The sequence below is a fragment of the Marmota flaviventris genome, chromosome 2 (genome assembly GCF_047511675.1).
Source record: "Marmota flaviventris isolate mMarFla1 chromosome 2, mMarFla1.hap1, whole genome shotgun sequence".
Classification (NCBI taxonomy): Eukaryota; Metazoa; Chordata; class Mammalia; order Rodentia; family Sciuridae; genus Marmota; species Marmota flaviventris.
This window is the reverse complement of record NC_092499.1, coordinates 13,865,414-14,006,715: the sequence shown is the minus strand read 5'-3', so window position 1 is coordinate 14,006,715 and position 141,302 is coordinate 13,865,414. Positions and strand designations below refer to the sequence as shown.

Genomic DNA, 141,302 nt, shown 5'->3' with positions numbered 1-141,302 from the left:
CAGTTCTGTGGGATTCAGAGAGTTTGCACTGTCTACCACCCTCGTCGCCCTCCCTCCCTCCTCCCAGCGCTCTTCACCTTACAAAGCAAAACTCTGTACCCATTAAATACTAACTCCCCAGGCCGGTAGCCACCTTCCATTCTCCGACTCTGACCTGACTACCTAGGTCCCTGGAGCAAGAGGACTCAGGGTTTGTCCTCTGTGCCTGGCTTTTTCTCATCCAGTATGATGTCTTCAAGATTCACCACGTTGTAGCATGTGCCAGGATTTCCTGCCTTTTTAGGGCTGAATAAAATGCTCACATATGCACACACCACCTGTTACTCATGTGTCCATTCATCAGGGGACATTCGGATTGTTTCCTCTGCCTTTGGCTATTCCAAACGCTGCTGCTCTGAACTTGGACATGCACAGATCTCTCCAAGTTCCCCACCTTGAGTTCTTTAGGGCATATGCCCAGGGTTGGAATTGCTGGATCTTTGCGGGGTGCTGCGTTCAGTTATTTGAGGGGCCAACCTACTGTGTTCCATAGTGGCTGTACCTTTTTACACCCCTGCCCACCATGCACTTGGAGTTTTCTGTGTTTGTCTTTCACTTCTATATTCTGGTGCCGAGAGGAAGGGAGTGCAGGCAGGTACAACCCAATCATAAACACAGGTTCCCCAACTGCGATAAAATAGGGAAAACGAAGCCACCCTGAAAACATGTCCTGTCAGGTCTTGGAAATTCCCGGGTAGTCACCAGGCCTGAAGTCTGCTGTTTGCTGGTGGTGAGTGTGTGGACGTGTGGGCTGGGCGGGGCAGGGTGATGGTTCTCGGCTTCCTCTTTTCTAGGCAGCAGTTAGTTAAATCCGGTAACCAAAGTCAGAAATATTCAAGTCTTCAGAGCCAAGAAGAAGCATTCACTACAGTGAGGTTAAAGCACTGCCTGCGTTCATTTTGGAGCAAAAAGACCAGCAGTTCTTGAACTTGGATTCCCCTCTTGATCCCCCAGAAGTTTGTTGAGACAGATTGTAGAGCCTCATCCTCCAGTTTCTGGACTCTGTGGATCTGAGGTTTTAGATTTCAAACAACCTCCTGGGTGAGGCAGATGCAGCTGGGCTGCTGAGCCATGGACCACACTTTGAGTAGCAAGGAACTAGGAGAGTCTAGAAGATTCACATGTCCTGTGTGTGTTCCCAATGCAGGGCAGCCGAGGTGCCAGAGCCCAGCAGAACCTGTGAGCAGGACTGGGACAGGGCCCTGGGCCTGATTTAGGCTCTCAAGGAACAGTGACTGAAACTGTCCAAGTGCCTATACTCTTATTTGCAAAGTCTTACTGTTTACAGAGCATTTCACTTCTGTCCTCTTGTCCCATCTTCACAACAGCTCTGTGGAAACTGAGGTCCAGAGAGAGAGAGCAGCTGGCCAGGTAGTCCAGTACTTTCAGACTGGGACGAGAATTTGTGGAGCAGGTACAGTGTTCACGACAGCAGGCCCGACAGGAGGGACAAACAAGAAGGGGCTCCCAGCCTCAGGGCACCTCCAAGCCCGGAAGACAGGAATGCCACATGCCACACACACCAATTACTGCCACACACCTGGTGTCCAGTGGGTGCTGCGGGCATCTCCCCTGCCACACACTCTCTGTGGGATGGCATCTCCTCTGCAATCCCAACCCCATCGTGCCCGGATGAGCCCAGGCCTCCACCCAGGCTGAAGGCTGCACAGGCAGCTCCTGCCCTCACAAAACAGATATGTGGAGAAAAGGGTGGGCCTGGAAAATGAGCCCACGCTGGGTCCATCGCTTTCTCCACGTACCTGCCCTTGGAAGGGATGTCCCCACCTGCCCCATCGTTCAGGTAGGATAACTGGCCTTCAGCTTCCTCCTTCATCCTCAGCTGCAGCATTAAGTTCATTACCAGATTCTGCCATTTCTGTCTCCTAAGTGTCGGCCGCACTCATCTCCTCTTTACCAGCACCCTAGAGGGGCTTGCTCAAGACTCCTCCCAGAGTCACAGCAACAGCCTCCTATTGGGCTTCCTGTCTCCATTTCACCACCTCAAAGCTGTCCTCTAAGATACAAATCTAACCCAAGTCATACACTGCTTTGGAGGCTTTACAATCCTCCATTAACCCACTCAACCATCCACCCATCCGTCTGTCCATCCACCCATCCATGCACCCATGCACCCATGCACCCATGCACCCATCTGCCCATGCACCTGCCTATCCATCCATCCACTCATCTATCCACATATTCATTCATATAACAAATACTCGTTGACCATCTATTATACAGAAGGCACTCCACTCCATACTAGAGCCAAGTTGCTTTTAGCCTTAGGAGGCAGGAGAGAAGAAAAAAGAAACATGCTCATAAGAAGAGCATGGATTTGATGGGAGTCCATTGGCCTTACCCAGTCAGGAAAGCCTGCTCTGAGCAACAGCAGTTAAGCTACGACCAAGAAAAGGAGGAAGGGCTGCCCAAGCAGAGGGGAGTTTCTGTCTGTGGAAAACGTGAGCAACACATCAAGTGTGAGAGGGAGAGAATGAGTACCTTTGGGGAACTGAGAGTAGCTTGGCATGCCAGGATCTAGGGATGAAGCAGGCACGGCCAGGGAGGAGACAAGGAGAAGTTGGAGCAACTGACAGCTAATTAGAGTGGGGAACAGTGGGGACAAATCTGAGAGCTCCTCAGTACCTGGTCCTTCAGGCTCTCAAAAATGATTTTGTTAAAAGGGTGGGTGGGCGGGTGCACTGATGGTGAGGAGTAGTGCACAGATGGATGAGTGGATGGGTGGATAGATAAATGGGTGGAAGGGTCAGTGAGTGGGTGGGTGCTAGGTGGATGCATGGATGGATAGACTGATGGATAGGGTGATGAGCCGGAGTAGATGGCTGGATGGACAAGTTAATGGGCGGACAGATGGATAGATGGGCAGGTGGATGAGAAGGGGATGGGTGAATGGGTAAGAAGATGGGCAGAAGATGGGTGAGTGGGTAGGTAGATGGGTGGGGATGGGTGAGTGGACAGGTTGGTGGGTGGGGAATGGGTGAATAGGTAGGTGGACAGGTGGGGGATGGATGAGTGGGTAGGTAGATGGTGGGGGATGGGTGAGTGGGTAGGTAGATGGGTAGTGAACAGGTTGATGGGTGGGGGATGGATGAGTGGGTAAGTAGATGAGTGGGGGATGGATGAGTGGGTAAGTAGATGGGTGGGGGATGGGTGAGTGGTAGAGATTTTGGGGCCGGATCAGAGATGGCCTTAATTAAACAGGAAAGTGAGAAGGCAGAATCTCCGTGGCTCTCTGCTTGGGCTCCCTGAGCTGGACAGAGGGTCCTGCTTTTTCACTCAGTCTTCTCACATCCAGCTCTCCCCAAGGACAGGCACCCCAGATGGAAACTATGCCTTGCGGGGAGTGTCCCTTCCCTTCCTGGTCTTCTGAAGAACTCTGATCCACACTGGACGCAGAGAGTTCTCCAAGCGGAAAACAAAGGGGTGGGAAGCCAGGCCACGCCTGTCCAGAGCCCTGCGCTTGCCAGGTGTGTTTCTATACATTCAACCATGCCACGCTCATCAGCCCCCACTTCACAGATGGAAAAACCGAGGCTCAGAGAGATGAACCAACCTGCTTAAGATTCCACAGCTGGGACGTGGCAGCAGGCTGGGTCTTGAACTTGGACCGGCCCACACTCTCCTTTAAACCTTGCTCTCTGACCACTTAACAGGATGACCGCAGCAACCACCCTCCACCCCAAGGCTCAAACTCCAGGCCCCAGGAAGTCACCACAAGAACCAGCAGGTGAGGTCCTGGGCTAACCCCCTGAACCTGGAGGATGCTCCACCCAACCTCGGAGGAAAGAAAACCTAGCCTCATCCCTGGTCTCCCACCAGGGAGGGGGTGGTGGAAAAGAATCAAAAGGACAGTTTACCATCCAGCTAAGAAACTGAGAAAAACTGCAGCAAGTGACTCACGCCTGGAGGCACATCCTTAGACAAACGCTAATCAGACTTCAAAGACCCAGAGAAACTAAGCCCCCAGAAGGAGGAAACGCCTCCTTGACAGGGGCTGGGGTCTCTCGCAGGGTCCAAGTCAGGGGCGGAGAAGCCTAGGTGCTGGGTTTGAGCAGCACCTACCTCCCCACCCCGTTCCCATGGTACACTCAGACCCGCAGACAGCTACTCACGTTAGGGATGGCTCGAGGGGGTCCCCAGCCCTCAGAGCTGGGGAGTTTCCTGCTGGCCCAGCTTCCACTCCCTGGGGCTGGCCATTTCCTTTCCTAAAAGGGCTCAAAATCAGAAACTATGTCCCTCTAAGGGAGGTGCAGGAGTCAGGTTGCCTTTTTCCTCAGTCCCATCTTTACCTGGCAGAGCCTCACTCCCACAAGACAATAGGGTCTCATTTCTGAAGTCCTTGGAATGGCCTGAAATTTCAGTCTTCTTAGGGCTCACAAAGTCCCCATGAGTCATATGAACCCATTTCCCAGAATCGGAGACCCACAGAGGCTAGACACAGAAGCGCCCCAAGCTCACACAGCAAGTCAGAGGGAATCTGAACCCAGAACCCAGAACCCAGGCGCCCATGCACTGGAGGGGCTGCGTTTAAGCTTTTTGGACCACAAACTATAGCAGGAAACATGCTGTGCACTTGACCCAGCACACTGGGACATGGACACACACACATACACCCAGAGAAGTGAACTTCCCCAAGCAACACTTACCCCACTACTGTCCATGCATTCTGATATTTTCTGTTCTGTTTCAATTTTTAAAATGCAGGTCATGAGCTACGAGATTGACTTCCTGATCCACCAATGGGCCGGTCCTGCACTGCCCAGCCTCTGTTGGAGGCTCTGGCTCCCCGGGGAAGGCAGTGTGGTCTCTGCAGTCAGGAGAGGGGCAGGCAGCAAAGTCCAGCCTCGGCTACTCCTGGAATCCGAAGGGAGGGCGTCCTCTAGGGGGTGGGGAGTTGGGACGAGGCTGCTCGGATTCTGCCCGCCCTGCTGGGCTCCTGCCACGGCTCCGCAGAGCCGGGGTGACCCCTTCGCCGGGACAGGCTCTTTCTCCCGCGATTACGCGCAGACCCAACCTCCCAGCTCTGTCTAGAAAACCCCCGGCTGGAGGCTGCCCATTCCGGAGCTGAGCAGGATCATGTGAACTCCAATCTGGAGTCAGGCTGGGCGGTTGCCGGGGAACCGCAGCCGGCAGAAGGATGAGGGCGGCAGAGCGGATCTCTCCACGCATCTCCATCCTCCTGCACTTTCCGTGAGCCGCGCAGCTGGAATGCTAAGACCCAAGTGGGGCGGGCGCCTCTGGGGAGTGGGTGGGCACAGGAGGACTGGGGTGCACTAATTCTAACCACTTCTGGGCACCCGCCAGATACCAGGAGAGAAGGGACATGGAGTCCTCACAGGAGCCATTCAGACCCACACCCGGGGACCTAGCACACATCACCATCACCGCTGCATTGTGGACACCAGCAAGGACAAAGGGGCAACGAGAAAGGAGGGAGGAAGCTGTTTTCACTGGGGCCCTTAAGCTGTTACCACCCCCTGCCCGCAGCTACCAACATCTGGGTCAGTGGGTCTCAGCTCTGACCACATGCCTTAGAAAATACCCCAGAGCCTATAAGAACAAGCTGGCCTTGGCCCCACCCCGGGCTAATTGAAGTGTGCAGGCACCAATGTTGTACAAAGCTCCCTGGATGGCTCTAGTGCCACCAGGGTGGGGAGGCGCTGCTGTGGGGGAGGCCGAGATGTGTCTGCAGGCCAATAGGGCAATGGGGTGAAGGCTTTGTGCAGAAATAAGGGAAGCTCAGTTTTCCAAACCATGGAGGGAAGCAGGGACCGCGCCAGGGCTCCGCCCCTCGGGAGCACTCACCAATCCTGGCTCCGCTCTGGAAGCACAGGCTGGTGCTAAGGCCCCTGCAGGTTACCCAGCCTTCGATTCACAGAGGGGCACAGGCGCTGGGCCAGGACCTGGCAGGCGAAGATGGCAGAGTCATGGTGGAAGACGCTGGCTTCTGGCACCTTGCCCTTTCGCCTCGACTCCCTCCCTCCAAGGTAGGCTCTTGGGAAGGGTCCTCGGGAGCCAGGAAACCCATGTGCATGGGGCCCCAGGGACATGAGTTCTCCCTGCTGCGTCAGGTGATCTGCTGACCTGTCTTCTCTAAAGTCAGGGGACTGCATCCGTAGGGGGTCCCTCCCAGTAAATGCTGCCACACAGCAGGCCTTTTTCAACTGTCCCTTATATCGATTGCCTCAAGTGACAACAAGGCTTGTGAGTAGTCTGCACTTGGACACAGACGCGATTCCTGAGTTATGGGGTGTGGTTGTCTTTCCCTGATGTCACATGAGAAGACTGGGGGATAGGAGGCCAGACTGATGGTGACTGCCTGGATACCCCAGGTCACGCCCACCAAAGAGGACATCTCTGACTCTTTTCACAGGGTGGCCCAGCCTAACAGGACACACAGACGCAGGTCATCTACACCATCACCGTCTACACCTGTAGGAACAGTACGGCACTGAGCCCCTCTTCCCCTCAACACCCCCAGGGACCAGCAAGTACCCCAGGCTGCCCAGGACCCCTCCCAGCAGAAGCACGGAGCCTCCCCTGAAGCAGGAGACCTCCCCGTCTCCAGGCCAAGGACCCCCACCTTCCCTCCCCACTGGGCCTCCAGGATGCAGCTGGAGGGGTGCGGCCGACTTCAGCTTTATTTGCATCAGCAAATGCCCACAATGCCCACGCCATATTCTTGGGTGCTAGGTTTTTGTTTTTAACCTAAAACAGGAAGGTAGGACTAGTAGTACTAGTGATATGATGCAGTGGTCACAGGGGTCATGGAGGCCCCTACCTCCACCCTGCCCCAAACGTCTCCAAAAATCCTACAACTAAGACAAATAGTGGGGACTGGAGTTGTGGTTCAGCCCTGCCTAGCACGTGTGAGGCACAGGGTTCAACTCTGAGCATTGCATATAAATAAATATAATAAAGGTCCATCAACAACTAAAAAAATTTTTAGAATTTTAAAAATAGTGGGCCTATCATGAAACTGCAGTTTCAAGAGAAACCATGTGCCCAACTTCCAAGCTTCTGCCCTTCAGCCCAAAGTGGCAGAATCTAAGACGTGGCCCCTGAGCAGAGGTGGGATTCAGTGAAGGGTGAGAAGCCTGAGTCTGGGCCCCACCTACCTACCCCTGTAGCTCCTGCCATCTCAGGAAGACAGAAGGGCCTGAACTGGTGTTAGAGAAGGGCCTAGAGCAACTCAGCGTGCCACTTGTTTTACCTTCTCCTTCATATTCTCCCTCCCCCACCCCAGTGATGACAGTCACGAGACACCATGGATTCCCACTGGGGTGGCAGCCCCCGAGGTTGGCCTGAGCCCTGGACGTCCCTGTGATGCTCCTGAGCCTGGCTCTGAAGGGCTGTGGGCTTTTCTCAGCTGTGCTGGGGCTGCTTTCAGGGCCACAGCAGGATCTGAGGCCACAAGGCCTTCAGACCCCTATTGGCTCCCCTTCTGGGCAGCCTGGGAGCCAGCTTAGAGAGGACCTGGGGGTCTGCTCCAAGCTGGTGGCACCATGCAAGGCCTCCAGCATGTGATAGCAACTCCATGGTCACATGGGATAGAGGTGAAGAGCAGGGGATCTGGCCCAGACCTCGAGGTAAAATGCCAAGGCTGTGACTTCCTGGCTCTGAGACCTTGAGAGTCACATGTCAGTGGGCTTCTGTGAGAGTCAAGGGATATGAGGTCCCCGTGGGGCCCACACTTAGTAGGTCCTCAAAGAGAGTTAGTGGGGATGTCCTGGTGCTGGTGCTGGTGGTGGTGATGGCATCCCTCGGGCCTGAAGTTCCTGCCCCACCATCTGGCTCCCCTGGATAGGGCACAGGATGGGCAGGCCCCTTGGTAGACTGCAGTTACCGAGCGCCAGGCCATCCCCATCAGCTGTGAGTTGCTCAGATCACTTACTGACTTGGGGTTAGCTGGGGTGGAGGCCTCAGAGGCTCTCTAGGGGTGTGGAGGAATATAAGCCGGGCCTTTAACCAGCCAGCTGCAGTTCGGCTGTAGGGGCCTTTGCTGACTTGTGTCCCCAGCAGCAGCCTGACACTGTGGCACATGCTCACACCCAGGAGCTGCTGCAAAGGTCACCTGGACATCTGGTGGTGCCGCATTGTTGCAGGTTTGAAAGGGGACAGGTCTGAACTAAGGATGGCTCTGCTGGAAGTCCCAAGGACCAAGAGGAGGAGGATCAGAGAACCTACCCAAGGCCCTCCTGGTGTTAGAGGGCCTAGAGCAACTCAGCGTGCCAGGGGCCACTACCACTTCCTGAGCATGTGCTGTGGCCAGGCACTGTGGTGAGCACCCTCTGAATACGCTCCGGTTTAATCTTCTTGTCAACCCTATGTGGCAGGACTGTCCCTGTTTTATAAATGAGGCAACTAGAGGCTACAAGCAAGTTGCCCAAGGTCACATAACTGGTAAGAACAGCTGAGATTTGAACCCAGGGGTGTTTGACTCCAAGGACAGGGCTCTAGACTGCATTTGTGTTTCATCAATACGATAGCAAATCCCTGCAAACTCAGTGGCCTAAAGAACACAAATGTCTTAAATTACCGTTCTGGAAGTCAAAAGTCTGACGTGGGTCTTACTGGGCTAAAATCAAAGCACCAACCAGGCTGTGTTCCTTCTCAGGAGCCCTGGGGAGGCTTCCATGTTGCTTGGCCGGGACCTCCTGCTTCTGCAGAGCCGGGGCGGTGGGCTGAGTCCTCTCACACTGCACCGTGTCTGCTGCCCCCCTCGGCACGTCTCCTCCTCTGACCCTCTTGCCACTGCTTTTACTCTTAAGGACCCTGTGATAATCTGGGTTCCACCCAGGAACATAGGGCCAGCTCCTTAGGTCATCTGATGAGCAACTTTACTTCCACCTGCTACTTTGGTGCCACTTTGCAGTATAAGGCAACCTGGTCACAGGTTCTGGGAGTAGGACCTGGACACCTTGGGTTGAGGGCTTTATGCTGCCTCCCAACACGCCATGTTAAAACCCCATGCAGCGGCGCTTCTCTGTCAGTGTGGACACCAGTCTCCAGGAATCTCGTTGAAGTGCAGTTTCCGGTTCAGTAGGTCTGGGTGGGGGCCTGAGATCTGCACTGCTAACAGGGGCCATGGACCATGAGCTGAGGCCCAATTTCTCTCTTGAGAAAGAGAATGATTAAAACTGTGCTGCACAAATGGTTGGGATTTAATAAATATTTACTAACTGAAAGAAAGCGGGGCTGGGAAGGAAGGAGAGAGAGATCTGGACGTTGCCCTCCACTCCCCCCAACCAGGACAAAGTCCAGGGCAAAGAATCCAAAGCCGCAGGGACTGACCAGCGATGTGTAGCGGGGGCAGCTGTGATGGAGCCGCCTGGGGGGTGGGCTTTGAGCTGCGCCCTGAGAGGGGAGGGCGGACAGCAGAAGGCCGACAGTGGAGGGAAGGAGGCGCCCCCCAGTCCTTGACACCCTGGGCTGTGGTCCTACTTGGAGCTCATCTGCTTCCCAGTCTCGGTTCCTTTTCTCCTCTCACCACCTCCATGTTCTTCCCAATCTTCAACGCCAAATCCCACCCCCCCAAATTCTTCAAAAACACTGTTTTCCAGTTGAACCTCAGGACCCCTGTATCAGGATGCCGTAGCTGGGGGCTGTTAAATGCAGGTTTCCAGGCCCTGCCTGCTCTCCCTGAAAGAGAATCTCTTAGGGCTGAGTCCGGGAGGCTGCATTCCTACCCGGGCCCAACCCCACCTCCTCCACACAGTGCTCCCCGACACCCAGAGGGAGAACCTCTCTTCCCTCCATGGCCCCTGCCTGGACCCCATCCTTCTCTGGGTTCTTTTCACCCTCCCCTGGCTGACTTGAGACTTCTAACAGTGTTGGGTGTTTTCTCACTGTGGCTGGGAGAACTGGGCCAGCTCTCCTCACACAGGAGGAGGACGGCAGGCAGTTCCAAGGGGACAGGTGAGCAAGGGGATGCAGCACGGGTACTTTTGTGACTTGACATACCACCCTATGCCAGGCACAGGGCCTCCCACAGGCTACCTCACCGCAGCCAGGCGAATGTTACCACTGAAGACAGACTAGGGTCGTGTGCGAACAGGGCCAGGTCGAGGTCTGAGTTCAACGTATTTCAATAAAGGTGACTGGGATTCAGGGGACCTTGTACGATGGTGAGTGCCCATCACCCCCAGAGAGTAAGTGTTCTGGGGAAGAAGTTGCTGGGTCCGTTTTGTCCTCTGCAGGGAAAATGGACACTGACCATGTCCAGCGTTTGATGAATGCGTGAGTCTAAATTTCGTTTCTTCCTGCAGCCTGTCTGGAAGGCCAGTTAGAAGCCAATGAACTGGGGGAGACAGACAGGAGATGGATGAGACAACAGGAAGAGGAAGGGTGTGGGTGGTCGGCCCTGCGTGGAAGTGCCTCACCACGGTGGCCTGCTGCCCCCAGAGAGACTTCCAGCCGAGAGAGAGTCTGTGGTCTGGGGAGGCTGGAGCTGCCCAGGGCATCCCTCCCGCCTGCAGCCTGCAGCACAGACCACAGGCCTTGGGGTTGCCATGGCAACCCCGGCCTGCCGCCCCCACCATCTCCTGTCTCCCTACCCAGACTGCTCCACCCCATCAATTAATAAACTAATAATGTATGACAACAGTTACCGCAAACACCCAGGCAGCGGCCCTCTCGAAAATAAACAGCCTCGTCCAGGGAGCTGAGAACTGCCAAGATTCACCTGACACTCAACCCCAGGCCACCTGCTAAAATCTATTTCCCTGAATCCAAATTACTCTGTCTCGGGTTTCTCCTTGTTTTAAAGGCACCATGTTGGCAGAGGCAGGGACTGAAGTCTGAGAGGTTCCTGAGAAACAGATGCTAGGGAGGCCACCATATAGGACACCTGCTTCCTCAGTCTTGAATGGGGACCAGAGACGCTGATTGGGTGATCAGGCCCTGGTCATGGACATCTGGATCTCAGCTGGTCCTCTCCTGAAGAAGCCCTTCATCTTTGCAAAGGATGAAGACATTCATGGCACCCAGAGCGGGGGATAACAATAACAGGGAATACTTTCAAGTTGGGGTAGACTCAGGATGATGGCAAACTATTTGCAATTCCTTTCACTGAGAGATGGGAGTCTATGCTCTGTGACAACTTGACCAGCAGAATAAGGTGGAAGCAGCTCTGTCCCAGCTCAAGCCCAGGCCTCAGAGACCACAGCTCTTGAAACCCAAGTACCACACCGTGAGAAAACCCAAAAGAAACAAGATCCTGGCTGATGGCTTCGGCTGCACTCCCAACTGACAGCCAGGATCGACCTGCCTGCCTGCCATACAGGTATAGTGTGATCATGGAAGACGGTCCTCCAGACCCAGGTAGGCCATCTCAGCTGATGCTGCAAAGGAGCAGAGATCAGCCATCCCCACCAAGCCCTGCCCAAATCACAGGCCTGTGAGCCAAATAAATGGGCATTCTTTCAAGTAAATGTCTTCTAAAGTGGTTTTCATTTTAGCGATGGGTAGCTGGAACATAAATATCACTTTTACCCCAAATCACTTTAGGACTTATCATGTGCTAGAGTCATTCGTGGGGTTATTGGATTTGAATTTTTATGCAATTCTGTGAAATATTATTATCTCCACCTCCTCCATGAGCTATAAAGCCTCAGAAAGGTAAAGTATGTCATTAGAGGCCAGCCAGCTGGCAAGGCTGAAAAAGGAATTCTGAATCTAAGGCTCATGTCCTTCCTCCACCACCGCCATCCTCCTCATGGCGCCAACACAGAAGGCTAGTTACTTTCCACTCTGCTTCCTGTTAGTCTTCTCTCCCCACAGTGAGGTTTACCCAGCAGGGTGCAATATCACAGTTAAAACAAGAATTCTCAGAGCTGACATTTAGGGGCATGGCGAGGTGTTCAAGGTAAGAACTCCACCTGCATGATCTCATGACCATCCTAGGAAGTAAGCTCTACCCATTTCTCAGGAGACACCGAAGCTTCAAAAGAGGCAGTTTGGGCTGGGGATGTAGCTGGGTGGTAGAGCACCTGCTCAGCATGCACTTAGGTGGGATCTGAATGCAGGCCATCTGCTTCTGGAACTGGGCTCTGAACTGCAAACAGTCCAGTTCGCACAACGCACGGCTTCTACTGTCAAGCTCCGGAATTCCCTCCCTTCCTCCCTCTTGGAAGCTGACCTGGGCTTTGGGAGGGGAGGTGGGGATGGGGAGAAGCGAAGCCTAACTCTCGCATCTCAAATTTGTATCCTTTCAAGGCCCCCCCCGCCCTCTTAGTATTTCTTACCTCCCTTTCACAGCCACTGCCAGCCACGGGCCCAAAGCCACACAGCCCGGGTCCTTTCCTAGTCAGTGCTCTTCCTCTGCCCACTGCTAAATCCCCAAGAGCCTGCGCCCTGGCTGGTGCATCTGGCCACTAGTCAGGGTTGGGCCACTGGGGGACTACCGGCGCCGCTGTGTTCTCAGTTGGGCCATTTGATCGCCAGAGTTGGGGTCCCCCGCCAACCAGCGACCAAGGTCCCTCCTTCTGCCGACTAGTCACTCACGGGGAGCTTTCTTCCCCTCCCTCGGCGGCGGCCGCCTGTTCTGATCTCAGTGCCCTTCGCGGGAAGGGGCCGCGCAGATTTGGGGGGAGGAAAGGAAGAGCCCGAAAGGAATTTTTGGCTCACGGTGGCGCGGAGCTCTGGGAAATGAAGGGTTAGCGGTCGGACACTTTTCCTGGGGGGAAGTAATTACCAGGTGGCCACGGAGCCAGCCGTGGGGGTGGCTGCTAACCCCGGCGGCGACCACAGGTGCAGACACCCCCCACCAGGAGAGGGACCCGCCGCGCCGGCGCTTGTGGGGAACAGACCCCGGGTGGTCGCGGCCGCGTCTCCGCCCCGGGGCGCACACACGCACGCGCGCCCCCGCGCCTCCGCACCTGCCCCGCGCCCCGCGCGCGCACGCGGCGGCCGCGCTTCGGGACCTTGCCGGAGAAGGCGCCCAGCTGGCCGCCACAGCCCGGGGCCAGGCCGCGGCCCCCAAACAGTTTTCCGGGCCTGGCGCGCCGGGGACCAGCTTGGCTCCCGGAGACACGTACCTGCGCGGCGACAGTCTGGAACGCCGGCTGCTTACCCTGCGCGGCGCCCGCGCCCCCTGACTGCCAGCGCGCACGCGGCGGCAGGAGTGGCCGGAGACGCCCGAGGGTCCCTTCCTCCTCAGGAAACCCGGGCCACGTTGTGCCCCGATTCCTCCCGCTCCCACCACCCGCGGGCACACCCAGACCTGCCAGTCCACGCCCTGCCTGTCACACCGACAGACCGCAGGCCACAGGCTAGGCGCCTGCCAAGGCGGCCAAGGTGGCTGAGGCTCGCGCACGCCTGCCCTGAAGGTCCAGCGTCCCCACCAGCACCACTTCCATCCTGACCTGGCCACAGCTCCGGAGCCCTGCGTGGGCCTCAGAGTGGGCCTGGTGTAAAAAACAAACAACAACAAACCAAACCAAACAGGAGGGCCCTTCTCCAGCCATATGCGCTCCCAGGGCTCGAGGCTGTCATCGGCCTCTTGTGGGAAACCCACAGAGAACCCACGAAGAAGCTGGGAGAAGAGTGGCCTTTCAGCGTTCACTTGGGTGTCGCAGCGCAGGCACATCAGTAGCCACTCAATAAATGCAGTTCAGGGTTGTTCTCTGGGTCTTTCTCCCCCTGCTGGAGCTCAGTCTGGGGCCACCAGGACCTGGGGCTCTGCATTTAAGTTCACTGCCTCTTGGACTCCTGCCCTGGTCCTCTCCAGAACCTGAGGGGGTCCAGGGATCACACAGAAGAACTCCTAATTGAGTTGATTGAGAATTCAAGGAGGCCTGAGTGCCCTCTGCTTCACAAGTAATAGTAGTAACAAAAGTTATAGCTAGCATTTATTGAGCATCTACTGAGTGCCCAGCACTGTTGTAAGCACTAAAATGAGATGCTACTATTACTCCCATTTTACACGTGGAGAACTGAGACAGAGGGGTCAAATAACTTGCCCACAGTCACACAGGTATGAAATGGAGGCTTTGGGATTCAAACCAGGCAGCTGGATCCAGAGCCCTCATTTCCACCTGCATCCTATCCCATGCTTCCCTGTTTCCTCAGTACCTGCTGCTCGTTCTCAACTCATGTCTTGGCTCCTGTGGCTCTCCTCCCTCAAAAGACTTCCTTTGCCATTGCCTGAAATCCTGCCCCAGTTTGAAGACTCAGAAGTCACCTGACCGAGGAGCCTTGTTGGTTGTCACAGGCCATGTGAGCTGAGCCGCACTGGACTCCCATGGCGTCCTTCCCAGGGTTCTGTGCTGGGATTGTTGGCACACGGCTCTCTGTCTGTAAGGCCCTTGCTCTGGGCCCAGTGCCCCAGCAGGGCACCCCATTCCTGTTTGTGAAATGAATGTCTGGAATTGGTCACTGCAGAGTCTGCAGGAGCTTGTGGGTTGGTCTGAGGACAGATGGCTGGGTGAGACGGACAGTGAATGCAAGTGCAGGCTGGAGGGGCCCAGGGAGCTGGACCAGGCAGAGTCTTACCTTCTGCTGGCCCCTCTGTGGCTCAGGGTGTTGACCTGGCCTCTAGGTAGTCTCCCAGTAGATCTGGTAGCCATGCATTAGAGGGCAGGAGGTCCCCTAGCCGGGGGAGGCAGCGGGAGCAGGACGGGGAGGGGAGGAAGAGTAGCCCGGACAGAGAGCAAGGAGGTTCTGCTTTTCCTGCTGGGCACCAGCCAGCGGTCTCTCAACAGGCACCTTCAGAGGTTGGATCGGCCTTCTCTTCTGGTCCCCATTTTGAAATCTCCTTCTTACAAAATCTTCACAAGTGGGGTTTTTTGGATTAACTATTCATGCCTGAAAATATCTGTCTGCTTAAAAAAAAAAATTGCCACGCTGAATGTAGTTAAGAGCTTGGCTTGGAAGATCAGTGTCTGAAATTGAATCCCAGCTCCACTACTGACTGGCAGGAAGACCTTGAGCAGGTCTCTTTGCCTCTGTGTGCCCATTTCTTTGTGAAATAAGAACACTATTTGAAAAGGGGGCTCGGGTGATTACATGAGTTAAACTAGGTAAAGCCCTTAGCTCAATGCCCAGCACACACCAGGGGTCAGTAGGGATTAGCTGTTATCACTGATGTTATTTTTGGAATTATGTTCTCCAAATACCCTTTTAGGTCTTGAACCCCTAATACAGCCTTAGCATTATGCAGGACCTCCTTCCATCCCAGCAAGAAGCAGTTTTATTCTCCATTTCACAGATCAGGACACAGATTCTGTGAATCCCCTAAGGCCACTCTGTTCCCAAGGGAAATCAAGCTTGGCACTTCTACCTTTTTTAAGGTAGCTAAATCTGTGCACATTCCCAGGTCCTCACTGGTTCCTGCATTGACGTGAGTTTGAAGCACAGGGGCATCTAGTGCATCTGCTTCTGACACTAGATGACACTTCTGGCACTTCTGACCACTCTGTCCCTAAGAAAATGCTACATTTGGATAGGCGAAGAAATACATGGCCCTGCCTGCTCCTTCTTTTGGCTGGAGATTCGGATCCTGAAGCTGCTTCTTGCAGTTTTCAGTTTCTGCCTGGTCCTGTCCCTGCAGGTCCTGTCCCCTCTTGTCAGCTGCCTGATTCAGGATTCTGACTCTCAGGGGCCCCGCACATGACTGTGGAAACATTATGACAAGGTAAACCCTTAGAAGACCACGCTGCATGACTCCTGCCCCATCATCTACAGAATAGCGGCCATGAGAGATGGCGCAGCATGGCAGACGTGGTGGCCTGTTTCCCTGCCTCTCTTTCTCTGCTCCAAGATCTCTGTTTATACATGTCCAAACGCAACCAGCCCCTTTCGCTGCCTAAGTACGCTTAAAATAAGGTCCCTTTTGATTCATGCTTCACTTTTCAGAGACAGAACAGCATGACTCTTATTTCCAGTTCCTCAAAGATATGGAACTGGCTGCTGGAAATCAAGCTTGGCACTTCTGACCACTCTGTCCCTAAGAAAATGCTAGATTTGGATAGGCGAAGAAATACATGGCCCTTCCTGCTCCTTCTTTTGGCTGGGCTTCGCTCTGGTACTTGGTGTCAAGATGTCCACCCGTCCTGGCAGGAACAGCAGAATTTGTTGTTTTGTAAATGGAACCTGGCATTCGCCGTCCTTATAAACAAGAAACAGCTCACTAAGTGAAAAGGAAGCATGCGTTCCAGAACATTCCTGGGCCTGGAGAAAGGTAAATTATGGCCCATGCGCTTGGAATGCTGATTTGAAATGCTGCGCTAATAACCATCTTTCTCGCCCACAGAAATCCTCCCTGGCTCTGGGCTGGGTTCCAGAGACATGGTCAGAAATTCTCCACTCCTGGTGTCAGTGACGTTGGCCTCCACTTCATTCCCAGTCTCCTGTGGGCTTTTTGTCTTGGCATTTTACCTAAAGGCAGAACCTGAGGCCAACTCCTTCGCTGCATGTCCCAGGTGTCCAATTTGGTGACAACCTGCAGAATTGGCAGCCACAGGAAGGTTGAAGGAGGCTCCTGCCCCAGGCCAGGACTGTGCGGTCTACTTTTTATTTGCCTGACATCCCCTCGGCTCCCTGCTCTCTGGCTTGTGCTGACGTGGGTCAGCGGGAGATGGGAGGAGAACAGGGACCCAGGAGGAGTGAGTCCCTCGGCCAGGGTGGCTTTGGGTTAGCTGCCGCCCTTTGCTGGAGACGTCAGCTCCTTCCGAGTGTCTCTCCGCGACTCCTCTCTCCCTTCCTCCTGCAGGCCCAGGACTAACCATAGCTCCCCACACAGCTAGTCCCGGGAGCTGGCCATCCACATTGGCCCCGTTCGTGTGTCAAGTCCCTGCTTCCTGCCAAGACTGACACACGAGAGAAGCAGATGCACTAGATGCCCCTGTGCTGCAAACTCACGCCAATGCAGGAACCAGTGAGGACCTGGGGATGTGCACAGATTTAGCTACCTTAAAAAAAACCACTGTTTTTCCAGTCCCTTCTTCCAGTGAGCACAGCTGGCCAGCCTCAGAGGAAACCTCTTCTCTATCCTCCAAACAACAGAATGAGTCCCTACTTCCTCCCCGACTCCAGTGCCAGCTCATGTGTCCCTGCTCAGCCCAAGCCCCCTCTTGCTGGTTGCCCCTGCCCTTGCCCCTTGTCACTGTGAGCTTCCTAGGACAGAGCACCCCAGTGCTCACACAGGTGGGCAGCTCCCCTTCTGGGAATCTCCCTTGCTGAGTCAGGTCCTCCCGGGACAGCTGCAGGCAGCAGGAGGCTGTGGTTCTGAGAATAATCATTTCTGGCATTGACCACACTCTGGCAGGCTCCGGCCTGAGCTGATTAATCGGGCGACCTGGCCAACACCACAAGTTGTTTCTGTTCTCACTCAGATAATCTGAGGGCTCTCAGACAGACTGTGACTAATGGGGACACCCAAAGGCAGGAAAACTCATGGCCTGTGGGGGAGACGGCTCAAGCCCAGGGGAAGCATGAGCAGGCACATCTGGAGGGCCGGGGAGCCAGTGTCACGTCCTGGCTGGACTCAGGACTCGAGGAAGCCTTCAGGCTGGGTCTTCTCAGGCTGTTGGCTTGGGAAAGGGAAAGGCAGGGGAGTTTAGCATCTGAACTCCTGGGCTCAGAGCCCCAGTCTGTTGCTTTCTGGCTGTGAAAGTTGTGTAGCTTCCCCGGGTCTCAGTTTCTTCTGTAAAATGGGTTTAATATGAAGATCAGTGTAAGAGTCAAATGTAAAGGTACTCTCATAAAATTTGGTTACTTGGAAACCAGGAGCTCCACCTAGCAGGTGCTGAGAGGGCAGGTTAGGCAGGGAAGGCACACAGGAGGCTTTGCTGGCTGAAGGAGGCTGGGCCAGTCAGACACTCTGGCCAGCCTCTGCCTTGATTCTCTGCTTATGGAGAATGGATGAAATCCTGGCTCCTCCACTTACTTATTGGCTGTGTGACCTTGGGCATGTTACATGACCCTTCTGTGCCTCTGTTTTCTTATGTGTAAAATGGGGGTAACAACGGTACCTCACAGGGCTGTTGCACTAGTTGAGTTCCTAAGTCTAAAACTCGTAGAACTACTCCTGCCCCAGCAAGGAAATGGTGATTGATTTTCTTCAATCTGCTATGTAAGATGAGCCTCCACTGGGGCTCCTGACTTTGGTGTGTGGAGGCTGGAGGGGACAGGGATGGGCTGGAGGGGTATTTGGCAAAGAGGAACTTTTCTAGACTTTAGGGCCAGGAGCCTTCATAGAGAACCACAGGAGCCCTGCTCCGGTCTTTTGGGAGAATAGCTTGGCTGCCCTGTGGGGGGTGCGTGCTAGGACCTGGGCGTGTTCCACAGGCAGCAGGTGGTGAGGTTCAAGAGCACAGCTTGGCTTTCCTTGTTTTTGTCTAATTACCTTCCTTTTGTGGAGGGGTACTCAGTTTCAAGTGGAATACAATTTCCTTTTAAAAATAAATATTTTTTTTCTCCCCTTGTCCTGGATGTGGCCTGAGGTCCAGTTGAAAATGAAGAGACTCAAGTCCTCAGCAGTGGGGACTGACCCCTCCTTTAGCAGCCACCCACCCCCACCACCGTGGCATCTCAGCCCAACACCTGTGGTCCTGGTGGGGGATCAGAGGGAGAGTGGCCGAGGGGCGAGATTCCCCGCAGACTGGAGCAGACTGGAGTGGGTTTTAGAATATGAGGCCCCAGCTCCTCTGTGTCCTCAGGTGGGGACCCTGGGGTCCATGTGAGATGTGCCAAGGGGCCTGGGGAGTGATATACTGTGCCCTGGAGGCCCTTGAGGAGAACAGGGAATCTAAAAATAGTGAGGGCCAGTCCTGAATTGCAAGTTTCTATTCCCAGAATAGATGTTCTGCAATAATCCAGTTTCCAAAGTAAAATATTCAAAGGAAAACATTATGTACATAATAGAAATGGAACTTGAGTGATGGAGGTTTTTGAGAGATTTAGAAGGAAAATCTAGGATTAAGACAGCGGTGACAACGTTCTGATAACTACCATAACTAGAGGCTCATAGGCGGGGGGGGCCTTGCCACGGGAGGCCTTGCCATGGGAGGCCAGGGTACAAAGGCAGGAATCTGGAGGGGCAGTCAGGGCAGCCTGCTCGGAAGAGGCACTTCTAAACTGAAACCTGCAAGGAGACTAGAAGGTGCCCTGGGAGTCCCTGCAGTGACTAGTGTACACTGGGCTGTGCATACAGAAGGGGCCCTTGCATTGTTGGGGGGCGAGTGGAGGGCGTGGGGATTTCTCTTGGGTTCAGGGTGTATTCCTGGGGTCCCTGTGTTTGATTCTGATCATTTGGGGGCAGGAACTACAGCAGCCTGTTTCCCCTGCGGGGTATGAGCTGGCAGGGACCAGCTCCCAGCAACCTACCCCGCGACCCACCCCCAGGACAAAACCCAGCAGAGGACACATTTGAATGAATGAACAACAAAAAAGAGGAAATTGACGGAGGAGAAATGGAGAGTTAAATGTGATACTGCACCCAGCAAACGCTCCTGCCACCTTCCTCCCCCATCCCTGGGCCAGGGCGGGGTGGCACTTCCCCAGCTGTCCCAGGTGCTACTGGCTGCTCCCCCAGGGCAGGACCCTGCACTTTAACCGCAGCTAGGAGGGTCAGGACATGTGCCCAGGGCCTGGACAGTGTGGGACTTCTGAGATCTGTCCCCACCGAGGAAGCCTGAGCCAAGGTCCCTCTGACTACAGTCCCCCAATCCAAGACCTCCTGACACACCTCTGGGTGGCTGGTCCCATCAACTGGATCCTAGAGTGACAGGGCCTGCCTCTCGGCCCCTCTCCTCCACTCCCTCCCAGAGGCCTTTCTTTATTCCTGAGACTGGAGTTGGATTTTAGCTGCAGGAGAGGCCGAGGAGCCAGTGATGCCCGAGCTCAGGTGTCCTGCCCAAGGTCACGTGTCCCCTTGCGCCAGCCTCCTGCGTCCCTCCCTGCTGTGGTGGCCCTCTGGGAACTGCCCGGGGGGCTCTCTCGCCCAGTCAGTACGGGCTGCCGCCTGGATGCTGGCTCCAGTGACCCGAGTGCCTGGCTTTGGGCTGGCAGTGGTCAGGCCTGCCCTGTAGGAGGCCCAGGCTCCTCTGGCAGAGGCCGCACAGACTCATAGGAAAGCAGGTCCTGTGGACACAAAAGCAGGCAGGGCAGTCCCCACCCCACAATGGCCTGGGGACTGTGTGGCTTCCAGAAGGGTTCATGAGGATCATGGTCCTCGTGTCGGAAGCTTGGACAGGCCCAGAACATTCCAAGACTGGGAAGCCCTTTCCCTGTGCTTTTGTGGTCTCTGGGGGTGGAGAGATCAGGACCAGGCGCCGCTCTGCCAGCTCCCAGACTGAGCAGAGACACCTGGATTTAATCTCTGGGCTAGACCCACAGGCCACCAGCCCTACGTGTCCCCTGCCTCCCCAGGCACCCAGCAGGTCCTGCCAGGGCACACCCACCCGGCTCTGGCCGGCTTCTGGCTGTGGAGACCATTAACCACTACAGAGTGAGAGGTGACCGGCTCCCCCTCCCCGCCAGCCACACTGCCCCCTGGGGAAGGGCAAGGTGGGAGGGTAGAGGGCAGTTTCCAGGATCCAGATGGGCCCAAGTGACCGTTCTGTGTGCCCCGGGTAGACGACCATGCCTCTCAGGGCTCTTCCAGGGCCGAGCTAGAAGGCGGCTGAGCTTGGAGGAGGCCCACTGTTCTGCCTTGTGCCCACCGCAGGGCCCACGTCACTAGGCACTCCAAATCTGGTCCCTTCGTTCCACCCCTCTCTGGTGTCCTCTAGGTCTGGAGAAATGGGAAGGAAACCAGGGAACAGCCGCCGACCCTCGGTGCCCAGCATGGCTTCTCTGCTTGCTCCTCCGGCTTCCTGTCCCTCCCTCTTTGGCCACCTCTTGGAGGTGGTGCCCCTCACGGTGGGCCAGAGCTGGCCTATTCTGGCGTGTGAGAGCAGACTGGTGAATTCCAGCAATTCTGCAAGCCGGTTGTTAAACAGCCATTACTAAAAACGGACTTCGATTAACCCATGATTAAATATTAGAAGCAAAAGTAATAAAAAATTCACTACCTCCTAATTATTTTGCCAGCTCCTCCGCCTTCGAGGTTATTCATACCTGTATCTGGGTGGTGGTGAGGCTATACAGTGGGGTGTGCCGCGCACCCCGTCCCAGCCCATGTTTAGTGACTTTGTAATGGCAGCTTGACATCAGCCACGGTGAGAATATTTACACCACAGAAACGGGCCAATGTTACATCCAGGGCGCAGTTAATGCTTTTGCATCTCTAGACTTAAGAGAGTAAGTGGAAAAAAATGTTAAATTAAAAAGTGTGTTGGGTGGACACTTTGGTGAGTTCTGTGTTAATCTTAGATTGACGCATTCTACATGTGAGGCCATCACGGTGGGAACAGCATGAAAAACTGAGGAAATTCATCCCACATTCATAAACTGATTCCGCAAGGTCACGCGTTATCATCAGCCCATGAAGTCTGACACAGGCCTCTGAGGTGTCCCCCTCATCTGGTTAACACAGAAAACACCAACGAGCATTCATTCATGTTGGAGCCCCAGGCAAAATCCAAGATCTGGGGCGCTGGGGATGGAGCTCAGTTGGTAGAGGGCTTCCCTTGCATGAGCAAGGCCCTGGGTTCAATCCCCAGCACCCCACACACACTCACCAAAAAAAAAGAAAGAAAATCCCTGACCTGGGACTCCCCCCCTGCCACTGGACCCCAGGGTGCTGCCCTTGGGACTGCCCATGGTCGATGGTCACAGGATAGGACACAGGAAGAGTGAGCAGGGGTCAGCATCCTCTGGGTGTTTACTGGGGCAGGCGAGAGGTGGGCTGGGTGTGAGTTGGGTGTTGGACATCTGAGGTGCGTTTGGGACATTCAAGTTGGACACGTGGATCTGGAGCCTTCTGGAAGTAGCTGGTAATTAGAACCGCGTGTGTGCAGGAGCTTGTCGGGGACAGGGAGTGACGAGCAGGCAGGGTGTGCCTGAGGTGAGCAGCTCTGAGGACCGGGTCTGCAGAGGCCTGGGTGTGGCTGCCGAGGGAGGGAACCGCTCCAGAAAGGCCACCCAAGGCGAACAACCACGACTGAGGAGCGCCTTGGGACTGGTGACACGGGTGACCTTAGCAGGAGCCCTCTCCCCGAGCACACAAGAATGGAAGATGGCAGCTGGCGCACAGAGCCCATGGGGCTCACTTCCTGCTTGATGTAGGACGGTTGGGGTCCGGACCTTTCCTTGCTGACCTCCCCGAACTGCCACCAGAGAAGGCTAGGCTGACAGGTTAAGGTCAGTCCCAGGGTTGGAGGTTGTGACCTGGGACAAAAGCAGTTGGCAGGTTCCAGACAAATCCCTGGGTCCAGGATGGGACAGGTTGTGTCAAAGAATGAGGGACCATGGGGGTGGGTGTTAGCTGAGGAAGCCAGTAGTCAGGCGGGTAGTGACTTCAGGCCTCAAGTTCAGGAGAGGCCGGGGCTGGAGGCCAACACCTGCTGGTGTCCTGTGGGGTGCGTGGAAGAGAAGCCGAGGGAGGACCCAGGGCCCTGCTCAAGCCGTGGACAGTGGCAGCAGGAAAGAGGTAGCAGATGAGGGCGGCAAGCAGCTGAGAGGATGAGAGCCGTGCAGAAGAGACCAGGACTCGCTTCTGTTCTGTTCTGCTTTATTACAACCCTGTCCTGTGTTCCAGAATGATGGCTCTTTAACACGCCACCGGAAACATTCCCACAGTGGATCCTGTTAACATTCAAAAGTCTCCCCATTTCTTTCTCAGCACATTAAATCAAAACGGGGGAAAATCTTTTTTTAAAAAGTCAATAGGTTTAGCCCATCCCAGGAAAAGCACCTTTACAATAGGAAAACTAAATGCGTCAGGAATCTGACCAAATACACAAAGCAGCAGGTACGATTCCTGAAGGAATGACTCCCAAAGGAACATAAATAGATCCCCCCAAAGTATATATATTTCACGAGCGTGTACATATATATTAAAAGAAATTTGGTTTTTAACCCCCCCCCAAATTATCCAGAAATCAACATCCCACCTGAGATGGGGGAAGCCGGGTGCTGCGGCCATACCACAAGCCAAGCAGGCACCTCTGTGCACAGGCCTCCCCCGCCCCTACGCTCGCTCCTGGGACAGGGCCGGGGCATCTCTGCACCCATGGCCCAGGCCCAGCAGATCCAGTGTTTGTAGAAATTGAGCTAGGAAGGCTGGTCCCTGGGTGGCCTGGGGACCCCAGAACCAACTGGAGGAGGGAACAAATGCCCAGGCCCCGCACAACCAGACCTGAGGGCATGGCCCTGGGGCAAAGGAAATGCTGGACCCCAGGAGCAGGACAGCAGTGCTCCCTCCCAGCTTTAGCTGCCTCTGGGTTCTGCCTGAAGCCCTCCAGGTCCTTTTACTTGACCAGTCTGGGCTGTTCCCAGGATCCAATGGCCTTGGGGAGTCGTTTCCAGACCCCCCAGGGATTAGCCTGTGAGCCTGCTGTGTGTGTGTGTGTGTGCATGCGCACATGCACATTTTTTAACGGAAGTCAATGGTTTGCACACGAGTGTTCTACCAGGGTCCACTCGAATAGTGTCTGCTCTGGGCCAGGTCGGTTTAGTGTCTGCTCTGGGCCAGGTCGGATTTGTCACTGCTTTCTAAGTGGCCCCCATGCTAAGTGGATCTGTTCAAAAGCCACCAGCAGCCGGCAGGAAGCTCCAGGTATAGAAGACGCGTTACACACCTGGCGGTCATCCCCTTGGGGCTTGGCACAGTGTTCAGGAAACAAACGGGACAATGGCGTGGGGACCCCTTCCTCCTCCACCCTCTCCCAGCACCGCAGGCAGCCAGGAGAACGGCCTCGGGATCAGAAGGTGCCTCAGCAGTCTGAGGTTCGGGAGCTGTTGGCCCACCAGACCAGTCACACGCAGCCGTACTCATACCACACCGTCTGTGGGTCCCCACCCGGCTCCGGGGACGCCGGTGCGCTCCTGGAGCTGCCCCCTCGACTGAGGTCCTCGGGGCCCCGGCTGCCGTGAGGAGCTGAGTCAGGGGACCTCCCAGGGCTCTTGGCTGGGAGCCCCTCATTATAGCCCTGCCCTGGAACCCCATCTCCCTCTGAGCCGCTGAGCCCTGCCCGGACAGGGGCGATGGTGGCCACCTCCCCTGAATGGGGGGACATTTTGGGTTTGGTCCTGGCAGTTGGGGTGGCAACAGGTGAGAAGTGCTGCAGCTGGGAGCTACTGCCACTGCCACCTCCCATGGCAATGGCTGGCGCTGTGGCGGACTGCTGCAGGGGGGCCAGCCTCTCCTCCTTTGGAGGAGCCAGTGAGAAGCGCCTCATGTCCAGTGGCCGGCTACGGGGGCCTGAGACCTGCAGTGGGGTCCGCTCCCGCGCCAGGCTGTGGGAGCTGGGGGGTGCGGGGCTGTGCAGGCTGTGGCTGCCTGTCTCTCTGCCCCCCGAGGCCTCGAGACCCCCCGCCTTCTGAGGGGACTCTGGCTTGCAGGCCTCTGGCCCGCTGGCCCGCAGAAGGTCAGCTGAGGCCAAGCTGAAGGCGCGGCTCAGGGACGAACTCCGGCTGGCAGATGTGTGGGAGGTGCAGGATGCGGCGGCCTGCCGGGGTCTGCCCAGGGACAGGCTCTGGGGAGGCTGGGCCTGTCTGGGGGGTGTACTGGCCGGGGCTTCCGCCTCAGCTGGCCTGAAGTTTGGCTTCATGTAATGTCCAGGCTTCGGCTGCTTCCCCTCGGGGGTGCCAATGGCCATCTTGATTGGGGCCACATGGCTGACGGGCATCTTGGCCCCTTCCTTCCTGGCAGGTGGTCCCGGCAGGCTTCTGATGGCCACAAAATTATTGGCTGTTCGGAAGTAGTCTCTTAGCAGGAGGTCATCCGGGCAACCGGGAGGAGCGTCCTGCAGAGGAGAAAGGCGTGGAGAGGTGGGATGGGGGCCGCTGGGTCCTCAGAGCCAGGATGTGCCCTGGAGTCCACTCAGCAGGAACAAGGTCTCCCACTCAGGCTGGGCTTCCTCAGGACCCGCTCCCAGAAAGGGTCAGGCCGGTCAGGCCGTGGGGCCTCCCTGGGCAAAGAACCCCAGAGGCTCCAGGCAGCCCCCAGCCTTGCAGCTAAGAATGCTGATCCAGAGGGGACGAGGACCTCGCGCACAGCCAGCCCCACCACCTGCTGCTCCCATCTGTCTCCTTTCTCTGCCCTGCAGAGCAGGTGCGGGGCGGGGGGGAGTGTGACGGAATTCCCTGTCACTCCAGCAGGCCCAGAGATGTCACAAGGACATTCCCCAGGCTGAGAAAGGGAGACAGAGGGGGCAGGAGGAGGCCAGAGGGGATAGCCAGGCTGCCCAGGCAGGAAGGTACACAGGACAGCCCAGCCTGAGGCTGCCCACTAACCCGCTGCCCAGGCAGAGCAGCTGCCACTCGGGCTTGGCCTCCTTTGCCACCCACCATTTAGCAGGCAGAGCCACTGGAGGCAGAGGCCTGTGACTCTGGGTCACTGCAGCCTTCTGCCCACTCCTCTCAGCCTGGCACAAGCAGCCAAGTAAGGTTTGCCTGGAGGCTGGTGGACACAGGAAGAGGAGGAAGGGGACGTGAGGGTCAGCACCGGCCTGCTGTGCCAATCTGGAGGCAGGTCAGCAGCTCAGGAGACACCTGCACCCGCCAACAACCCCGGCCCCATGAAAACACCTGCCACACAGCCGGACAGCGATGTGCTCCGTCGTGTTATGTCACAGGTCCTGGGTGAGTGTCCAGTGAGACCTGCTTATTAATATCCTAAGGTGCCATGTATCACCCATGGTGGCCAGCGCTGTTCTGGGAGCTGCGTGTGTATCTGCCAAAATGCTCACTGCATTCTCTGCAGCCTGGCAGGGCCGCGCAGTGCGTACTGGGCCACCTGTGGCTGGCCAGGCAGTGGCGGTGGAGGTCAGCACTATGCAGCCAGAGCGCAGCTGGCTGGGGGTGGAGGCCCCAGGCTGCCGGCTCCAGGGCCTCTCCCCACACCTGCCACTCCTCTCTGCGAGCCGCTGCTCTCCTTAGAGATCGACTCATGATAACTGCGCGTTCTCAGGGACAGTGTGATAATTCAGGACACATATCCAACGTGTGACTCAAACCAGGGAGGTGCACGTTTCCACCTCCTCATACGCTATTGTGTTTGGAGCCCTCAAACTCCTCTCCTAGGTCTTCACAAACACACTGTGCAGTCACCCTTGGGTGCTGGGGAGCATGAGGACCGACTCCTCTCATCTCTTTGGCTCTTGTCACCTGCTATCTGGCCGCCCTCTGGTGCCCGCCAGCATTTACTTTTCTAGACAATACCAGCCTTCACGGCTTCCACAAATAAGCAAGAACACGCAGCACGTGTCTGAGTTGTCACGCTTCTGAGTGTGACACCACCTTCAGGAGACCACGCTCGCCGGCCCCCCAGGGAGCCTCATCCTGAAGCACCTGCTCTCACCATCAGTGACACTTGGGGAGCAGAGGCAGGGTGGAGTCCCTTTCCGTGACTTCTCCAGGTGGGGAGGCCGCTGTCTGCACAGGGCCCTGCTTGTGGAGGGCCAAGCATCAGACTCTAACAGACGCTGCTGCAGGGAGACTGTGCCGTCTCCTTTAAGCTGAAAAGGGACAGGTGCTACCACAGAGCACGGGGACTGGTCTGAGCTGATCAGGAGGGAGCTCAGAACCCCCCCGACCCAAGATCTGCAAAGGGAAGGAAGCATGGCAGGACGGGACAGAGGATCGGGGCTCTCTGGGCCGCTCTTATTCAACCCGCCAGGCTGGTGTGCTAACGCGGTGGGACCCGGACAGCAGCAGAGCATCATCAGCAATTTACTAAGGACACACAGCTTTGGTGCTACCTCAGACTGACAGAAACCCAGGGGCTGGCCTGTGTCTGGCAGGCCCACCGTGCAGTTCCGAGGCACACTCCTGCCTGAGGATCACCCCACGGACCGTGGGCCCCAAAGGCAGGGATGCTGTCTTAGATTGGTCTCTGGCTCCTTGCAGACTGAGCCCTTGGTAGACAGAAACAGGAGCAAAGGGAGAACAGGGATCGTGTCTTTTGCCTCCAGTCTCTGCCTCCTGCAAGGAGAGGCACTGAGCAGGTGGACGCTGCCAGCTGCCGGGAGCTGGCTGGCTTTGCTTCAAGGGCAGGCACCATGCATGCTGCCCCGCACACAGCAGGTGCTCAATAAACACCCGTCAGGCAAACGTTTATGTTCCCTGTGCTACTGGGCCACGTTCACCTAGATCAGAGAGCTAGACCCAGCCCAATTAGGTGGAAAGACTGAAATACTAAGTCTTCAACAGGTCTCAATGACGAGACAGGGTACTCTTTCACTCAGTGACCCAGGTGCTCTTCTAGGGCTGATCCGTCACTGAGTTCAGACAGAGCACATCCAACACGCAAAAGCTACATGCAGGGACGCTGGAAAGGTGACAGAGAAGGGTCTGTCTGCAAGTGGAGTTCAGGAGGAGCACCAGTACGGGGGTCAGCACCTGGAGCCACATGCCCAAGTCAGCTTGCCACTCATTTTCACACAGCCTGGAGCCGAGAACAGTTTTTACATTTCTAAATGAACAAAAATATTAAGGAGAAAGTCAGCTAGGACTGCAAGTTCATAGTCAACTCCAGCAATTTGGTGAGGCCCTGTCTCAAAAAATAAAAAAATTATAAAGGGCTGGGGATGAAGCTCAGTGGTAGAGCACCCAGTACTGCTCTTAAAAAAAAAAAGGAAAGGAAGAAAAGTCATTTTATAACGAGAAAATCACATGAAATTCCAAATGCAGTGTCCTTAAGACAAGTTCTGTCTGATGGCAGGCCTAGTCACCGACACTGGCCACAGAGCTGAGTGGCTGCAACTGAACTACGTGATCCAGAAAGTCTAAAGTATTTACCCTCTGCCACCTGCTGCTGGGGACGCAGGTAAGCAGGTGCTGGGAGCCATGCCATGACCCCTGGCAGGACGTCCTGACCAGCAATGGGGTGCTGGCCCCAGGCCGTAAGCCCACTTCAAGCCTGGGGGAAAGCAGCACCTGCTGTCTGGCTACCGTGGGCAGCTCCTAGTGACCCGCCGGCTCCTGCCACAGCCAGGCCAGTCCTGCATAAGGCCTTACACCCCCCATGCCCCCCGTCCTGAGCGAGCGGAGTGAGGGGCAGCCCCGGCCGCCTACAGCCCTGCCTGGCACTCACGTGGCTCGGGGAGCTGCGGCTGCTCTCCTCCAAGAATTCCTCCAAGGTGACCATCTCGCTGCTCGGGGAGGCCGAGCGGGGCCGCATTCCCGTGTGTGGGGGGGCTGTGCCCCTCTTCTGGGCACCCTCCTGGAGGAGAGGCCCGTTCCGGGGTGGGGGGTTCTCATGGCGGCCAAGGGCACTGCGGCCTGGAGCACCAGCCTCCCGGGGCAGCGTGGCCGGGTCCCTGCTGGGGATCAGGTCTTCACTGCTGAAGCTCTCGGACCGGCCATGGAGCTGGTCGGAGGAACCTGGGCAGGGAACAGAGGGGCACATGTCAGTCCCAGCTGGCACCGTGCTTCCTCTGGCTCACTTAAAACCCATGAGGAAACCCTGCCCAAGCCAGGTATGGTGGCAGCACACCTGTAATCCCACTGGCTCAGGAGGCTGAGGCAGGAGGATCCAGAGTTCAAAGCCAGCCTCAGCAACTTAGTAAGGCCCTAAGCAACTCAGCAAGACCCTGTCTCAAAATAAAATGTAAAAAATATAAAAAAGAGCCCTGTGGCTCAGGAGTTGAGTACTGCTGGGTTTAATACCCAGTACCAAGAAGAAAAAAAAAAAAAAAAAGAACCCTGCCTAAGGCTCACCCCCACCCTGCTATAAAGGACCTTTTAGAATCCTCTAGGGCTTTACTTTAGCTTTAAAGACAAATTAACATGAGATAAAAGTAAAATTTCCACTGAAGTTTAAATTTAAAAAAATTTATATACATATATATATGTATGTATGTGGATATTTTTTAATTCCATCTCCTGGGACTACTGACAGTCTCCTTTCTGAGTGTCAACTGTACACTACAATCAACCCAGTGCAAAAATATCGAACACTTCACAAATTTGCATGTTGTCCTTGTAGAGGGCCACGTAATCTCCTGGCAGAAGCAGCCATCAAACTCTAAATTACTAATACCCATAATACTCGCTGGCTGTCATGCACTCACATGTTAAAAGTTCATTAACCCCCCCGCCCAGGGGCTCTTCTAGGGCTGATCATGTAGAAGCTAAGAAGAAAAATGTCTTGAAGGAAAAAGGGCGCACCCATCCCCATCTCACTGAGGGGACTTGCCCATGTCCATGGAGCAGGTCAGAGCGAGAAGGACCTGAATCCAAACCTACTCAAACTCTCTAGCCTGTGCTAGAAACTGCATTTTGTGGTCATGAACACATAAGGATGTGCCTGAAAGCCCCGCTAGCTGCGTACCATAAGAATGTCACAAGCTGGAGACACCCATCTACACCGACGCCCACAGGCGCTCGGCAGGCAGGGCCTTACCTTTGAGGCTCGGAGGTGAGCTGTTGCTGGATGTGTTCCTGCTGCTCTCCAAGCTGCCTGGTCGTGACGCTGAGGGAAAGAGCAGTGCTCAGCATAAAGGGCCGAGGGCCAGGGGGACCCAAGGCCAGCAACCAAAGCTCAGCCCAGGCCCTCAGGAAGACCTCTGGGCGCTCCATCTGCTCCTGCAGAAGCTTAGCTTCACCAACAGAGCGCGAGGCGCCGCACAGCCACAGAGAGAGACAGCTCTGACAACCCGCCTTTACCCCGTCTAGGGCTGCAGTTTGGAATGGCAGTAATGACGGAGGAAATTCAGAGCCCCAGTCTAGAAACAGAACAACCAAGGGCTGCGCAGGGCTGCCGGGTCACATGTGTGACAGTGTGTCCCTGCAGGTGACAAACGGGGTGAGGGTGCTGGGACCGCAGGATGAAAAGGAGCCATCTGTCCTCCTGGGTGGGGGCTATTCCTTGGTGTCCCTGCCCCCAATTTACATGTCCCAGAGGGGAAATTGAGACTGACGTGACAAGCGTGGAGGCAGCCGGCCCCCTGGTGGCTGTGGCGCTGCCCTGCTGCAGACCCGCAGGAAGGCTGGCTCCATCCCCTGCGGAGGGTGAGCCACCCCCGAGGGCTTCTCCTGCCAGGCTCTCCCGGCAGCCTGCCCTGTATCAGAATATCGCATGAGAAGACACCTCTTCCACTGGACTCAACCCCTGGGGGGACAGGGACAGTGTTTCTGTCATCTCTGCAACCCCTCAGCACACAGCAGATGCTAAGCTGACCTGGGCAGGAGGCCCCGTGCTTGTGGTCCCCACAGAGAGTCTGCTCTGGCTTCCTGGGTCTACAGGGCTCCCAGTTCCCAAGTACTGATGAGCCCTGCAGGCATCTGGGAGGGACCCGAGAGCACATGGCATCTGGGCACGGGCCAGAAAGATGGTTCAGGAATAGCAAATAGCAAAGTCAATCCCCTCTGGGGAGGGAAAATCTGAAATAAACAAATACACATGTCTTTAAAAAGGTGGGACGTTTTGCTACGAGAAACAGAAACCAACCGGCTGGGCACGCACCGTGGTTTACTCAAGTGCTGCCGCAAATCCCTCCTGTCCTGAAGACAGGAGCTGATGCTCAGCCACCAGTCACAAGTCTGGGTACTTGGGGAGATGTCCTGCTGTACGGTCCCCGCATGGTGTGAAGGCAGAGGGCTCCAGGGACCAGAACCTTCTGCCACACCTCACAGAGCCTGTCTGCTCACAGAAGACACGAGGCCTCCCTGGTGTGCGCTGCAGCCGCAGCATAGGTGTTAGGGTGGGGTGGGGTGCCGTGTGCCCTGGGTGCAAGAGGCAAGCTGAATGCCCGTGAACTAACTAACTGAGCGTTTTTTGTTTTTTTTTTAAGGATTATTTCCCCACTCTTGCAAAGTTACTTTTCAAAAACTGAGGACTGCAGTTAGAATGGCAATCATGGGGAATCACTCCTGGCGGGTGGGGAATCACCCTCTCGTGCTCTCAGTGGGATGGGTGCTCTGGAGAGCCGTGTGGAGCTTCCTCCAGGACTAGAAATGGAGCTACCGTCTGACCCAACTACAGTGTTGCCTGCGTACCAATGCTTCTGCAGGCGATTCACAATAGCCAAGTTATGCAACCAGCCTGGTGCCCGTCAACAGACAGCTGGATAAAGAAATACGGCGTGGGGCTGGGGTGGTGGCTCAGTGGTAGAACACCTGCCTAGCATGTGCAAGGCATTGGGTTCGATTCTCAGCACCGCATAAAAATAAATTAAAAAAAAAAAAAGAAAGAAAATACGCGTGTATACACGGTGGCGTTCTACTGAGCCACAGTGAAAAATGAAATTGCCATTCGCTGGTGAAGAGATGGACCTGGCAATCATCGTGTTAAGTAAAATAAGCCTGACTCAGAAGGTCAAGGGTCAAATGTTTTCTCTCATATCTGAAAGGCAGAGAGAGAAAAGATAAAAATAAAAGAAGGGATCTCTGGAAAACAGAAGGGAGACCAGTAGACTAGAGGAAGGGGATCAAGAGGGAGGGACTGAGGAAAGAAGGCTACCAGGTTATTCTATGTCCACATGTGAACACACCATGAATCCCGCTTAGTAACTATAACACACTAATAGTAACAGAAGGAGACCAGAGTAGAGCCAGGTGATGGGGGAGGAGAGCGGAGAGGGGAGGGGGAGGAAGGGTCCTGGGGAAGGAGACTGCTCACATCGCCTGCATGTATAACTTCAGCACAATGAATCTGTCATGTAGATTATAGTGCACCAACAAACAAAGAGAAGAAAGAAGAAGAAAATCCCTAAATAAAGAGTCCATGTTAAATAAAAGGCTTGAGGACTTGGTCTGTGGCACTTGCTTAGCATGCCCGAGGGAGCCCTGGCTTCCATCCCCAGCACTGGGGACGGGAGAAAAAACTCAGAAACGAGCCAGGCAGCTTGTCAATCGGAGAAGCCTGGGATCACCTGCTGCTTTCCCCCCTGAGAAACGTGCACCATCCTCAACCACAGGACATGTGCTGCCAACGTCTTCTAGGACTTACTACAACTCGGAGCACCCCGGGCACGGAAAGCCCAAGCAAGGACAGAGAGGCCTTCCCAAATGGACACTCTGGGCGCCACCACCAGAACCTTCTGCCACACCTGCAGGGAGCGTCAGCACCCCGAGAGCTGGCACGTCGGGGAGGCGGTGCCGTCCCCATGGCTGGACAAGTGTAAACACAGCTCAGGCCCCAGGCAGGGCAGAGGACGGGAGCCCGGAAGATATGGTAACAGGAGCTGACCACAGCTGCAGGGGCAGGCTGGTTCCCTGGAGAGTGAGCCCCATCCCACTCCACGGTCACCTCTCTACACGCTGATGCCACCCGACTTAGTGTGAAGGAAAAGTCCGACTGACAGAAACCTCAGAACCCACAGTGACGGGCTCTGGCCACGCGGTCACTCACCATGCTGCCTGGGCTGGGTGCACTGGAGCTCCGGAGGTGGGTCGCAGAGGTTGTCATCTGAATTACAGCCTGAAAAACACAGCTGGTGAGTTGGGGTTCAGAATGCCCAACCAGCCACAGGCAAGCCCCGGCCCTCTGCTGGAGGGCCAGCTCTGACCTCTGTCTGGCACCTGAGTCGTGGCTATGTCCAGGGATGAGGCAGGGAGGGTGGACTGTGCCTTGGGTCCTGCCTCTTCTAGCCCTCCCCTTATTTCTCCAGCCAGGAAGAGGAGACACTGACACTCCTGACTCCTGTCCAATATTAACTTAGATCAAACTTCTGCCTGGGCAACGCCTGGGACCCCCAAACAAAAGGGGGGGGTCTGGCCTAAGAACATGGTAACACATCTGGGGGGAGGGACGGGTTCCCTGGAGGGTGAGGGCTCCTTGCACACACAGCACCTAACCAGATCCAGACCCAGGAACCGACCAGCCAGCAACCACAACCAGTCCCTGAGGTCAGTGAGATGCTCTAGGCTTCAAGTCTGCTCATTTCTGAGAACAGTCTGGACCCCCTCCAAAACAATGAGAGGGTGTCCATTTTGAAAACAGTTACATGCCCACTGGCATCATATATCCAGAGTGTGAGGGTCCCTTCAATGTAGGGACCCTGTCTATGTTGCTTTTTGTTTACAGAACCACGGTTGTGCATGCCCAAGGCTTAAAGAGCTGTGTGACTGTTATTATTATGAAAAACTACCCTCCTAAGGCTGGGGATGTGGCTCAAGTGGTAGAGCGCTTGCCTAGCATGCGTGAGGCACTAGGTTCAACTCTCAGCACCACATAGAAACAAAATAAAAATATTGTGTTCGCCTAAAGCTAAAAAATAAATACCTTAAAAAAAAAGAAAAGAAAAACTATCTTCTTGCTCTCAGACTTCCAATCCCCCAGAAGCAATCACATTCAACTCCTTTAGCTATCTCTTTGGATATTTTCACCTCTTATAAGGATGTCTTTTTCAGCCTTAGACATTATCTTTTCTTTCCTGTTTGCATATTTTAAATTTCCTGATGCCTTTTCCCTCCCTGACTGCTCTTTTTCACAGCCTCCTGTTCTTGTTTCATGATGTAGTAACTTCTCTTATCTATGACTCTACCGATGCCAGGCATTTTAAAGTTGACCTCTCTGTGCTTCATGGCACTCCAGTTGCCTTTGGCACTGGTTTTGTTCTGTCTGGAGTTACAGGTTCTCTTCAGGTGTTCAGGGCATCCTGGAGCTTCCAGGAGCTTCACCTGGCAAGACTCGACTGAGTCATTTGGCTGGGAATCGTTCCAGCTGATGAGATCACTCTGCGCATTTTACTCTCACAACTGAATGTAAACACACACGCATCCAACAGCATCCCGGGAGGGAGTACAGCTGTAACCCTTCCCTGGCCGCACGGCTTTTAGTGTGGGGCACTTGCCCTCGACTGCGTCAAGAGACTTGCAGGGCAGAGCACCTCTCGTTCAACCTCTCGAGAAAACACCTCCAGACTCATCACACTGGAGGGGCAGCAGCTGCCTGATTTCTGTCCAAACCCTGCTCAGCTCTACTTCATCTCTCTCCCAGAGCCACGTGGTGCCCAGGGCCTGAACACTGGAAGCTGTCGACCCCTGGGCCTCCTGATGGTTGTTTGTCCAGTCCCTGGGCTGTGAGTAGGACAGAGCCTCTGACACCGTCTCCTCTGCTCACACCTCTCAGAGCCCCTCCTGTCTCTAGGCCGGGGTGTGAAGGCCCTGGGCCCCATGTCACCCTCGGGAGGGCCCACACTCACCTTTGGTGCGGCCTGGGTGCCGGGGGGTGGGAGTGGAGCTGGGAGGGGCTGCCGTGATGGCTGAGGCTGAGCAGGTCCGGGAGCCCAGCTCGGACGGCCAGGACTTCATGGCCGGGTCGGTGGAGGCTTCTGTGTGGTCAAGGCTGCCTCCGTGTGGGGACCCTCGCTTTGGTTTTAGATCCCCAGGGCCTTGAGCAGAAGAGGACATTGAGAAATGAGACCACAAAGCCCGTGCTAAGGCTGGGCAAGCACACTGAGGCCCGAAGCAGGCGCAGTGGGGCACGAGGACCACAGAGACACAAGCTGGGCACCACCCCTCCCAGCTACTCTGGGCCTGCTGGGGACTCCACAAGGCCAGCGCTGGCTCTAGGTCGGCCAGGCCAGAAGGCTGGGAGCAACAGGGCACACTCAAGAGCAAATGCTGGCGGAGTCCAGAGTGGTAGCTCAGAGCACGTCTCCAGCCCCAGCTCCCAGCGGTCCCAGCAGCCCTCTGCTGAGGACCACTCCGGCCTGCAGCCAAAGCACAGGGACCCTTAGAATTTCACAAAGAAGTCTACTGCCAACCTCAGTCGTCTGCCTCCTGAAAAGAGCAGCCCTGAGCTCTCCATGGTGAGGCAGACACGAGGAGACGCTCACCTCGTGTCTCGTATTTTCAGCACTATTAATTTTTCTACCATGAACATATGCTCTTGTCAAAATTGAATATAATCATGCATTAGAATGTTTAAAAACAAAACAAAAACGAAGTGGGAGGGAGGGTGGGCGGTCCAGGTAGAGGGGAACACTAATGCCAGCGCAGCTTGGCATGCCGCCCCCTCCCTGAGCCCCAGGCCACGAGTCATGTGGAGAGGCGGCCTCCCGGGCACGCGGTCTGGGCTCACTGCAGTTCTGAGTGCCCAGGTCTGATCTGAAATCGGGGACAATTTGGGTTTTGAAAGATAACCTTGATGAGAAGCAAGATTCAAGTCTGGTGGGATGAAGCGGGAGAGGTCATCCTGTGGGAGAGGTGAAATGAGAGTCCAGAGCGGAGGTGGAGATGGACAGACAGCGTGAGCGGCACACAGAGACAGCACGGTTCCAGGGCACGCGAGGAGGACAGGCAGCTCGGGTCCCCAGAGCGAGCTCCAGGAGGTGCAGCCAGTGGAACCAACCTGAGCGTTTTCACACTTGGGTGAACATTAGGGTCACCTTGTTTTCATGGTGACACCTGCTCTCCTTTACAGACAGTACTGACAATGACCTTTCAGGATAAATTTAACTTTGGAAACTGAATCAACTTAGGGGGAAACACGTAGGCAAGCACACGGTGGGGATCTGGCCATGGCGAACATCATGAAGACGGCGCCAAGGTGGCTGAGCAGGGGAGCGCGGCAGTCCCGGCCTGGCGGCCAGCGTCTCCCCTGCCCTGCGGGATTCATGGCCAACACTCTTTCTGTCCACTTCTGCTTTAATTTCAGCCTCGGAGATGTCGGAGAATCGCAGCACGGGGGCCACGGACTTCACTCTGGGCTGGCGTCTGGCGGGGCAGAATCAATCCGAGGGTTCAAACTGCCTGAACAGACCATCGATCCTTCAAAGCACAGAACACAGCCCACAAGGGCCTGTTGGCAACGCCAACAACTTGCGTTCTGACACAGAAAGGGACAAAAGGGCAGCGGCTGTAAATTTAGCAGCTTAAAAAAAAGCCTTAGGAGACTTGTGGCTGTGCGTGTTTCAGGAAGCACAGGGACAAGCGGCCACCTCTGCTTAGCACACAGGCGCGACACGGGCCTGCAGGTGCGAGAGCATGGACGTACAGGGCCACCCAACTTACTCAGCATGGACATCCGGCCCCAGGACACGAACACGCATGTCCGGAGGGTCCCCTAAAACTGTGCTGCTCTGAAGAAACGGTCCGGGGAGAATGGCAACTTGTCTTCTATTCTGAAATCAGAATCCGTGCTGGCTACTTTGGAACTGGGGTCAGGAGTAGGGTCCACTTAGAGGCCACGTGGCCCTTAGGTATGGCTTTTTGTTGTCTGAGTTTCAGAAATGAAGGAGGATACAGGATGCAGACACATGGTAAAGGGAGGGATTAGAAATCTCCAATGTCTGAGAAAGAGAGAGGCTCGTTAGGAGAGGATGGGATGTCGGAGGAGGACCAAAACCGCAGGCGTTTAGAGAGAGCCGGATGGGCCGCTGGAGACTTGTCTTTGTCTTTGCTTTTGCTTCTCAAAAAGGGACTCTTTTTGCGCTGAGCAGCTAAATGTCATCACCCGGATAACCCAGAGGAGGAAGGGGAAAAAAAAAGAACAAATGAAATGAACAATAATTACAAATGAATCTAAGTTAGCAAAATGTACCCAAGATATCAGAATCCTGTCCGACCTAGAGAAGGGGAACCAATGCTAATGCTCAGACCAGGATGGGGCTCACGCAGGGAACTGTTTATGCTCTGACTCGGTTTAGTTAATTCAGGGGCTTCCCAATCCAACCACGGACTCACTCGACGTGTGAGGCGAACTACACACTGCCGGAGGGGCCGGCGATTTAGACTGATGCTTCAATTCCAGTGTGTTTAATTATTAAATGAGAATGCGTGTTAATGTAGGAGCGGCCACTCCTCTTACTCATATGGTTTAATGACAGGGTCCCTGACAGCTCAGCTCACCTACAGCTCCTGTTCCCAAAGAGCTTGGAAACCTATAATGACAAGCTTCTCACCCACTGTCATGACACCGTCTACCTGCGGTACTCTCGATAGCATCTGCCCTCTAAAATCACCTCTGGGGGCAGAAGGAGTTTAGAAATAATAAAAATCTCTTTTGCATACCCAAGCCCTTTCATGCCAAGGAGAATCTTTTCTTTTCACGTCTCCTCTACATCCTCTACTCCGTGGCCTTTAGATTACAGTCTTCACAGAGCAGACAACTGCTCTGACTTGAACACATGTTAGCTTAACATGAACCAACCTGACCCATTGCTGATCTAGAACTGAAGCAGACAGCAGGACCTCCACGCTTTCTTTCCCCACAGCACCACCTGGTGGCCACAGCCCACACCACAGGAGAAGGGACCAACTGATTCTACATTGGCGGCCCTTTGGTATATGTATCCCTGCCGCCCAGCTCAGGGCTGGGCTCCAAGAGGAGCTCCCCAGTTTCTTTACTTAGCATCTTCAGGGACCAAAGCAAAGAAGGTAGCATGAACTCAGGTGCTGACAGGCCGGTGTGGATCTCTGCTGCAACACCAGCAAGAGGAACCCGGGCGAGCCTCCCTTTCTCAGCTCTGGAGAGGGGAAGTGATGGTGCCTACCTCATGAGTAGTCAGGCTTAAAGACAAGCATGCAGAGTCCCGAGAGAGACTCAAGTCACACGACTCCTGCTGGTGACCGTCACTGACAGCTCGTGCACAGGTTGGTTTAACTGTCTGGGCTGAGCAGTTTTTACTCTGGAAGTTTTTCTGATTTGATTAGACTGATTATATAGTTAGTTCAACTTACAGAATAATGCAAGTTGGGATGACAACTGCTCCAAAATTTAACAGCCAATATGAAAATCTGAAACAACAGACCCTCGCTAGGTAGCAGAAATGCGGAGTTCAGCATCACTCACAAGCTGGATGAGCCTTTTTTCTACTCTGCTCCCTGTAAAGAATGGATGGCTGGGACCGGGACCGGGACCGGGGCTCAGTGGTAGAGCACTTGCCTAGCATGTGTGAGGCACTGGATTCAATTCTCAGCACCACACAAAAATAAATAAATAAATAGATAGATAAAACAAATGTATTGTGTCCATCTACAGCAAAAAAATATCAGAAAAAAAAAAAAAAAAGAAAAGAAAAGGAATGGATGGCTGGGCACAGTGGTGCATGCCTATAGTCCCAGCAGCTATGGAGGCTGAGGTAGGAGGATCGCAAGTTTAAGGCCAAGTTGAAGCAACTTAGCAAGGTCCTAAGCAACTTATTGAGACCCTATCTCAAAATAAAATACCCCTGGGGTTCAATCCCTGATACTAAAACAACAACAAAAACCAACAATGGGAACAAATCAGTCCTCACATGTGCACATTTACTTTCTGTATTTGAAAGTGACACAATTGGTTCCTGTAGTAGGGAAGGTGACTTCTGAAGAGCTTGTGCCCAAGTCACTCCCAGGGCACTTCACGCTGGTCCTCAGTGCTCTACTGTCAGCCCCTAAGAGCAGTGGGTTCCCAATATGACCTTAAGAAAGCCCTGTAGCCTTTGTGATGATTCAAATGACTCAGGGTGAGCCAGGCACAGAGGCATAGACCCATGATCCCAGAATCTCAGGAGGCTGAGGCAGGAGGATCACAAGTTTAGGGCCAGCCTGGGCTACTCAGTGAGACATTGTCTCAAAATAAAAAGGGATGAGGAACGTGGTTCAGGGTAGACCTATATTCAATCCCAAGTGCAAAAGAAAAAAAGAAAGAAAAAATTCCTCAGGGAGGCCTGCCATAAATAATCCAACAAATACTTAAAAGTAAATTCGAAATTTTCGAAGTATCAGGTGACTTCTGCATCTAAGAGTATAAGACATATTTTTTCCTATGAAGTCAGGATACAACTTCAACAATGTCTTCAGGCAGTGACTGTGATAACACTGTCATTGCCAGAACCCATTTATCTTGCTCACATTTTCCTTTTTTTTTTTTTTAATTGCACAAGGATATAATAAAACTAGGCTGGGGAAATAGCTCAGTTGGTAGAGTGCTTGCCTTGCATGCACAAGGCCCTGGGTTCAATCCCGAACACTACACACACACACACACACACACCACAATACAATAAAACTCCTGAGTGGGAAAGCACTGGACTATTGATGGCCAGTCATCGCCCCAAGCAGACTAAAGTAACCCTGCAGCTCAAGTGGCCTGGGCATTGATAAGACACAGCACATACAACCAGGAGTCCTGCTTTTATTTCAGAACCTGTGGCAAACTCTAAATGACAACCCTGAGGGAAGACTCACACTGGCTCCCTGGAAGGATGGGGGAAGGTCAGGCGGCAGAACAGACCCTCCTTTGAGGGCTTGCTGAGGCTCCTGGGCACGTGGGGAACGCGCTACACATACCTGGGAAGTCCTACGGAAGGTGGTTGTTAGATGCCCTGACCTGTGCGAGGGCCCTCCCACCTGCCCACTCTGGCTCTATGGCACTTGCTTGAGGATCAACTCTGGATTCAAACACCTACCACGGCCTGCGTGACGAAGACACTTCTCTTTCTGAAGTGCTACTGGACACTACAGCCACAGGGAGCCCTGGGTTTCTACTTCCTGCTCAGTTCGTGACAGGCCTATGCAGGAGGCACCCGTGCACACCCACCCCCTCCCGCTCACCCTGGGGGGTTGGGATGAATCTCGAGGACATGCCCCGCACCCCGACTGCAGCCGGTGGGGCCACCCTACCTTTGACCACAGTCCCGTTGTGGGTGTCATGCTCTTCTGCACAGTTCAGGCGCATTGGGGGGGTGTTGGGGTTCTCTGGCCGAGACCCGAGAGGCTGAGAAGGGGGTGGCGAGGCAGGGTCTGACCCTGAGGACTCCAGCTGCAAGGGAGGGCTGTCTGTGGTTGACTTCAACCGTTCTCTGGAACCTTCTTTCTTTGGTTTGATGAGTTTGACTAAGGCTTTGGCTCCAATCCAGTGGTTCTTCCTGATGAGAAGAAGATCTTTAGAAAGCACAACCAATTCTCCACACCCCTGGCTGGTCACCAGGTTCCCTGACGTGAGCTGGGATTTCCATCATCAGCCTAAGTAATCCGGCTGTTAATTTGGGGTTCACGATGATGGCACTGGGGACGGCTGGGGCTCAGCAGGAGGAGGCTTGCCTGGCATATGTGAGGCCCCGAGTTCCATCACAGCCAAAAAAAAAAAAAAAAAACCAATAAAGAATATCATGATCACTTTTAGGACTTGGAGCCCGGTTCTCATCAGATGCAGGCTGGGTGACGTCAGGAGAAATCCCTGCTAGTCTCCCAGGAAGAAGGACGTCACGTGAAGCCCCTGGCTCCTGCCTCACTGTGCGACACGGAGGAGGCAGGACTGTCAAAGCCAGCTGTCAAAAAGCCACTTTCAGGAACAATTTCTGCTCAAGTTAGTAAAGGAAATGAGCTGCATCCCCGACCACCCCCTGCACAGAGCAAGCAGGACCAGGACCTAGGGCAGAGGGCGTCTGAACTAGAACCAGCACATTTACAGGGTAAGGGGGACGCTGCAGCTGGCGAGAAGGCCAAGGCCCGCGGGGGAACACTGAGGACCACCCTCCGTTCCCACCGCCGCAGTGACTCCTCCACCTCTCCCGCCTCAGTTCCATGTCTGCCTAACAAATGACTGAGACAGGTTCTGAATCTCTATGGTGTCAGCAGAGACCCTTGAGGGATTCGTGGTGACTTCAACTTGAAGGTGGGGCTGGGCCCGGATAATCCAAAGGAAGCGCTCCTGAGCTCAGGCCAGGGACAGTGGAAGGACTGCTAGACAGAGGGGGCAGGCTCCTGGGCTGGGCCAGGCCCCACCGCGAGCTGCTGCTCACGGAGGTTCTGAGCATCCAGAGGGTTTGTCACCACGTTTGCACACTGTGGGGCGCAGCCAGGGCCCTGCCTGCGTCTTTCCCAACACAGGTGCTGTCCGGGCAGGTTAAACGTTGAGCCCACAGACCCTGACTCCTAGAAGGGCTATGGCTAAGTCAAGCTCGTGCCTCCTGAGGACCAGCTGGTGCTGGCCATCCCCACAGGACAAGCGGGAGTACCCAGGGTGGGGACGAAGGACGTCCTAACTCCTCTGACACGGGGGATCTGCATGCAGGAGGCCTGCCGGGGGGTGAGGTGGGGCCTTCAAATGGGGCTCTCTTGGGAGCTCCCGGTTCCCTCGACTCGTGGAAACGTCCGCTGTGCTGCCAAATCTCACATCAACTCACTTCTTTGGAGCAGGGTCATAGAACTTGTACTGATCCATGATTTTTTCTTCCAGTTTTTCCTTATGTCTCCGTAAGGCATTTAATTTGTCTCTGTGGACAGAAAGGAAAGAAAAGCTCTCGATTCACAGAACGAGTGAACGTACTCTCAGCCCACACCAGGCAGAGGCCACGTGTCTGAGGTTCAGACACGAAGGTCTCAACACCACTGCTGAGTGCAGATCACGGGACAGAAGCACCTGCCACAGGCTCAGGGAGCCTGGCCACCCTGTGGCCACCCCAGGGTCCAGCTGTGAGCGAGCTCGAGGGGAAAAACCTCCAGCCATCTGAACAGTCCTGCTCAGAAGGACTCGCAGGCAGGCCAGCTCAGGTGGGATGATGGGCACTCCTGAGGGTGGGGCATATCTACAAGACCTGGGCACTAGGTCAGAAAGTCGGGCAGGGCTGGGTTTGGCTCCGTGGTAGAGCGCTTGCCTGGCATGTGTAGGGCACTGGGTTCAATCCTCAGCACCGCATATAAATAAATAAAATAAAGGTTCTTTGACAACTAAAAAGAATGGATGAAAAAAAAAAAAGAAAAATGGTCAGCAGAACCAGACCTCTGCCCCGGACCATTCAGGGGTGCCGGCTGACCCCTCTGGGAGCACACTTGGGAGCTTTCGGGGGCCAGGCAAGGAAGACAAAGCTGGACAGAGCTGCAAAGGCAGAGGGAATGAGGGGCCCGCGGCAGGCCTGGGGCCCCCAGGTAGCCGGCTCCTGCAGATCACTGCCACGGGACACAAACCCAGGTCTGACGGGGTGACCCGAGCCAGGAGATGAAGCAGAATCACCCGATTTCCACATAAGAAACCAATTCACATTTTCAAAATCAAAACAGGGCCAGAGACGACACCTGAATCCCAGCTGTTAACAGCACCTCTGCTCACCGGGGAGCCCAGGATGCTTCTTATAGCCTAGAAGCCTCCTGCGTGGACAGTTCAGACTCCTGGTTTCCTTATTTGAAAAGAGGCCTGAAATGGGAGGTGACCACTCAGGCTTGTTCGTTCGAGGCTGCTGGGTCTCACCTGAGCCTTGGGATTTCCCAAGGAATCGCTGTGAGGTCACACTAGGGGAAAAGGGACCATGGGGCCTGGCCATCGGCTGTGCTGTGTCCCAGCTCTCGGCGCAACCCCTGGGCTGTCACTGTCCTCACAGCTGGCTACCTGGCTGGGCTGTGTCTGGCCCCAGGGTCACACACCCGTACCAGGCCTGGAGCAGGCTCCCGGCAGGAAATGGGCCAACCCAGGAGCCTAACGCAGACGCTCTCTATTGAGAAAACATCACCCAAGAATCCCCCAGGGACCAGGCTTCCAGGCCTTCTATTAGCACCCACCCAACCTCTGCTGGCAACTCCGACACGTGGATTATAGAGGATCGACTTCACGCCACTGTCATTTCTGCCCCCAAATTACAGTGTGGGTTTACAGACGAACCGTCTTTAAGTAGGTGGCAGACAGAGGAGTGGGGAGGACAGGAAGAGTGCTGTTACACCAGGGAGTGCTGGGACAGCACCTGGGGCAGTGACCACGTCCTCCCTAGGCACGTCTCTTCCTGCCCTCACCACGCTGGCTCTGGCACAGCAGGACCTGCCTGGGTGGCACACATGTGGAGGCGCAGGCTGGCCATCACAGCACGCAGCAGCGACACTGCCTTGGACTCCTGAGAGGCACGCTGGGCCACTTGACTTGGGAGCCAGGCTTCCAGCACTGACGTTCCTCCTCTTGACTTCTAGCAACTTCCTGGGCTTCCGAGTGAACGAAGGCCTTCAGCTGGACACAGAGGCCTCCCACGCTGAGCAGCCCTGGTGCCACGCCCCTCCCCCTTGGCCTGCCCCTGTCATCTCAGGCAGCAGCAACCCCGACCCCTTCTGTCTGTGCCTCCCGTGGCTCCCCGCTGAACGGCTGACAGGGGACCATGCTGTTCACACCTATCCCTGCTACTGCTGGCCAGCCCCCAGAGCCTGCACCAAGGCTGGCCCCTCCCGATGGCCAGCAGGGGGAGGACAAGCAGGGCGCAGCAGACCCACTGCCCAGAGTCTCAGGGAGAGACGCACAGCCAGGAGAGAGGCTCAGTTTCCGTCCGCGTTCTCTCCCTGAGACACCTCTCGTTGTGCTGGGGGACTTCGAGAAGTGAACTCAATTCTAAAAGCAGAGGCGGGAACTTCCAGCAGTGGGCAGTGAGTCTGAAGAGCAAACCAAAGCCAACCCCCACTTCCGGAAACCTAGAGCATCCCACAGGTTGGTGAGCTGGCCCGAACCCTGCCCTGGAGACCCCGTAGGCCAGGGGACACCAGGACCTCCAGAGACAGGACCTCTCGCCGACACGTGCCCCCGCCGGGCCCCTTACATGTACTGCTTCTGCTCCTCGTGGTACTGCTCCTGGCTCTCCATGTTCTGCTCTAGCAGCTTCTGGTTCTGCTGGCTCAACAGCTGGATCTGGCTCAGGAGGTGGTGATTCTCCTCCTCCAAGTTCCCCTTGAGCCGGGAAAGCAGCTGCAACACAAGAGACAGCCGCTCGCACACTGGGGCCCAGAGCCCGCTGCTGGGAAGGTGGCTTCCAAAGAAGGGACAGGCCAAGGGCACAAGGCTGTCAGGAGCTCGGGAAGAACCCGAGGACCAGCAACATGGCCGCCAGGCACCCACCCACGCAGCTGGTCCGCGTGCAGGGTGCAGCAGATGTCGAAGGCTGAATCTAGGAAAAAAGAAAGACCTCACTTGATCACTTTTTTGATTATATGTTGAAATGACGTTTTGGATGTACTGTTTAAATAAAACATGTCATGAAAATTAAATCCAGCTGGGCATGGTGGCACACGCCTGTAGTCCCAGCTGCTCCAGAGACTGAGGCAGAAAGACTGACTGACCTTCAAGGCCAGCCTGGGCAGCACAGCAAGACCCATCAAAAAAAATTTTTTTTTCATGAAAAAATTCAAGACACATTTTAAATGTGGCTACTAGAAACCTAAATTGCATAAGTAGCTTGTGTCCTATTTCTAGCGGGACAGCTTCGCTCTAGAGAGGGGCCACACACATTCTTCCCAGCCATCCAGCGCCTGACTCCACTCCTCCTGGGCAGTGTGGAAGCCCCATCGGCAACCCATCAGCGCACAGTGTGGCCACATTCCAACAAGGCCACTGACAGACACGACATTTAGAAATTCATACAGTTTTCACTTGCCACAACATAGCACATTCATTTGACATTTCCCCACCAGCACAGACGCCAAAGACCCCTGGTTTGTGGCAGGACAGAAACAGATGGGGAGCGGGATCCGCTGTGGGCCAAAGCTCACCAGCTCCTGGGCTGGAATGCCACGTGGGACAGCAGGACAGCCACAGGTGCTGGGGGAGAGACCGGTTCCAACCCACCACCTATGAGGGACGAGGGTGGGGTCACCGTGAGGGTTAAATAAGACGCCCCACACAGGCAGCGGGCAAAATGCCAGGAAACCCTGGGTGGGAAGCCCGGTTCCCTGCTCTTCCTCTGTCAGCAACTGTAACTGTGACTTCACTATTAACCACAAAACGAAAATTCCTCCTATCTTGGATTTTTTTTCTTGGCAGTGCTGGGGATTGAACCCAGGGACACTACCACTGAGCTACATGCTCAACCCTTTAAAATGTTCTTATTTTGAGACAGGGTCTAAGCTGTTGGCCAAGATGACCTTGAACTTCTCTTGCCTTAGCCTCCCCATCGGCTGGGATTACAGGGGAGTGCCCTGAGGCCAGCTCATCTGGATTCTTATTACATGTGACCCATGAGTGTGTGACAGGCAGAACCGGAAGGAAAAGAAGGTGAGACTACAACCAGCAACTTCACTGAAAATGTGTGACTGCTGCCGAGATGCCGTTTGGGCAACACATAAAACAACTGTCATAGAGTCTCAGAGATTCCACAGATGAGACCAGCAGGGGGTTTGGCAGTGAGTGCACTGCCAACATGCAACCAGCTGAGGACAAAAGTCCATCCCTGGACACTGCCTCAGCCCCCTGGAAAGACCTGGGCGTGACCACAAGCCTCAAGGAGCCCAGTGTCGCGGGCCTTCCCTGCAGCCCAGGGACCTCGGCCAACAACGACAGCACAGCTGCTCTTCCACCTCGTCAGACCCTGGCACGTCCCAGGAACCAACCCAACTCACGACACACGCTGTCCCAGAGAGAGGAGGGGGAGCCAGGGCTCTGGGCCACGGCTGCCAGGCCCCACTGCACTCTGTTTAGCTTCCAGAGAAATGATTCATGTCCCCCAAACGCACACGCTTGTCCTTGTCACTAGAACATAACTGCCTGGAGACAGGGCTCTCAAAGGGGGGATAAAGTTAAAAGGCTGGCGTGAGGGTGGCCCTGACCACAGCACTGGTGGCCTTGTGAGGAGGACGTGGACACAGACATACCACAGATGCACACGCACAGCCCACGAGTCAGGGAGAGGCCAGGAGCCACATGTCAGCTCCCGACGGGGCACTCCCAGGCTCCAGACGGTGACAAGTGAGCATGTCGCCGGCCGCCCTGGGGTCCTGTGAGGACAGCCCAGCAGGCTGACGTGGCCACCTGGGCTCAGGGTACTCCCCTCGCTCCCTGCTGTGGCCCTCATCTGGGCCTTCTCATGACCTTCTCATCCACGTTTTCCCAGAGCCCCGCCCTCACAAAACACTGCTCCCGCGCCCCGCCAATCTTCAACCATAGCGCAAGCGGGACCCACTGTGCGCGGCCTCCGCTGTAGCTCCTGACCTGGACGCTCCTCCTGACCCTCGTGCACCCATGACAGTGAAGTCCCTGTGGGCACGCTGTCCTCAAGGGGCCTCGAGGTGGGCGGGACCCATGGCCACTGGCCCCACTCCTCACCCAGGGACCCCACAGGGCACCAGGCCTGGGGCCTCGTCCTTGGGGGCAGCTCACAGTCTGGCTGGGGGACGGCAGGCCTCAGTGTCCCCGACTGGACGTCTCCTGGGGCAACCTCAGGGCCAGGAGAAAAGCCTCTGGTTGCTTCTCAGCAAATGAAAGGCAGGAGGAAACCCCGACCTGAGGTCACTGTCCCAGGGATGCCCCAGAGGGGGCAGGGCCCACCTGCCTGCCTCCCTGTCCTGGGGCCTATTTAAGATCCCACCTGCAGAGAGGGGACAGCAGCTCTGCTCTCAGCAAGCTGGGCACTCCAGAGTGAGCCCTCGCCTCCCCTGGACGCAGGGCCAGTCAGCTGGGCCCCACAGTGGGGTGACCGTGGGCCGTTGTGTGTGACAGGGGGACCTCTGAGGTGGAGGGTGTGGGGAGCCGCGCAGATGTGGGCAGAGCGACAGGGCCCCCTCGCCTGACCTCGGGGAGCAAAGGCCGGGCGCGGGGCTCTCCTGCCGTGTTCCCACGGGGAGGGCCTCACCTCACAGTGGTTGTCCAGCTTGGTCAGCGAGAGGTCCATGCTCTGGTGCTGCTCCTTGAGCTCGTCGAAGCGCGCCTGCCAGTGGCTCAGCTCCAGCTGCGAGCTGTTGAGCGCCGTCTTCAGCTCCTTGGTGTGGGCATGCAGCTCCTCATACTCCCCCTTTAGCTGGTGGTGCAGGAAAGTGACCCTGCAGAGTGGAAAGCCACAGGGCGAAGGGGTTGAAGAGTGTTCCAAAGAGAGATCAGCCGAGCCCGGGTTTCTGTCCCAGATCTGACAGCGGCAGGCTGTGCAACCTCAGGCAAAGCCACAGCCTCTCTGGTGCCAGGTTCTTTTCACAGTAAAATGACAGCACTGAACAAAATTGCTGGTTTTCAAGCTCTTCAACGAGGGCACCGTAGCGCTGCCACACTGGGCCAGGGGGACTCAGCAGGCAGCCTCAGACATCGGCCTCAACCGAGCACCCCTGCTACTATCCCTTCTACGTGACAACCTTAACTCGCCACACTTGGGAAAAAGGATTCTGCTGTTTGAAAAATAAAATACAAATTAAACAATGAACCATAACACTTTGCTCTAAAAGTTCACACCTGTGCCCAAAACCCCTTACCCAATTCCAAGCCCCTGATTTCAACTCCTAAGATACATAATAAATGATGAGTTGACAAGACATGAATTATACAGATGATGTATATTATTTGTGAATAAGTATAAATATTTGTTATCCAAATCCACTAAAATTACTATGATCCTGAGCTACGCTGGCCAACTCAGGCTTTTCAGAAGACTGAGATGGGGAAGTGCAGATCGCGGGGGTGGGGCTTGTCTGGCCTGTACAGCTCTTTCTCATCAGCACCCAGATGTGCAGCTCCTCCGACAGAACACAGACCTGGTCAGGGCCAGACCCAGGTGGACCCAAGAGCCTCAGGCTCACTCTGGTCTGCTGGTGGCCAGGGTGCCTGTGGGCTTCTGTTGGAGGACACCCCAGGGCACAGGCTCACCAGCAGCCCTGCCACTCCCTCCCAGGAGCCTGTCTACCGGATGTTCTGTGCGGCTCCTCGTGGCCTTTTTGTGCTCGGGGACACCAGACCACCCTTCAGCACTGTCCCTGGGGGCATGTGAAGCCATCTGGGAAAGGACTTCTGTCTGTAGCAGGAGGGGCTACAGGCAGGCAGAGCGCCACCCCGTGGGGCCACAGTGGCCTCTGGAGTCCACGCAGCCCTGGCGAGCAGAGGCCTGGCTGCTGAGGAGCCGGGGCAGAGCGTGGCTTCACAATGGCGCCCACCTGTCCAGCTCTGCCTGCAGCTTCTGGTTCTCGCCCATGGTGATGGTGTGTGTCCGCCGCTCCTGCTGCAGCGCCTCGCGCTCCGAGGTCAAGGCGCTCTGCAGCGCGTCCAGCTCTGCCTTCTGCTTCACCAAGTCCCCGTGCCTGTGGAGGGAAACCGCGGGAGTCTGGCCCCGGCCTTCCGGCTGGCAGGTCCCCCAGCCGACTCGACCTCCAGAAAACAGGACTCCTCCAGAGGCCTCTGTGCACGGGCAGGGGGCGGGGCAGGGCCCAGCTTTGCATGTCCCACAGTCCTGCTTCCTGCCAAAACACCCCTCCTTCAGGCCAGCACGAGATGACACCCTGAACTCCATGCCCTCTTCTTTTAGGGAATTACGAATCAGTTGAGAGGTGGCTTAGAAAGCAGGACAGACCCAGAGGAAACCACAAAACAAACAACACAACAACTCCACCACGCCCAGCCCCTCGCCCTGCCCATGCCCTGCCCACCTGCGTCTGCTTGTGCCCCATCAGGCCTCCTGGAGGAGCAAGGTCTGCCGACCAGCTGTGGCCCCTCCAGCCCTGGCCCTCGACCCTCCCCTAGGGCTCCAATTCCTTCACCCTCAATCCCTGTGGGCTGCACAGTCATTTCCGGGGGATGGCAGATCACAAGGATGGAGTCCCCGGCCAGCCTCAGCCTGTTCCGGACACACGTTTGGGAGACCCCAGTGTGGCCAAGGACAGAGCTGAGACGGCCCTTGCCCACCCAGGCCAGCGATGCCAGGAGAAATCAAGCTGGACAAACAAGGGGCACAGATGACCAGGAGGGCTCCCGGGGCCTGCTCCCGTGACTCGGGGAAGGCATGCCTATGAAGCCATCGGTGACTCGCCAGCTCCGGGCAGTCTTCAGGAGTCCTCGGAACAACCGAGGACTTGTCCAACAAGACTGCAGAGCCACCATCCCTGTGTGGCAGACACCCACTCAAAAACCTACGTCACTGCCAGGGACAGCCCCGAGGCAGCTCCGGCCACCTGTCCAACCCACAAAACATGGAGCAGCTACCAGCCGCAGGCAGACGAGTGGCCTCGACCTGCAGGGCCAGCGCGCTCCACCTCAGAGAGCTGCCCATGGTGAAAACAGAAGCCGCTGTCCTAACAGGAGGCCAGGAGTGAGACCCTCGCAGGACCCTCGGGCCCACATCCTGTCCACGTCCAGAGAGACACCACATACGTGGCAGGTGCGAGATGAAGGTGCAGAGAGGCAGCAGATGCATCTTTCAGCAGGAAGGGGGGAGGGAGGGGGAGGGGAGAGGAGGGAGGGGGAGAGGGAGGGGGGGAGGGGGCATGGGGGGAGGGAGGGGGAGGGGGAATCTGACAAGGGCAGACACTTCAGTAGCCCTGAAGGACAGAGATGGGACACACACGGGGGCAGGAGAGCTCCAGACAAAGAAGAAAGGACACAGTGAGTAAATCAGACCTCGTCCTCGCCACCCTCCCGCCCACAGCTTTGTCAGCACCCCAGTTTTTCTGGGTCCTGTGATGGAAACTCTGCACGTCAGCTGCCCGCTCCTGGAGGACCAGTGTCTGCCTGCCCGGCCGTGCTGCCGGCTGGACTCAAAGGCAACACTGTGGCAGCCCCACACCAGCCCCGTGAGGGGCTTCCTCCTGGGGCCCCTCTGGGTGAGCCTCCCTCTGCATCTGACTGAGGGGCACTGAGCACATCCCCAGCCTCCGAGGCATCCCCCTCTCTGATCCTCCACACCCGCCCAGGGGCCTGGCCCCTTGGTGGCTGACTCACTGGGCACAGAACCCAGGACCCCAGCTGCCAAGAGCGCAGAGTGAAGATCTGCACGTTTCCACATGCACACATTCTCCCACCCCCCAAGAGACATTAAGATGACACGTGGGGCACAGGGTAGGAGGCAGAGGAAATGGGGGGCGGCGTGTGGGTGACCACAGGAGAAGTGGCTGGGGCATTCCTGGCACTAATCACACACCCAGAGGTTCACAGGGTTAGTTTTTTAAAAGCAAGCGAGCCAGGCCTTGGTATGCAGGAGAAGGCCCGAGGAGCCAGGGCACATCCCTCTGTGCTGGCTGCTGTGGGGCATTCCCTCCTGATCACCAGCGGGAGAGAAGAGGGAGCCCAGGACATAACCCACAGGAGAAACGGCCTCACACACCCAAGCTGGGCTGCCTGGCGCCGGCACTGGCACCACTATTCCCTTGAGGGCTCCCCCTGCCACTGGGTCCCCAGCTGCACAAACTCCAAATTGCTGAAGGTGACATTTTATTTCCTTCCCTTTGGGAAAGCGCGGGCGCCCCAACAATGGGCAACAGCTGGCCAAGAGGAAATGGGTGTAGCTCTGGGTACAGCCTGCTTGCTTCGCACATGTGAGGCCCTGGGATCCATCCCTGCAACCCACACAGGGGACGGGGAGGTGGGGTGGGGCGGGGTGGGAAGAGGAAACACAGGAAGGGACAAAGGCAGAGCACTGGCCTCAGGAAGGTCCAATCGTCTGGGGCAGCCAGACACTCAGGACACCAGTGCGTCCCCCCTCTACAGGCTCCTCCCCTGCCTCCAAGCCTCCTGGCTACCGGGCAGGGTCCCCACCTGGCCCTGCAGGCCTCTCCCCTCTGCCCCCGGAGCCCCCCTCTGCCCCCAGGCCCCCGGAGCCCCCCTCTGCCCCCCGGCCCCCCTCTGCCCCCGCCCACCTCTCGCCCAGCTCCTTGTGCTGCTGCTCCAGGTTCCGGTGCAGCGTCTTCAGGCAGCTGTGCTGGCGGATGAGGGCCTCGTACTCGGAGGACTGGTGCTCATGCAGAGAGCCCAGGTGCTCGTGGTCCTGCAGCAGGGCCTCGTAGGCAGCCGCCAGCTGCTCCTGCTGCCTCTGCAGGGCCTCGTGCTCCGTCTCCTTGGCCGCCTGCTGGCTCTGGAGCAGCGTGTACTGCGCGGTGAGTGAGGCGCTCTGAGAGCTCAGCGTGGAGTTCTCCACCTGCACAAGAGCACCAGGGGCCGCGGGCGGTGAGCGGGCCAGGGCCAGGCCCAGGAGGCAGCTACGCAGGAACCCAAGGGCCTGCCTGGGACAGGGACCTCACTACTCTTCTCCCCTGGTGCTGGGCTGGAGCCCAGGGCGCTACCCACTGAGCGGCATCGCCAGCCCTTCCGTAAGTTCAGGCGGTTGCACTAACTGGCCATCCTCCTGCCTCAGGCTCCTGATTCCTGGATTACAGGCACCACTGTGCGTGGCCGACCCTCATGATTTTTAGGAGTCAATTTTCTAAAACAAATGTACAGAATATCTGTAAGAATCCAGAACACCTGGACAACACTCCACCCAGCCTAGCAGCACGGGTACTCATAGAACATTCCATCCAACGTGGTCCAAAGTCATTAGGAAACTGGACAGGGGCCAGAACCACCCTGATACTAAAGCCAGACAAAGGAGGTTTACAGGACAAAACAACAAACCAATACCCTATTTTCTTGTTTCCCAACCTCCCTGCCAAAGTTTCCTGCCCTTGTCTCATAAGGAACCTGTTTCTAAACTTTTCTCAGAAACAACATTCACGATTGTTCGTTTTCCTTCACAAGCTTATCAAAGGCTCTGCCAGGTTCTACTGCCCAGAAACCCGATCCACCGTTTAACCAAACTTACTCCATCTCAAAATCTCTTTCCTAAGTCATTCCTAGTAAAACCTCAAGGAACAGACTTTGGGAAACACAGACGGGAATCGCAGTAGAAGCAGAAAATGTCTTTTCCACCCATGCAGACGTCGGCCCAGGCACTTAACGGCTGTGAGTGGCTCCCATCACCAAAGTTCCCTGCTACATGTGCCCTGAAACCACCTCCCGCGCGCCACTGCTCCTTCTCGGGGTCCCGGTGCCCGGGTCGCAGTACCTGCAGCGTGGCAGTCTGCGTCTGCAGCGTGGTGGTGCGCTCCTGCAGGAAGGCGCTCTGCTTCTGCAGCGTCAGGATCTGGTTGCTGAAGGCCACGTTCTGCGTCTCCAAGTGCTGCAGCTGTTCCCTGAGCAACTGCTTCTCTGCCTGCAGAGCTGCGTTCTGGGGACATAAGACGCCAATCAAACCCTGGTGGGGTGAACGCCAACCAGCTATGGGGGCCCAGGTTGCAAGGACCCCTTAAGAGTATGTCTTGGGGGCTGGGGATGTGGCTCAAGCGGTAGCGCGCTCGCCTGGCATGCGTGCGGCCCAGGTTCGATCCTCAGCACCACATACAAACAAAGATGTTGTGTTTGCCAAGAACTAAAAAAAAATAAATATTAAAATTCTCTAAAAAAAAAAAAAGAGTATGTCTTGGAAAAGGACAAGCAACTGGATTTTTTAAAAACAGACCACACTCCACGGGTCACTGCGTGGGGCCTAAGCTGAGCGGAGGCCAGGGCACCTGGGGTTAAAGCCACCGTGGCCTTTTTCTCTGTCATGCTTTCCCCTGTATTCCACAGAACACCCTGGAAGTGCTTTCCCGTGAGCTGCTCGCGTCCCATTACCCCCAGTCCCTCATAGGACGGGGAGTGGCAGCGCTCGGCTGCAGGGGCGCGATGGAGACTAAGGCAGACCACACCAGCTGCCACGAGGGGGCTCAGGCTGGGCCGCGGGGGCCGCAGGCTCCTGCTTCCCCTTGTTAGGTCAGGACTTGGGAAGAGTCTCTCATCTTCAGTCTTGGCTTTCACATCTGTCAAATAATGAAAATGTCCCTTCACAAGGTCACTGGTGGGAATAAAAAAAAAATAGAGGGACAGACACGCATTGGCCAACTTGTTCTGCAGAGGGCCAGCGGCGAACGCCCAGAGCCTGTCGACCTCACCATCGCCATCTCACCCCCTGAACGCTGCCATCACAGTGGAGACAGCTCAGACAACCTGTGCCAAAGGTGTGGCTGTGTTCCAGTAAAACTTTATTGACAGACACGGTGGGGGTCTTGGCACGCAGCGCTGGGACCCGACCCTGTGGGACATCACCACGCTGGTGAGCAGGCTACAGGCAGTCCCGTGACAGGGCAGGTGGCAATGAGAGACTGCGTGGGTCCTTACGGCTAGAAACCCACAGTGAGTGGCTGCCCATCAGACCTGCAGACACCATGAGAAACACCCAGCTGGACCCAGGGAACCTAACAGACTGACGTCATCAGTGTCACTGTTAAGAGGACGTCCCTCTCTCTGTGTAGCCGTGGCCAGAGCAGCTCACTCACATTCCTCTCCAGCTCAATGGCTCGGTCCTTCACGCGGAGCAGCTCCATCGTGGCCTCCTGCTGGCTGGGACCCCAGGCCTCCTCCTGGTGACTGGCAACTGCCTTGCCCACAGGGTGCCTGAGCGAGTTCTGTGCCTGCGGGCCGTGCTCCTGGGTCTGCCTGAGCTGCTCACACTCCTCCTTAACCTGGGGGAGTGGTGGCAGGAAAGCAGATGGAGGCAGGAAGCAGCCTCACCCCGAAGTCTCAGAGGTGCCCGCTCACCCCCAGCACAGGACAGAACTGACTTGCCCTCCTTCTGCTTCTGTGGGTCCCGCGTGTCTCCCCTCCTGTCCAGAAAGGACAGGATGGCAGGGGCCTGGAGCCCGTGCTGTCCTGTCCCCAGCTCAGCCTGTGACCACCATTACCACAGGCTGCGGGACGGGGAGCAGGGGTCTCACATGCTGCAAACCCCCAGCACTAGCAGGTTCCACCCCACGGCCAAGAAACGTGCCCTGTGTCACAACCAGGGGACGTGTGCACGTGTGGAGCACGTGCGCATGCAGAGAGTTCCTCTGCCCACGCATGTGGAAGGTGTGTGCAACGTGAGGGGAGAGCACACGTGTGTGCGCGCACATGGGGCAGGCAAGTCACGCCCTCACAAGCCCATCCCACCTCGGTGCCCGGGAGACTCTACAGGCCTCTGCTCCATGCCCAGGGCTCAGTGTCACATGGGGTCTCACGGCACGTCCCATGTCCCAGACGAACAGGGGGCTGCTCACGCCTCTGGCTGACCCCCACCCCCACCGTGTGAGTCTGACAGTTCACCCGCACCTGCCCCAGGACACGGGCATCCGGGAGGCCCTTTGCTATCCAAGCGAGGGGCCGGGGAGCCAAGGCAGAGCCCCCAGGCGGCGGCCCTCACCCTCTGCAGCTCGCCCTGCAGCTGGAGGTTCAGGCCCGCTCTCTCTTCCACTTGGGCTTCCAAGAACGCGATCTTCTCTTCCTTCACAGCCAGGGCTGTCTTCAATGCCGATTCGCTTCTGCCCTCCAAAATCTTGTATTTTCTGAAAGATACAGACACAGTACAATGACTGCCTCTTCACCCCCACGCCATTCTCCTCACTCCCAGGCGAGCTCTTCCTGCTCAGGTGGCCCAGAAGCGCCTGGGAGCCAAACCCACCACCCAGAGCCCTACAGACATCTACCCCAGGCAGACATCTGTGAGCCCTCACATGTGGCACAGCCACACTTCACGGACTGGTCACTGTCTTGGGGAGGTGTCAGCATGAATATTTTACAGAGAAACTGAGTCTCCAAAAGGTCAAGCCAGGGGCCGGGGCTGGGGCTCAGCTGCAGAGCGCTTGCCTCGCACACGTGAGGCGAGTTCTATCCTCAGCACCATGTTGAAAAATAAATAACAAACAAACAAAAATAAAGGTATTAAAAAATAGAAAGGTCAAGCAATTTGCCCGAGGCTCCGTGGGGAACGAGCAGCCCTCCCACCACACTGGCACCCACCAGCAGCTCGTGGGTCTTGTAGGCTACAAGTCCAGGATTTCCTTGAAAACTGCCATCACTTAAGAAAGCACGGCCTTATACACCATGGAGTATTACACAGCACTAAAAAATGACAAAATCATGGAATTTGCAGGGAAATGGATGGCAGTAGAGCAGATTATGCTAAGTGAAGCTAGCCAATCCCTAAAAAACAAATGCCAGATGTCTTCTTTGATATAATGAGAGCAACTAAGAACAGAGCAGGGAGGAAGAGCAGGAGGAAAAGATTAACATTAAACAGAGACATGAGGTGGGAGGGAAAGGGAGAGAAAAGGGAAATTGCATGGAAATGGAAGGAGACCCTCATGGTTATACAAAATTACATATAAGAGGTTGTGAGGGGAAAGGGAAAAAAAATAAGGAAAGAAATGAATTACAGTAGATGGGGTAGAGAGAGAAGATGGGAGGGGAGGGAGGGGGGATAGTAGGGGATAGGAAGGGTAGCAGAATACAACAGACACTAATATGACATCATGTAAAAATGTGGAAGTGTAACCGATGTGATTCTGCAATCTGTATTTGGGGTAAAAATGGGAGTTCATAACCCACGTGAATCTAATGTATGAAATATGATATGTCAAGAGCTCTGTAATGTTTTGAACAACCAATAAAAAAGAAAACAAAAACAAAAACAACAACAAAAAAAGAAAGCACGGCCGGGAGAGCTGCGACCATCAGGCTAGGAACAAGGCGCCTTGGGCTGGGGGTGGCTCGCTGGCAGGACACTCGCCCAGCACGCAGCAGGCCTGGGTTTGACCCCCCAGACGGCAAGTGAGCACAGCAATCCCCTTCCCCCGAAAACCTCCAGGGACAAGAAAGACCTGGACGGTAAGGACATGGGCTCAGTCATGCGGTGACAATCATGAACGATAAACGAAGGCCTCGGGCCAAGGGCAGGGAGCCCGGGCCTCCACAGTGAAGTGGACTGTGCGGGGACAGCGTCCTCACGTGTCACCGTGGCCGTCATCGTCCTGCAGCAGCAGCTCCTTGCTGAGGCCGACCTTCTCCAGCTCCTGGCTCAGTGTGTCCAGCTCACTGGTCAGCTGCTGGCTCTTCAGCTTCTCCAGCACCAGGTCCTGCGAGGGCAGGAGACACGAGGGTGGACGAGGGCCCCGCAGGAACACAGCGGGGGTGGGGAGGCCAGGTCCTTCCTCCCACGTCCCGGCGGCTCAGGTGCTAAGCCAGCTGGACGGGCGGGCTGGGGACAGACGGTCAACCCAGGGGAGGTCTCCAAGAGAGGGGACAAGCACAGCTCTCCAGCTCTTGGGCACTGAAACAACCAGACCAGGTGGCCGCACTGAGGACGAGCCTAACGTCCTCCTCCTCAGAAGCACTGCAAACGCCACCCCCGCTGGCCCTGGAGTAGCGGTTTCATTCTGATGATGGGACGGACGTCTTCACAAGAGTATCACATGATTAAAATGCAGACATTTTGAAACAGAGAGGAAAAGGCATCAAGAAGGGCGGGTTTTACTGTAAGCCCCGGCTCTGGTCAACGTTCCAGAAAGAGGGTGCTGCCCAGGTGGTTCCCACTGCCCCCTTCACCCCCTCTCTGCAGCTCCCTGGGGGCAGCCGCCATGTTCGGCCGGGTGCCACAGCGACCTGAATGCAATTTATCCCTCCCACCAAATCCCAAGCACCTGCTGCCCTGAACATCCTTGCCGCCCCGCCAGACTAGCTAAAGCCAGGTGACCGATTCTGGGCAGTGGCTGTGGGTGGGAGTGACAAGGGTCACACCTCTGCTGTGATAAGCCGTGGGTACATGGTGGCTGGTGGCTGGGGCATGGCCTGCCCCGTGCTGTTGGAGATGGGGACCATGGGTGGTGCGCACAGCCTACAGCTCTCCCGTGGCATTCTGACTAGCCTGACAGTCCTCCGTTTTGAATGTGGACACTGCTCTGTCCACTGAACCCCTCGTCCTTCTCTTCCTGGGCACACCGCACCCTGCAGCCGCCCGTGGCTGTGTAGCCACTGAGCTGAAGACACTTGGGAACATGCACACTGACCCCAAGGTGAGGGAGATAAAACCTGGGTTTTGGGCCCCTCAGAAGCTGAAGGTGTCACCAGAGCAGCCATTCACGGTAATGAGCGGAACGAACAGACGCTCAGGTGGCCCAGCTGGACGACACCAGGGAGTGGCAGGACACGTATTCCTGAAGAATTTCACATACATCAAGACACACGTATGCCCACATTGCAGCTCTAGGAACACAGCCCAGGAAAACAGTCCGGCACGCTCAGGAAGGCCGTGAGCCCCTCAGGGCTGGGGTCAGGGTGCGGTTCAGCAAGCACGCGGGGCTCGATCCCAGCACCAAGAAACCACAGCTGTGGGGATCACTGGGAATAACCTAAGTGCCCCCGAAATGATCACAGTAAACCTATGGGACTAAATGGCCTCCCCTGTTGAGAAAGCCTGCCTGTGAGGAGCGTTTAAGAGGACAGACGTGGTGTAACCGATGACGATGAAAACGCAGCTCAACTGTGTGCGCAGCCTGGGGAGTGAGCACAGAGGGTCCCCGACATGACCTCTCAAGACTTTGACCTTCACCATCAGATTAGGGATCATGGTCTCTTCCCAGCTAGCACTGTGCGCTCGGGTCCTCTCTTGACAGGGGCTGGGGACAACCCGCTGCAGCTCCCCGTCATCCAGTCGGGAGGGGACACCAGAGCCACTGCCGCGTGCTGTGCTGCGAGCCAGGTGTCTGGCGGTTAGGTCTGTTAAGTGCGTTTCCACTCAGGATGTCTGCCCCCTGTGAGCGGCTGTCGGGACGTGGCCCACGGCAGAACACACAGGGAAGCAGAAGGGCCACGCCCAGGGGGGTCGCCCCTGTGTAGTGAGATCGTGGCCCGTGATCTTCCCCGGGCTCCTCGGACCCTGAGGGGTGATCTGTCCGGAATCAGAGAAAAGCCTCGAGGAGGACCCGGCTCCCCTCCCTCCTGGAGCCGTGCCGCCCACGACCCCCGGGGCCTGCTCACCTCTCTCAGGGTGGTCAGCGTCCTCGTGTGCATGGTGACCTGCTTGGTGAGGTCCCTGTTGTCCTTCTCCAGCTCCTTCAGCTTGCTGGCGGCGTCCCTGCAGCGGGCCAGCTCCCTGTCCCGCGCGCGGCTCTCCTTCTCGGCCGCCGACAGCTTGGCGGTGCTGTCGTCCAGGACGGCGTCCTTGAGCTCCACCTGCTGCCAGAGGCGCTTGGCCTCCTTCTCCAGCAGCTTCTTGTCCTTCTCCAGCTGGGCCACCTCCTGCTCCAGGGCCTTCCTGTCCTCCTCGGATCTCTGCAGCTGCCTGTTGGTGAGCCGCAGGGCTTCCAGGTCTCGCTGCAGGGCCTGGCGCTCGGCCTGCAGCTGGGCCAGCTCCCGCTCCAGGGCCTGCGCCTCGTGGCCGCTGCTCTCCAGGCTCTGCTGCAGCCGCAGGTTCTCGGCGTCCGACCTCTTGCCCACGGCCTTCAGCCGCTCCACGTCCCTGCGCAGCTCCTCCTTCTCCCGCTGCAGCTGCTGGTTCTCCTCCTCCATCTGCGCCATCTTGGCGCTGCTGAAGCGCATGGTCTCCACCATCTTGCGCAGCTCCAGGTTCTCCCCGTCCAGCTGCTTGTTGTCCCGCTCCAGGCCCTCGAGCCGCACGGACACGTTCTGCAGGGTGTCCAGGGACTTCCTCAGCGTCCGGTTCTCCAGCTCCAGGGCCTCCGCCTTCTCGGTGGCCGTCTTCAGGGAGGCCGCCTTCCTGGCCAGCTGCTCGTTCTCCTCCTCCAGCCGGCGCAGCTCCTGCCCCAGGGCCGCCGCCCGCTGCCCTTTCTCCTGGGCCTGCTCCAGGTCCCTGTGCAGCTGCTGCTTCTCCACCTCCAGCTGGCCGAGCTGGCTGCTGGCCTCCGCCACGGCCTGCTGCAGGGCTCTGTTCTCCTTCTCGACCTCCTTCCCACGGGCCTCGCTGCTGACCTGCGACCTCTCCCGCAGGGACCATACCGTTCGGTGGAGGTGGTCCTTCTCCTGCTCCAGATCCTTGATCTACGGGAGAAACAACGGCATGAGCCAGGCTGCTGCGTGAACTGCCCCAGGAAGGAGGCTCGGCCCGGGGCCCGGGAAGCCAAAGCCTCGGGCCATCCCACTGGTGAAGGCCACCTTCCCTCCACTTCTGACCTCCATGAGATGCTGAAACTGAAACACCCGACAGCCCAGCCTCCCCCGCAGCCCCGGAGCCAAGTGGCCACTGCGCTGTCCACACAGGGCCCTGGGGAGGCTTCCTTTGCCTCTCTGCCCTCCCCCTTCCTACTGCAAGGACCCTGGGGACATTCTGCTGCCACAGAAAAGAGACTCAGTGCTGATGGCATCATGGAACCACTGCAGTCGCCCTGGACGGTATACCCTGGACTTCCAGTGTATGCCAAGGTCCTCTGCCATGACATGGACACTGAAGCTGGGCCATCCTTTCTCTTGGGGAGCTGCCCGGCCTCCTCCCAGGACAGCTGGGAGCACCAGCCTCTCCTCCCCAGCTTCTCTGCAGACCGTCCCCTGGGAGGCCGAGCCCACCCCACCCCCCACTGCCAGATGAGACTCCCTGGTTCACACTGCTGCTGAGCCGCGGTACTAACAGCTCTTGGATCTGGGAGCACTGTACACGCCGCAGTCCTCGGTGCCCTCCTGCAGTCAGGACACCAGGAGAGAGGGACAGCGCGGTGCCTACCTGCCGGGCCCTGTCAGCCTTCAGGGCCTCCATGTCGCTTTGCAGCTGCTCCTTCTCTCGGATCAGCTCCTCGCTGAGGGTCTCCAAGTCTTGGTTGCTCTGCTTCTCTCTCTCCAGCTGGGTTTGTAACTTTTCAATCTGCAGGGCCAAAAGACCCACTTTTACTCAGTTCTGCCTCCCCCCCACCCCCATGGGAAGTGAAGCCAGGGGTGCTCTATCCATGAGCCACATCCCCAGCCCTTTTTAATTTTAGTGGGTCTCACCAAGTTACTTAGGGCCTCACTAAGTTGCGATCCTCCTGCCTCAACCTCCTGAGCCACTGGGATTACAGGCGTGCACCCCGGCACCCTGCTAAGTTGTTTTAAAACACAACAAAAACCTCATGGCCCTGAGTACTTAAACAAGCTTCTCAGAAAAAACAAAAACAAACAAACAAACAAAAACCTATCTATCTATCTATCTATGTTTTCACAGATGTCATGCCCTAGGCCAGTCGGTAGTCCCCCCAGGGACCCCGCCAAGATGTAGCTGCCAGGAGCCAAGCAGACAGGGCTGCGTCAGGCCAGGGAACTGACCCAGGGCAGGAGGCCAGGAACCAAGAGGTGGGTGGAAGGGATCATGCTGGGTGAAGCACCCACCACCCCTTCCGGTTTGTACAAAGGAGGGGCCACAGCAGACAGGAGAGGTGAGTGCTATCTTGGGACCTGAAGGGTGGTGACCTTCACCGTCAGAGGGCTAATAGGACCACAGGGCAGGAGGCCACCTTCCCGTGCGTCAGTTCTTTTCCCCCTGGCCAACCTGCATGGCCACTCACAGAGCTGTTTCCTGCGGCAGGCCCACCTGAATCTAAGAAGCCACACGTCTAGCCACCTTTCCCAGGCACCTCCGCGCCAAGACTTGGCACGATATGGGGATGGCTTCTCTCTCCCACAAGGGCAGGGCGAGGCACTCGCAGCTAAAATGCTACGCAACGCAGGTACCTTGAAGAACAGGAGGGAACCTGCAGCCAGGGGTCCCAGGAGGGTCCCTTTCACGGCAGGATGGGGGTGTGCCAAGTCCCGAGAGGTGAAGAACCAGCACGGGCAGGACCCCCGGACCTGGCTCACTGTCTGCAGCCCCTGTTCCTCCCAGCGCCCCTGCAACCTAGACAAATGACACTGCAAGACTTCGGCACAGGCCAGGACATAGCCAGACCTCAGAGATGCTGGCCCTGAGAGGGGACCACCAGCAAGAAGAGCACTCTTGGCTAGAACCTGGCTCTGGGCGCCCATGGCTCATCTAGGCCTCCCACAGTGCAAGTTAGATGTTCCCCGACGACAAGGCCGGTCTCCATCCGCTGCCCCAGCGAGCTCACCTTCTTGCTGAGTTGGTGGTTCTCCTTCTCCAGCTCCCCGCACTTGAGGCTGCTCTCCTCCAGCACCAGGGACGCGTCCCGCAGCCCCTGGATGGTGCTCTGCAGGCTCTGGGTCTCCTTCTCCAGTTTCAGGATGCGGCTGGAGGCACACTCGTTCAGCTCGGACACCAATGACTTCCTGGAGGCTGAGGCACAAGGTTGGTCAGAGCCCTGCGCCAAGCACCCACATCCCGCTCCTCCACCCCACCCACGAGGCAACTATGTGTCCCTCTGCTGGCGCAGCTGAGTCTGCCTGGGAGCTACAAGGGCCCTGGGAGAAAGCAGCTGGCGGCAGAGGGGCCAATGCACAAGCTCAAGGCTGAAAAACTTGGGCTCAGGGTGCAGCCAGGGGCAGAGCGCCCGCCCAGGATGCAAATGCCCTGGGTTGAACTGCAGGACCACAGAAAACAGGACTCCAACTTAGAGAAATCGTTTGTTTAACCAGCCTGAGGGCAGAGGTGTGCGGGCACCTCAGCAGGGAGGGCACCAGGTGAGCGGGTCAGTCTGTCCAGGACAGTGGAAAGCTGTGCCTTACAGATGCCCAGCACCAACCAGCCCAGTGAGAGCCTTATCTCAGAGATCTTTTTTTGTGATTTCATGCTCATCATATTGAAGAAAAATGAAACGATTTATGCAAATTGCTTTAAAAATTCTGAGATTATCTGTTGACTCTCCCTCTGAGCATCTCAGATGCAAGGTGTAGGAGGGGGCCCAGTTCCAAGAGTCAGGAATGGGGGTCCTCAGCCCACTCCTGCTGTGAGCAGTGCAGGACTTCAGGTAAGTCAGAGGCTTTACGGGAGGAAAACAGTGGGCATGAGGGCCCCAGAGGAAGGGGGCGAGGCTGCCCCACGCCTGTCTGCCCCTCATCGCCTAGAGCCCCAGCAAGCTCTGGCTCACACGGCCATCTCCACCCAAGCCCCTGCTCCCCACCCATCACCCCAGAGGATGTGGGCAGCAGAGCGGGGGGCTTTCACAGCCGAACCCCAGTCTACAAAATGATGTGCGTGTTCGGGTCCTCTGGGCAACCGTAAGGACTGACAGGTGTCTGTTTCCCTCAGTGTACTTCCATCCTCTCCAAGGCTAAAGGACAGATCCTACAGGCCAGACCGTCCTTCAGACCTGAACCAGCAACAGGCTGCAGTGGGGGAGGTGGGGGAGGTGGTGGGGCACACCCCACTCCTGGTGCCCCCCCCCACAGGCACGGGGCCTGGAGGGCTACAAAAGAAACTAACCTAATCTAAAATACCTAAGTTAAAACTCCACTAATTCCAAACTTGTCGTTCCAATGGTACCTCCGTAGCATTGTGTGTGTGTGGGGGGGGGGGAATGTGATGAAATACATCACTTTATCATTTCAGCCTTTTTATTTATTTAAAAAAATTTTTTTAACGTACCAGGGATTGAACTCAGGGGCACTTAACCACTGAGCCACCTCCCCAGCCTTTTTTAATATTTTATTTAGAGACAGGGTCTCACTGAGTTGCTTGGGGCCTCGCTGAGTTTCTGAGACTGGCTTTGAACTCGTGATCCTCCTGCCTCCTCTGCCTCCCAAGCCACTGGAATCACAGGTATGTTCCACAGCACCTGGCTCCAATTTAGGCCTCCTTAAGTGAGCAGTGGCGTGGCACTGGGACCATTCACATGTTGCTGCCACGTGGTTCTCATCTTCCCAAACCAAAACTCAAAGCACAGAGGATAGTGTTTAGGGTTCTACAAACAACAAGCCGTGCATCACTAAGACAAGCAATGGCTCTCCACCAAGCCCCCAGCTCTTCGGCACGCCTAGAAACCAGGGCAGTTGGGTACTAAGACAGCTGCCCCCTACTGAGTGCCCCGGCCAGGCCAGGGGTGGAGCCTCCCCTTCTCATCCCATTTATCAGTGCAGGGCCCTGTGGGCAGGTTCATTGTTCCAGGGCCCCAGATCATCAGCTAACAAATGGAGGAGCCAGGACGTCAAGCCAGGTCCTCCTCACTCGGAAGCCACTATTCCATATACCCAAAAGTATGCTCAGGGGTGGTGCAGGCATGTAATCCCAGCAGCTTGGGAGGTTGAGGCGGGAGGATGGTGAGTTCAAAGCCAGCCTCAGCAAAAGTGAAGTACTAAGCAACTCAGTGGGACCCTGTCTCTAAATAAAATACAAAATAGGGCTGGGATGTGGCTCACTGGCTGAGTGCCCCGAGTTCAACCCTGGGTAGCAGGAAAAGGAAAAAAAAAAAAAGCTTAAATATTTGAAGCCAGGCACAGTGACACATGCCTACAGTCCCACTGGTGGGAGGATTACTTGAGCCCCAGCAGGATCTCAGGGCCAGCCTAGGCAACGTAGTAAGATCTGGTCCCCTCATCCCTCTCTCTGTACTAGGGAATGAACCCAGGGGCACTTTACCACTGAGCTACATCCCAGCCCTTCTTAATTTTTTGAGACAGGGTCTTGCTAAGTTGCTGAGATCTCAATAAGTTGCTGAGTCTGGCCTTGAACTTGTGATCCTCCTGTCTCAGCCTCTCAAGCTGCTGGGATTAGAGGAATCTACTAATGTACGTAACCAACAAGACCTGGTGTCTTTTAAAAAAATAAATGTTTCAAAAATAACAATAAAAGGTATCTTCAGGTTTTGCTTACACTATGCAGTAATTCAGGCCAACATTGTCACTGAGAATAAATCATGGTCATTAATCTTAAAGGATTCACAAATTCCTGACTAATCTATTTATTGGTAAAGGCCCTCCACCCCACCAGCCACCCTAGTTTCAGAGTGTTAAGAGAAATGAATCAAATACCATGAATGTATGATTTTGTCAAAATGAACCCAGCGACTATATGTATAACTATAATAATACTCTAAAAAAAAGAAGGGGGGGATAAACCCAGAGATCATCCTAGGCAGCTTGCACCACCTCTCGGCTCCATCAGGGGGCAGAAATTCCTCCAGGTGCATTTGGACTTCAGAGGCAGGGCATCTCCCAGAGCTCAATGCTCATGGTAACAGTTTAACCAGCTGATTTCAAGTTTGGAACTGACAGGGGCTCTCAAAGAAGCGAAGAAATATTCAGCTGCTTTCAATACCCTTGACAGTATTCTTAGGAATGTTTATCAGAATTTTTAAAAGCTACCACCCAAAGAAGCCAAAAGCCCTACCGTGAAGGGCTAAGTAAATATTAACTTATAATGTCAGGTGCACAGGAATGGTGAACGTGTGCTATTTTTGAACACAGGAACTGACTTATTGTTTGCCGGGTGCTGAAGCTTCCTGTTCTAGTGCTGACTGAGGCCCCCACCCTTCCCACACCACCACGGCCATCGTCTCCAGGGGGCCAGCAGAGGGCAGCATTTCAAGCCAGGAGAGAGGAAGAGGCCAGGCCGACCAGCAGAGAACCCGGGTCTCAGGAGCAGCGGCCACTTAGCATCCCCACCCGGGAGACAGAGAACAGACTGCATCCATCTTGCCCAATTATGCAAATCAACAGAGGAAATAATGCCCAGGGTACATTTATAGTGGGGATTAGCAACCACCGGGACACTTCTGCCGTCCAGGGCTTTCAGCCATCCGCAGACAGGCCTAAGATGTCCTCAGGGTATCAGCGTGCTGTAATCTGGAAGCTCCTGAGTGTCCATATGGGAAACCGAGAAACCTGGCAACACTTAATTTGTCTTTCACATCCTGACATCAAGACGGCCAGACCCCTCATGTTTTCCCCGGGGAGAACTGTAATGAAACAGTTCCAAATGGCACTTGAAGGAAATCATATTTACTTGGGGTGAATGGATGGGCTGCCTCGACTGACTGAGAGCCAAGGGCCGGCTCCCAGGCCACAGCGCTACCTACCATCCGACAGTTCTGCGTTCTTGGATAGCTGCTCCAGCTCCCAGCCCAAGTGGGCCGACTCATTCATGCTCTGCTTCTGCGCAATCTCGAGGACCATGTTCTCTTCTAGCAGCTCCTCAATCCGCTTCTTATCTGTGTCCCGGTCCTAGGGCAGGAAGAGGGAAGGAATGAGCACAGGCTTGCCGGGGCACGCTGTCTGCCACCATCCTCTGGACGTGAGGGGTGGGGGATGGCATGCACCTGCTCTCCACAACAGACTGAGCTGCCTACAAATGCTCCACTGTGCTAATGACAGCCACCAACCAGTATCTCGACCTGCTACCCAGGTTATGAAGAGAGCCTGAAGGTTTCTAAATGAATGCTCTCTGAACAGAGGGAGTACTACACAGGGCTGTTAGGGACAGGTCGGTGGCTCTGGAGCAGGTCGGAGGCCTTGAGAGCTGTTAAGTGTCCACTCAAGCCCACTGAGCATAGTAAGCTATCTTCCATGGTCCTGAGTTCCTGGGGCAGTGGTAGCAAGGAACCCAGTGGCGAAAACATCAGCAAAGGGCACAGCGCTCGCCCCCACCGCCCCCACCAGTCTACTCATAGCAACCACACAGCTCGCAATACCAGTTCCAGGTCGTGAAGTTTGGACTTCAGCTGCAAGTTCTCTTTCTCCAGTTCGTGGACTTTATCGCTACGGGCCCGGGCAGCGGTCAGCTGCTCCTCCAGCATGGCCTTGGTTTCAATTAGAATGATGTTGTCTTCCCGCAGCTCCTGGTGACCAAAAGCACACAGGCGCACCCTCAGAGACAGGCACGGGCTGTGGCCACAGGACTCCCAACCAGAGCTCCCTGGGCCCCAGCTGGACCCCATCATCCAACTCAGAGACCAGCCTGCAACAGGGAGCCTGGGCTCCTCTGTGCATCACCCTCGCCTTTCCCATGAGGCGAGGACAAACGGACCTTATCTACTTTAAAAAGAAAAAAAAAAAAATCAAGGCGTTAAGAAAGAAAATATTTAAATTTGGAAAGGTAACACTTCCTCAAGGTCCTGGGCGTGGCCCCAAGGGCCCTTGACAGTGACAACCTAACTCTGCTGACAGACCTGGGACCTCTCAGGAGGCTGGCGCTCAGAGTCTACGGGGAGAGGGGTCCCGGGTCTGGGTTCCTCTCAATTCAACATTCTTCCTGGGATCAGGGTCCTGAAGAATGGCCTCTCAGAGGAGCTTCCATTCAACACGCAGTTGCTATTTGAGTATTTTGCACACGTACCCCTGGCAAAACAGAAGTGGCTGGCGGTTTCCTGGAGCCAGGGGGTCTTAAAGAGAGTTCAGCGGCAGCACAGTAAACCCAGCAAGTGTGAGCCCTGCGGACACGCACAGCCCAGGGTCTCCACTGCCACCGCCACGGGAAAGCCGAACTGGCCATCGTCTCTGCCGGGCCCTGTCATGGCCTCCTTGGCTCCTCTGTCCCCTGGGCCCTTCCCAGCAACACTCAATAACAGAAGGAGGGTGGGTCACTGCATTTCTGTGGGGGCCCCACACAGGGACTCGTCGGGTGTCCCCGCTGGGCATGGCCTCCCCAGGCTCGTCCTGCCCACACGTTACAACAGGGGACTAGCTGCTGCTCCTCCAACACACGCTCCTTTTCCTTTATGGGCCAGAATCCAAGACTCCTGGTGAGGGGAGCCACCCGCTTCTCGGCCAGCGACACGGTTCTGATCAAAGCCTGGCAGCTGGGGACAGCTTGTTGGTTAAGACTCTGGACTCACCTGAGTGACCCGTCCCTGCCCGCCCCCCAGAGGCCACTGTCCTGCCCCACACTCCTCACAGCAGCCCTGGGAGGGAGGGAGGGACAGTCCCTCCCTATATACAAAAGACAACTCTGGTTAGCTAATCGAGGAACAAGCCCAAAGTCACTGACCTAAGCTGAGGTTTGCCCTTGGCCCAGAGGGCTGCAGACCCTGGGGTTCCCCCACATCCAAGGACTTCACCTCAAGGGTCTCAGGAGGTGAGAGAGGCCCGGACGTGAGCCAGAGCACATGAGGGGTTCCAGGGGGCTGCTGCCCACCGGGCTCTCACCAGTGTTCCAGCACCGTCTCCTGCCAGCACCAGCTCTCAGGCCCCCAGTGGCCACAGAACAGCCTGCCTCGCCACGACAGCCAGCCGCAGGCAGCTTTCAGGATGCGGCTGGAGCTGCCCCTTGGAGTGCACTTGGGAATGCACTCCGGCCGGCCTGCTGAGCCAGGAGTGCCTGGCACTCATTTCCAGGACTTTCTCTCAACCACTGTGGCTGGCCTGTCCTCCTCCCCAGACTGGGAACTCTTGGAGCAAGACTGAAACTCTACTCTGCAGAGCCTCTTGTAAGTGTGCAAAACACCTGTCGGCCAAGCCACCAGTGAGGGGAACTTTGAAGGACCCAGATACTTCTAACAGCCAGGGATGGACAAAGGTGACCTTGTGGACATGTATCCAAGAGAACAAATCCCCCCCACATGCCTCGACTTCCTCCTGTCCCTGGCAATGGAGAGGCCCACCCGCCTCAGAAGAGCAGATCTGGAAGACACTGCACCAAGCTCCCCAAGCCAGGGGCTCCCCAGGGGCTGCTGTGCAGGAGCAAGAAGGCCAACTCTAGACGACCCCAAGGCCAGCACACCCCGCTATGGTTCTGACCACAACTAAACCAGGAGGCTACTTAGAGGCCTGACCCTGCCCAGCCAGCAGCTGAGGGACTACATTTATGAAATCACAGGCCAGAGGGCCTATACCCAAGTGGCTTCTAATCTGCCATGGTGACTTGGAGCAGCACTCAGGCACAGGACTCTGTGGGGCACCTCTCCCCAGCTGCCGTGTCAGTCACTCCACAACCCTGTAGGTCACTGTTCAACCCAGCATTGCCCACGGAGCAGCCACCAGGGCTTCCAAGGGCTGGGGTGCAGCTCAGTGGGACAGACCTGCCTGGTGTGCACGAAGCCCTGGGTTCCACCCCAGCACCCAGGAGAAAAAGGAGTTTTCCAGGGGGGTCCCAAGCTGGAGCAGAGCGTCTCCTTGCCATCGCAGAACTTAGCGAGTTCCCTGGATTGTGACATTCCCTGCTACAACAGGCCTCGGTCCCACATGAACAGTGTGAGGCTGGCCCTTGCTGGAATACAGCGGCAGCCCAGTGTCCCCTTGAGGGTGCCTCTGGCACACGGCTCTCTACACCCCCTTTCCTTGTCCTCTGTCTCCCCCTTCTCATGAAGGCGCAGGCTCGTGCTCATTCCCTGGCAGGCGGTCAAGCCCTGAAGGCAGCCAGTCACATTCCGATCCCCGGTCCACCTGCTTAGCAACTGCGATGCTGGACAAGTTATTAATTAAGCTTCTTTTTTCTCATCTAAAAAAGGAGAGGAACCAATCTTGGCTGCTACACCTTGCAGGGCCCAAGTGCAACACTGTAGCAGGGCTTCCCATGGCTCCTGGCTCCACCAGCAAGGTCACTACTGCTCATCTGGAAGCCTTACTGTGCACTTGCTGGGGCCAGATGTTGGGTCTTCAAAGGACCAGAGAGTAGATACTTCCAGCACTGCAAGAAGTAAGTCTATCACAACTACTCCGCCCTGCAGGGGCACCTGAGAGCAGCCAGACACAACAAACAGGTGTGGCTGTTCCAACAAAACTTTATTTGTGCCAGGCACTGTGGCACACAGCTGTAATCCCTGGTACAAAGAAAAAAAATTATTTGTAAAATCAGATGGTAGAATGGACTTGACCTATGGACTGTAGTTTAGTGACCCCTGAATAGACAACATGCTGGGCCCAGAGGAATCACTGTCAGTAAGGCACAGACCCCATCTTCTCCGAGTTCACAGTCTGGCTGGGAGTCAGACAAGAAAATATATCAGGACAACACCAAGTGACAAGCACCACCCAGGCTAAGAAGGGGCTCTCCCAAGGAAAAGTGAAGGAGGTGGTGGTCACGGCCTGCAGAGCTCACCCACCCACCTGATCAGCCCCCTCTGTGACGCCCAAGCCCTATGGGGCTGGATGAGTGAGCAGAGAGGGTGGGCAGGCCTAGGAGGCTCTGTGCAAAGCCCCCGCTCCCGCAGGGCCTGTCTGGCCAGAGCTGCAGGCGAGTGCTGGGCGAGGGGCGTGGGGACGGTCTCAGGGCTGCCTCTTCCCTAAGAGACGCCTGATGAGCCGCTGTTACAGCCGCTGTGGCAGCAGGACTGAGGGATGCACCTGGCCAGTCTGGATTTGCTGGGAGGTGGGAACATGGGCTCAGAGGATGGGGAATGCCAGGGCCTGGGCCAGGGTGGGAAGGGGCAACAAGGGAGCTGCCCCATGCTGGACAGTGGCTGCATGCCAGACAGAAGATGGGAGGGTGGCAGGTAAAGGTAGGAACCAGGCATGCTGAGCCCCAACTCCCGTGGGTCCTGAAGTGCAGGGGGGCGGGGGGCAGCCTACAGACTGGAGGCAGGGGACTCAAATCAGCCAAGATTTCCTAGGCAACTTCTCCCTCTGAAGGGGACAGAGATGTCCATGAGGGCTGTGGGAACCTCATGGTGAGGGTGAGCGGGTTGCCTGCAACAGGGCAGGCCCGGAGGAAGTGGGCAGGGCTGGCCCCATCTCCCAGGCCCAGATGGGCAGAGCAGACCACACCCACAGCAGATCTTGCCAGCCCATCCCCATCCTAAGCAGGGCCACTGATGCCTTAGGGGTATGGCTTTGGCTGGGGGATCACAAACCCCAGCTCCTGGGTGCTGGGCCTTGTCAATGACCGCCCACTCCTCCAGCTGCCTCCTCACTGCCAGCACCTATCCAGGGGCCTTACCTTCTCTTGGGGGCTCCCTGAAGAGAGGGTGGGCTGGGAAAAGCCAACCTGCCCCTATGCCCAGATGCCAGGGCAGGAGCGCCCCACTGGCCCAGACCACACTTGCTCCTTTTATAGATAGGGCAAGACCTGCCTGACACCCAGCAAGTTGCTGTTTTCAGCCAGGACTGTGCCCAGGTGTGGGTCCCTGCCTCTTAGGCTGTTTATTTTGAAACGAGCACTTCCTGGAAAACTGTCCATCCACACAGGAGCTGGGCAAGACCACGTCCACTCTGCCTGGACACACTGCAGCACCTCAGCCTGTCCTTTGCTTTCAGTGGAAATTTTCAGCCAATCACAAAATATGGGAAAGAGAACCTTCCAGGCAAAGTCTCTCTCCGCTGCCCTCTTCCCATGTGGCCCTATGAGGCAACCCCCTGCCAGAGGCCCTGAGCAGACTACAGTTTATAAAGGGAGGCCGAGGGCCCCCAGTACACGTCCCACACTTCCTCCGTCTGCAGGGAGCCCTCCACTGCTCCTCTCTGTAGCAGTTTCAACCCTTATGTAGACTACACCTACAGCCACAGGAAAAAGGCTGCCAGGATCTAAAAACAAGCCATGCAGCTCTGTGTTCCACGTCGCTCTAACCAACCTTGCCCAGGGCTGAGACCTGTGTCCCCTCCCTGCAGCACAAATGTGTTCTCCCTCTGGGGATCTGCAGTGCTGAGTTTCTCAGGGTCAGGATACATATGGGCCACCTGTCACCCCAATGAACCCAGAAGTGTCACACATGTGGAAAGCCACACAAGACGCACAATCAGGCTCCTGGGCCTTCCCAGGCTTTACTCCCGAGGAGACAAGACCTCTCGCTTCTCCCCAGACTCAAAAACTGTGTGTGTGTGTATGCACGCGCACGCACACACACTACTGGAGATTGAACCCAGGACCTCATGCACGCTAGGCAAGCACTCTCCTACTGAGCCACAACCCCAATCCTTTTTTTATTCTGAAACAAGGTCTTACTAGACATGCATTTTGAAAAGGCTGATCTTGACACACATCTGGAGAAATCTAGAGCCAAATCTTAGAGAAGGTTTAAACTGATGGATGTTTTTAACTTTCCCATTTAAACTGAGGTGAGTTAACAGCTTATTTAAAATGGTAGATGTCCACTGACAACTAAAAGAATATAAAAGAAAAAAGGGGGGCTGGGGTGGTGCTCAGTGGTAGCACGCCTGCCTAGCATGTGTGAGGCACTGGACTCGATCCTCAGCACCACATATAAATAAATAAAATAAAAGGTCCATTGACGAACTAAATATTTTTTTAAAAAAAAGATAAATGTCCCTTCTGTCCTTTTAACTTGGATCATACTCCAGCCACCAATGTTTTATCATAAAAAAACATAAAATCTACTAAAGGGTCTAAATAACTGTATCATGCACACCTCTGCACACACCACCTAGACTGTACAACTAGCCTTCTGCTGTATGTGCTTGGTCTCATCCTCCGTCCCTGGCTCCACCCACTTTCTCTTATTTTCTGGGTGAGCACACCTTGTACCTGGGCCTCTAATCTACAGTTATAACACCTGCAGGTCAGCCTCAGTTCAGACACATTTCTACACAGTGCTGTTTTACTCACTTAGACATTATTCTTAAGGAGTCTCAGGGTGAATTAGAACGTGCACCATTGTACTCTGAAGAAGATCTGGATTTTTAAATTAAGTTGGATACATTTGAAACACAAACAGACCCACTAAAGTCACTGTGCATTTACACAGCGCTGGCCCCTTGACTCACAGCCTTCTGAGCACTAGAGGGACGGGCTGGCTCAGGCCATTGCTGCTGGGCAGAGACAGTCATCTCCATCTCCATGGGCCCAGACAGCACCTAGATCTCGTGGCAAAGCAACTTGTCTCGGGGTCTCTGAGTTCCAGTCCAGCACACACCTGAGTGCTCAGGGCTCCAGGGAGCCTGTGCTCCTGTGCTAGGCCTCTGCAGGTGTCTGAGAAGCCAGGGCTCCACAGCAGGACAGCAGCCACCAGCTCTGCAAAGTGAAGCCCAATGGAACCCTTCCACAAGCATGGGCGCGGGTGCACACGGTCTGAGGCAGCTCCTGAGGCAGCTCCGTGCTCCCCGCCCTCGTGCCAAGACACTTGGTAAGGATGGCACACCACATAATCTGCGTAGCTACAACCTGCTCCAGCCTCGTCTCCCACCACGTTCCCAGCACCCCAGCACCCCAGGACTGGGTGACTGACCTCACGGCTGCCTTCTCCCAGCACACTGCTCCGTTTCTCCCTCATGGCTGTCCCCAGTTGATTGCCCCAGTTCAGGACCCCTTCCGCCATCGCCTCCCCAGGAAAGCCTTCGGAGCCCCCAGGGGCGGGAGGTGGCCTCCTCTGCCTGGCACTCAGACACTGTCCTAGCTGCAGGCTTCCTCGCGGAGGCAGGGAGCCCGTCTTCTCCAGAACTGTCTCCACTCTACCCGGTCAATGTCCCTGCAGGGAGGAGGCCAAGTCCCCCCCACACGGAGGTTTCAAGCCTGGGAGGGACCACGGAGTGTTTGTTCTAAGCCACCTGAGCAAAGGCTGAAGACAGTCCGCAAACCTGCCTAAAGTACTCAAGGAGGAGCCACCAGTGCTGCTGTCTGTCCTCACTGCCACCGGAGTCAGGAGGCCATGGGCACCCGGGAAGAGAACTCTCTCCAGGGCCCTGGACTCCGTCAGCCAGGCCCAGCTTTTCAGCTGGGAATGTCTGGGTGTCCGTAAACCCATGCACGTCGCCCCCTCCCTGGGAGCAAAGATCTCATGGACGCTATCTTCTCTGGTGAATGATAAAATGGATATAAAACTTAAAAGCACTGCTGAACTCACAGGAAATTTTCATTATGAGAATTACTAATCGATATGAAAAAACTACTATTACTACACCGAAGCAGGAAATTTGAGAAAATGGGTCCCCACGTAAATCCCCCCAGAAGCCTAGAGGCTCCAGCTGAAGGGACACAGCTCACCTCCAGACCCTCTGTGCCTGGGGCAGGCAGGGCAGGCAGGGCAGGCCGAGGGGAGCAGGAGGCTTGGCCAAGGCCAGGAATGAATGTGGAGACCGGCCCCTGGGACCCACCACATCCAAGGGACAAAGTGTGGTCATGATCCCCGGGTGTCACACTGCACTCCTGACCCTGTGTTTGGGGGCTGCACACAGTCCCTGACATACAGGAGCCGCCGAGGCAGGGTTTAGAAGCCGGGGCATGACGCTCCGACCCTCCCAGGCACATGCCTAGGCCCGAGGACCGTCTGTGCCAGGATTCATGCCTCAGAATCAGCAGAGCCAGTGTTTCCAGACAAAGCCAGGCCGTGGCCTGTCCTTCACCCCTTGCTCAGGCCTAGTTTGCCTTTATACAGCATCCAGGAGGACCTGTCAGCAGGGCCACTGAGAGTCACCCTGTCACCCTCATTCCTCAGGGGACACACTGAGGAACAAACTACACTCAGCCTTTTCCAGCCCACCTCCATCAGCCCAGGGCCCAGGGTCAGCTGCAGCACCAACCAAGCCTTCAGCACAGCAGGGGACGGACACTCCCAGGCCTGTGCCCAGCCACCGCAGAAAGCCCCCGGCCAACAAGTCCCTCAACAATGTGCCCACACCCTGGCCTCTCCAGGCTCATGTTTCCTCAGTGGCACAAGCTCACACAGGTAACCAGCACCACCTTTGAGGCCCTGGGACGAGCGGAAGGCAAAACTCCCGTGTCTCAGAAAAGGTCCCCGAAGCCACCGCCAACATGGGGCCTCAGGGTGAGAGGTCGAAGCATCAGGGACCCTCCTGGGTCTGGGTCCCAGTTCAGCCTTAACCTCTTCACCTGTATCCACCCACAACCTCCACAGGATTTAAAACGAGGCCTTGAGCCAGGCACATGGCAAACACCTATAGCCCCAGAACTTGGGAGGCCGAGAGGGGAGGATCTCTGGCCCAGGAGACCCGGCTAGCCTGCCAATACCACAGACAAAATCAAAAACGTAAACTCACATCAAGTCAGGTTAAGAAGCCCTCCCCCACTGAGGGTGCACCAGAGTTACGGCTCAGGGACCCTCCACTTCCTCGGACCTCAGTGGCACCACTACTCCTGTTCATAGGTGAGGAAACCAAGTCCCAGAAAGTCACCCAGAGACAGCCAAGTCTCAGCAGTGGGGAACACACAAACAGAAGGTCACTGTTGTGGCCTGAACCAGGAGAAGGGAAACCCCTAAAGGGACCAGTGTCCTTGTCAACTATGTCCCTTCCTACACCCATGACAGTCAGGAGAGGCACAAGGAGGTCCTTAGGAAGACAGGCTGAGGTGCAGGGCAGCGTCCACCATGGCAGTCTCTGGCTCCCACCCCCCAGTCCTCCCAGGATGGCTAGTCTGAAGGCGCTTCCGCGGGCCCGTCCAGCGGAGCGCCTGGAAGCCGGCCACCTGCCCACCTCCATGCGGGCCTTGTAGAAGTCCACGTCGTGCAGCTTCTCCTTGCAGCGGACCAGCTCCATCTCCAGCCTCTCCACGCGGTTCGCCTTCTCCCTCAGCGAGTCCAGCTCGTCCCGGTAGGCACGGGCAGACCGGGCGTCGGCTGCCAGCTGGACATTCTGCAAGGAGGGCATAGGCAGGGAGCCAGCTCAGGGTCACCCCCGGACAGGGAAGGGCCAAGTCCCTAAAACGTGGCATGTCTAGGACCCTCCAGGTCCCATGGCAGGGTACCCCAGCCCCGTCCACCCAGGACACACGGCCAGGCCTTCCGCTCACCTCCTGCTTGACCTTCTGCAGCTCCAGCAGCAGCTGATCCACCTCATGCCTGGTGTCCACAAGCTGCTCTGTCTTCTCCTCGCTGAAGGGGCAGGAGAGGGAGGAGGAGTGTGGGGAAGGGTCTTCCATGGCAGGCCCTGGGAACAGGCTACCACTTCCCAAGACCACGGCAAGAAAACGAGGTGACCAGGGCTTCTGGGTGTGGGAAGGGGATCTGTCTGCCTATGGGGTCTGCAAAAACGTCCCTGGGTAAAACGGATCTTCTCTTGCAAAGTTTGTAACGCTTGCCCTCAAATTACATCCATCCCACAGGGTTCCCTGTGAGCATGCAGGACAGGAAAGGAGACCCCAGCCACAGCTGTAGGAGTCCACGAGTGGGCTGTGTGGGGACAAGGATGGGCAGGTAGCTCCCTAGGTGACGGGTGAATGACATTCATCAGTGCAGGAAACGGGGAGAACAGGCTTTCCAGATGCAGTTTGGGGCCACTATGCGAGGCTCCCCATTGTCACTCCCTCCAAGGAAACACACCTATATGATCATCCTGATCCCAACTAGGCCTGGGGACAGCAGTCTACTTCTGACAATCAGCAACCCTTGGGTGGACAGGAGCCACCAAACCAGGACGAAGTCCCCCTCCCTGTGGGGCTCACAGAGGGCAGATGCTGGGTCCCAGAGTCAGAGAGCAAACGCACAGTGGCCCCCACCAGCCCCAGGGTCACACAGAGCTCTCCGACTCACAGCTCCTGTCTGACACGACGCAGCCGGGCCTTGGTGTCGGCCAGCTCCACAGCCAGGTGCTGCTTGTCCTCACTGGAGAGGCTGCTGGTGGGGCTGGGCGTGGAGTCGGCGCTGGAGGACTTGGCGGGGCTGGGCGGGTGCTGCGCCTGGAGGTAGTCCCGCTCCTGCGTCAGGTCCACGATCAGCTGCAAGGGGAGAGGGCGGACAGAAGGGACGAGTGGCAGCGCACCCGGGGCCCGGCACACTGCCCAGGCTCAGAGTGGGTGGAAAACCACCCGGAGAAGAGAAGCCTTCAGCTGAGAGTGCAAAACCAAGAGGCGGGCGCTGAGAGGACAGTGCAGGTCTTCAAACAGAGCTTAAGTATTTAGTGGGACAGAGAGGAGGGAAGGAGGGTCTGAGTGGAGAAGGGACCCCAAGCTGGGCCTCCTGGTCAGCTTCTGCCCACTCTGTCCCTTTCATCATTCACTGCAGGGGCATCACCAGGAACAAGTGGGCATCACCCATGTCCCACCCCCAGCAGATCCGGCCAGCAGGACAGGGAGGTGTCCAGCCCTAGATGGAGGAGGAAGGCCAGCCCCGAGCCCATCGCCGGCCGAGCTGTCCCGACAGGCGGACGCACCTCGGTGCTCTCGTCGCGCTCGTCAATGAGCCTGCGCAGGTGGAACACCATGCTCCTGGACAGCGCCTCCAGCTCCTCAGGGGCCACATCGGGCAGCTCCAGCCACTGCAGGTCGAACACGTTCTCCTGGTTGTGGGTCACCTGCGGGCACACATGTCCAGCACTGCAGAGGCCAGCTAGGGCAGCCCTGGGGTTCCTGAGCTCCTGCCTGCCAACGGCCACACAGTGGAGGGCACAGGAGAGAGGAGGCTGCTTCACTCCCGCGTTATCAGTCCCTGTGGCGTGGAGAGCAGCGCCCCTTCAGCAAGGCTGGGCCAAGTCGTCAGAGGAGCCCGCCATGCACACCGCTCTGCTTTCACCTTTTCAGATACCAGAAAGAACCCCTGACAACTGTCCCCCTGGAAGGTCCTGGGATAACAGGATATTTGCACTGAGGCGAATATCTATGTACAATGCAGGCAGGCCTCCGGGGAGAAGGATGAGGAAGGGGACTTTAGTTCTTTCTCAAAGTAAAATCTAGTGCAAACAGGGCCAATGTCAAGTCTCCCCCGCCAGCATGGGGGGCCCAGGCCACCGTGGGTTGCTCTATTCAAAATCTAGAGCGATTCTGAGGAGGGCTGTATCTCAGCCCACAGCCACAGAAGGCCAGCGGGCTCCATGCCTCTCCGTCAGCAGGGAGCGGGATCTGGTCGGACCCATCCTCTGGCTTTTGGAAGAACATCATTACAGTTCTCAGACCTCAGAAAAGGGAAACAAAAGGGCATCCACTCAGTGAATCGCTCCAGGAAAGTTCTGAAGTTATTCAGAGCAGTAAAAATGCCAGAACAGCTTTAAAACACACACAGAGCAAAAACAAAGCCCTCTCTAGGGCCCTTCAGTTCCTCCAGGGACAACACCCGCTTTCCTCTCTCCCCAGCTCATGAAGGACAAGCCTGGACAGAGCTGATCTCTGAATTAGAGATCTCACCCCATCACACGGATGGGGCTGGGATTCAGAGGCCAGGTGCTGAGCTGCTCCATTCCCAGGGCTGGGAAAACCCTCGGGCTCAGGGGCTCTGGGGCTCGGCTCCAGGACTCGATGCCAGCAACACAGCGTCACCAGCAGAGCTTTCAATTAAAGGCTCATCTCTCCCAATTCTAACAAGCAGATCCCTCATGGGTCCTGGGCACCTGAATGTTTTTTAAGTACCAATAAATTCTGAAGCCAGTGGCCAGGGCCAGCCATTAACTGGTCATCACATGGCCTCTCCTGGATGTGTGTGTTCGTGTCCTGTGGTCCAGGCACAGAAAGCATCGAGTGGTAAAGACCTGACGAGCCTCGGGGAGCTCGTTCCTGGGCAGGTACAGTTTCAAAGCACACAAGGGAAACGAGAGGGAGAACAGTTCACAGGCTGACAGGTGGCCAGCAAGGGCTGCCAGTGTTCACTGAAGTACTGACTTTCCTCTGGTGGCGCTGGACCCCGGTCCACCATGAGCCACATCTGTCTCCTGCTTCAAACTCTAATTCAGAACCCACTACCCAGCAACACCCTGGCCCCGCTGCCTCTGTCCACCCCAGGAGCTGTGGCTCAGCCGCCTCTGCCATCTCACCCCAGCTCCTGCGTCTCCACTGTCCCTTTAGCCCGAGTGCTAAGCCCCATCGAGACACCTAACCCTAAGTGTGGGCACCTGCCTCACCAAGAAGCACTGACAGGAGGGCAGAGGGTGAGGGGCTGTAACCAGCAGTGCTGGGGGGAACCCCAACCCCACCACCACGTGGCAGCCGTCTATTTCTCTGCGTGTCATTGACAGCAGCGGAGAATCTCTATAAAGATCAACCGTTCAGAGCAGGGTGACATTTGCCAGAATACATTTTCAGGGCCTGTAAATCAAATTCTGAGCCTAAACCACTTGACAGCTTTTAAAAATAGTCTGAGTCCATATAAGGCAAGAAGAAGGCAGAAAGACTTGATGGAGGTGGCTTTTTTTAATTTTTATTTTTACTCCTATTTTATTTGGGCTTGCTGATGGCTACCTTTCCAAATAGAATCAATTTGACTATGGCGTCTGAAACCTAAAATTAGCAGAAAACATCCATGGGTGATGTAGCCTTTAAACATTGCCACCATGCAGAGAAGTGACGCTGCCTCCCGTCTGCCCGGGGAGTGGCCGCCTACCTCCTGGATGTGGGCCACAATGCCCGCCTGGGTCTCGATGTCCAACTGCTTGATTCTCTCGATGAACTCCTCCTTCCTCTCACACTGTGAAGGGTGGTGGACATTAACAGAAGCATGTTTTTGAGCGAGGGCACACCCAGGGCCGCATCTACAGCCACAGTCAGTTTCAAGTGAACTGCCCACCCCAGCCTGGCTGTCTCCTACAGAAGGCCACCTTGTCCTCTTGCCCACCCTGGGCTGAGGTTTCTCTGAAAATGGCTCAAGAGCTTGTTTTCAAAAGCCCCTCCCTGATGGAAAACACTGGGTGGGACTCAGAAATCCATGCTTCAAACAAGACCTCGACACCTAGAGATTCAGGCTCGGGCCAGAGGCACACCCTCTCTGTGAAGAGCCCGCACAGTCACAGTTTCAGACTTGACACTTGGTCTGCGCTGAGTGAGGCTGCTGAGCTCGGCCGCTGCTATACAAAGGCAGCCAGAGGTAACAGCCCTGGACAGGCCACGGCTGTGTTCCAATAAACTTTTTATGAAAACAGGCGGCAGGTCGAATCTGGCCCAGAGCTGGGCAGTCCACAGCTCCCTGCTCCAGATGTTCCTTTACTGGGGACAAGTTTCTAGTGGCACCTGGGCTGCAGGGGTCCTCACCAGGCCTCCTCCCCAAGGTACCTGGTACTAGAAACAGCTGCCACCTAAGACGTGGCCATTCTCTGCCGGGAACCCAGAGGCCTCTGTCACACTGGACTGAAGGCGGTGTCACCCCACCTGACCGAAGGGCACACCTGGTCCCCACAAATCCAAACCCCGATGGCTGAGGCCCCTGCCCGTGCCGGCCACGCCCTACCTGGACGGCGCAGCCCAGCAGCAGCAGCAGCGCCTTCTTCATCTCCTCCATGCTCTTCCCTGCGCAGAAGAACGACAGTCGATCAGATCAGCCCCACGAACCTCCCAGTGGGACCCGGGGACTGCCACACTCTCCGTCTCTCTTTTTTAGAAATTTATAGATCTTTATTTTATTCACTTATTTATCTGTGGTGCCGATAATCGAACCCGGTGCCTCTCACATGCCAGGCGAGTGCTCTGCCACTGACCCCAGCCCAGCCCCGAGCTCCGCCTCTTTTCTACATATGAATTTAGACTTTACCAGGTGAGAATTCTGTGTGTGACACTTGAGGCCCCTTCCTACTCACACACCACAGACCTCCCCGCGCGGCAACTACTGAACGTCAGCATCGGCATCAACTTGCAGTGTGTGAGCTGACAAAGCACGGCAGGAGAGGACAGTCCCCACAGGAAGGAGGCCAGGGTGCACAGCTCACCCTTCGTTAACAGGCAGGGAGGACAGCTGAGCCTGGGCGTGCTGTCCCCGTGATCCACACCTAACTCCACCTGGGTCCCCCGCCCTCTTCCCGAGTGCCGCAGTCTGGTGGAGTGGGCTAAAGCACACCCGACAGCACACGCCCTTGTTAACAGGAGGCTGCCGACCGCACAAAGGCCACAGACGGCCCAGCCAGCTCCTTCCAGGTCCCGTTCCTTGACACTACCAAGAACGTCTGAGTGGCCGACTCTTCACGCACCGAGTGTCCTCCCACTTTCCCAGCCTTGACCAACTCTTAACACTCTGCCTCGACTTTCCAGTCCACAGGCCACAAGTACGTCACTATTTCAAAGTGGGTCACTTTGTGCTCAGAAGCCAACCGTGTCCTCGTCTGCTCCATCCCCAGGCAGGGGGAACACCTGGCTCTACGACACCTCGGTCCCTCAGGAGTGCTGTGACCCGGACAGTCTGCGTCCCGACTCTGAGCCTCTGCTGCCACATCCCTATCAAGGAGGCAGCTGGCCTGGTGACGAGCAGGGTTCCCTTTCAGGTTAAAAAAATCAAACTGGGGATTTTCTGTCTTTCATCATATCCTGTTGCATGTGGGTAAGAGGGACCTGCCAAAAATAGCGTTTTCTCAAAAGACCCACGACACCCACTCGCACTGTGCCAGGATGGCCCACAGCACCCACCAGAGACTGCTGGGGAGGAAGCCAAGGCCCTGTCCCGGGGCTACAAGGAGTGGAGTCTCCTGCGACCCCCGCCTAGACCCCCTCCACGGAGACCCAGCTATAAACGGCTTCTCCTCCAACACTAGTGTCTGGCTCATCTCAGAACTGGGAGCGAGCCAGGAGTTCACAGCCACCCAGGGCCGCGGGGTGTGTCTGTCTGTCTGTCTGTCTGTCTCTCTCCATGCAGTGTTGTACTTGGCCCAAGAGGCTCTGCTCCACAGACCACGTTCGTCACAGTGGCTCCCTTCTTGGTCAACACCGGGGACTGGCTGGCTGCTTCCTCTCAGCTTTGGTAACAAAAAAGGGGCCTCGCCCACCCAGCGTATGGCACAGCTCAGGCTGCCCATCGGGCCACAGGTCACTGGCAGGTGTCCCCTGGCGCCCTGGGTGGACAAAGCACAGATCCTTCGCAGCCCTCATGGCTCAGCCTCCTGCAGGCCGCTCCCTGGGCCGTGACCACAGTGTGGAGGCGCAGGGGAAAGCACCATCAGGGCTGCGGAGCTGCCCAGGCACAAGTCAGAGTCGGTGCAGAAATCTACCTTCTCTATTCACAGCAAATGCCCCAAGGACCCAACGGTGCCACCCTCAGAATAAGTCAGCTCCAGAGATCCCCACCCAGGGCCAAAGCGGGTGAACAGCAAACGGAGGCAAGGGGAGCCTGGTCAGCAGGTGGGAGGCCATAGGAGGTGTGTGTGCTGGCATCCGCTCACACGGGGAGCTGCAGGGACAGCAGCATGTCACACACTCAGAAGGGCTCCAGGAGAGGGTTCTCCATTTCCCCATGTTTTTATCACAGAGAAACAGTAAAGGTGGGAGGTGGCGGTACCTAAGCACCCAGAGGAGATTGACAGTGTAGGAACCACCAACATGCAGCCTGCACCCCACAGACTGCCGCTGCCCTCTGGCCATTAGAAATGAACAGATGAAAGAATGGATGAGGGAACGGTGCTGGCTAGACCCACTGCCAGCAGCAGGAATACCAGCCGGCATTCAGACAGCAAGGGCGAGGCCGGAACCTGCGCCCACACCAGGGGAGCCTGGAGACTACACTGAGGCTGCTCAGAGAGGAGCGGTGGGCTCAGCACTGCAGCCACGCCCTAAGCTACCCTTCATCCAGCCACCAAGCCTCAAGAAAAGGAAATCTGACCCAGAACACTAGCCACAAAGTACAGATTCCTGTCTGCTAAACTTTCAAACGGGAGGAAAGATTTCAAAGGCAGAGAACCAAGTTTAGAAAAAATCTTCATGCAAAAAATATTTGACCTGTTGGTAATAAACGGGCACCAAGAAATCCACTGGGCCTTGCTGGGTGAGGCAGGGCCTCCCTGACTCCCTCCAGACTGAGCAAGAGGAACACCCCTCGAGGGAGGAGTGGGGAAGGGGACTGGACTTCCCCTCCTTGCTCATGCGCAGCTCCTATCTGAGTGCTCTCAGGGTTCCAGTAGTCAGACCGGCTACTTCAAAAATTAACCCAACTGTGGGTTTTGAATACTTTCAAAACACACCAGAAGACTCTCCCGGGTCCCTGCCGACAAAACCCAGTCGAACAGACCAAGAACCAACAGCTCCCTGCCAAGCACCTGCTAAGTACTGGCTCTGACCACTCAGCCATCAACAGTCCCGAGCACAGTCGGATGTGGGGACAGATGAGCAAACCAATAGCTTCAAAACGCTGAGGGGTGTCACAGAGCCCAGGAGAAGGGTTTCCAGTGTGTGATGGGGTCAGACAAGGCTTCCTGGAGGAAACAACTAAGCCGGGCCCCAGGAGGAGGAGGACAGATGGATGTGGAGGAGAGGTGAGGCACAGGAAAGGGCTGGGCAAAGGCCCAGCGGTGAGTGAGCTCCGTGGTTCTCGGGTGATCACGTCTTGGGGTCGGCTTGCTGGAGAGGTTTTCAGGGCGAGAAGGAGGGGCATGAAGCCCTGTGGATTTCCGTGCTGGTGAGTCACAAGCAACCCCTGCGGGCAGGAGGGCGCCCAGAAACATCAGACACCCCCATCAGCCCAGGAATACACTCTGTTGAGTGTGGGGGAACCCCAGGGGGATCCCAGACAGCCTGAGTCAATGGCTGAGTCTAAGAAAGACCTTACTGACCTACTTACTACCTGCCCCTGGGAGCCAGACAGAGAAATGAAGCCCAGCCCTTCTCCAGGCTCAGAACGCAGAAAAGCTGACCTAAGCTGTGTGCAAAGCCACCAGAAGGGAGACACCACACACAGAGTATGGTGGACGTGGGGACAGAAATGTAGTCCACTGTCCTCTGAAATGGGAGCCTGGATTCAATCAGGTAGGAACTGAGCAGCTGGACCTCCTGATGCTGAGCCGTGGCAGCCGTGGGTGGTCAGCCCCACCACTCAGCATGGGACTCGCCTCAGCTGCCAATCAGCAGACGTCAGCACACGACACAAAACCTTCCCTCCGTGACAGTGTATGATCTCTAGGGTCCCTTCTGGCTCTCCTCTTTGGTTCTCCTAGATGGAGCCATTTAATTGTTCGGGACACACTTCCTGGTTTCTGGAAACTGAAAATAAATGCTGTCATCTATAACTGATGCCTGAGGGATGAAGCCAGGGATTTAGGTGAAGGAAGGCAAGCTCTGCCTTGCTGAGGGGTCAGAGAACGGCCGTGAAGTGGCGTCCGAGATTGCTAACACGGCCCTCGACAACCACAGCGCCTCGGCCCCGCCAAGGCAAGCTGCCCTCCTGTGGGCCCTGCTCCTGCAGATGTTATTCCCAGAGCCACCCCGAAAGGAGAGTGTTATCATCTCCATCTCAGCCACAAGAAGAGTCAGACTCCAAGACTGAGGCACAGAACTAGACTTAGCTCAGCTCTGCCACCAACCCCACTTCCCTGCCATCCCCCCACCCAAAATGTGCAGGTATTTCACCAACATTTTTGCTGCCTGACCTCGAGCACCTGGGAGGTCAAAAAAGAAGAGGCTCAGTCTCCTCTTGTTGGGAGGCAGATTCAGATGCAGACGTGCTTCTTATAAGCGTGCATCCCGCTCTCCCCAGACTGCACCCTCAGGTGGACCCCAACTCCGGTTCCCCTGGTTTTCTATTTAAAAACCAGTCATTTCCTCAGCACGGCTCTGGGGCTGTCCCGGTGATTTAGTCTGAATATGACTCCATTTCCTCCCAAAGTGCAGCATGTCCAGGACTCACCAAGGTGCAGCTCTGCAGGTCCTCCTGGGCACAACCCCACAGGGAGGTTTACTATCTCAACAGGGTCACCTCCCACGGCAACTGCCAGGGACAAAGTTTCTCACATGGGGCACAGGGACCCTCCATCCTCTGTGCCCATCTGGGGCAGGAGAAACCTGAGAAACCCTCAGCCATCGTTCTCATGCCCAGAATGTTGCGCAGGTGGCTTTAGCCAGGCAGCAATGTAACCAGGCGCCCCCACTTGTCCCTTCAGTCATTCAACAAACGTGCATCTACCGTGGACTTTAACAGGTGTGGAGCCACCAGTCCGTGTGACACGGTGCTGGGGTCTCCCCTGTGCACCCTGACCGGTGACCCCATCCCAGTGTCTGTCACCCATGTCAAGTCTGTCCCACCCCTACAGTTCCCTCAGTACCTCCACCATGACAGAAAACAGCTGCCCCCCGCTTAGGTAGAGAATCTAAGCTACATCACTACGAAACCGACTCCCCTGCCCACCGGCCTGCAGGGCTGCAGTAGTGGAGAGCAGACGCGCCTCCTGGCACTGAACTGAAAAGGAGGGAACAGAAGCATCAGCCGCAGACCAAGCGTGAGGCCGAGAGTTCGCCCTGGGAGGAGGTGAGGTGTAGGGCGGCAGGAGACCTCAGAGCAAGGGTCCCTCCCAGCACCAGGCAAAAACCTCCAAGCCCAAACCCTGCGGGTGAACACAAAGACCTTTGGCAAACACCGTCTCTTCCCTCCTCCTCCTCCTCCTCGAACGGCCATGGCCGCAGACGGCCGACCTGCTGGAAGCCATGGTGCGGTCACTGCAGCCAGGGAGAGCTCCTCTGGGCGCAGGCCACGGCTGGGAAGTTTACTAAACAAAGTCTGGTATCCAGGCAGACCCAGGGCTGGTCAGAGGGCTGGCCTCCAGCGTGCTGTGTGCTTGCCTCTGCTCACGAGAGCCGGCCCCGCACTCGCCATGGAAGCACAGCGCTGGCCTCCGGCTCCAGGGCCCGGCCAGCCTGGCACAGCAGGTGGACCCAGAACCTCACTCCTGACCCCGGGCGAAGCATGGAAGCCAGAAGCAGGACTGGAGCTGACGGTCCCAAGTCGAGTCCAGGGGCTTTTGTGAACCTGCTCTCCGAAGGACCAAACAGGAAATATTAGAAGGATCAAAATGCCTGCAAGATTACTTTTGATAAAACAAACAAAAAAAAAACACTTATTTCTTCCCTCCTCAAAGGAACTAAGTTTTTTGCAAATACAAAAATACCTGAAAAATAAATAAGCAAGATTAGAGAGTAGAGGCCTGGAGACCCGAAGTAAAACATAACCAGCAGGCTAGGGAAGAGGAGAGCTGCTCATCCAGCCCCAGGGCAGACCCGGGCCTGAGACCTAGGGCCACCTGGGCCCTGGGAGGCGATGCCCAGGAGGGGGCAGGGGATCCAGAAGACCCTCTGGTTTTCAAAAGGGCAATGTGAGCAGCAAGAGGGTGTCCCCGGGGCGGCCAGAGCCTGAGCCCTGCCCTCGGTTGCCCGGGAGGCCAGCGGCTGTGTGAGGGCCGCCAGCACCCTCCACTGCAGCTGGGAGGGGCGTTTCCATGGGATCCGGGAGGCACTTCAAGGACAGAGAGCGGGTGCAGACTGGCATGGCCAAGTGGGAAACTCCTGGGGCCTCGGGAGCTCGGCTCGCTTCAAAGCCCACGCTTGGGCAGCCCTCCTCCCTACCCTGGGCCTGCTGTCCCCACGAGATGCTGGCACATCTTCCCTGCCACCTCAGCCACCTCTCCTCACTGCTGGCATGTCCCCAAAAGCCCGTGTTCAAGGCTTAGTCCCCAGAGGGGTGCTGTTGAGACAGGCCTAGTGGAGGTCTTGGGGCGGGGCACAAAGGGACTGCGAGACGGGGTCCCTTCCCCACCCCAGGTGAGAAGTTGTGCTCCACCACGCACTCGGAGGCCTAAAGCTTCAGGAGCGACCGATCGGGACTGGACCCTCTAACGCTGTGATCTGGAGTAAACTTAGGGTGACAAGCCTGCGCTGACCTACGGGGCCTCTGTGCTGCGTGCCCTGGACAAGCTCCTCCCCTCTCTGGGCTGGTTTCCGGTTCTCTTTCCCTTGGGCTCGAGACATGAGGTGAGAGGAGCAGCTGACGAACCTGGACCAGCGCTGCACCCGGCTGGACGCGGACCTTGGAGGGGAGACGCTCTCCTCCAGCGCGGCTCTTCTGGGGTCCACCACAGACACCGACCTGCTGGCACCCGGCTTCCCGACACACAAGCCTAGCCCCTTGGCGTGTGTGGCACAGGGACAGACCTGGCTGCTGGGAAAGGTGCGGCGAGGCGGAGCTGAGGGGTTCCGACCCCTGCCTGGCTGCACAGATGAGGCACTTCTTGACCTTCCCGACTTCCCACCGACCACGCTCACCACGAGCCGCGGAAACACGTTCAGTGGACGTGCAGCTGGCGAGGTGGGACAGCCCTCTGTGGGCCAGCTGTGGCCTAGAGGGACACACAGCTAGGCGGGCACTGCGTCTCCCTCTGACCACTGACACATGGACTTTCTCCGTGAGCGTGGGGCAAAGACCTGCAGGGGCGCCAGCCTGCGGGGGAGCGGGCGGGGAGCTGCAGACCCCGCACCGGGCGGGGCTCAGCGCTCTCTCCACGGCCCAGAGTCCCAGAGACTCTCAGGAGAGGCCCCACCTCCAGGGGCAATGCCCAACACGGCACTCACGACACTGTGGGCAGGTGCGGCAGGCTGTGAGCACGGGGTGGGGGGGGCAGTGTGGGCGCTGGGCAGAGGGCCTTCCAGAGCTACTCCTGTGGCGCCTCAGGACAAGTGTAGCGGGCAGAGGGAGCAGGGCCCTGGTGCTGGGTGGCCATGCCAGAGCAGACCACAGGCGCGGCAGAGGCTACCCTCGTGAGCAGCCAGGGGTGGCGGGGTGGTGGCCAGAAGGATGAGCAGCAGAGGGGCAGGGCAGGCTCAGCCTCCGGGCATGTCCTAAGGGCAGTGCCAAGGCATGTGGCTGAAGGCAAGGCCCTGGACAAGAGACTCGGAAGATGTGGCCAATGAGAGTCCCGGGAAGCGGGTACACCACCCGGCCCCCAGAGAAGACTTGTCTGCAAAGTGTCATCATATCAAAGCTAAGGGTGGTCCCCAAGGGGTTCTGCCAGACTCCAGGCCACGCTCCAAGAAGCAGGGTCCACAGTCATAAGACACCTGACAGGCGGATCCCCAGGGACCAGGACGCATGGGGAGACAGCTGCAAACCAAACACAATCCAAGAGGACAGAGACAAGGCACAGAAAACTGCGGAGGAGGGAGAGGCTGAGGGATCCAAAAGCAAGCTGAGGTCCTGCGATGACGTCCTCGCGTTGCCCACGCTGCCCGGTGGAGTCATTGAGAAAGAGGTTCCCCTCTGACAGGTGTGGGAGCAAAGCCGGCGTTACAGAAAAACCCCCATGAGCTGTGACACCTCCTGTTTGAGGTCAGAGGAAGAGGGACGAGTGCTTGGCCTCACAGTGGAGGGGTGTCGGGTGATGAGACCCTCTGCTGAAATCTGGGACCTGATTCTATTGTGATACGTTTTCCCCAAACAGAAGACAGTGCACGGCCAGCAGTGCAGCCTCAGGGCAGTGTGGCCTCAGGGTAGCGCAGCCTCAGCCTCTTCCCAGTAGCACAAGCCAGGGCTGGCGGAGACCCAGGGGAGGAGCAGCACCCCCTTGCTCCAGGCACCCACACAAAGAAGAAAGAAAAGAAACCAAAGAAACACAAAATACTTCACACCTCTATTTTTAAAATGTGAAACTGAAAACACTGTTCTATAAATAGACCTCTGCCTCTGGCATCTGTTTGCATCTTCTGCTGGTAGGTGTCCCTGCCACCCTCCTCTGCTCTCAGAGCCACTGGGACGCTTGTCAAACCCACCCATCCATGCACTGTGCATGGCGAGGCCGCCTCTGCCCTCCAAGGCCGCCTGCTGGGGCCACTGTCTGCCTGTCAGTCCTGCCCACGCCTGAGCTGGGGTGGGGGCAGGGGTGCTGCTTCGCTCCTTAACTTCCCAGGGCTCCCGCCTCATCTCCCTCCCAGCTGGGCCCAACCTCTTAGAGCCACGTGAATTGATCATACACCCTGCTAGGTCCCAGGGACATCTGACTCACGGACGTTGGTTAAAATCAGCTTTCTTGTAAAGTCCTGAAACTCGCCTGGGTTGAGGGTTGCACAACTCTGTACTCTTAGGAAATAATATCACTAAACTGCACATTTAAAATGGATGAATTTTATGGTCAGCAAATTATATCTCAATAAACCTGTGAAATAAAAAAAAAAAAATCAGCATCCACTCTTCTGGAGATATCATTCAGGGCCACTCCTGAGGCGGGGACCCAAGCTCGCTGCACTCAGTCTCTCCACCTCTGGTGTGGGGGGTGCCTGGTGGAGGCGGGAAGAGAGAGGGAGGGCCTCTGGATAGGGAGGGCGGTGATCAGCAGGAAGACCAGAAAGCTACACAAGTGACAAGCTGGGGCAAGGAGGATGCATTTCACACCAGGCTGGACCAACCCCCTCTGCCATTTTTTTGCGGGCGCGGGTGCTGGGGATTGAACTCAGGGGCACTCGACCACTGAGCCACATCCCCAGTCCTATCTCGTATTTTATTTAGAGACGGGGGCTCACTGAGTTGCTTAGCTTCACCCTTGCTGAGGGTGGCTTTGAACCCACGATGCTCCTGCCTCAGCCTCCTGAGCTGCTGGAATTGCAAGCCCGACCTACCTCTGCATTTTTATAGGTCTAACAGGTGCGTGTTGCCACGGGCCCCAGAGCAGCCAACACTTGAGACGGCCACGGACGAGGTCAATCGAGGAGCTCAGCTCCTGGCACCGGACCAGCTGCCCATGAGCTCAGCGACCAAGGTCGGGTCAGAAGCCCTTAGAGCTTCTGTCCCTAAATAAATCCCCCATCCATCAGCAGGTGGCTCAGCCTCATCCAGGTGACACATGCGGTTCCCACATGCAGCTCACGTTGGCTCAGAGGCCAGCGTCCTTCTCTCCTGCTCCTCCACGGCCTCCGGAGCAGACCTGAGCTCCAACCGCCACCAGCCTCGCCAGGCGCCACCAAGCCCACAAATGAACCCCCGGAAGGCAGCGCAGGCCTTCCTGGCAAAGCAGACCCCCTTCCCTGAATTCACCAGGGTCCCCACTGTCCCTAGAGCCCTGGGATGCGGCTGGGGTGCTGATTTGACGTCTTCCACCTTTATTTCCTGGGGGATAAGGAGGGGTAAAATAAAGGCAGAAAGCAGAGCCAGGGCCGAGGAGGGGCGAGGAGAACCGAAGCCCCCTGTTGTAACTCCTGGCCCTGCCAGGAGCCCCAGGTAGCCTGGGCAGACTCCCGGGCCACTGTGATAGACAATGTGAGGCCAGGAGGCAGCTAAGGACACCTCTTCCTTTGGCTCACACAGTAAAGGTGACACATGGCTGGCTGGGGCCCAGAGAGTGCCCCACCCCCATGCACAAGGAGGTGGCTGGGGCTGCACCCTCAGGGACGTGGCTCCCAGGGACAGCTGCACCTCTGATTCATGGTCTTGGCTGGGCACTTGGTGTACAAGGCAACTTAATTTCTGTCACAGATGGGAGAAAGGACAGTCAGACTCCAGTGAGGCTGGGGAAGGAGAGACCAGCAATGGGGGCTCTGTCCTCTACCATCTGGGATCCCTGGCCTCCTGCTATTCTACAGATGGGGGCTTTCCTGCCTTCCTGTACCTCACTCACCCAGGAGGCCCCAGCGGGGGTTCCAAACACCCACAAGGTCTCCACTAGAACACCACCCAGGAGTAAGGCACCCCGGGGGCCTGTGAGCCAGAGGACAGCAAACAATGTGAAGGGAGGGGATCTGTCACCTCCTCTAGTCACCCAGGAGCTACCTGACAGGTGTGAAGTAAGCTCTCACGTTCTGGAAGATGGCAGGAGGACACCTCACCTGGTCTTTCAAACTGACATCGAGCATCAGAGGCAGGAGGACTTAGAACCTTTGCCCACTGGGTGCTCCAAGTCCAGAAGGGGACACAAGACAGACGAATGACCACGCGCCCTGGGGAGCGCTGCCTTGGAGCAGCAAGAGCAGAGCCCCACAGGACCCAGCGCAGGACAGACATCCACACTGAGAAAGATACTCGCCTAAGGTGCTGCCCCCAGCACCCCAAGGTGCAGCCTCTCCCAGATCTGGTGCCACAGTCCAGAGTAACACCTGGATCCTTGATCCTTATCCATCGGCCACGTCCTGCACTCAGCACGGGGAATCTGATTCTGCTCAAGGCCAAGAGACCCCGGGACCCTGCTCATGACTCAGACCCCAAGATCCAGACCCATCCTCTCAGGTGGCACACAGCAATGGCCTCCTGAGCCTCAGCACGCACAGCCAAGGAGCCAGGAAGGATTCACTCTGAAGGAAGAAATACGCTCTTGGCTTCAGGCCTCGGGGCAGTAAACCCACTCTTTAAAATCTCACCAAAACAGTCATGTGATTCCACTGTGCTGGCTCCAAGCCCACAGCCAGGGCTCAGTGGCCAACAGCTGTCCAAAGCCAATGGCACTGCCCGGGCACTCCAGGGGGTGAGGGGCACTTTCACTCACCAGACAGCGGGTCTTTGCCAATCATCAAAACATTGGGCAAATTCATTACGATCAGCTGCTGGAGAACTTCCTACAGAGACAAAGGGAGAAAGGCACCGTTAAGAACAGAAGCAAAAATAAAGAGCGATCACGTAAATCACATTTGATGGAGTCGCCGGGTGAGTGCGCAGCCACCAAGGGTGACTGCGAAGACACCACACAGCAGGAAGGGCTAGTTAAGACAAAAACGTACGTAAAAAGATCAAAGTGTGATCATACTTCTGCCGTGATCATTATCAAGTAAAAAATGACGTCTGCATGTAGAGAGACTGTGGGAAAGAGGGAAGACACGCTAGGGCTGGGCTTGTTTTTAAAGATATCCCTAATTATTTTTATTGTATCTTATGCGATTAAAACAGAATAGAGAATAGGAATTAGAGATGCTCCCCAGAGAGATCAGGAATCATGAAGTCCCCAGGCTCCTCAACCTCAGGATTAAGGATCCAGGCATTGCGCTGTTTATGGCCCAAGTCCTAGGGGAGCAGACGTCTCCCGCTGACAGAGGCTACATCCTGGGACAGGAAGCCATCAGGGCTACTCTGAATAGAGGTGGCAGGGGGGACAGAAGCTGCTCCTGGTCCTCACACCAAGGGCCTGGGAAGAAAGGCCAGGACAGTCCCTCCGCCATGCCGTCTCCCGGGGGTCTTTCACGAGCTCCACTCTAGACCAGCCCCGCCCGCACCTCCCACGGCATTTCTCAGGCCAGGCGGGCTCATTCCCTGCCTGTACGTCCAACTTTTCACAAATCAGAGGAAAGAACCCAGTTTTTTACACAAGATAAAGGGCTATTTCCAGGGCTCGGGCCACCTTGGGAGAGAACCAAGGTCACCTTCGCCCACCATCTGCCCTCCCTTTCCAATTCCTGGCTGCTGTCCTGCCGCCACCATCCAAGTCTTGGGATCCCTCGATCCTCCATCCCGGTACACAAGTTGATAAATGAGACTACGTGGGCCACTCTCCAGCACGGCAGGGCCTGCCCCTCGCACCCGGCTGGGGTGGGACCAGGTGCCCCAGCAGACCCATGTCTGCTTTTGTTTTGTTTCTGAACTAATCTTAAAGATCTTAAGAAAGTGGTACTTTTATGCTAATGATAATCTAAGCAAAATACTGACAGAAAGTATTGGTAGGAAACCTCTGTATTCACTTTCCATTTAATTTCATTTAATCCATACTTTCTAATTTTCCCCATAAGAAACACATTTTGCAATTAAGGAAAGGTTTTTTGATCCCTAGTACCGCAAAAATAAATAAATTGAAAAAGGGGAAAAAAAAAACTATTTTTAAAATTTTGTGTCTTTCAAAACACCCTGGGGAGGGGCAACCCCTGTCAGAGGTCCCCCCTGTCCCTGCGAGACCTCTGATTCTATTCTTTACACTTGATAAATCCTACTCCTTTCACTCTTAAAAATAAAATAAAATTACAAATTAAAAAAACATGGGCCTCCCAAGACCTGACCCTATGGCCAAAAATGCCTCCAAACCCTGAACTAGTTTCCCTAAAAGACAATCCATCAGATTCCAGAAAAGCAGACTCAGGCCAGGTGTGTAACTTGAGACATTAATTTCAAATTTTCTAGTAGCCACCTTTTAAAAAGTAAACAGGCAGAATTATTCTAAGAATATACTCGAATTAAGCCCATTATCTAAAATATAATCATCTCAACACATAATATAAAATGCACTGTTGAAATAGCCCATGTTTTTTTCATGCTGTATTTGAAATTCAGTGTGGGCTTTTTTTTTTTTTTTTAACTTTTATAATTCGGGTGTGTTTTACACTTACAGCACACTCAATTTGAATGCTAAATCTACACTAGAAACACTGAATTGCATGCAAATTTCATGAAACTTACAGTGGAAAAAAGACTGCTATTCCTGAGCTGAACTGGTCCAAACCCGTCATCATTTTCCTCTAACTGAATTGAGAATCTGCTTTAACTTGAAATTAACTAACATGATACAGCCACTTCCTCAGACACACCAGCCACATCTTGAGGCCCTGACACAGCCACAGGTAGCTAGAGACCACCCAGCACCAGTGATGGGGACTGGTGGCCCACGAGTCCCCTCACACCTTTGTTTTCCCTAGAAAACCTGCAGTGGAAGGGCCTCCGGGTGACAGACCAGGCCTCAGTCTAGCAGGGACGTGAGCAGGGTGCTGACGAGGGGACCCTCCCTGCTGGCACTGGGAACAGAGGGCCACTGTGGAGGCGCAGGCGACATGGGTCTGCTGGGGCACCTGGTCCCACCCCAGCCGGGTGCGAGGGGCAGGCCCTGCGATGCTGGAGAGTGGCCCAGTGGTATGCTCTGGACAGCCCCTCAAGATCTGCCAACTGGCCCTGCTCGTGCCACCTTGAAACACCACAGACAGACCAGGGACAGGCCACCGTGCAGCTCAAGCCTCCCAGAGATCCCCCCTACAGAGCAAGCAGTTGGGGTGGGGTGCAAAGATCACAATCAAGGGTGGATCTCGTGCCCCTTCCCTGGTCCCCCTCAAGTGGGTGGGCCTTCAGATCCCCACACAAGATGCTGGGGAAACTCCAGAGTTTCCTTTTCATAAATAAGTGGGGACCAGCTGCATCCTGGGGTGACCCACTGGCAGTTAACTGCTGCAAATACCCCTCCCAGAGACCAAATAAGAAAGTGTGTGTGTGTGTGTGTCTGTCTGTCTGGATCCTGCAGGGGCAGCTCAAGGCCCAGGCCACACAGGGCTGGAAAGTACTTCCTAATAGAAGACACCACTCAGCCACAAACCCCAAACATTGATCTTCTCAATCAGCCACGGCCAAGGAGAGGCCAGGACCCTCCCGGGAAGCTTCTGTCACCCCAGCTGGTGGCGGGACCCAGGGGCAGCATCTGTGTCTGCACTCAGGGTCGAGGAGCCCAGGAAGCTGCCCTCCCCCTCAGAATCGGCTCCCTGACCCCGACCTTCAGTGGGGGAGGTGAGGCAGTGCTGTGTGACCTCAAGGCCTGCAGCGGTGGCTCTCAGGGTCACTGCAGAACAGAGTCTGAGAGCAGAAGCACAGAGCAAGCAGAGGGCACACGGTGTAGGAACGCTGCTGACTGCGTGTTCGGTGGAGCAGAAACCCCAAGGGACACAGACCAAAATGACAGGGTGTTCTTTACCAGAGCAATCAGGTCCCCGCCAAGCTTCCCTGGCACCTCCTAAAGACTGCAACAGGGTCACATCACCTTAAATTAAAATAACCTAACCTGGTGGCACAGCTGCCCTCAGAGAACTGCAGCTAGAACTGTGGCAGCTACTTACCAGGAGCTCTGAGCTAGGAAGAGACCCAGTAGAAGACCAGACGGTTATCGCCCCTCCCTCTAGGACAACTCACAAGCACCCACCGTGACAGACGAAATGCACGGCCATTTTAAAATCCCCACAATAAAGCAAACAGCAGCCCCACCAGGAAACACACGGGGAGGGACAGATGCTGGCCAGGAGTGTCCCAGAGACAGTGGCCCCTGCCCCTTAGAGACACAGACTTGAGGTCCCAGGAGGTCCACCCTACTACCTGAGCTAGTAGGGGCTTTGAGGAAAGCCCTATCCCCAGCCAGGCCGACTGTCCCCAACCCACTCAGACAGAGGGCCATCCTTCCCACAGCCGGGACAAACACACGGCCCTGACCGAGCCACGTGCGTGGCAAGGGGAGGTCAGCTTTGGTTTCCACTGAAAACCTGGGGACAGCTGGATCAAGAACAATGACTCCATGAAAAACGAGAAAAAATCTTTTTCTCCCCCAAATGAAAATGCACGACGTCACTGCTCGATCATGTGTCAGGAGGGCAGGATCAATGCTGCCCGAGGACAAATGTGGAGGTCCTTGGAAGGAGCCTCTGAGGGTGGGGGAGGGAGTGGGAGCTGTCAAATGCAGAGGCCAAAGAGAGGGGAACCCCAGGAAAGTCAAGACACACCCCTGGCAGAGGCTCCAGGAGGAGCAGTGACGTGAAGGTTGCCACGGAGACGGGGATGGTCCAAGCAGTGGAATGAGCTTCCACCTGCGGAAATAAAAGCCTAAGGAGGCCGGCACAGTGGGCACGGTGGGCACTGCAATCCAGCGGCTGGGGAGGCTGAGGCAAGAGAATCGCAAATTCAAAGCCAGCCTCAGCAACAGCGAGGCGCTAAGCACCTCAGGGAGACCCTGTCTCTAAATAAGATACAAAATAGGGCTGGGGATGTGGCTCAGTGGTCGAGCCCCCCCCCCCCCCCCCCCGAGTTCAATTCCCTGTACCAAAACAACCAACCAACCACAACAAAAAGCCCTAAGGAGGCTAAGCGAGGTGGCACAAGCCTGTAATCCCAGGCTGAGGCAGGAGGTGCCCAAGTTCAAGGCCAGCCTCAGCAACTTAGCAAGACCCAGTCTCAAAATAAAAATGAAAAGGGCTGGGGTGTGGCTAAGCACCCCTGGGTTCAATCTCCAGGACAAAAAACAAACCAGACCCAAGGAAGGCCGCTGCTGACCTGCCCACGCTCTCTGGGTGGAGACTGAAAAGCAGAGGAGGGGTGAAGCCAGTCTGTGTGAGGGCCAGCGTGCCCCCGGGCCTCCGTGTGGGTGCCAGTACTCAAAGAACACACACTTGGCGCCTCCTGAGAGCCGAGGGCACTGGGTAGGGCAGGGGCAGGGCGGGGGTGAGCCACAGCACAGGGACAGCAGCCACAGACTTCCTGAGGCGAAGGACAGCACCAGCAAGTGTCCTGTCTGCCGAGCGTAAGAGCAGGTCAAGCCTGCGTGTGTGCCACCCACCAGGGTGCTCTTCCTCACCCGTCCCGCCACCTGGTCCCCCAGTTAGACCCCACTTGTCCTCGACCTGTGGCTGAAATGTCACCTCCTCCATGCAGCACCCAGTGCTCATAGTCACATGGGACCCTCCCGCCAGGCTGCCACGGCTTCATCTGCATGGAGCACCCACATTTGGCCTGTCAGTCAGACCCCCACTCAGCCAGCAAAAAGCTGCTAATAGTGACAGTTGGAAAAATAGATTGGAAAATATTCCTCAAGTTTTGTACTGAGAACGTTTTTTTAAAAGCCGCCTGTGTGGGAGGTGTCTCCTCTCCGCCACAGTGACAGAGGATCGAGTCCTGAAGAGCAGCTGCTTTGCCCTGCAGCGGAGCTGGTGGTTCTCTGCTCACTTGGTTCCTCTGCCCCGAAACCTGGCAAAGTCTGACACCATATTCCTCAAGATGCACAGCTTGGAGCTGCGAGCACAAGTTAAAAACCCTTCAAAGTGGGAGGGGAAAGGAGTTAGTTTAGAATCTGTTTATAATTTCCCATCACTTGTGTAAGTGGAATATTGAATACAAATTAAAAGAAATATTTGAAAGGGAATTTTAAGGCTGATCTAAATACACCACGCTTTCTGATTGCAAAGCCCCAAACACGAGGCTGGAGAGGCAGCTCAGAGGTAGAGCACTGGGTCCCAGCACCCCCAGCTCCCCCCAGCACCCAAAGGACCAAATGCAATCATTTGAGCAAACTCAGTGGAACAAGGTGAATTTCTAAGCCCAGACTACAGAAGGACTCCCCCCAGGAAGGCCCCACCTGTATGCAAATGTGTCCAGGGGCTCCAGGAAAGGGGCAGTGCTCAGGGCCCCGCAGGACACCTACCCCGGAAGCCGCACAGGGCCAGCTAGGTGCAGGCAGGTGAGACCGATGGGGGCCCACAGACAGCCCTAAGCCAAGACAGTTCCACACACGCTCTACACACACTGTGACCCACCTCACAAAACCTGTCACCTTGATTTGGCCGAGAGGGTGCCCTAAATGGGCTTCAGCCAAAACCACCTGCAAATGGCACTGGGGCCAACCAACCTCACCCCGCCCCCCAACCACTAACAGCCACCAGAGAGAGGTCCTGTCTCCTTTCCTCCCCCAACATTCCCACATGGTGGCCAGGGGCAAGTATCACCAACACTTCCCACCCGAAGGACCCAAAGCACATGTGGGTCCCCAGGTCTCACAGCAGGATGCAGACTGAGGGGAACGGGGTCTGCATGCCGTCTCCCCATGGCCCAAACCCGGGCACCCTGTGTGGGTGACACCTGCCACGCATCTTCAGTACTGACCCATGTCACTCGACGGCCCACCTCAGCCCAGCCACCCCTTCCGAGGGAAAGGGGACTCAAACCAAGGGCCACAGCCGCTTTTTTGGAAACCTCACGGCCAGGAGCACCATTTTCCAACTTAGCTGCTGGGAGGAAAGTAAGTGAGGATTTAAGCAATGGTTTCTCCCACTCTGCTCAGAGCCGGGTCCCCAGGGCGAGCTTACTCGGGCTCCACCGAGCCCCTCTGGCTGGGGCGGGCCACCCTGGCAAAGCCAGCAAGTAGAGGAGAGCGTAAGAAGCGGGCTTCTGTACTGACAGCTCCCCGTGAAGCCACCGACAGACTCAATCCATCTGTCCCACCTCCTTTCAATTAACCCGGGGTCCCCAGGGCCCGAAACCAGCTCCATCTGCAAAGCACTGGCTCCCCTCATTAGGCCACGCTGCCTATAGTACCCAGCGATTTTAAGGCCTGCCTGAGGTGACAACCCCACCAGCAACCCTCCCCGGAACTCGGCCCATGCCTGTCCTCGCAGCTGTGCACAGAAAAAAACACAAGCCCATTCGCTGTTCACAGAAAGTAAGATAAGTATGTCCTCTGGACTGACGGAGGAGGAACAGGACTGTGGGGGCTGGGGGCAGGGGCCCCTGGAAACCCACCACCATTGATGAGGGTGAAGCCACTGACTCCTGCCTCCACCTTTAACTTGCTGTGTGACCAGGGGCAAGTCCGTCCCTCTCTGAGCCATCCCTTGTCTGTTAACAGGATTAGGACTCCACAGTCTCCAGGGGCCTTGGGCTCCTTCAGAGGGTGGAGGGAAGGGCTGGGAAGGGGAGATGCGCCAGGCAAGAGGACAGAGCATGTCTTCCGTGTCATGAACCCAACGGCTGCCGGCTCTGACACGCAGGCAGGCTCCGCGTCCAGGAAGAACCCAGGGAATCCCAACAGGGACGAGCTTGGGGACACTTCAGGTACCCCAGGAGCACCTGTTCCCTTCCCTTTAGGGCTGTGTGATGCCAGCAGTCTGGGTTCTGAGCCCCAAGACCAAAGATGGTGGAGGGACTGGCGCAGCCCAGAGCTCTGTCCTCGGGAAGTAACTTCTGCCTGAGAACAGAGCTTCCAGAGCCACCGACAAGCAATGCCCACCTGGTCACCAACAGCTGACCGACCTGCAGTGGAGTCACTGGCAACCACAGTGAGTTCCAAGCAACGGAGGCCATCCAAGCGTGGACGCTGCGCGCAGAGCCCGGCCAACATCAGGGCCTGGGGAGGATGCCTGTGGATACCTGCAGGGCCAGGAGGCCAGGCCTGGAGCAGAACGCGGTCTGAAGCCAGGTGTCCTTGGACTCTGCCCCAGGGCTCCCTGTACCACACCCAGAGCCTGACCACTCAGCAGCACCCACACCAGGGCATTGCCAGGAGTGGCCTTGGGGGAGGGGAAGGAGGACCCGGAGGCCTGGCCACGGGAAGGGGGAGGGTCTGTGCTTCAAGGGTCTGCACCCACCCAAGCTCCCCTCCCAGCTAGGAGGACAGCACGAGTGCTGGGCAGAGGGGCAGCCCGTGGCCCAGCGAGCGCTCTGGCTGGTGGGCGCCTTCCTCTGAGCTTCTTGGAAAAGCCCAGGGTTTGCTGGTGGGAGGCAGGGGTGGGCAGAGGGGGCATGGCCAGGGGCGCTGCAGCTTGCAGGGTGGGTGGGACGGGCGAGCCACCCAGCCAGGAGGCGGGGGCTTCCCTGGGCGCAGCAGCAGCAAGCTCCAGAGGGGACGATTCTGCAGGGCAGTGCAGTGCCTCCCCCCATGTCCCTGGGCACCGCCTGGGCAGGGCTGGAGCCCCACACACTGCCACCCCACACGCTGCCACCCCACCCACTGCCCGAGCTGCTGCCATCAGGTCCTTACTCCCAGGGCGCACGGCAGAGCAGAAGTGGCAGAGAGCGCCTGGCAGCCACCAGCCTGCCGTGGCCTATGGGGACAGGAAAGGCCACCAGTCCACCACCCCAGGCCCCAGCCCAAACAGGCCTCCCTGTGAGCACCACTGGACAAAGGGCACCGCCCCTGAGTCAGCAGAGCCCCCCAGCAGGCTGCGGCCATGACTTCATCCAGGCCACCGCGGCCCCTGGGTTCTTGCCGGTGCCTTGGGTGTGCTTGTTTGGGGACTGTGAATGCAGAAGATAATGACGAAGGCTGCAGGCAGCGGGGAGGACAGCCCGAGTGTGCGCCTGCACTGGCCCTGACGCAGAGCCTCCCCGCTCGGGGACGGTCCTGCAGGAGCCGATGGGAGGTGTCTAAGCTGGGGCCCTGAAGCACAAGGGACAGCTGGAGTATGGATGTATCCCTCCAGGGTCATGGCTGGAAGCGTGATAGAACCTGCATGACGGGGGGGGGGGTGGGGGGGTAAGAGGTGACTAGGATACTGGGGGACATCACCTCAGAAAAGAGAGTGGGTTGATATAGTGAGCCTGGCCTCTGAATTCCTCATGCCATCTTGTTTAGGAGGATGTACTCCTGTCACTGTGACACCATCCACCAAGAAGTCTGAAGAGGTCACCTGATCTTGGGCTCTCAGTCTCCAAAACTGTGAGCTAAACAAACCTCTTTTTTCTTTATAAAGAACCCACGTCAGGTATTATGTTACAATAAAAGAAAATGGGCTAATACAGACTCCAAAAAGGAGGGCCCCCTCAAGCTGAGGTGGGAAAGAACATGGAGAAGGTGCCCTGAAGGTAGATGTGCAAGTATCTGAACTGGACTGGGAGTGGGGACTGGAAATTCTGCAAGAAGCAAAAGTCACCCCCACATTGTATCTCCCAGCACAGGGCTGGTTTGACACTCCCCACTGCAGTCCAATGTGACAATGAGAACCAGATATGCACAGAGCCTCTGCACTGGGAGTGCCCATCTGTGCTTATCCAAACAGAGGCAGCCCTGCGATCCACCGTGCCAGCTCCACCACCAACCTGGCGCTGCTGGGCCTCAGCTTCTGCCCCTGCCAGACACCACACCTACTCCACAGGCAGCCAAGCACTGTGCCTGGACCTAATCAGGGCCCAGCAGGTGCCGGCAAAACCCAACGCCTGTCCTGGACTTGTAGTTTGGCTGAGCGCTGATCTCGACCTGTTGGGGGCAACACCGTACCTGCGTCAGCCCAGAGCAGCTCTGCTGGGGGCAAAGGCAGGGCCACTGCCCCAGAAGTGAGGCCCAGCACAGGCCACAGGCACATGTGCATGAGGAGCTCCACTCCCGAGGGCCAGGAACAGAGCTCTCTCCACGGCCTCCTTTGCCTCCAGCCTCGAGAGAAACAGGAAACACACAACTGCCCAGGGTGGCTCCCGCCTTCGCGGCTGGTGGAGACCTGCATTGGGAACTGTGGGGCCGTGGGGGCCGCTCTGGGCTCAGCGGGAGACTGTGCTGCGGCAGCACAGGTGTAGCCCCGGGTGGGTGAGTGGAGAAGGCGGGGGAGCAGGAGAGGCTCTGTGGGAACAGGGGGGGCTGCTGGTTCTCCACAGCAGGTCAGCAAGCAGACTGACCCGGGCCAACCCTGCTCGCCCCTCCAAAAGAGGGGCCACCAAGCAGGCACACCTTGCCAACCAGCAGCTTCGCGCAGCAACCGGAGCTTGCGGGAGACCAGGGAACTGCTCCCTCACCAGGAATCTATTCCCTAGCAGGAAACCGAAGGAGGGCAGCTCAGGACACCGGGGAAGAGGAAGGTTAAGAAATGACAAGTTTCATGAGTAATATTTCAGCAGGAAGTGAAAATCTCAACAGATGTTATCAACATCAGGGCTGCTGCAGGCTGGGGGTGAGCAGAGGGGCCAGCTGTGGTCCAGCCTGTCCTCTGGCCACCCCCGTCTGATGCAATTCTCTCTGCCCTACAGGGGTCCCTGCCAATGTCTGGCCCTACCCAAGCCTCCACTTCCCGGGTACACCAGCTGCCTCCCGGTTGCTGAGCCTTCAAGCCCCTTCCTCACCCTGCCTGGGTGCCAGCACAGCACACCCAGCACTGCAGGTTGTCGGGAACTTCAGGGTCAGCTGCTGGCCCACGCAGATGCCCACCAACCACCAGCTGAATGGAAGTGGTTACAGGCAGGAAGGTCTGGTGACGACAGAGGCCCCACTTCCCGGGACTCCGATGGATTCACCAACCTCACCAGCAGCGCAGAGCCTTCTGGGGGGCTTCGGGGAGCCGCTCTGCACCACAGAGATGGAGTGCGGAGGCCACAGCTGTCTTCCCGAACCCACCTCGGCTCAAGAGGCAGAGGGGGAGTCACAGCTGGCCACAGCAGGGTGAGCTGCAGAGCTGGCTCGGTCCCCAGCTGGCCACCCAGACGCCCCAAGGCCTGCCAAGGTGGGAAAGGACTTTCTGTCCAACAGCCACACTGCAGAGGCGCCTGCTGCCAATCCCCTGGGGTTAGCATTCCAAAGTGACCACAGCTGCCCAGTCACCCAGGCCCCAGAGGCGAGGCCGGACCCCAGGCCTCGTACAGGACTGCCCTGGGCATCAGCTCCACACCCACCTGGCCAGGGCCACCCCTCACCTGGCGTGCACTGGTCTCTGAGAGGAGGGAGAATGAAGAGGGACTGAAGCCACGAGGAAGGGGCTGCCCGAGCCACAGCTCACCCACCTCTAACTGTGGCCTTCTCTGGGGAGGGGACAATGGCCAGTGGGCTGGCACGGGCAGGTTAACAGGGTGGGGAGAGCGGGAGCCTGCAGGCCACTCCTGGGCAGCAATGCCAGACCCGGGGTGGCCCCAGGACATGGGTACCCCTCTGCAGACAGCTCTGAAGGTGACAGTCCATATGATCGAGTGCCAGGGCACACAAATGGTGACAACACAGGCTGCCCAACTCTAGAGGCAGCAGGCACAGCTGCTGAGTGACTGAACAGGGGGGCAAATGGAGTCAGAGGGTGAGTGACATGCGGGGTCACCAAGGGTGAGTGGAACGACCTGGGAGTCCAGATCTCCTGCTAAACACAGAAGGTCCCAAAGAGTCTGGAAACCACAACTCGGAGTTGATGACTTTGTTTTTTGGTTCTGAGGACTGAACCCTGGGGCACTTGGCCACTGAGCCACATCCCTGCCCTTTTTTATTTTGAGATCGTGTCTTCCTAAATCGCTGAGCCTGGCCTGGAACTTGCAATTGTCTTGCTTCAGCCTTCCAAGTCCCTGGGGTTACAGGTGTGCACCAACAGGCCCGGCCTCTGTTGACTTTTTGAAGTCCCCAGGGTTCTCGGTAAGGTCCTCACAGACCCAGCAGCACTAAGAACCACTGCGGGGGTCTCCAAGCACCTCCACCGAGCACCTCCACCGAGCATCGTGTCCAGCTGTGAGCAACAAAGAGCTGAACACCAGCAACTTCCACCAGATCTGAGTTTATGAGAAGTCAAACCAAAGCTGCTGAGAGAGTCCCCCAGACCCGGGTACTGGGTGGCCTTCTGTGGAGGCTGGAGCCTTGACCCCTGTACAGCACTGTGAGGAGGAGAGGGGGGAGGAGGAGGGGGAAGGAGGAGGGGGAGAGGGAGGTGCCACCTCCTCTAGGGAGGCTTCTCAGGTGAAGCACACCACACTTAGACCTCGCATGGCCACAGGTCACAACACTAGCAGGCAGGTGGAGCAGGGAGACTGGAGCAGGGGCACAGGCGGTGACGGTGCAGAGCAGGGGAAAGCAGCTGTGGAAACAGACCCCGCCCCACCCCAGCAGCCAGACTAACGTGGGCACTGGCCTGCTGGGCTTGACTCGTACAGAACGGGTAACTACTGGGCACAACGGTACTGGGCTCGTGACACTCATCTGGTGCACACAGGGCCCACCTTCTTTCAGCCACTTTTTGGAATGTAAAACCACCCCACGCCTCCTCCCACCCAAGACATGCTGACCCCAACTGCAAGGGCGCAGTCCCTACTCCCGTGCGGCGTGCGCCCTCACTCAGCCGCTGTCCACCTGGGGCTGCCCGTACCGTCCGGCCCCCTGCTCCACCTCGAGCCCACCCTTGCATGCACTGCGTGCAGCTGCAGTTAATCTGTTTGGACAGCTGGATAATGTCCCATTGTGCGATCACGTCTCAGCGTGTTCATCTGTCCCCCGCCGACGGGCATCGGGCCCTGTCCAGGCTTTTGTTATTGTGCACAGGAGGACAGTGGACACTTGTGCGTGTCTCCCAACGCCCAGCAAGTCTCTCTTGGGCACACACCAGGAGTGCACCATGCCGGGTGCAGGGTAGGGGAGGCTGAACTTCAGGTCTTGAACTACTATTCCACAGTGACCACACCGACTGGCACTCCCACCAGAAACAGCTGGGATCACCTGCACACACTGGAGACCCCAGGGATTTGGTCCTTCCCACCCCCGTGTTAATATCCCCTTCTGAGGTGGCAAACAGGCCCACCATGACCGCCTCACCGTGTGTGCAGGAGCCCGTCACGACCCAGCGCTCCTGCCACCCACGCCTCCCAGAGTCCCAGCAGCTCTTGCCAGAGGCAGCAACTCTGCCCGGAGGAGGTCACAGCCAGTCAGAAGGTTACGTCAAGGTGGACACCTCCATGGGTTGAGTTCAGGGTCAAGGGGCGGAAAGCAAGTGCCCACAGACCAGCCCGTAGGACCAGCAGTGACCCCAGGGCAGCTGGGGACTGGGCCCTGGTGTGCGAGACCAGACCAGTCTCACATGGCCAGTGTTTCCCACCCCACCGCTGGTGCCTCAGTCACCGCCTCCTCAAAGCAAGCCTCACGGGCAGGAGGCTGCCTAAGCACACAGAAAAGAGGCTCCCAGGGATCAGACTCCAGGGGAGCACCTGTTCTGATGGCCCCAGCAGCTCCCCAGCAGCTGACAGCACGGCCTCCTGAAGCAGGCCTTTGCCAGCCTCACCAGTGGGCCTCCCACAGAGCACCCCACTCAGTCCCCACCCAGTGGATCTGCGGAGGCCAAGTGGAAAACCTGGCCTTCCAGCCCTCCAAAGCCCAGTCACTGGGAGAGGGGTCTCCCCTGAGAACAGGATCAGAATGCTTCAGCTGTGGCTGAGGGCTGGGGCAGCTTCACCCACAGGACGTGTGACTGCTGGTGAGACTTCCCTGTGAGAAAGCATCCCTATGCTGTATTAGGGGAGCCTACGGGGACCCTTCCCTGGGGTCCTGGCACCCAGCCCCCAGTGAGGGATGCTGGGACAGTCAGGGCCACACTCACTGCACTCCTTTTCTCCTGTTTGGTCTTCATACAGAGATGCTCAGTAAATGTTTATCCAATAAAAACAAAACACATTACTATTTCCACAAGGGTAAAAATAACCTCTGTGAGCTTTTAACGATGGGATTCCAGCCATCTCGGGTGGCGAGATGGGCAGCGACTTTTCAGGAAACTCCAGTTACCTAGAGCCCCGCGGTCTTTGCCCAAGGGAGGCGGGCAAGACCCAGGACGGCAGACCCAGCCGTGGCGCTCGCCCCGGGGGGAAGTGGCTGGAAAATTTACACGCGTGCCCAAGAGGTTTCAGAGAACTCCACACGCTTCACACTCTCCCTGTGAAAAACAGCCAATGCAAATCCAGGGAGAGAAAACCACACGATTAGCCCCAGTGTCCACCTCTCCAATTCAACAATGAGCAAGAGCTGCCCTGGGCTATAACAATATTAAAGCACATTATAGTGCTGTGTCATTCCACCTCCAAAGAACACTGGAGTTTTCTTTGACAACTCCAATTACGAGCTTCAGAGCTGTCTGCCCTATGTGCTTCCTAGAATGAAGGCCTGCGTGTGTGGAGGCCAGCCTCGGAGCCCAGGAGGGATCCACAGAATTCCGGAGGTGAAAGTGTGTCTCCTGAAGGCTGTGATGTGCCTGCTCCAGGGTCTCCAGACACAGATCTGTCTTCTCCCTTCTGTGATCACACCCACCAACCACCAAGCCAGGAGGACTGAGGCTGGAGGGCTGACCATGTGGCCACCAATCCCACGGGAGGGTGCAGGAATATTGCTAGTGGAAAAAGTTAAGCAACTTGTGCAAGCACCAAACGGACTCCCTTGCCCGAGAGCAGAACTATGAGCCGGGGTGGGAAGCAGTGAGTCCTGGGATCCACACTCTCAGCTCAACCTGGAGAGCTGCCTCTCAGGCCTGGGCCAAGTCCCACCTGCACCCACCCTGTAGCTCCAAAGAAGCACCTGAGTGGGCAGAGTTAAAGGTACAGCCCCTTGACCCCTGGCCTGATGTGAAGGGGGACTATGGCCCACCAGACCCATCTCACATGTTCCAAAGGCAGGCACAAAGTCAGGTGCAGTGGTGCACGCCCCTAATCCCAGCAACTCAGGAGGCTGAAGTAGGAAGATCGTAACTTTGAGGCCAGCTTCAGCAACTTAGTGAGGTCCTAAGTAACCTAGAGAGACCCCATCTCAAAATAAAAAATACAAAGGGCTGGGAACGTGGCTCAGTAGTTGAGCACCCTGAGGTTCAATCTCTGGTACAAAAACAAAACAAAACAACAACAAAAAAAAACTGAGGGGCACAAACTCCATGTCACCAACAACCAGAGCAGAGCCACAGCAGGTCTGACCAAGCAGCCAGCAAACTGGAAGGATCTTTTGAGTTCAGGATTTTTCCCTTTGCTGTAAAATAAAGAATTTCAAAGCAAACTGGAACTCGGTGCCATGCACTCCTCCACCAGAATCAATCTCCCGAGAACATTGGCATTTTCTTATGTGACCGAAATTACATGCTTCATAAAATGAAGGTCTCTGCGTGTGTCTGGAGGCCAGCCCAGAAGTGGGAGGAGTGGACAGGGCCCACGAGGTTGGACATTCTTGCACTAGTGAAGGAAAATGCTTCAAAGCCTTGCACCTCAGGGAGGTGAGCCTGTGGCTTTTTACACCTTCTCCCCAGGTGGCCAGACTGGCTGCAGGAATACCTGGAGAGGACGTCAGAGCTGTCCTCTACCTAAACAGGACTCTCCTGCAAGACCTGCTCTCTGCAGTCTGAGCCCCTCTGGCCTCCTCCCTCACTCCCCCTGTGGTGCAGTTTCTCAGCAGCCTGTTTCTCCAGGGTCAGTCTGAAATTTTGCCCTAACTGTTGGGCACTTGGTCTGCTTTCTTGCTAGAATGGGTTTCTCAATGCCAGGGCAGCAGAAAGAGCACTGGGTTGAGATTCAGCAGCCTCAGGTTCTAGTTCCAGACCTACCATTAAACAGAGATGAGGTACGATTTCTCCAGACCTCAGTTTTTCATCTGTAAAACGGGAGGTAACATGCTGTGCACAGAACTCTAATGCCCCTTCCCCTGTCTCCTCCCTCACTCTGCTTGGGCGCTGGGGGTGGGCGGGGGCACCAGGGCATCCCGCCTCCTTGATCCCTCACTAAGGGATCAAGCCCTCTTCCCCACGGAACAAGCTCAAAGCCTCAGAACCCAGTCACACCCAGGATTAAACCTACCTGCCACTCCCTGGATAGTGGGCTCTAAGGACCCTGTAAATATGGTGCACCCCACAGCACAGCATGCAGCAGAAGAGCATGCAGAAAGTAGGAGCACAGCTGGGCACGAGGGCACACGCCTGTAACCCCAGCAACCCGGGAGGCTGAGGCAGGAGGACTGCAAGTATGAGACCAAACTCAGCAACTCAGGGAGGCCCTAAGGACTTAGTGAGACCCTGTCTCAAAATAAAACATAAAAAAGGGACTGGGGGGCTGGGGCTATAGCTCAGTGGTTGAGCACTTGCCTGGTATGCATGAGGCACTGGGTTCATTCCTCAGCACCACATACAAAAATAAATAAGTTAAATAAAGATTTTTTTAAAAAAAAAGGGACTGGGGATGTGGCTCAGTGGTTAAGCACCCCCGAGTTCAATCCCCAGAATGACGACGACAAAAAAAAGGTGGGAACGACCCAAGAGCCTGCCCAGATGACCGGGGCTCCAGCTGGCCACCTTTGTCAGGGAGCAGCAGACTCTGCTGGGTTCTTCAAATGAAGGCCCCCTGTTTCTCTGTCTTCCAGGCGCCTCAAGAGTGAGGAGGATGTTGGTGTGCCTCTGAGTCCCTCCTTGGGGCCAGGGCCGGGCCAGGTCCATGGTGGGCAAGGACAGAGCACCCAGTGAGAGGGAAAGCACGGCCCTCAGGGTCGGGGTAAACTCACACCTGACGCGTGGAGAGCTGCTCGTGACCCCGGGACCATCTGGCCTCCTTTAGCAAGCTCAAGGAGATCACAGCCTTCCTAGACAGTAGGCACAAACTCCATCACGGCCCCCAGGCCAGGTGTGGTGGTGCACACCTGAAACCCCAGCCACTCGGGAGGCTGAAGCAGGAGGAGGGCAAATTCAAGACCTGGCAGGGCCTGTGAGACTCCCCCACCTCAAAATAAAAAAATAAAAAGGGCTAGGGCTGGGGTATAGCTTGATGGTTCAATCCCCAGTATTTGGGGGCGGGGGCAGGAATCACACTCTCCATACATAGTCCACGCATCAGTTTTTTGTGTGTTTAGTATGTTTTCTCTTAAGTTGATTTATTGTCTTCTTATGTATTTACTTTTAGTACCAGCTATTGAACCCAGGAACACTTAACCACTGAGCCACATCCCCAGCCCTTTTTATTTTGAGACAGGGTCTTGCTAAGTTGCTTAGGACCTCACTAAGTTGCTGAGGCTGGCTTTCAAATTGTGATCCTCCTGCCTCAGCCTCCTGAGCCACTGAGATGACAGGCATGTGGGGCCAGGTCAAGCGGTATGTGTTCTACGTAGTGCTGGGGATGGGACCACAGGCCTTGCGAGTGCCAGGCAAGTGCTCTGCCACCGAGCCACGCCCCAGCCCTTGTGTGCCAGTTTTAAACCCCGTTCCTTACCTCCTCTCAGGCACACAGCATGATCTCAGAGTGCCTCTCTAACTACCAGCAGCAAGGCCCCAGACACCTGTTAAGCCCTGGGCTGCAACCTCTGTCCCAGTCACCAAGGCCACCACAGCCCTGGAGCTTGTCGGTCACTATCCTTCCCTTTCAGGACCTCAGCCCTGAAATCAGGACTCTGCCCTCCAGCAGCTGCCCTCAAGGCCAGAGCTGCTCTGCCCTGTCTGGCAGCCTCCTCTGGGAGCCAGATAAGATTGCTCCTGAAGGACTCCGGGCTCCAAGGCCTGGGGTCCAGCACCCACTTCTCAGCACCTTCCAGCTCAGGGCCACCTCCCCATCTGCAGATGGAGCCAGGGAAGCTGCCCCTCGCGGGTGAAGCTGCTCCCCTGTGGCTCTGCCCAGCCCGAGCACAGGGAGCAGCTGTCTCCAAGGCTGGCCACACTCCAGGAACGGGAGGGGGTCCTGCCAGAATTCAGGGGGCTGAAAACTGCCAGGCAGGCTGGCTTTGTTCCTGCCCAACTGCCCCACTTTGATCAAGCCTCCGCTGCAAGGCCAGGGGAGGGGAGGCTCCTCCCTCACTCTGCTTGGGCGCTGGGGGTGGGCGGGGGCACCAGGCATCCCGCCTCCTGGAAGGTAACTTATTAAGCTGCCCGTTCTGTACCGACTGAGGACTCCACGCAGCTATCAGCTATCGGTTTACCTTGCAGAACCAGTTCCTCCCCTCTTAAGAATGGCGTGGGGCTTGCTGAATGGCCAGCGGGAAATCAGACACCCCTGGGAACGGCTCTGTTCTTGGGGAAATGAAGCTGGGAAAAGACGCAGTGCTCCTGCAGATTATAAACCATTTTATTGTCAGCTCTGCTGGGGACAGAGATGGGGACCTAGAGCCGGCCCTCCCATGGAGAGGACATTGCAACAGCTGAAAGACATGAGGGCCATTTTTCCCACAGTGAGAAACGAGTTTATCTATGTGCAAACTTCTCTAGGAACGGTTGATGCGGGGTCCAGACCTGCAGCCGCGGGAGGGGAGAGCCTGCGGAGCACCACGCCTGGGCATGAAGGCACACCACACCCTGCAGACAGTGTGAACGCACCACCTGGGCACAACGGCACAGAGATGCACCCTGGGAAGGCACTGAGGGCACCACACCTGGGTTCCAAGAGGACTAGTGCATCCAGCAAGACTAAAGTGGGAGAGCCATCTACCAAAACCCAAGGCTCAAGGGCCAACCAGATACCCCAAGAGCTGAGATTGAGACTCGACCGTGCTGTGGCTTTGCACGGGCACAGGGAGTAAGGGGTGGCCCGCCTACCCCCGCCAAGGCCTCCTGCCCTGGCAGCTACTCCCTGGGGAACTGCACTGGGCAGGGTGGTGCTAACAAGCCACATGCTAGACTCTGGGTCTGGAGTCTCACTTCCCTGTCTGGTCACACCCAGGCCGCAGGGCGGGCCCAGAACCCCTGGCGCACCACTGATCACCCAAGAAGCCCAGGGACGGACATGCAGCTGCATCTTATGGTGTCCTAAGCCCTGCTCCTCAAATCCCAGCACAGGCTGGGGTGGCTCTCAAGTCTCCAGTCACCCAGAATCAGAGCACAATTCCCATCCGCTCCAGAGGACAAGCTCCTCCCTTTCTTGCTTTCTTTCACGGCAGCTGCTCCCCACAGAGGCAGCGTGAGCCCTCAGACCACCAGCCCTCCCCTCCCAAGGCTGGGGAGGTCTCCCAGGAGCCCGGCTCCCTGGGCTAGTTTTGATGTGAGGTTCAGATTCGCAGGCCTGCAGGGCCCCAGAGCATCAAAAGCCCAGGTGGAAAAAGTAATCCACCCAGAGGCACCCCCCATGCCTTTCGGGATCCCACGTCTGCAGTCCTCCTGTCCCACAGTACGCCCTGCGGCTGTGCTCCACCCCACCCCACAGTGTCGGCCCACGGTCTATGCCACCTTCAGAGCCTCACAAAGGTGGGAACCTCCAGCAGCCTCAGAGAGAAAGGGGAGCCAACGGGCAGGAACTAGCACAGTGCCAGTGTGTGGGACTTGCCAGCCCCCAGGTCTCCAAGACCTGGCCTAGAGATGAGGTCATAGGTGGACATGGCAGGACCAAGCTGTGAAGCCAGAAGCTGGGGCCCCTCCTGAGTAGTCCCAAGAGGGCTCTGTTTGCTCTGAGTGGGGCACATCTTCACATTCTAGAAGTGTCCATGTGCAGTTTTTGATTTAGAGGCCACACAGTGCAGAGGAAACACTGGACAGGGACCACAAAGGCCTGAGCTTGATTTCAAGTCTGACACCCATTAACGTGTAGCCAGAAGCAATGAATATCCCAGGGCCTCACCTGCTCATCTATAAAATGGGGATACTAATTCATGAGCCATCCGCCTCATACTTTTTATAGACGGTCTGATGACTGTGCACACCCTCTCTCCCCTATGATGAGCCTACAATTAAAAAAGTAAATGCTCAAGAGGGAGAAGGGGGGAGGAAATATAAAATGAATTTAACAAAATCACATGACATGCATATATAAATACTGCACAGAGAATGACATTTTTATGTATATGTAAAAAGTATCAATCAAAAATAAATAAATAAATAAGCAAGAAGATCTGTCAAGAAAAGGAAAGAGGAGGAAAGGGGGGCAGGGAGCCAGGGTCGAAATCAAATTCCACATGTGCATGACTTCGTCAAAATGAACCCAGCAACTATGTTTAATTAAAATGCTCTGAGAAAGAGAGAGAGAGAAAGAGAGAGAAGAAAATAAGCAAATGAGGATCACAAGTCTGAGGCCAGTCTGGGCAACTTAGCAAGTCCCTGTCTCAAAAAGTGCGGGGGGTGCAGCTCCGTGGTAGAGCACTCGCCTAGCACGTGAGAGGCCCCGGTCCATCCCCAGTACTCACTGCCAAAAAAAAAAAAAAAAAGAGGCAGCAAGCCCCTGCAGAACCCAGAGGCTGAAGGGGGCTGCCAACCTGCACGCACGCACGCAGCAGGCACTCATGGCATGCACCCTCAAGGGCTCACGGCTGCTCCGTCGCCTTGATTTGTGACCCTGCTCTGGTGGCTGACTGACATTGTCACCTAGGGCTCCATCCGTATGTGCTCCAGCTCTGCAGCCGCCATGGCAGGTCCTCCATGAGGCCCACAAGATCGGGAGGTGACTGGTCAAATGGGAGGGGGACTCGCCCAGTCCCCGACAACCCCAGGACTCTGCTGTCACGGGTGTGAGCCAGTCTGGACCCATCTCAGGGGCCTGGAGCCAACTACAGCAGCTCTGTCGGAGACGGAGGCCAGAGGCCATGATAACAGGCCAGGCTGGCCACCCTCTGGATCCAGTGCTGCCCGGGAGACTGCTGGCACCCCCCGAGGGCCGGGCACCTGGTAAGAATTTTAAATACACCACTTATTTATCCTGAGCCCAGTTTGTTGTGATTACCATTTTAAAAATGGGGACTGTGACCCAAAGATGTGGAGTAACCAGCCCACAGGACACATGCAAGGCAAAGCCTCTAATGCAAGGACCACAGCTGGAGAAAGATGAGTCACGGGTCTGAACCGCGTTCACACAAAGCCGGCCACGCCACGGCTCTCCTCGAGGAGGGTGCGGTGGGACCGCTGCGGCTCTGGAGCTGGAGGCGGAGCTCCCTTGGGCAAGTTGTTTCTGGACCCCTCGGCCCAGTTCCCACGCCCAGGACCTCTCAGAGCTGCTGCAGGGGTGGCCAGGCACGGGGCAGTGCTTGAGGCAGGGAGGACCTTCTGAGGAGCCGGAGGAGAGGAGTGACGGGCGGCACATGGGGCTCTGCAGAGGCCTCATCACAGAGCCCAGCACCCACCCTTTGTCTGGGTGCTTGAAGCTTTGAACAGAAGGTGTTTATGCCACATGGCGATCAACCTCAGAGGAGAACTCACCTGAGAGAAGCTCAAGGACCACATCACACGGGGCCCCGTACAAGCCAGGAGCTGGTTGCCAAGGTGACCAAGGCCAGGCCTGCGCACCTCAGCTCCCCCAATCTCCGGCCTGGTGCAAACTGAAAAGCCTGAACTCCCTGCCCGCTGGCATAGGACCTGGCAGGTAGCATGCAGTGGCCACCCCAGTGTCTGTCCGTAGGGCTCCGTGGCCTCAGAAGATGAGGCAAGCAGGGAAGGAAGCCACCTGAGGGACAGGAGTCGTGACCTCAGGTCTGACACTGTCACCAGCTGCCTTGGAAGCAATGATGGGTAGAGGAAGGCCACTCGGGCCCCTGGTTCTGCTCTCCGGGTGCTGTGTGAGGGGTAGGCTGGATAGGACCAGGGTTCTCAGCCCTGGCTGCACTCACGGTCACTTACAGAGAAGCTCGGGAACAACACTGACGCCCTGCACCGCCAGGACCAGCCGAGCAGTCCTCGCTTTGGGGGTCGCTGGGCAACTCGAGTCCTTGGAGCTTTTAACACTTGAGCCATCAAAACAGCAGAGCCACATACCATCAGGACTCACCTCCTAAGTGCCCCAGGACTAACACTGGAGTCTTGAAAACACACTGGGACATTCACCAACCCCAGGGGTGTCGTGAGAGGAAGAGAATCAGGTGTCAAGCGATCCCTAACCAACACAGGACCAGACTTCCGCCATCTCTGTCATATGGGAGCTGGGTCCAGCTCCGCGATGCACATTTTTCGTTTTGTCTTATTTGCTCCATGGTGCTGGGCATCGATGCCACGCAGGCACTGTCCCACTGGGCTGCACCCCAACCACAGCACTGCCATTAACTACTGGGTGGCTGCAGCCGACCCCACCACCACCTGTGTAAAGTGAGGGGACAGGCCTTGAAGTTCTGGGCTGCGCTAGCCCAGCTCTCCAAAGCACTTACAGCTGACCCTGACCTCTGGGCCTCAAGCACCCTGAGGCCAGCCAGGTACCAGGCTAAGGTGTCTGCCACAGAGGCTCTTGATCCCGGCTGGCACCCCACTGATCCTAGGCAACATGAGCTTCAGCAACTGGAAGATCAGGGATGACCATTTCTGCTGCTCAGGGCTTAACTTGGCTGCAGCCAGCAAACCCCCAAACTAATGTGTAAACAAGAAATGCACATGGCAAGCAGAGAGTCCCATGTGGAATACGGAAAATGACTTAAAAAGGGCCTCAGTGCCTGAACACGCAATGTACGGCGATCTGTTCTAAAGCAGGCCGTGACTCAGAAGCACACCCAGGAGACGGCTGTCGGCTCCTCCTCCTCCCCGTGGGACCAGGCAAAAGGACTTCCCCGGGTATTAATAGCCCTCAGCTGTCCCACGAAAGCCACAGATTCCCTTCCCAGGCAAGGGCCACTGGCTCAGAAGGACAGTGAACTATGAAACACTTGAATGTGCTGAAGTGGCAGGACGGTCAGTGGACATCTGTCCTCTCTTTTCATGCACGGTTTAGTCACACGCTGAACTCTGAGGTGATAAACACAGAAGGCAGAAAAATCAAGCAGGTTCCTGGCTCTACTCAGCCCAAACAAGACAGGACACACGGTCTGGCTGTCAGACCAGCACTCAGCCCATGCATAGCCGAGGTGCACAGAGTGCACGCCTGTCCTCCACCTCCACCCCTGACGGGGTCCCTAGGGCCTCAGCAGCTCACAGCCATGTGAACTGAGGCCTCCACAAGCCAGGAAGGGGAGGTGAGAAGGAAAGCCTGGCCCCTCCGTCTTCTCACCCAGTCCAGTCTCTAAAAGGGAAACGAAGGGTCACCACCTCTGCTCTCCTCCTAGCCCGCAAGGGCTCCCCAGGGGAAGTCACCAAGGACTCCTCTGGAGATGATTCCAAGTTCAAGGCAGAGGTCATTGACCCAGACCCAAGAGGCTTCAAGCAGAAAGGGAAGCTTCTGCTTCCGACAGGTTAATCCTGGTTTGATTTAAACATGACCTTCTATAAAAGCCCCTGCATCCCAGGCCCATCCGTCATCAACAGGAACACGCTGGCTTCTGGGGCTTACGATGTGGAAAAATCCCCATGCCGCCTCCACATGAAAAGGCTTTTCTTTTAAAAAATAAAAAAGGAAAAGGAAAGAAATGCTGGCTGACTCTGCTCCACCAGCACGAGTACCCAGCCCCCTAAGCGGGGCCAGGCTGGGCAGGACTTCCCGTCCTGCGTGGGCAGCACCATAGACGTTCCTATTAGAGGCCCGTTTCACTTCAAAAAATATTTGAACACAGCCTCTGGCATACAGCCAAATGCTCCACAAAAACCTTGTATCCTGTTAATGTATGCTTCTGGCATCTCCATCTCGTTATCAACCTGAGAGGGCGGGGACCGTCTCCCTTGGTGTGACACCTACAGCGTGCCACATGCTCCCTGATAAATGGAGAAAACATAAGCTCCCGCTCGGGCCTCCGCACTCATTAGAGCCTCCCTGCAGACGCCTCCGGCTGCAGGCTTGACCGGGGCCCCCCAGAGCTCACGTGCTGGAAGCACAATGCCGAGGTGACCATGTTGAGAGGTGGGGCTGCAGGAGCAGAGGAGGCCACGGGGGCTCCGCCATCCTGTCTGGATGAATGCATCATCACGGGAGTGGCCCAACCATCTGGAGGTGGGTGCCTGACAAATGGAGGCAGTCAGGCCCCTTCCCCTCTGCCCTCGCCAGTGATGCCTTCTGCCAGGTTATGCCAAAAGAAGGCGCTCACCAGATGTGCCCTGATCTTGGACTTGCTAGCCTCCAGAACCATGAGCCAAACACTTCTATTGCTAATAAGTAACCCAGTCTGTGGTACTCCGTGGTAGCATCACAGGACAGACTAAGACCCTGAGAAGGCTAGGGTGGTCCCTGGGCTTCCTACCCAGCTGTTTCACATCAGCGCTGCTGGACCCCAGAAGGCAAAGCCCACATGAAGCTCACATCCTCCTGATGGTGGCACCAAAGTCACATGCCAGGTACTGTGCACTCTGTCACAAGTCTTGGCTGAGCATGGTGATGCACTCTTGTGACCCCAGCAAACTTGGGAGGCTGAGGCAAGGGGATCGCACTTCAAAGCCAGCCTCAGCAACTTAGGGAGGCCCTAAGCATCTTATCGAGACCCTGTCTCAAAATACAAATAAAATGGGGCTGGGTAAAGCACCCCTGGGTTCAATCCCCAGCACTGCAAAGGAAAAGCCCAATTTCCAAAGTCCAGAGAACCAGGCAGGGGAAACACCCTACTTCCTCTGCCTGGTCCCTTGCACAATGAGAAGCAGAGAGAGGGAACAGGGCCCCCAAAAGGAACAGGCAAGGTCAATCCTCAGGCTCAGCCACTCACTGTTTTAGATCCTGGGCTTTGTGACCAGGTTCTGGGGACCACAGTTCTCTGAGCTTCCCACTCAGCTTTGAGATGGGGAAAAAAAACGCCATCTTCTGAAGGTGAGATCAAATGAGGAAGGTACAAAAAGACCTCCAGCAGCAGCCCACTGAAGCCTACGGTCGTCAAGACACTACACAAAACTCCCCTCCTGAACCTCTGCTAAGCGCCAGCGCAGTGGCATTCTGCACCAGCACACTAATGGGGGCAGCCATCCCCACCCTGTCTCCAAAAATCTTTTCGTGTCATATAACTGAAACTCTGCACCCTTCAAACAATAACTCTCTGGATTCCTTGCTTCTTAAAATGAAATGATTTCTAAAATCAGGCAGCTTCCTAAAGTACAAAAGTTAAATTTTTCTGAGCATACTAAATTCTTTTTTCTTATTTTTAAATTTTGGCTGTGCTCTGGGGTTTAAAGACTGGACGCCCTTTGCATGCTCTAAACTCTTCCAACCAAATCAGAACATATACTTGGGTTTCAACACCAAATCGTGACTTGGCCTCCTGACTTCTGGCTGCTTCTCACCTTCTGGGACCCCTCAGGGTGGCAGCCACCTACCAGGGCCACCAAGAAAGCTGCTCCCAAAAGTTGACCCTTTTCCGGCCACCTGGCCATGTCTGGGGGCTTGAGCTTGCCCTTCCTGATGCACCTGGGAGAATTCAAACAGACCTGGCACTGACAGGTCTGTGCACCCACCACCCCTTTCTACCAGGTACCTATCTAATTCCAACCCTGTAAATCCAGAGGCGAGGGTCGGTGGTGGGCATGAAGCTCCCAGGTCCTACCTTTCACCTCTGGGGACAGGTAGTGCAGGGAAAGAACAGAGAGAGAGGGGGGAGGGGCTTCACTGGTCACATTTCCAGGTACTTTCTGACCAAGAATGCCGTCTGAGTTCTGACAAGATCAAAAGGGGACTGGGTTGTAGCATAGTACGTCTGAGGCCCCAGGTTCCTCCTCAGCACCACATACAAATACACAAGAAAGTAATAATAAAGGTCTATCAACAACTTAAAAAAAAAAAAAAAACGATCAAAAGGCCTGTCACCACGGCTGTGCCTTTAGAAATCACCCCCCTTTCAAGCCTTGGGGTTGATAAAGACCCTGTACAAGGCAGGACCACTAGAGAGTCCACCCTCTCAGCCTCTGCACATGGCCCTGGCTGGGGACTTCTGGGCCAGCTGGGCCACTTTCAGGAACCCTAAAACGCCAACAAGGAGGGGGAGGTCCTTCAGCTTGCACCAGAGTTCCTGCCCGTGGGACAGAGAAAGCAAGTGGGCGGGGAGGAGGGACAAAGGTGATTACAGAAGCCACAGCTTGGGTGCAGAGTGCCTGTGTGGGCTCCAGAGTGGGCCAAGGAAGGGGCCAGGCAGGAGGGTGGGCAGAGTCCAGCCAAAAACCCAGCTCCACCCACACTCACGGCCAAGTCCTGCTGAGCACTTCTCTCCCTGATCTGTCAAAATCAAGGGAACTGAGTCCAGGTACTACCCCGCAGGACAAAGGAGCCAACAGCTGGGAGCGGGTGCCTGCCCACCAGTGTCCTGCGGGATTCCTACTCGCTGCTGCAGAGGAAATGAGGAGCCTGCAGGGCTGTGCAGGCGGGGGCTGGCTGGCCCAGTGCTGGCCACCTCCTGGGTGGGAAGGCACTTCTTGAGGCCCCCTGGGGTGCAGGCCCAGAGGGCAGAAGAGGTAGAGGTGGCCTGGGCGAATTTCACTTCCCCAAGGAAGAGAGGAGGCTTAACAAGAAAGCAGGGGGCCATCCAGGTGGCTCAGGCTTCCCTGTGACCCCCTGGGAAGGTGAGGATGGCCTGTCTGTCATCAGTTCTCTTCCACCCTCAGGGATCTCAAGCTTGGGACACCACATCGGCAATGTGGGGCACTTGCACCAGAAAAATTCAATCCTGTAAACTCACCTATAAAACTCGAATGCCACAGACTCTCACCCAGAAAAAAAACAAAACCGAGCACCAGAAGCACCCAAATGGCTCCAGAGTGCCCAAGATGGCTCGGCCACGGTCCTCACGCACAGGGCACCCACTCACCTGACCAGCTGCAGGAACAGATGCGCCTGTCCTATTACGAGGTGGGAAGGAGGCACTTTTTTTTTTTTTTAATTCTAAGGTCATTAAGCCTAGACCTTAGAAAGCTCAGGGGAGCCAAGCTGGCTAGACAAAGTTGAAAACAATCAATTTAATTCCCTCCCCCCAGGAACTGAGCCTCCTCTGCCTGTACCTGACAGATGGCATTCCCATCAACAAAGCAAACAGCACATGAAAAGCCGGCAGGTCGGTGTGAAAGCAGCAGGCCCCAGGGGTGGGATTCAAAGGCTCCAGGGCCCCCCTGCACCTCTGCCTGGTTTGTCACCCCTACAGAGCCTGCATCCACCCTGGGCCAGGGACCGTGTGAAGAAGACAGGCCCGTCTTCCAATATTCCAGTCAGGGCCCTGTGCAGGGTCACTGCAGCCCAGAGCCAGGATCTCTGCGCAGACCACGGCAGCTCCAGGTTCCCTGAATGGAGCGACGTAACTCTGAATTATTTACTCTACTGGACGGCAGCTTACATTGCTAATTAGCAAGCCTTTAACACACACTGAAGGCAGGCACGTTTCCATGCCACTGGAGGGAGACACAAATAAAAATAGATGCGGTGCCTGTTTTTTTTGGAAGTTTTGTTGCTGGTGGGAGACAAAACTGCACGCTTTCTTCCACAAGATGAAATGTGTAAGCTGCTCAGCACGCAGCAAGCTTAAGAGAGCAGACCACGCAGGCAAGACACGGCACATGCGCACCCAGTCGGCTAATCCGTGTGAATCCCAGTGCAGTGGGTTATCCCTGGAAGGACCCTTTGATCACCCGCCATCGCCATCGGAAGCCCGCCTGATCACCACCCCCTGCCAGAGCTGCAGGCACCACAGCAGCCTCACAGGCAGCTCCCTGTAGCACACTAGGACACGCAGCCTTATTTAACCTTGAGCATCCTCCCTGGGGGTGCTGGACTCTGAGACAAGGGACTGGCCAAGGCCATGAACTCCAGGATGAGCTCAGAGGAACCCAAGGCTCAACCTCGGTCTCTGCAGACAGTGTGGCTTACAGCGGCTCTTCTCACCTGGCCTATTTATTGGGATGTGCATCTCCTGCCTCCCACCTCCTGTCCTCCACCTGCAGGGTACAGGCCAACCAGAGCCCAGGACTGGGTCGCCCAGGATGAGTCATGGCTGTTGTGGTTCACTGCCTCCAGAAACTCTTGTGACTTCACTTGAGCCTCACAAGCCACAGGTAATTATTACTCACATACGGGCGAAGCCAACGATGTACCTAAGTCACGCTGCCAGCAACGGTGACACACGCGTCTCTAAAGGCATGAGTGAGTGAAATGACCCACAGTGGTGCCCAGCAGAGCTCTCCCTCACTGCTGCCCGCCCACCTCCCATCTTCCTTCATCCTCTGACTTCATCTGCCTGTCCTTCCAGTAGCCAGAGAGGCCACCCCACAGGGCCAGCCCATGCATGTCTCCAGGTGGTGGCTAACCCTAACCCTCCCCTGAGAAGCAAACCTGCCTCCACCCTGCAGCCTAGGCCACGCAGCTCAGGGAACACAGGAGCTGCAGGCACCCCAGCTGCCTTCAGAAAGCACCCAACACTTACACCACCAGCCTCACCCCTTAACCTGCTGAATGAAACCCAAGGGCACACCGAAAGACCCCCAGCAGCCACATGCACACCTCTAATCCCAGCGGCTCAGGAACCTAAGGCAGGAGGATCACGAGTTCAAATCCAGCCTTAGCAAAAAGCAAAGTGCTAAGCAACTCAGTGAGACCCTGCCTCTAACTACAAAACACGGCTAGGGACGTGGCTCAGTGGTTGAGTGCCCCTGAGTTCAATCCCTGGTACTCCCCCCCCCCACAAAAAAGACCCTCTACAGTGTACACCTGGAAGCCTCTCTCTTCACCTATCTGAAACCTCTAGGCCCCCCAAGACTCCCCAACAAACTCAGACTGGGGTTCAGGGTATGGCCAGCTCAACCTCTCCACATCCTGGTTAAACCCACCAAATTAAGACAACTTCCCATCCTCACTCCTAGAAAAATAAATCTGAAATAATCTTGGGAAGGACCAACCCCTGAATGCCATGGCAAAGGGGCAAAAAATCTCCACCTTTCCAAAAAGAACAGTTGAATAACAAAAACTGTTATTAGCCCTGGACACGCGCCACGCAGCCGGCTTCACGAGCTGCCCAGCTTGCCTGGGCAAGTCCTCCCGAGACGCCCGCCGACGAGCCAGTTAGAACATCAAACATGACGCTCTTGGCACCGAACACCCGGACTCAAGGCACAGGAGAGAATCTTTCTTTTTCGTTTTAAAAACCTTGAGAAATCCCATTTCCCTCCTTTTTGTCACAAAAGGAATTGACACTTCTGACCACTTCCTCTGGTTTTTAGGGCCCCATCATCCACTCTCGAGTAAGTTATTTCTGTCACTCAGCCCAGTGTCTTGACCCTCACGCCCCTGAACACTTGGCCACCGTCCTCACCGTGAGCTGGACAAGGAGCACCACACATCAGCAGCTCGATCCACTCTTGGCTTTGGAGGGCAGACGCTCATGGGTTTAGCCATAATTCTGCGGGCAGCGCACGCTCAGACCTCACGCCCTATGATAGGGGTGACCACTGTTCCACATCCCCATCGGCTCTGGGCTCCCTCCTGGGCACCTCCCATGATGGGGTCCAAGAACGGTTGCGAATTCAGAGAAAGCCTGAGCATACAGTGGGAAGCCAGCACTTCATGGGGGAAAGAACATGTACCAGAAGCGGTTCTGGAAGGAAGTGCTCTTCAGAGGAAGCAGAGAAGCCTGGGGAGAAGCCCAGAGCTGTAACGTAAGGGGACAGGCAGGGCTTTGGGCCACGCTGGAGGCTGCATCCTTGGCCAAGAGCTAGGTCTGTGCAGAGCCCTGGAGCGAGCAGCTGCCACAGGGGCCCACTGGACCCCAACACCTGGAAGCAAAAGGCAGGATACCCTTGCCAAGGGCTCTTTCCCACCCGTGAGGGCAAGGGCAGCTCACAGGGCAGAAGAGGAGCCAGGCAGATGTCTGATCTCGCACGTGTGCACACACAGGCATGCCCGCACCCTCATACACACATTCACACACACTCTCTCCAGATCCTCGCCTTTAAGCCTCTGTGGCTCTGGCAGAGTGCCAACTCTGCTAATTGCATCAGACCCACCTTTCACCCCTCCCCACCTGCTGCAATTAGCCCTGATTCTCAGCTTCCTGCTGCTGGGGGTGAAGGCTGAGGCTGCAGCTCCCTCCTCCCAACTCCAACCCCGGAAGTGCTGGTTTCAGCGGTGCCTGTAGCAACCCAGGCCCTTCCTCTGGGGCTACAGGCTGTTGAGAACTTCAGCAGAGGGGGAACCTGAGCAGAGGGCCCACCCACACCCAGCCCCACACATGTGGCTTCTGGCTTAAGATCCAGCCCTCCCCACTGTGGTGAGGGTCCCCAACTCTCCCAGGACAGTGGGTCCCACCCAGGGTAAACCATCTCCCTGCACCCATTCTAGAGACTTGGCGTTGTAGAAAAAAGTTTCTCCAAGCAGCCAACGACCCAGCTGACGTGCAGTTTTCTGGGCCATCTTACACTGCGAGTCTGTTTCCTAAGCTGTAAAATGGGGCCAGCAGCTTCCTCCTAAGGACGTAGGAAGAAGTGAGGGCAGGCAAGGATGCAACTGACAGTGTCACATCTTGCAGAAACAAATCCTGCCTCCCAGGAGGTCTGGGAATGATGCAAACCACCACGGGTCCTTGGCCCCTGTTTGCTCCACCCCTGGCCATCAGCTGGACCACTGAGCTCATAAAATAGGTGCTAGGATGCCGGGCCTGTGGCACATGCCAGTGACTTGACTTGGGAGGCTGAGGCAGGAGGATGGCAACTTCAAGACCAGCCTCAGCAATTAAGCAAGACCCTGTCTCAAAAATAAAAGAATTAATTAATTTTAAAAGGTTGGGGATATAGTGCAATGGTAAAAGTGCCCCTGAGTTTCATCCCTAGTATCCCCCCCCCAAAAAAAAACCAAGCACTAGGGTCTGACAAGGCAGAGCAGGAAGAAGACACCTTTTGTCAAGGGTGGAAAAGGGACTTGTCTCTTCGGCTCCTGCCTCTACCCAGGTCCCATGAGGCCCCAAATCCCCAGGCCCTCCCAAGGCCGGCCCCTTCTCCACATCATTGCCTTTTAAAACTTCTTCTGGGCTGGGGGTGTAGCTCAATGGGGGAGTACTTGGCAGCATGTCAGAGGTCCTAGGTTCGGCCCCCAGAACCGAATGAATGAATGAGTGAGTTAACAAAATTCTCAAGGACTCTGGGATCCAGCAGTCGAGATGCACTAGCTGGCACTCAGCGCCTTGCCTCTGGTGGTCTCATCCTCCAGCCCCCCACAGACCCCCAACCTCCAGGCTGCTTCACATCCCTAAAGCTTTCCGATGCCACTCCACTCCAAGGGACACCCCCTCCAGTCTGGCCCCCTCAAGGTGCAGGTCAGCATCACCCTCAAGAGAAAGCTCTCCAGGGTCCTTGGCCCTTTCCGAGATGGGATGCCACACACGAGTCACAGCTGTCAGTTTGCCTGGCCCGTCTCCAACCTCACAGGACGGAGCACCCCAGACCTGGAGGGCAGCCTTCGGAACCAGGAGAGACAGGAAGAAAAGAACCAGGAGGTGCAGCCAGTCACACCCCCCAGAGCTTCCGCACCCTGCATTTTATCACTCTGCACACACCAGTGAGGGAATGGGGCCCGCAGACCTAGCCTCCCAGGTCACTTCCCCATGGCTCTCTAAAAACTTTAAACAGACTACACGGAAGCCACAGAAGAGCCTATCTGTTGTGTCCATGGGCAGACAAGGGGCCACTGCCCACACGGGACAGAACCCAGGCCTGGGGCTGGACCGCCCAGCACAGCCAGGTCCTGACCACCTGTGTCTCCACCCTCCAGCAGCCCTGCTACAGAGATCCCAGAACAGTGTCCAGGGCTCCCTCCCTCAAAGGAGGTTCACCCAAGTTGGCAAAAATCCAACTGGGGTGTAGCTCAAGGGCAGAGCACTTGCCTAGCGTGCAGGCTGCCCCAGATTCACAAAAACAAAACAAAACAAAAAGAAACAAATCAAGAAATACCTCAGGTCCTGGGGCTGGGGCAGGACAGGAACAACAGAGAACACTCATCTTAACAAATGCCCCTCAACCCTGCAGGGGCCAGCGGCAACCCGCCCAGAAAGAGAAAAGGCAAACAGAAAGGCGCAGGGGCAAGGAGGGGCAGAGGGCCTCCAAGCCCGCACGCCCTCTGACCCGGGAGCTCCCAGCCAGGGGTTCACCCCGGAAACAAAAGCACTGGCGGGGACACTGTGTGCCCTGGTGTGCCCGGCCATGTTCGCGGTGGCACTGTCTGTAACTCGGAAACAGAATCAACTCGTACAGATGAGAATGGAACAGCCACATGAAAAATACCACGCAGACACTGAAATTCACATTATAGAAGGACACTTAACAGCAGGGAGGTAAAAGGGGGCTGGAGACGCTGAGTGCTGAGACCACCCTCGGGAACACGTGCCCCCCAGGAGGAAAAGGCGGGAGGATGAAAGCTAACCAGGGTACCCCTCTCAGCCAGAGAGTGGATTTAATTTCCTTCACATGTCCTAAGCTTCAGTAAGAAAACATCTGTATCATCAGAAACACCATCTTTAATTTCCTCAGAACGGTGACACAAGCCACAAAATCAAGGCGAGGTCCTCCTCAGTAACCTTTGCCACCAGAGAGGAGAAGGCCACTTCCCCTCTGCCAACTCATCACTCTGCATTATTCCTGAAGCTGGTTCTGCCCGGGCGGCAGCAGGGCTCCTGGACTAGGTCCCCCTACCAGTCCCCGGCTCACAGCAGCCAGGGAGCACACGCCTAAAACCCTCCCCGCACAGCGTTCCCACCAACAATGTCAAGGCACACTTCCTTCCATTCTTCCTCTTGACAAAGGTCTTCAAACTGAGCGCACACATTTCCCAAGACAAGCCTCATCTGTGGCAGTCGCCCGTGCGTACCGACTGGACTGGCAAGGAAGGCCGGCCAACGTCAAAACCACGGCTGGTGGGGGGCATCAAAGCAGCCCACTACCATTTATGGAAGTTTGTCTAAAGTCACATAAAGCAGGGCTGGAGTGTGGCTCGGGGTGTGGCCCTGGATTCGGCCCTGGGTTCCCTCCCAGCTCTACAGGAAAACAAAATCACCCAAAGCAAAGCACGATCCATGTGCGCGTGTAAACGTGTGCAAACACAGGCACAGACAGCAACAGCATAACACGTGAACTGGACGCAACGACAGGAGGAGGAGTCAGAGGGTGGTGCCCAGAACTGGGCATGGTGGGGGGACACCGGGCGAGGGGTGGGTTCCTGACTGGCTCTGCTCTCAAGTGAAGCCACGTTAAGGTAATTATTCGAGGTTCTGAGGGGAACAACCTACACTTAGAAAAAGGTCAGATGAAAACGCACAGCTGAGCATGGAGAGAGCAAGCCGGGCGGGGCAGCCAGATGTCCAGCCAGCCTGCCCTCCCTCAAGGACTCTCATCCCCAGTCCTGCCTGATGCTTGTCCTGGAGCTGCTACCTCCCCCCACACACACACACCTGCCTGGCCAGCTTCAGAAAGCTCCCTCTCGCTCTTTCTGTTACTGCGGCGCGAGCAACCATGAGCAGCAAAGTCTCTGGCGACACCCTGTACGAGGCGGTGCGGGAAGTCCTGCACGGGAACCATCGCAAGTTTCTGGAAATGGTGGAGCTGCAGATCAGCTTGAAGAACTATGATCCCCAGAAGGACAGTGCTTCTCGGGCACCGTCAGGCTTAAGTCCACTCCGGCCCCAAGTTCTCTGTGTGCGTCCTGGGAGACCAGCAGCACTGTGACGAGGCCAAGGCTGTGGATATCCCCCACATGGACATGGAGGCACTGAAGAAGCTCAACAAGAATAAGAAGCTGGCCAAGAAGTATGATGCCTTTTTGGCCTCAGAGTCTTTGATAAAGCAGATTCCACGAATCCTGGGTCCAGGCCTAAATAAGGCTGGTAAATTCCCTTCCCTGCTGACACACAATGAAAACATGGTGGCCAAAGTTGATGAGGTGAAATCCACAATCAAGTTTCAGATGAAGAAGGTGCTATGTCTGGCTGTTGCTGTTGGTCATGTGAAGATGACAGATGATGAGCCTGTGTACAACATCCACCTGGCTGTCAACTTCCTGGTGTCATTGCTCAAGAAGAATTGGCAGAATGTCTGGGCTTTGTCCATCAAGAGCACCATGGGCAAGCCCCAGCGCCTGTATTAAGGCACATCTTAATAAATCCTAGTGCTACCATCCCTTAAAAAAAAAAGAAAGCTCCCTCTGGTCCCCTTCCTTTCCCTCCCCTCCTCAGATGGCTGGTGGGACCGGGCCTTCCCATCCAGGAACCAGGAGATGTGTAGGTGACGGAGAAGAGTCCCCTGGAGAATTGAGCTCCCTCTGCCACAGGAGGTTGGGCTAGAAGTGACTGAGACTCATTAGAAATGCTCTGACCAGGTGTGGGGGTGCTTATCACCTGGGGCTTGATAAAAACAGACTCCTGACCTCCGCGGCAGGTGTGAGGCCTAAAGACCTGCACTTCTAACAAGGCCCCCGGCTAGCTGGAACCACCGCTCTAGCCCACTGAGCAGCTGTCCTGTCTAGCAGCTAGGGAGCATTCAAAAATGCAAATTCCAGAGCCCTGACCCCAGCAGAGCCCAGGGCAGCAGGTCAGGAGGAGGAGTGAGACTGGGCTTATTGGTGGTCCTCAGGGTCCCAGCCACACTGTCCTACACCCCAGAAAAACGGCAAGAGCCCTTTGTTTCAGCAGACTGTCAGAGGTCAAGTTCAGCTTTCTTGCAAAAGAAGCCCATGTTCTTCAGGAGAGACCCAATCTTTCCAATGGCCCCTCCTCTACTGGGCTGCAGAAAAGGAAGTAAGAGCAGGGAGTAGAACAGTCTCTTGCAGGACAAGACCCAGGGCAGGTGGCAGAATGTGTCTGCCAAAAAGCTCCCAAAGGTGAGTCCTACCCACTGGGGCAACCTCTCCCCCACCCCACCCATCCCAGGCATTCCACCTTCCACTGGGGAGGCTAAGCGGTCCTCTGGGAAGTGTCTGTGGTATTCCCCTGCGCAGTCAGCCAGGTCAGGGGGACAGGGGAATGGCAGGATATGCAATTGTATATATGGCAGGGCCACAATGACATAAAACAAAAACCATTCACTCGAGAACTGAGAGGAAGCACTAAAAAACGGTCACAGTGATTGTCTCCCAGGAACAGGGGTGGGCTCGGGGGTGGTTTGGATTTCTGGCTACTTATTTTCTAAGCTATTCATAAAGAGGACGTGCAACTTCCACCATGAGAACTGAACTTTATTTTGCCATAAATCGGAAAGAAAAGATACACAGCAGAACACTGTCCACTCTGAACACACAGGGCCCTGAACACGCGCGTCTTGCTGGGTTGGGTTTCTCCAAGCGAGCAGGCTGGGAGGCAGTGACCATTTGGGCTCCCTTTTGCCAACACACACACCAGCCCTACCTTCAAATAGCCACCAGGGCAGAGGGAGGAGAACTGGGGTGCAGGGTCCTCTCTCTCACTTCCCAGTCCTTCTGGGCCCAAGTCTGGACTGGCCTTTGCTTCCTTCATGTGATCATTTCACGTCTTCTGTGGCTCTACACAGCACCAAGAGCAGCAAACTGCCTCTCAAACAGACACTATCTGCCCTGGGTCCAGCCCAGACCTGGACCTCAGAGCAGCTGGCCACCAACAGCATGAGGCCTGCACAGCACCGGTATGGCCTGAGGGCTGCACAAGAGCTGGGCACTCCACACGGTTCTTGAAGGGCTGCGGAAACCCCACCTCTGCCTGAGCACTGCACAGCTGCTGGAGGAGACGCTTCCCCCTACCAGGCACACCTGGGCCAGAGAGCACCTACTAGAGTGTGCCGCTGGCTCTGGCCAGCCCTGCAGCCCCTTCTGTACCCTGACTTCACGTCTCTCTCATGTCCACATCCTGCCCAGCTTTGAGTCATCTGAGAAAAAAAAAATGTTTTTTTTTTTTTTTTGGTACCAGGGATTGAACCCAGGGGCGCTTAACCACCAAGCAAAATCCCCAGCCCTTTCTCATATTTTTGAGAGGCAGGGTCTTGCTGAGTTGCTGAGGCTGGGTTTGAATTCTCAATCCTCCTGCCTCCCAAGTTGCTGGGATTATAGGCATGGGCCACCGAGGCCAGCTCATCTGAAATTTGATAAGCCGCCTTCATCCAAGTAGCCAGAAAATGCTGACAGCATCAGAACAGGATGCTCCTGCACCTCCTGGCTCCAAGAAGCACTCCCGACCTCCCTCCACCCCCCCAGGCTGGACTGGGGTCTCCTCTCCTGAACCTCAGCACCATCTGCTCTCAGGCACCTGGCACAGCACCAGGAGGGACTGCTCCCCACACACAGCACCTGCACACAGGGCCACGCCCCGAGCACCTGCTAGACGCCAGTGCAGCCCCCAGAGCTCTTGCCCCAGATGCCAAGTTACAGGCAACACAACCGCCTTGGCCCAGTGGGCACAGGGAGGCCTTAGCTGCGATGCCCCTGCCTACCGCATGTCTAGCCAGAAGATGGCTCCCACGGAAAAGGAAACAAACCCACTTTGGTTCCCAGAATGAACTCTGGGGCCTCCCCCCTGAGCACCAGTCTCCTCCTCAGTCCTCTGTAACTAAAGGACACACTGGTTTGAAGCTCCCAAGGTGATGCTCAAGGAGCTGAGTGCTAGGAACAGGTCTCAGAGCAGGGCTGGCCCTGGACATGCTGAAACCTGGCATGAATCTGTCAGAGGCTTGTTCTTGAGCTGAGGTTCTCATACCATTCCCCTGGGGTCCTAGGAGGAGAAGAGGCCACTGTGACTGAGCAGAAAGCACTTGGTCCCCCAACCCCCAAGACAACCAGAGTGAATACCCCTTCACCTGGGGCCTCAAGAAAAATCACACAGGGAAGAGAGTTTCATCGCTAAGAAAAGGCTCGAGGACCAGCCTCCCGAGGTCCACGGCTGCAGTCCACTTCCCATCGCTGCCAGTCATGCAGAGATCACGTACTTGGTCACAGGTTCTCGGCTGGCCCTCCGAAGGCTGGGGCAGACCCTCCGTCAGCCTGCCTCACCCCTCAAGCACGCTGATCAGACCCAGGGGCCTCGGGAAACGCCTTCTCCTCCGAAGCCTGGCGCCCCAGCTGGCCACCTGGAGATACACCGGCCCCCCTTCCTGGCCCCTGCACAGCCCAAACGTGGTCCCTTCTCCCCGTCCACCCTTGTATGGCTCCTCTAAGAGTCACAGAGCCAGGCGCACGGACAAAAATCCCCTCCCAGCAAGTTCCCAAGCTGAAGACCGAGGTTCCCTGGGCCTTCACAGTAAGGGGCGCGAACCCACCCACTGCGCTGAGTCAAGCCGGGCAGCAGCTCGCCCTCCACAACGCCCACAGGAGGAGCTCCAGGAGGAGGCCCGCCCTACCTGGTAGTAGGTCTTGATGCTTCTCACCAGGATGGTCAGGTTCTGGATGCGAAGGTTCACGTCGTTGTTGACGTGCCTGTTGATGCGCTGATTGGTTGGCCGGGGGTCTCTGTGGGAAGAAACAGGACAGTGGAAATCGCACCTCCTGGCCCGTGTCACACTTCCTTCCCCAGTCTCGACCACCCTTCAGACCTCTAGTCCCCTGAGCCTCATTAGGCCCTGTTGCCTATGAGGTTGTGACAGTGCAGTTCAAGTCAAATCCTAACTGCCAGGGCCAAGCCAGGACTCTGGGAGAGCCTCCCCTTCCCACTGCCCACCCAGGCATTGGGCCACCGCGGCCCTCATCAGGCTGCTTCCATCCCTACTGTTATTGGCACCATAAGGACAGTCACACGTCAATGCAGACCCACTGTCACACTGTATAAAGATCAATAACCTACGCTGGGCCCAGTGGCACACCCAGTGGCCTGGAATCCCGTCAACATGAGAGGCCGCAGCAGGAAGATCCTAAGTTCAAGGCCAGCCTCACCAACTTAGGGAGACCCTCAGCAACTCAGCAAGACCCTGCCCCTCAAAATAAAATATAAAGAGGGCTGGGCATGCAGCTCAGTGGTAAAGTGCCCTGGGGTTCAATCTCCAGTGCCAAAAATAAATAAAATAAAAACTAAGCAAAGTAAGTTAAATATAAAAAAAAATAAGAAACATGATTATGTCTAGAAACTGATATACCTAGTCTATGGCACTGCACAGTGTACAATGCACCCATGAGAAACGCTAGGAGGCAAGTCACCCCTGTGGGGACCCCCCCAAGAGTCGTTTGTTTTCCAACCTCAGGCAGCGGGGAGATCTGGCCAGGACGGAGCTGGAAGGCTACACCCCGTGATCTGGAATCTCTCCCATCTACATGCAGGGCCTCTGTGTCGGCCAATGGCTCGGTCTAGGGGCCAGATTCAGCGCCCACCTTCCTCAGCTGCCCTGCTTTTCCTGACAAAGGCTTCCCCTCCAGTCCCTGTCCCAAGTCACCTCCAAGGACTGACATCTAACTCGAAGCCCGCCTGTGGGGTTTCATCTGTCATCCACACGCAATGATAAAAGCGCAGGGCCTCCCGGGGGCTGGTGTGGGGAGTCGAGGAAGAGAGTCTCAAGCCGACTGGCTCCTTTAAAGCCAGCAATTAATGGAAAATTGAGGAATAGAAGGGAAAAACCCTACACATCAAAATCATGTCAAATGTCATTGGAAGTACAATGCTTTTTTGTAACACAAGCTGTATAAAGTTCAACCTTTAAGTAAATATTTGACACATACATGGTGCGTCTCGGCAGTGTCCAGAGCCTGCAAACCCTTCACGTGCCGTAACCAGCCATGGACTTATTCAGTCATCCTATATCTGCTAAAACCACCACACTGGGGCAACCAGAAGACCTCTTTCTAATTGTCATTGTCCTGCACAGTGATGGAGTCTGGCCAAGTCATTTACATGTTCCACGTTTCTCCTAGAGCCATTCATTACGGAGAAAATAAAGGTTTACAGTTCCATTGAAATTAATTTAGGAAAAGAGGTGGCATTCAGAATTTAACCACAAAGGCATTTCAGCTACAGAGTGTTCTAGCATTTCAAAATAATTTTCTTCCAGGTGCAATTCTCCTCCCTTGACTGTAGCTACCTTAAGAGATGAGAAGCGATTCCATAGCGACAACACGCTGCTTAACAGAGCAGCGCTCAGAGAGCAAGCAGGGCTTTTACTGCCGTACCGCTACTGCAGTACCAGATCCGTGTAAGGCAGACAGGGCCACCCCAGAGTGCCAGGGCCCAAAGCTCGGCATTCACTGCACAAATCCTCCATGCGGGCAAAGGCACTGTGAGCATCCAGGGCCAGGGACCCAGGTGTCCCTCACATCACATCACGGCTGCCTCAGACCGTCCCTGCTTTCGTTCTCCCCAATTCTGGGAAGAAAGAACTAATTGAAACACCATTCCAAGGAAACCTTGACATTTGCTGTATGACTAATTAGACTAATTACTGTGATCATTAGTACTCCCTCATTTAACTAAAGCTTTCGGGTGAAGAGAGGTTATTAGGAAACAAATGAAGACCAAAGGCTCCACCCTGGTGAAGGAAGCCGGGTTCCACCCACCCAGCACCCCCACAACTCCCACCTCTCTGGGCTGCACAAAGTGGGAGCCAGAGGCACGGACAGATTGCAGTCCAGGCTCCAAGGCCGGCCACAATTCTCTGGGCCTCAGTGTGCTCATCTGCAAAATGGCCACAGGATCCTTCCAGCCCTGAAGGACATCATTCCATGAAGCCACGGCTGGTGGCCAGTCTGGACTGGGCTTCTATGCCAGGAAAATCAGGTCATAGCTACCGCACCACGCCCCCAAAAGCTGCCACTAACTAAGCAGAGATCTTTTACACCACGGCCCCAGGACATAAAAACCCTAGTGCTGCAATAGGACCTCAGAGGACAGGAAAGAGACACATCCGTGGGGCAGCTGGCCCAATGTTGGGGAGTTCCAAGTTCAAGGTGTGGGGCCCCCAGGCCCTCAACTGCATAAAAATTTCTAACTAGAAAAAAGGAAGTCAACTCTAAAAGAGAGTTAGAATTTAGGATTACAGCAACCTTGTCCCCTCCTTAGGGAAAGCCAGTGTTTAAGTTTTGGAAACATTCAAGAGACTTCCCAAATTTAAGCTGAGTCAAAAAACTGTGGGGAGTCAGGTGCAGTGGTGCAGGCCTGTAATCCCAGCGGCTCAGGGAGTTCAAAGCCAGCCTCAGCAACAGCAAGGCACTCAGCAACTCAGTGAGACCCTGTCTCTAAATAAAATACAAAATAGGGCTGGGGATGGGGCTCAGTGATTGAGTACCAAAAAAAACAGTAAGTGGATGTGGGGAAAAAGGCACACTCACACTGCTGGTGGGACTGCAGATTGGTGCAACCAATATGGAAAGCAGTATGGAGATTCCTTGGAAAACTTGGAATGGAACCACCATTTGACCCAACTATCCCACTCCTCAATTTATACCCAAAATACTTAAAAACAGCATAGTATAGTGACGCAGCCACATCAATGTTTACAGCAGCACAAGTCACAATAGCTAAATTGTGGAACCAATCCAGATGCCCTTCAATAGATGAATGGATAAAGAAATTGTGGTATATAAACACAATGGAAGATTACTCAGCATTAAAAGAGAATAAAATCATGGCATTTATAGGTAAATGGATGGAGCTGGAGAATATTCTGCAAAGTGAAGTAAGCCAATCCCAAAAAACAAAGGCCGAATATTTTCTCTGATATGTGGATACTGATCCATACTGGGGATGGGGTTGAGGAGCAGGGGAGGAATGGAGGAACTTTAGATAGGGCAAAGGGGAGGGAGGGGGATGGAGGAGACAGTGGAATGACATGGACATCATTACCCTAAGTACATAAATGAAGACACAAATGATGTGACTCTACTTTGTGAACAACCAGAGACAAGAAAATTTGTGCTCTATATGTGTATTATGAATTGAAATACATTCTGCCGTCATGTGTAACAAATTAAATAAATAAATAAAAATTGTGGGGGCTGGGGTTGTGGCTCAGTGGTAGAGTGCTTGCCTAGTATGTGTGAAGCCCTGGGTTCAATTCTCAACACCACATATAAACAAAACAAAGGTATAAAAAATCGAATTGTTAAAGTTTGGATTGGGCAAAGGGGAGGGGAGGGGAGGGGTCATGGGGCAGGAAAGACGGTGGAATGAGGAGACATCATTACCCTAGGTACAAGTATGACTGCACAAATGGTGTGACTCTACATTGTGTATAACCAGAGAATTGAAATGTTGTGCTCTTATCTGTGTACAACGAATTGAAATGCATTCTGCTGTCATGTATAAGTAGAACCAATTTTTTTAAAAAATTGTTTAAAAAAAAAAGAAGAAGAAACTATGGATTTCCAATAGAGATGTCTGCAGTATATCACAGGTTTAAAAAAAAAAAAAAAAAGAAGATGATGTAGCATGTGCCCATATGCATATAAAAATCAATACACACTTTACACATCTGGGAGGAACCAGAATATTAACACTGCTACTGCTACATCACAAAATTATAGATGATTTTTACTCTGTTCCTCTGTATGCTCCTATTCTCCTACAGTGGACATAAACTTTTTATGTAATTTTTAAGGACTCAAAGCCCTCTTGAAGATTGTTATTTATGTGCTACAACCAAAAAAGGAAATTACTGGGCGGGGATGTAGCTCAGTGGTAGAGCACTTGAGGAGGCCCTGGGCTCCATCCCCAGCACCATGGAAAATAAAAGGGGTGGGAGGATTGCTTACATTCATTCCCAAGAAAAAACCTTTTTGTTCCACCATTTTTGCACAACACAAACTCATTCACTCAACAGGTATTTGCCCTTTTATCCTTGGCTTCTGCATCTGCAAAATGGGAATATGAACTCCTCTGGGAGGCACTGGGGGTGGAAATTAGCCTTTAAATGCTTTTTAGAAGCTGAAGAAACTCCTCATTGGCCTAAGGATGCGTCCAACCTCCGAATAATTAATGTATTACCCTGAATTTTGCAGCTAGCACCAAGAGTCAGAAAGGAACCTGAACAAAGAATTGAATTTACTGCCATCCACGTGGGGGCACAAGCTCCCAGCCTGAGCCCCCAGTTTCCCGCTGCACTAGACATCCAAACCATTGGCACCTCCCCTCATGGCACAGCTGCACAGGGGCATACATGAGCACATGCACACAAACCAAGCTCCCGGCCTCCTGAGGACCACAGTGACTGACATCTGCCGTCGGACATTTATGAATGCATCATCTTATTTACTCCTCCCTAACCTATGATCTACCACCCCTTTATCACTGATCAGGAAACTGAGACTCAGAAGGTTAGAGTAATTTGTCCAACCTAACAAAACCAGTAATGGCAGGATAACGATAAGAATTCATCTGCCGGACGCTAAGGTCAAGGCTCTAAAGCAATTTCCTACAAAAGAATCCAAACCATATCCAAAGTGAATCCATCCTTGCCCACAGAAGGTGCTTACTTAGGACCTAGTCACAGGCTCTCCAGGGCATCCCCTGCCAGGCCACTGAATGTCACACTCTCATTCAGGAACTTTCCTGTACCTGGGCCTCCCCTGAAAGCTGAGCCCATAGGGCTTTCCTGCTTCTAGGTGACACTGATGTCACCAGGAGGACAGGGCCAAGAGACTACTACCACAGCCTTCTAGGGTTGCCAGAGACAATGGCCAGGTGCGGTCACGTGACCCCACCTCTAACCAGCCTCCAGATGGCTCCAGAGTGTTAGGTAACAGCCTCTTATCTGCCACCCCCTGTGCAACCCAGCCAGCAAAACTGCTCTGCCATTTCCTGGGGCCCACCAACTTGGGGGGCATTTATCAGAGCGGACCAGCTCACGGTCTTGGGCTCCCAGCACAGGAGATAAGGCTTACCTGTGCCTTAGCCTGACATTTCTCCACTTGGCAGAGGGAAAACTGAGGCCCTGCTGAAGTACAGAATCGGATGTGGGGCCAGGCTTTCTGCCCAGGTCCAACTTCACTTCAGACCTCATCGGGAGAGAGCTGAGGCCGAGAATCCTACGGCCCTTTAGGGACTGAGAATATGGGGGAAAGGCAGACTGAAACACAAACTCTAATGGGGAGCCTCTGATCTTTTCTGGACTGTAACGGAGCAGGAGCCCTGGGCCCAGAGCTGGCACAGCGTCTCACAAGAGCCAACAACCAGCGCTCCACGGAAGAACTGTACTTCCCAAGTTACAGATGGGAAGTGGAGGCACCAAGTGGCATGTCCCATGTCACACTGCTAGCAGGAAAGAGACCTAGGGTTCAAACCCAGGCTGGCCACCTAGGCTGTCCAATAGTGGGGCATGAGTTCTACTTACTTAACTTCTATGGTCCTGGGGATTGAACCCAGGGCCTTGCCCATGCTAGGCAGATGCTCTACCACTGAGCCCGAGCCTGAGCCCCAGCCCCTATTTCTTAATAAACCACAGTAACTTTTACAGAGTGAAATGGTGTTCTTTTTTTTTTTTTCCCTTGGTAACCAGATCGAACCCAGAGACACTTAACCATTGAGCCACATCCCCAGCCTTATTTTTTATACCGAGATAGAGCCTTGTTAAGTTGCTGGGGCTGGCCTCAAACTTACAATTCTCCTGCTTCAGCCTCCAGAGCTGGGATTACAGGTGAGCGCCACCAGGCCCTACAGCTGTTTTAAGTCGCAGTTTGAGGCATTTAGGAAAGTAAAATGTATTCTAAAGATCACTTCAAACACCCCCCACCCCAAAGGTCCCAATTGGCAACCACTTCCAGACAGACTCTGACCCCTGTTCCCCAAGTAGGACACCTTGTGCTGCTGGGGTCCTGTGCCCACCCACTCTCTCCGCTGTCCTCCTTCTGGAAAGCCTCTCATCCCCTTCCTCACGCCTGATCCAGCTGGAGGGACCCAGGAGAGCTACAAGCACACCAGGTTCCCACTTCCAGAATGATCACCTTGGCTTATCGCAGAGGAAAAAATATCATTGAAAACTGCCAGGGGAGGGGAGCAGCCCTTCAGCCCCATTTAGCCGCAGGCCAAATGCGAACAAGTGATGAGCTGGCATTTCTCAAAGGAATGGTCCAACAGGCTTTCCTGATTTACAAGCAAGTGGTAAACGCTTCAGGAATTCCAAAGGTCAGGGAAGAAAAGAGAAACAGTCCTGGGGCTTTTGTTCTCCCGGGCTGCCAGGGGGGAAAGCTGAATGAAAAGGAGGCGACGCTGCTGGTTTTTTTAAATTAAACAGTCTCAGGCTCACTTGGGTAGGGACAGGTTGAAGTTTGGTCATGACACCAATGAAACCCAGCAATCTGGGGAGTCCAGCAGAATGTGGGGAGGACTGCTGTCCCAGGAAAACTCATTTCATCAAGGTTCTCTGAGAAGCTCAGCCAACACTGACAACAGATGCGTCTTTTTAGAAGCTAATCAAATACTGAAGACCGGTGAGATTAGAAGCACCTTAAAAATATTTTAAGATGGCAGGGTTTCTCCCACAGCATGACACCAAATGACAAGAAAACAAAAGAAACAATGTAACAGGAAAATGTTTTGAACAGACCTTTTTAGGTAGAATCTATTACCTATCTTTTATTTGTATCTTTCTGGATATGCCAAAGCAAACTGTCCATTCTCCTTCGCTGGCCACAAATGAAGCTGATTCCCAGTAGCTACTGGATTTATGCTCAAGTATGACAACGCACTCGTTCATAGGTAAGGAGGTAAGAGTAAGGAGCTGACCCACAGAGAACATCAGGGTGTTTCATTCTGCTTCAAGTGACTGTGAATCACACTGACTCTCAGTTCCAATATGTTCCTTGCAGCTTCTGAGTTAAAAACAGAATGCAGCTGTAGGAGCCAACACCTACATTGTGACAGGCTGTCAATCAAATGCAGACAGGCTCTGAAGAACTCAGCAACAGGAAAGGATGTGGTCAGACATATACACTAGCAAGTCAACTTCTACCAAGACCTTGCTTAAGTCGCATGCTTCCAAACAAACAGTTCCCTGGATCCAACTCCCTGTGCAGCTCCTAACTCTAAATCCATTTCATGCAAAGGGACTTAATCAACTGCACTTGCTCTGGAATCAACTGAAAAAGGAAACCCAAGGGAACTCAGGCAGAGTCCTAACCTAAAGTGAAACTTAATAGTCACACTAGGATGCTCTCAGCCCACCCCTGACACTTCCTGTAACAAGACACTCTCCGTTACAGTTCAGTGCCCCCCAAAAGAAAAGGGGCTTTTTCATTTCATTGCTCAAACCACAGTTAAGTCCTTGAGTTTGAAGTCAATCGCACTATCTACACCTCCTGAATGACAGTCCACTCCAAATTTCCTTCATCCAACAAGCAGCCAGAGCACAGTCCTGGATGGAAGTCTTTACACAACCAAGAAAGCTATAAAAGCGCCCTGTAACACTGTGATATGGGTGTCCCTCCAACAGGCAGCCCCTCCCTAGCCACCTTGCATTCCACATTTACAATCTTAAACTTCTACAGCATCATCCTTCCCCTCTTCTCTGAAGAAGGCAACTTACATTTGCAACATGATTTGGTTCAAAAGGATGCCGTCCACTAAATCCATATACAGACTCAAGTTGTCCTGGTTGCTGCTTCCAAACGAGCCAAAAGTTTTCACCTGCCGGGAGGTGGAAGAGCAGAGAAAAGAGAAAGGCAGGAAGTCACTCAAGGGCACAAAACACCGAACGCTCCTCGGGCAAAGGCGGTTGGGTTGGTGTGGACAGAAGGGGATCACCCACGCCCCTGCACACTTCAGCAGGCACCGAGCCTACCTACTCTTCTCCCAGGGCCTCTGTCCCCTCGCCACTCCGGGCAACGGCGCGAGGCAGGAGGAGGAAAACTTCCTGGGCACTTTTCTCCAGCGTCCGAGAGCGCGGAGGATAAGGGGGGACTTTTCAATAAATTTCTCACGTCTCAGATCCACTGGAAAGCAGTGCGCCCACCCAAGCCTGTTCACGTTCCCACTTGGCGTCCCCCATTCCCCACCCGTCACCGCCACCCACCGGCTGGTCTAGGGGTTCAGAAACCCACCAGGGTATTTTGCGGAGAGCAAGCAGGGTCCGTTTCGGGAAGGACCACTCGGACCCCGTCGGCCCCGGGGCCGCCAGCCCAGCGCCCAGCGGGAACAGGTGTACCCGCTCCGCCCCTGGCCCAGCCGCGAGCGCGCAGCCCAGCGCCCCCGAACTGCAGGACGCCCAACCCCACCCCGGCCGGCGGCCACCTGCTGTGTCCCTTGCGTCCGGGTGGGCACCCCGGCCCGGCAGGAGAGGAGCCAGGGTACCAACAAAGGGGCGGGGAGGCGGCGCACTCACCCAGGTCACCAGCGGGCTCTGTAGGAAGAGCTCCATGAGCTCCGAGACGGTCACGTCCATGCTGAGGCTGCGCCCCCCGGCTCCGCGCCCCGCGTCCGCGTCCCCCGCGCCGCGGCACAAAGCGGCTCCGGCAGCGAGCGGCGGGCGCGGGGCTGCGGCGGCTCGCGCCCGGGAGACAAAGGCGGGGCGCGCGAGCCCACGTTCCGCGGCTCCGGCGGCCCCGCGCCCCGCCCGGGGCTGGGGGAAGGGGAGGGCCCGCCGCTCGGGGAGGAACAATGCGGGCGGCCCCGCCCCTCGGCAGCCCTGGGCGGCCGGCGCGCCGCCTCGCGGTGCCTGCTCCCGAGCCCGGCGCGGGGAGCCTGCGCTGGGCGCCGGCGGCCCGCACGCGCGCGGATTTGGGAGCCCCGGGCCCGGCTCCCCGCACGTGGTCCCCGCCGAGCGCAGCCGTCCCGCGCGTAGGGCCACAGCACGTGGCGCCTCCCTGCGCGCGTGCGCCTGCGGCTGGCCCCGGACGCCACGTGCTGGCTTGGGGCGCGTGGGCACCGGTGCGCGCTGGGAGCTGGACGCCTGCCCTGCGAAGCCGCCGCGGGCCGCGGCACGCACGCGGCGCAGGGTCCCGGCAGGTGCAACCCCCAGATGCTACCTAGAGGCCCCGCCCAGGCTCGTGGCTGGAGAGCCGAATCCGCGCCCCTCATGGCTGTACCAGGCGCCAGAAAAGTGCCGGCGACCACGGGGTGCTGAGGTTGGCCCAGGGGCAGGTGGGGCGGGGCTCAGGCCCAGAGGCCCAAGGAGGAAACTTTATGTTGAGTTTAGACTGTAAAAGGGCTGCCTCTTGAGCCCCACCTGTGCCACCTTCCGGGCCACCTGCCTTCTGGAAGTTCCTGCAGGAACCCGGGGATGTGGTCGCACAAACCTGGCCACACCCCGGCAGTGACTCTACCCACCCTTCACCCTCCAAACCACCACCACCTTGCCACTCAGTGGAGGGCAGCCAGATACCAGCCCTAGGTGCATAGCAGTTGACAGGGTACAGAAAAGGGGGCAAGGCTCCCTAGTTGGATGGAAGGAAAGCCCCAGGGCGGGATCCCCATGCTGAGACAAAAGCGGTGCGAGACAAGCGGAGCGAAGATCAAGGCTCCAGGGCCTTAGTTACAGGCTAGTCTTTGCCACTTGATCACAACCTGTAATAATTTTCACACCACTACCCGGTCCTTGTTCAACCACAATATACGAATTGAATCCTGACTGTAAACCGTTTCTCGCCGGAGTCAACTGGCAAGAGGTTGACTTGAAGCGCCTATCATAATGCTCAGCAAGTATACAGAAGGCACTCAATCGCTGCCGATTGGCTTATTAGTCATTTTTGAAAGTTGGCCCCGTCAAGTGTTGAGGCTGCGACATCTGCTGGTGACCTGTGGCATTACGGCCCAGTTCTGGCTGTGAGTGTGTGAGATGGTGGCCAAGTTCCCAGTGTCTAAGGTGTGGAAGGCCCGGTACCAGAACACACGGACACTGCGGAGGCACCAAAGTTTGAGGACTAGGTGGTTGGGGCAGGGGGTGACGGCGTGCATCAGAAATTCATTAGAAGAGTTCCTTGATTGTCCATAAAGAAATTCGGTTAGGTCTGGGGATGTGGCTCAAGCGGTAGCGTGCTCGCCTGGCATGCGTGCGGCCCGGGTTTGATCCTCAGCACCACATACCAACAAAGATGTTGTGTCCGCCGAGAACTGAAAAATAAATATTAAAAAAAAAAAAAAAAAGAAATTCGGTTAGAAAACACGTGTGACGTGCATCCAACATCCATCTTCTTAGCAGTAAGCGGTGCCAATTGGCCAGTGTTTTTTCATCCTAACCTCAACCATTTTTTTAGGTTATTTATCTAATAAGCATACTCTTTTGCACTAAGAAATGCATTGGACAAATGGTTTGTGACAGTTCCTGCCACAGTCTGGCTGGGCACAAATCACCAGCCGCCACAAAGCACTTGTATCTTCAAACAGGAAGCTTTATTGCCCTATTGCACGAACTCCACCAGCACTCCACGCACACTCCCCTAGAACACTCTCAACCTCCACCGGGGTCCTTGAGAACTCCAGGGGAACTTCAAAGTAGCTGCCCCGAGGCAGCAAGAGCCGCCCTATTGCCGGACAGTAAAGGTCAAATATACAGTTGAATACAGAGCTTAACATAACCATCATCATCTCAATGGCTCCATGGCGCCACCTCTCAACCACTCCCATGCCATGCGTCATCCTGACTCAGCTGTGGCCCTCAACAAGTTGAAGACATTTCCCATCATGGTGTGGGAATTTTTCCCTGGGGACATTGGCAGTCTCTGGGCCACAGGCACCTCAGGAATTTCTCTTCCGGCTCAGTTAGCTGTGTTGGTTCATGACCATAGATGTGTCCAGCACCATTCCCTGGCGGGGCTGCTTCACCCAGATCAAAAGGATTTAATCCACTCCCTTGTTCTCTGTGAGGTGGCTAGAAGGTGAACTGGATGTGCCCAGGTTACATGTTGAAAGACTTCAAAGGACAGGGTGACCTGGGCCCGTTATTTCTTATAAGCCTTTTAATCTGTGAAATCAGAATAAGAATATTATTCCTTTGCTTCATAGGGTAAATTTGAAGTTCAAGGTGATGCATAAAAAGGGGTGTAAATGCTGGGCACCGAGGCACATGCCTGTTATCCCAGCAGCTCAGGAGCCTGAGGCAGAAGGATCACATATTTGAGACCAGCCTCAGCAATTTAACAAGACCCTGTCTCAAAAAATAAAAAGGGGTGAGGATGTGGATCAGTGATAAAGCGCCCCTGGGTTCAATCCCCCACCCCATGCCAAAAAATAAAAAAAAATAAAGAAGAAGAAGAAGTAATACTTGTAGTTGTTGCAGTTGAGTAGATATTTTAGGTTAGTCACAAATGTCCTTATTCTTTAAATGGCCAGTTCTCAGTTGGATTCATTTAACTTTGTCATTTCACTTTGAGATTTAAATTAGACTTTTTAAGAATACATTCCTGGGGATATAGCTGCATAGTAGAGCACTTGCCTTGCATGTACAGGCCCTGGGTTCAAACCCCGGCACCACAAAAAAAAAAAAAAAAAGAAAGAAAGAAAGAAAAGAAAAACATTTCTGCATAAATCAGTGTAAAATAATGAAACAAACCTATAACAAATATTATATTCTATGATGATTTTATATTCTGTTACAGGTTTGACATTTTAGAATATTCTTAAAATATTGAAAAAAGTTATTATCGTGAAATTCAGGAACAAAATTAAAGATTTGAAGACTTTGGAGATGTAAATGCATAAAAGAATATCTATGTTCCAGTCAATTCTTTTAAAGAATAGGAAATAATACATTAAAACATGGAAATATGGAAATATGTAATATTGAAAAACAATATGCTCAAGTAAACATACTTCTAACCATTTTCTTCTGCCTGTCACTTCCTCTGAAAGATACAGGTTGAGCCATATGAAATTGCTGGTTTTGTCAAACTTTGGCCTATAAAAATTACCATTTCAAATGGTTCAACCTAAAGACTAACAGTAATTTACAGTGAATACTTACTGAGTACTTATTCTTTTAGTCAGCATTCGAAATATTTTACTCATTTAATAATCACAACAACCCTAGGTGATAGGTACCATCATTATTCCTATTTTAGAGTTAGTCTATACTACAAATGGATGCTTTATTACTGGGTAAGTGCCAAACATTGTGATAAGCACATTGAACAAGACATGAAACTGTACAAGAGGCCCTGGCTTCTAGCCCTGGCACTGCATATGCGCACACAGACACAACACAAATCTTGTTATGGTTTGGGTATGAGGTGTCCCCTGCAAAGTTCATGGTTCATGTGTTTGGGGTCTCTCTCTCTCTCTCTCTCTCTCTCTCCCCCCCCCACCCCCCTTCTTGGCTGCCATGGGCTGAGCAGCTTCCCTCTGCCCTGCTCTTCCACAATGATATTCTCCCTCATCTCAGATCCGGAATAATGGAATCAGTTGACCATGGACTGAATCTCTGAAACTTTGAGCCTGAAATAAACTTACCCTCCTATAAGTTGTTCTTTCAGGTATTGGTCATTTCATTGATCACCCCCAATGAAAAGTTGACACAAACTCTCAAAAAAGAGTAAGAAATAAAAACAAAGTTAAATCTTCAGCATTTTAATAGCTACCTACATATTAATAAAAATGATTAAAATGGGGGGCTGGGGGTACCACTCAGTGGTGGAGAGCTCATCTTATATGTATAAAGCCCTGGATACAATCCCTGGTAGTGAAAAAAAATGCAATGATTTATTATAAAGCTGCATTATTAGATGAGACAATATAATATAATTTTGCATGAGAAAGGCTTACACAAAATCTGAATAGAAAACGTATCTGTTTGGGGCCAGCAGATCTTTGGGTCTGAGTCCTGGCTCTGCCCTGTTGGCAGTGTAACTCAAAATAAATTTCTTGGCTGCAATTGCAGCCCTGGTTTCCTGTCTGCACAATTTGGCTATTACTGTCAATCTCCCAGGGCTGTGGTGAGGACTAGGAACCCTCTAGGTAAAGTGCCTGGCATAACCTAAATGATTGCTAAAATTACTAAATCATTAAAATTACTGAAGCACTTGATATTTTTTCAAAGCATCCTCATGTAAATGAGATCCTTGTTTATCACAGCATTTCAACAGAGAAGACAGGTTGATTCATGTGATCTATCTAAATTTTCTCAGCCAATTTGGGACTAGGTTGAGCCGAGAATTCCAAGCAGGTCCAGGCTCTCTCTTGCTGACTACACATTCTGAGACAGGGGCCATGCTCTGAAGCCATGTGTTGGCTCAGAACTGTGTTCCCTGGAACATAGTGAAGGCTAGGTGGCCCTGACTGTGAGAGCCCTGGGAGGTACAACACAGACGTCGTGCTTCTAAATGATCATTATTACGTTGCTGGGATTTTTTGAGACAGGGTCTTACTATGTTTCCTGAAAGAATTCCCCACGCAAAGACACTTCGCCGGGAGAATTCCAATTTTATTGCAAAAAGCAGTGTGCTTATATAGAACTAAAGGGGAGATGGTAGGGTTTAGATAAATGGCAGGCAACCCGTTTATTGGCAAGTTCTTTCAGATATCAGCTCCGGAGCCCAGGAATTAGTTCTCATTGGGGCTAAGGTTCCCCGCCAGCGAGATTTGAAATTGGCGCCGGCGGGAGAGTTCACACGGGCGGGAACTTTTCGCGCCACTGCAGAAAAGAAGAAGGTAGGAAGAAGAGGTGCTTAGGCGCCATGTTGGGGTTTTTTTCTCTGGGGTATGGCTGCCGTTTATACTTTTCCCAACATTTCCCAAGTTGGCCTCAAATTTCTGGGCCCAAGTAACCTTGCACCTCAGCCTCCGGAGTAGCTGGGACTTTGGGTACATGCCACCATGTCCAGCTATGAAGCATCTTGGGAGGCTTGTATAAGGTCAGAAATAGGATAAAGGAGGGTGTGTTTGACTCTGCTTCTTTCAGGGACTCCCAAGAGACTTTGCTGAGGATGTGATATGTGCCCAGGGCATATAAGGATGAGTAAGAATATGCCTTGCAGAGAGCTGAGCACAATACTCCCGACAGAGGGCACCCATGGGCAGAGATGTGTGGAGGGAACCCCACGTGATGAGAAGCCGAGGGAGGTGATCCTGGTGGGGCAGCCTGGACCCTCTTGCAGGAGCCTGCTGGGCTCAGGCAAGAGTTCAGCTTTATCCTAAGGAAAAGGGGAGTCAACGAAAGTCCTGAGACTGGGTGAAGACTTAAGCGGGTTTGCATTTCAGGAGAATCTTCTCTGTACAACCTTGAGAAATGGATTAAAGGTGGGAAAGGTGTGGAGATAAATCGTGAGACTTCAGCAGTGATCCCTGGGAGAGATGAGTAGAGCCCACCTAGAGCTGTGGGTGGTGAGAAAGGCTAGGCAGTGCTCTGACAGAGGGTGGGGATGGGGGAGGAAGAATGAGTTGTCACCAACCCTGGGGAGCCCACCCATCTCTCTCTATCTCTATCTCTTCTGTGCTAGAGATTGAACCCAGAGGCCTTAGCCACTGAGCCACATCCCCAACCCTTTTTTACATTTTATTTAAAGACAGGGTCTCACTGAGTTGCTTAGGACTTCAGTAAGTTGCTGAGGCTGGCTTTGAACTCTGTGATCCTCCTGCCTCAGCCTCCCAAGCGGCTGGGATTACAGGCGTGCTCTACCATGCCACCACCGGTATTTCTCTAATAGCCTCTGCTTGGCCTGTGGACCACTGGCAAGAGGGAGCTCCCCAAGCCCTATATGAATCAGAATCTGCATGTTAACAGGATCTCTAGATGATTCCTGGGCACTTT

The 141,302-nt window shown here is 55.5% G+C and overlaps 2 protein-coding genes and 1 pseudogene across 7 annotated transcripts in view; 1 reads left to right on the top strand and 2 right to left on the bottom strand.

The window, feature by feature from the left end:
* Positions 1–13,180, bottom strand: part of Gpr68 (G protein-coupled receptor 68) — a 20,255-nt gene extending 7,075 nt beyond the window's left edge. For 2 of the 6 annotated variants that reach the window (XM_027931547.2, XM_034635909.2), the window contains exon 1: positions 13,095–13,180. The gene's annotated coding sequence lies outside the window, so the exon portion shown is untranslated. Of the gene's footprint in view, positions 1–154; positions 228–433; positions 1,074–1,799; positions 1,922–4,703; positions 4,772–13,094 lie in introns of those variants that run through there. The other 4 variants (XM_027931548.3, XM_027931552.2, XM_027931550.2 and 1 more) reach the window with 4 other exon arrangements.
* Positions 13,181–22,655: 9,475 nt separating this feature from the next.
* Positions 22,656–135,087, bottom strand: Ccdc88c (coiled-coil domain containing 88C). The gene is made up of 30 exons (XM_027931604.2): positions 134,946–135,087; positions 134,151–134,251; positions 126,054–126,162; positions 89,336–89,405; positions 78,364–78,422; positions 77,524–77,607; positions 75,368–75,508; positions 74,749–74,933; positions 74,010–74,091; positions 73,694–73,852; positions 65,068–65,214; positions 64,456–64,600; positions 60,595–60,779; positions 59,241–59,378; positions 57,545–58,564; positions 55,517–55,644; positions 53,934–54,075; positions 53,032–53,217; positions 51,723–51,884; positions 50,539–50,816; positions 47,848–47,991; positions 46,566–46,752; positions 43,545–43,690; positions 41,163–41,252; positions 39,658–39,902; positions 34,254–34,442; positions 32,459–32,527; positions 29,510–29,578; positions 28,199–28,488; positions 22,656–24,908 (listed from the first exon to the last, which is right to left on the bottom strand). Exons 1-30 carry the CDS (start codon positions 135,003–135,005, stop codon positions 23,919–23,921), a joined length of 6,000 nt encoding a protein of 1,999 aa, XP_027787405.2. The 5' UTR covers positions 135,006–135,087; the 3' UTR covers positions 22,656–23,918.
* On the top strand, positions 122,186–122,873 carry LOC114089682 (large ribosomal subunit protein uL1 pseudogene; annotated as a pseudogene).
* Positions 135,088–141,302: the final 6,215 nt, after the last annotated feature.

Bases quoted from the DNA above. Each gene is read 5' to 3' on its own strand.
- Ccdc88c (XM_027931604.2), bottom strand. From the start codon at position 135,005: ATGGACGTGACCGTCTCGGAGCTCATGGAGCTCTTCCTACAGAGCCCG. The intron at 89,406-126,053 runs GTAGGGCGGGCC...TTGTCTCTGTAG, and splicing joins GCATCAAGACCTACTACCAG to GAAGTTCTCCAGCAGCTGAT. The intron at 75,509-77,523 runs GTAGGCGGCCAC...GTGTGCCCGCAG, and splicing joins TTGTGGCCCACATCCAGGAG to GTGACCCACAACCAGGAGAA.